The sequence below is a fragment of the Caloenas nicobarica genome, chromosome Z (assembly GCF_036013445.1).
Source record: "Caloenas nicobarica isolate bCalNic1 chromosome Z, bCalNic1.hap1, whole genome shotgun sequence".
NCBI classification, from domain to species: domain Eukaryota; kingdom Metazoa; phylum Chordata; class Aves; order Columbiformes; family Columbidae; genus Caloenas; species Caloenas nicobarica.
This window is the reverse complement of record NC_088284.1, coordinates 22,538,909-22,682,004: the sequence shown is the minus strand read 5'-3', so window position 1 is coordinate 22,682,004 and position 143,096 is coordinate 22,538,909. Positions and strand designations below refer to the sequence as shown.

At 43.3% G+C, this 143,096-nt stretch overlaps 4 protein-coding genes across 5 annotated transcripts; 3 read left to right on the top strand and 1 right to left on the bottom strand.

Moving 5' to 3' along the window:
- Positions 1-26,054: 26,054 nt before the first annotated feature.
- On the top strand, positions 26,055-51,744 carry PRKAA1 (protein kinase AMP-activated catalytic subunit alpha 1). Of its 2 annotated transcripts, XM_065656820.1 has the most exons (9): positions 26,055-26,205; positions 32,978-33,119; positions 36,087-36,180; positions 37,836-37,980; positions 39,815-39,902; positions 40,801-41,025; positions 45,280-45,766; positions 46,161-46,287; positions 48,585-51,744. In XM_065656820.1, the coding sequence occupies exons 1-9, from the start codon at positions 26,076-26,078 to the stop codon at positions 48,827-48,829; spliced, it is 1,683 nt and encodes a 560-aa protein (XP_065512892.1). In that variant the 5' UTR covers positions 26,055-26,075; the 3' UTR covers positions 48,830-51,744. The 2 variants fall into 2 exon arrangements, with proteins under 2 accessions (XP_065512892.1, XP_065512893.1); XM_065656821.1 differs by lacking the exons at positions 26,055-26,205; positions 32,978-33,119; positions 36,087-36,180; positions 37,836-37,980 and having other exon boundaries at positions 39,835-39,902; positions 40,943-41,025.
- Positions 51,745-53,465: 1,721 nt separating this feature from the next.
- TTC33 (tetratricopeptide repeat domain 33) lies at positions 53,466-90,899 on the top strand. Its single transcript, XM_065656853.1, has 5 exons — positions 53,466-53,532; positions 54,176-54,404; positions 74,527-74,608; positions 83,736-83,867; positions 90,045-90,899. Exons 2-5 carry the CDS (start codon positions 54,184-54,186, stop codon positions 90,393-90,395), a joined length of 786 nt encoding a protein of 261 aa, XP_065512925.1. The 5' UTR covers positions 53,466-53,532; positions 54,176-54,183; the 3' UTR covers positions 90,396-90,899.
- A 1,215-nt stretch (positions 90,900-92,114) lies between these two features.
- Positions 92,115-108,887, top strand: ADCY10 (adenylate cyclase 10). Its single transcript, XM_065656896.1, has 24 exons — positions 92,115-92,709; positions 94,130-94,327; positions 94,621-94,725; positions 95,977-96,015; positions 96,649-96,792; positions 97,465-97,674; positions 98,522-98,607; positions 99,177-99,368; positions 99,483-99,604; positions 100,387-100,463; positions 100,676-100,865; positions 101,755-101,807; positions 102,190-102,343; positions 103,064-103,256; positions 103,585-103,671; positions 104,109-104,389; positions 104,983-105,119; positions 105,836-105,961; positions 106,149-106,403; positions 106,669-107,017; positions 107,514-107,736; positions 108,118-108,222; positions 108,381-108,559; positions 108,713-108,887. Exons 1-24 carry the CDS (start codon positions 92,115-92,117, stop codon positions 108,885-108,887), a joined length of 4,275 nt encoding a protein of 1,424 aa, XP_065512968.1.
- Positions 108,888-111,589: 2,702 nt separating this feature from the next.
- Positions 111,590-122,614, bottom strand: PTGER4 (prostaglandin E receptor 4). Its single transcript, XM_065656673.1, has 2 exons — positions 121,385-122,614; positions 111,590-113,706 (listed from the first exon to the last, which is right to left on the bottom strand). Exons 1-2 carry the CDS (start codon positions 122,213-122,215, stop codon positions 113,113-113,115), a joined length of 1,425 nt encoding a protein of 474 aa, XP_065512745.1. The 5' UTR covers positions 122,216-122,614; the 3' UTR covers positions 111,590-113,112.
- Positions 122,615-143,096: the final 20,482 nt, after the last annotated feature.

The following is a 143,096-nucleotide window of genomic DNA, read 5'->3' as shown; positions in this document are numbered from 1 at the left end:
GATGAGCTGCTGGACAAAGCTCCTCGTGCGCCTGCCCAGGGAGGCCTGCAGCACCCGGACCAGAGAGTCTTGGATGAGGCCGAAGCGGCGCAGGCTGGACACGACGAGTCTCTGCGCCGCTGCTGCCTCCTGGGCATCTTCCAAGAGCTGCCCCAGCTCCTGGCGCAGCCAGGGCAGCAGGGGCTGGAGGACAGCGGGGTGGACACGGAAGATGGATGCCCAGGTGTAGGCATGGAAGCCGCCCACTGGAGCCCTGGGCAGCGGCCCCGCGGCCGGTGGCCGGGCCGCTGCAGGCTGATGGAGGCCGTGGGCGGCTGGGTGTCCGGGAGCCCCTGCTGTCAGGCGGACGACGGCCGATGGTACAGGTGATGGAATGACCCGCTCCTCGTAGTCGTCGTCCGCCCGCACCGAGTGCAAGATGGAGGTCACCCTCCTCTTGCAGAGGGGGCACTCGGGCTTGGTCCCAGTCCACCGCACGATGCACGGGTAGCAGAACCGGTGGAGGCATGGCAGGACATAGCTGGCCTCCTGCCAGCCGTCCAGGCAGATTGGACAGCGGGTGTCCAGCTCCGCGGCCATGCTCTCCAGGTGCGGCGCTGGGCTGTGGGGAGCTGGGGATGTCACGCTGCTCCCTCTCTCTGGCGCTGCAGCGGCGGGTGTCACACTAGAAAAGGACGAGAGGCCACAGTCCATGGCTGCTCCAGGCAGGGCTGGAAGCAACGCCCAGGCCCCTCAAGAAGGAGAACCTCGCAGCTCCCCAGGGTGAGGTTTCCCCTCTGGGCTCACCTCTGCTGCTGCGAGCGCTGTGCCTGGGTGTCCCGGCTGCCTGGACGAGTCAGGGCCGGGCAAAAACCTCCAATGGCTCTGGGGTCGCGCACTGAGAGTTGCACTGAAGAACTCCCGGAACACGGCCTCAGCACCAGGAACCGCCTCGCAGAACACTCCAACCTCGCGTCCTCGCTCAGCTGGCGTGCGGGCAAAAACCGACGGGGTCGGGCTCGGCGCCCGGATACAAGCAGCGAGGGATGCGTGGTCACAATCCCTCGCTGGGTGATGTCACCGTCCACCGCTCAGGGACATCACCGTTCTTCTCTTGGCGAAGTCACCACGGGCCATCCTCTCCGGCAGGGTCCAAACGCATATGTGGGGTCACTGCAATGCCACTGTCCACTCCATTCCCCATCTCTTGCCTTCAGCTCAGCATCCATGTTTCACTCCAGTCGCCAACCCCTCGACCATGTCTCCCCAGGGCCCCGTCCAGTCCCTGTGGCCTTGGCTGACGTCTCCAAGCACACGCGACAAGAGGGTTCACTCAATAACGCCTCCTGCCTCCCTGGGAGGCTGCAGCACAAAGTGCCACGGGCTCTCCCCACAGCCCAGCACTGCTGGCCATCCCTCTGGGCTCCCCTTCTTCCTCCCACACAGGGTCACAGGCAGCACCTGGCTGCCTCTCGGGGATCCTGTTCTACCCAGGCGGGATCAAAGCCCACGGCTGCCCCCAGCCCCGAGCCCTGGGTGGCCACTTGCCAAAGGTGGTTGCACAGCACACACCCTATGGAGACTTCACAGGACATGGGCCCTTCTTTAGAAGGGTCTTTGTGTTCAGTTCCCCATGCCCCTTGGGCCGGGCTGGGTCTGGAGTCTGCAGGGTGACAGGGGACACAGCACCAAACACCCCAGCGTCTCTGCCTTCCCTGAGCCATTGGAGCAGCTTTGCGAAGAAGTTGGAGCCTGTTCCAAGTTAAACCTTGGCTTGGTCTGGCGACTTATGGGTGGGAACTGCTGGCAGTGCAGTTCCGCGACAAGGAAGAAGATGGCCACATGCCGTGCCAGCAGCATCCTGCCTCCCCGTCCACGGCCACTGTGCTTGCGGGGCCTGGCCAGGCATTTCCCTGGGGCGGTCTCAGGACCGGCACAAGCCCCACGGCGTCTGCCGCCCAGCGGCACGGCTCTGTCGTCGTTTAAGCCAAGCTAGCAATACAACCGCGATAGCCCCTCACTTAGCCCGCCTCCTTCTCCCCCTCCTCCCCAATAGAGGAGAGAATCAAAAGGGAAGGGAGAAGCTTGGACTGAGATAAACACAGTTTAATAAAAGAACAAAATATTAATACACTACTAGTAAATTCCTATATAAAATAGAAATAAAAGATACTCAAGGCAAGTCCTCACAAACTGTCCACAACTGAGGAGCACCCCAGTCCCGAACAGCTGATCCCAGAGAGAGAAAAAAAGAGGAAGAAGCCAGAAAAGGCCAGAGGCCTCTGCAAAATGGCAAAAGGCTGAACTAAACGTCCCAAACTAAACGCCCGAGAGCGAGAGCAAGAGCGAGAAACGCCCAAGGGAGAGAGATCGGAAGGTCCCTACTCTCCTTAAATACAAAGCCTGGCGCTAATGGGATGGCATGCTCTTACTGATCAGTCTGGATGTCAGTCAAGCTCTGCCCCATCCACGGCCCCTTCCTCGATGCCTCACACCTGTGGGCAGAGCGCTCAGAATGTCCTTGGCACGCTTCCTTTGACCTTCCTTTTCTAGTTAACACACCTATAGAAGCCCTTCTTGTTGTTTTTTGCATCCCTTGCCAAGTTCTGCTCCAGCTGTGCCTTGGCCTTCCTGAGCCCGTCTCTGCAGCCCGACCAGGAGAGGTGCAATACTGGGCCTGATGGTCACCAACACAAGTGAGCTAATCGGTGACATCAAGATTGGAGGCAGCCAGGGCTGCAATGATCAGGCGCTTGTGGAGTTTGCAGTGTGAGGGGAGTGGGCCAGGAGAGGAGCAAAGTCAGGACTCTGAATTTCAGGAAAGCCAACTTCCAGCTGTTCAAGGAGTTAGTCAACAGGATCCCCTGGGAAAGTGCCCTCAGGGACAAGGGAGCACAATAGAGCTGGCAGATCTTTAAGGACGCTTTCCATCGAGCGCAAGAGCTTGTGATTCCCAGGTGTAAGAAACTGGGTAAGGGGGGCAAGAGGCCAGCACGGCTGAGTTGAGACTTGCTGGCCAAACTAAAGGGCCAGAAGGAAAGGCGCAGGCAGTGGAAGCAGGGACAGGTGTCTTGGGAAGAGTGCCGGGACACTGCCCAGCTGTGCAGAGGTGGGCTCAGGAAGGCCAAGGCACGGCTGGAGTGGAACTTGGCAAGGGATGCGAAAAACAACAAGGAGGGCTTCTATAGGTGTGTTAACTAGAAAAGGAAGGTCAAAGGAAGCGCGCGCCCCCAATGAGCAAGACTGGTAAACCGGTAACAAGGGACGAGGAGAAGGATGAGGTGCTCAACAGCTTCCTTGCCTCCGTCTTCACTGGCGAGCTCTCTTCTCGCACTTCTCGAGTGGAAAATGAACCGTGAGACAGGGACTGGGAGAGGAAAGTCCCTCCAAAGGTAAGTGAGGATCAGGTTCGTAATCACTTCAGGAACCAGACCAGGTCCATGGGACCTGATGAGACGCATCCCAGAGTCCTGAGGGCATTGTCAGATGCTTTTGGGGGGAGCAAAGGGAACGCGGACATAGGATCTGGCATCTGCAGAAGAACCATGCATCAGGAAGAGGGAGAGAAAGCAACAGGAGTGGGGACAGCAACAGCACCTGCATTATTAGTAATCCTGAGACCTTTTCTGTGGTTTTCATGCTATTGTTTTATTGTGTAAGAAGGAGATCCAGGGCTCTGGGGCCTCTTGGGGACCAGCCTGAAGACCCAGCTGCCAGCCCGGCCGTGGTTTGGCAGGCCCTGAGCCACCCCCGTAACGTCACTGGTGGTGGGGTGGCTTCTTGCGGGGCTGGGAGGGCTCCTCAGCGCAGCCGGCCCTCCTCTTCGGGGCTCGCCGGGGCCTCCCACGGGAGCGCTGGCTGCCCCGGCTGGAAGTGGAGGGCCCGGGCACAGCCTCCTCGTGGTCCTCGTGCAGCTCTTCTTGCTCCCCGTGGGTGGGATGGGGAGCGTTGTGGGGGCTGCTGGGACCCCCGCAAAGAGCTGGGCTGGGGGCAGGAGACTCCCCTTGGGAGGCAGCAGGGCGCGGAGCAGCATCAGGGCTGCCCTCCCGCTCCCCAGCAGCAGGGGGGTCCTCAAGGCCCATCTGGCGTCGGACCTCCCCGCTGCACAGGCGCACGATGCTGTCGATGAGCTGCTGGACAAAGCTCCTCGTGCGCCTGCCCAGGGAGGCCTGCAGCACCCGGACCAGAGAGTCTTGGATGAGGCCGAAGCGGCGCAGGCTGGACACGACGAGTCTCTGCGCCGCTGCTGCCTCCTGGGCATCTTCCAAGAGCTGCCCCAGCTCCTGGCGCAGCCAGGGCAGCAGGGGCTGGAGGACAGCGGGGTGGACACGGAAGATGGATGCCCAGGTGTAGGCATGGAAGCCGCCCACTGGAGCCCTGGGCAGCGGCCCCGCGGCCGGTGGCCGGGCCGCTGCAGGCTGATGGAGGCCGTGGGCGGCTGGGTGTCCGGGAGCCCCTGCTGTCAGGCGGACGACGGCCGATGGTACAGGTGATGGAATGACCCGCTCCTCGTAGTCGTCGTCCGCCCGCACCGAGTGCAAGATGGAGGTCACCCTCCTCTTGCAGAGGGGGCACTCGGGCTTGGTCCCAGTCCACCGCACGATGCACGGGTAGCAGAACCGGTGGAGGCATGGCAGGACATAGCTGGCCTCCTGCCAGCCGTCCAGGCAGATTGGACAGCGGGTGTCCAGCTCCGCGGCCATGCTCTCCAGGTGCGGCGCTGGGCTGTGGGGAGCTGGGGATGTCACGCTGCTCCCTCTCGCTGGCGCTGCAGCGGCGGGTGTCACGCTAGAAAAGGACGAGAGGCCACAGTCCATGGCTGCTCCAGGCAGGGCTGGAAGCAACGCCCAGGCCCCTCAAGAAGGAGGACCTCGCAGCTCCCCAGGGTGAGGTTTCCCCTCTGGGCTCACCTCTGCTGCTGCGAGCGCTGTGCCTGGGTGTCCCGGCTGCCTGGACGAGTCAGGGCCGGGCAAAAACCTCCAATGGCTCTGGGGTCGCGCACTGAGAGTTGCACTGAAGAACTCCCGGAACACGGCCTCAGCACCAGGAACCGCCTCGCAGAACACTCCAACCTCGCGTCCTCGCTCAGCTGGCGTGCGGGCAAAAACCGACGGGGTTGGGCTCGGCGCCCGGATACAAGCAGCGAGGGATGCGTGGTCACAATCCCTCGCTGGGTGATGTCACCGTCCACCGCTCAGGGACATCACCGTTCTTCTCTTGGCGAAGTCACCACGGGCCATCCTCTCCGGCAGGGTCCAAACGCATATGTGGGGTCACTGCAATGCCACTGTCCACTCCATTCCCCATCTCTTGCCTTCAGCTCAGCATCCATGTTTCACTCCAGTCGCCAACCCCTCGACCATGTCTCCCCAGGGCCCCGTCCAGTCCCTGTGGCCTTGGCTGACGTCTCCAAGCACACGCGACAAGAGGGTTCACTCAATAACGCCTCCTGCCTCCCTGGGAGGCTGCAGCACAAAGTGCCACGGGCTCTCCCCACAGCCCAGCACTGCTGGCCATCCCTCTGGGCTCCCCTTCTTCCTCCCACACAGGGTCACAGGCAGCACCTGGCTGCCTCTCGGGGATCCTGTTCTACCCAGGCGGGATCAAAGCCCACGGCTGCCCCCAGCCCCGAGCCCTGGGTGGCCACTTGCCAAAGGTGGTTGCACAGCACACACCCTATGGAGACTTCACAGGACATGGGCCCTTCTTTAGAAGGGTCTTTGTGTTCAGTTCCCCATGCCCCTTGGGCCGGGCTGGGTCTGGAGTCTGCAGGGTGACAGGGGACACAGCACCAAACACCCCAGCGTCTCTGCCTTCCCTGAGCCATTGGAGCAGCTTTGCGAAGAAGTTGGAGCCTGTTCCAAGTTAAACCTTGGCTTGGTCTGGCGACTTATGGGTGGGAACTGCTGGCAGTGCAGTTCCGCGACAAGGAAGAAGATGGCCACATGCCGTGCCAGCAGCATCCTGCCTCCCCGTCCACGGCCACTGTGCTTGCGGGGCCTGGCCAGGCATTTCCCTGGGGCGGTCTCAGGACCGGCACAAGCCCCACGGCGTCTGCCGCCCAGCGGCACGGCTCTGTCGTCGTTTAAGCCAAGCTAGCAATACAACCGCGATCGCCCCTCACTTAGCCCGCCTCCTTCTCCCCCTCCCCCCCAATAGAGGAGAGAATCAAAAGGGAAGGGAGAAGCTTGGACTGAGATAAACACAGTTTAATAAAAGAACAAAATATTAATACACTACTAGTAAATTCCTATATAAAATAGAAATAAAAGATACTCAAGGCAAGTCCTCACAAACTGTCCACAACTGAGGAGCACCCCAGTCCCGAACAGCTGATCCCAGAGAGAGAAAAAAAGAGGAAGAAGCCAGAAAAGGCCAGAGGCCTCTGCAAAATGGCAAAAGGCTGAACTAAACGTCCCAAACTAAACGCCCGAGAGCGAGAGCAAGAGCGAGAAACGCCCAAGGGAGAGAGATCGGAAGGTCCCTACTCTCCTTAAATACAAAGCCTGGCGCTAATGGGACGGCATGCTCTTACTGATCAGTCTGGATGTCAGTCAAGCTCTGCCCCATCCACGGCCCCTTCCTCGATGCCTCACACCTGTGGGCAGAGCGCTCAGAATGTCCTTGGCACGCTTCCTTTGACCTTCCTTTTCTAGTTAACACACCTATAGAAGCCCTTCTTGTTGTTTTTTGCATCCCTTGCCAAGTTCTGCTCCAGCTGTGCCTTGGCCTTCCTGAGCCCGTCTCTGCAGCCCGACCAGGAGAGGTGCAATACTGGGCCTGATGGTCACCAACACAAGTGAGCTAATCGGTGACATCAAGATTGGAGGCAGCCAGGGCTGCAATGATCAGGCGCTTGTGGAGTTTGCAGTGTGAGGGGAGTGGGCCAGGAGAGGAGCAAAGTCAGGACTCTGAATTTCAGGAAAGCCAATTTCCAGCTGTTCAAGGAGTTAGTCAACAGGATCCCCTGGGAAAGTGCCCTCAGGGACAAGGGAGCACAATAGAGCTGGCAGATCTTTAAGGGCGCTTTCCATCGAGCGCAAGAGCTTGTGATTCCCAGATGTAAGAAACTGGGTAAGGAGGGCAAGAGGCCAGCATGGCTGAGTTGAGACTTGCTGGCCAAACTAAAGGGCCAGAAGGAAAGGCGCAGGCAGTAGAAGCAGGGACAGGTGTCTTGGTCCTTTGTTCTGCTAAGGATGGGGAGTGCGCTTCAAGGCTTTCACAACTGTGAGTGTGATACCTCCTTTAACTGGAGTTAGAAGGCTTCATCAACAGTCTCCCGCTTCTTGGGCAGCCTGTAGTAGACACCAGCAGCAAGTTTTCTTTGTTGCCCTGGTCTCTGATTCTTATCCATAAGCTTTCAACCTACTCGTGACTAAACTTCAGAGACAGCTCTTCATACCCTATCCATCTCTTGATGTAAATGGCAACCCTTCCAGGCTTTCTTCCTTGTCTGTCCTGTCTGTAGCCATCCATCATTGCACTCCACTCGCAGGCTCTGTCCCATCAAGTTTCAGTAATGGTCACTAGGTTGTAGCCTTCTAGCAGCACAGCGGCTTCCAGCTCCTCCTGTTTGTTGCCCATGCTGCGAGCATGGTTGTAGAGGGCTGGGCTGTTGGCTGCATCACCTTCCTCTCTCTTGGACCTTCTCGCTCTTGCTCACTCTTGGGCATTTTTTTTTCCTCTCATGTGTTCTTTCTTGGTTGGTTTGTTTGTTTTGTGAGGTTTTTTTGTTTTGTTTGTTTCTTTGTTTTTAATCAGAGCCAGGGATGTTTGATTCGGGATGTTTAGTTCAGTCTTTCGCCATTTTGCAGAGGCCTCTGGGATTTTCTGCCTTTTTCTTTTTTTTTTTTCTTTCTCTCTTTGGGACTGGGGTGCTGCTTCCTGGGACTGTCTGCTTAGTGTGTATGGAGTTCATGAGGAATTGCCTGGAGTATCTTTTATTTCTATTTTTTATAAATATTCACTAGTAGTGTATCAGTATTTTGTTATTTTATTAAACTCTGTTTATCTCAATCCAAGTTTCTACCTTTCTTTTCAATTCTCTCCCCTATTGGGCGTGCAAGGGAGGGCAGGAGGAGGGCGTGAGTGAGCAGTTATTGTGGTTGTATTGCTAGCTTGGGTTAAACCACAACAGATGATTTTGCCAGTTTTTCACAGTTAGGCTCATTTCAGCCTCTACTACAGTCAGTTCCTGGGATCGCCCAGTCACTCCAGGAATACTGATGTATTGTATTGCTTTATAGTTTGAGGGGATTATCGTGCACTGACCACCAGTGTCTACCAAAGCTCTGTACTCATGGGTGTCTGTTGTACCAGGCCATGGTGTTTGCACAGTCCAGTAAACTCTGTTGTCCCTTTCCTCCACCTGGCTGGAGGCAGGGCACTTCTAATAGCTATTGATGAATGGATTTGTGTTTTGCACAATCTGTGGGTACAAATCAGAGGTTCCTTCAAGAGGATCAGAATCTTTTCTATGCCTTCTCATAACTGGAACAGCCATTTTCCTAGGATTTTTTCCTTTTAACTCACATACTCATTCCTGAAGTTCTGAGGTAGCTTTTCCATTCCATCTCCTCATGTCTTCTCTCTGGTCATGTAGACAAAAAGCAGTATGCCTCTCTTTGTGTACTTCTTCTGTCCTCTCTGTTGAGATTTGGAACACCTTCTCCTAATAGCTGAAACATAGGTTAGTATAGGTTGTGAATGGAACCTGTCTTCTCTGAGTGCTCTAAGTGTTGTAGTTCCAGATCATCAGCTCTTTTATTCCAGCATCAGAACAGCTAGGTTACAACATTCTCACCTTCACAACGACTGAAATCTTTTCGCTTATCTCTCAGCTCACCTGTAGAACAGGATTGCGTGGTTATCACTTCCTCTTCCGCTTGTGTTGATGATGCCCCTTGTGTTGATGATGCGCCTTGGCCATCATCTGCAGCACGAGTAGTCTTTCTTGTGACTCTCTTATGACCAGCAACTGATGCTGACATGGGCTCACTATCTCCTGATTTATTTCCAGAGTCTGTCTGGCATTGGCAGAGACTGTCACTGGCATTGGCATAATTACAGTGGCTGTTGTGGAGGTTGCAGCAGCAGCAGTGCCCAGTTTGGGGTGCAGTAGCTGCTTTGTCAGACTTTGAGGCTGGACAAGTGGCAGTGCCCGCAGTCAGGTGGTTAGCAGCCTTGCCTGCTTCACTCTGTGTAGGAGCTGGAGCTGCCTTGTCAGTTGCTGAAGCTGAAGAAGCGGCAGTGTCTGTGCTCGCCGGTGGGGTAGTGGCTATGAGTACTGTAACAGTAGCCTTGGCTGCCTTGCTCTGTGTAGCAGCTGGAGCTGCATTCACTGCCTTCCCTGGTTTGGGGCAGGCAGCAGCTGTAGCCGCCGTGCCTGTTGCTGAGGCTCGAGAAGATGCAACATAAGTCTCAGGAGTTAGAATAGATGCAATTCTCGTGTTTAACCTCATCTCTCTTATCACTAGCACGAACTGACACACATTCAGCAGACCTGACAATACTAGCAAAGTATGGTCAAAACTCCAAGGATATTCAAAACTCTCAAAAACATCTGTGATCTGTACTAATGTAAAAGGAAAGATATCGTTAGTTAGATTTTCTGTAGAGTAGCTTGTCCAATTGGAAAACATGTACGTGTATTTCTCTTTAATCTCTACTGGAAGTTTCTCTAGATACAACAGTAATGAATATAAATTCATTATCAGCTGGAGTATAATAAAATAAACCAGTGCCATACCACACAGTAAAATCATCACCATCATCCAGTTTCCAGATGTAACAGAATGCACAAACCTACTAGTGAAATATGCCCAGCACAAATAAGGTACTGCTGAACACACTGTAGAAAGTAACTGATACAACTTAGGCCACAGCATCTTTAAACTAATATAATTCAATCAGCTTTAATACTACTAGAGGACGTCCAAAACACACAGGCCTGTGAGTATCTCAACCCTATGAGTTGGCACCATACCTAGAAAATTGAATCTGCATCACAGCAGTAAGAATATCAAAATCTCAAAATGTTACCCCTTTTTAGTGCAAAATTTTAGCCTTTTTCGAGCCCCATGTTGGGCGCCACAAAAGCCTGTCATGGTTTAACCCAGGGTAGCAATACAACCATGGTAGCTGCTCGCTCGCCCTCTCCCCCGTCTCCCTCTCTGCAAAATGGCAAAAGGCTGAACTAAACGTCCTGAACTAAATGCCCGAGAGCAAGAGCAAGAAATGCCCGAGAGAGAGACTGGAAGATCCCGACTCTCCTTAAATATGATGCATGACGCTAATGGGATGAAATACTTTTACTCATCAGTCTGGATGTCAGTCAAGCTCTGCCCCATTCATGGTCCCCCTTCCTCAATGCCTCACACCTGTGGGCAGAGCGCTCAGAATGTCCTTGGCTTTCAGACCAGAGCAATTAAAAACATTAACTCTGTGCTGGGGTGTTATCTCTTTTTCTCAAATTAACTCCAAATAATGACTGTGCTACCTATGAAAAAGAAAGATTTCTAACTGCATGAAGAAAACTCACGCATTTTCAGTCAAACCAGCACAAGCTCCAAGGCTGTCTCCCTGCCCAGGACAATCAGTGACACCCAGAGATCTCATGTCTCTTGAGTCCCTGCCATGCCTGGCCAGGACCCAGCCGGCGCAGTGCCCTGAGAGGGACTTGCCTGTCCCCCACAGAGGCTGTGTCAGGTTTTCTCCTGGGCAGGACGTGGTGTGGGAAGCGGCCATGTCATCCTCTTGAATGCTTCTTTGGGACACTTTGGAAAGCGCTTGATCAAACGCAGGGACTTTGTGTCCCCACAGCCCCTGCCAGGTGCCACTCAAATTATGGGAGCCCATGGGCCTGCAATAACAGACGGCATCGTCAGGCCTTTGGCTCTCGTCTCTTTTTACTGCCAGCCCTTCTTCCTGCTCCCAGCTTCTCTGCCCACCGATGGAGATCTTTTCGTTCTGGGAGGGTGGGGGAAGGCAGACAGCCTTGGCAAACAGTGCTGCTTGCTCTTGGGAAAAAAAGGCAAAATATGAAATAAAAAAAACAGGGCCAAAGCCCTAAGCAAGGAGAATGTCAAATCACTGCAGGAACTTCTGGGCACGTGCAGCCTCCCCGCAGCCCGCTTTCACCTCCTCAAATGCGCGACCGGTGCTTTGCAGGCCCAGGAGGGGTTGACAGTCATCAGGCAGCACAGCACTGGGGCTCTTCCCTCCTGGAGCCGTGTGCGAGGGGGGCTGGAGAAGGGGATGCCCTGGTGCCTGGAGATGGTGCACTGCAAGCCCTGAGGAGCATCCGCCAAGGTGTTCTTGCAGGCAAGTGACGACAGAAGGCACCCTGGTAGCATCACTGTTTAAGCACTGCCCATACAGTCAGCCATCGACCACAGGCATAGCGTTAAGTCACAAATTCAAAGAGGATTGGGAGAAGTCAGGGAACTCTCTGGACCAATCTGGTGCTCTGAAGCGTCTCTAGTGGGTAACATGGGCACAGGCAAATGAGGAGCTTTGAAATTCAAAAGGGAATGTGTGGATTTGCATACTTCTGTGTAAGAAAGAAAATAGTTTTTTAAGGTTTTAAATTAAGCTTCTTACATAGCAACTCCAGAAAAAGATAGCTAAGAGCTGCTGGGTTTAGTGCCCCCAGGGAAAAATGTTATCACATTTCCCATGTTGCCATTAGTCTGCACGAGCTGCACCGTCCTCCCATTGCTTGACTAAACAAATGAACCCTGCACTTCAATGTCACTGAAGAGATATTTGCAGAATCCATTTAGGGCAGAATATAATACACTCTTTTAGTTGGAAGCGGCCTACAATGATCATTTAGTCCAACCGCCTGACCAATTCAGGGCTGACCAAAAGACAAAGCATGTTATTAAGGGCCTTGTCCAGATGCCTCTTAAACACTGACAGGCGCGGCTCATAGACCATTTCTTTGGGAAGCCTCTTCCAGTGTTGGACCACCCTCTTGGTAAAGAAAAGCTGCCTGACATCCAGTCTAAGCCTCCCCTAGTGCCGTTTCTAGCCATTTCCACGTGTCTTGTCACTGGATAGTGGGGGTAAGAGCTTGGTACCTCCTCTTCCACCTCCCCTCCTCAGGAAGCTGTAGAGAGCAAAGACGTCGCCCCTCAACCTCCTTTTCTCCAAACTAGACAAGCCCAAAGTCCTCAGCTGCTCCTCAGAAGACATTCCTTCAACATTTTCACCAGCTTTGTTGCCCTCCTCTGGACACATTCAAGGACTTCCACATCTGTCTTCAGCTGTGAAGCCAAGAGCTGCTCACGGTGAGGTGCTCAAGGTGAGGCTGCACCTACACTGAATCCAGTGGGACAATCTCGTCTTCTGACCGGCTGCTCATACCATATTTGATGCACCCCAGGATGCGGTTTGTCTTCTTGGCTGCCAGGGCACACGGTGCTGATCACATTGAGATGCTGTCGACCAGCATCCCCAGATCCCTTTCTACAGGGCTGCTCTCCAGCCGCTCCTCTCCCAGTCTATACTTGTGCTTGGCATTACTTTGTCCCAGGTGCAGAATCCAGCATTTGAACTTGTTAAATTTCATCCCATTAATGACTGCCCCGTGGTCAATTCTACCAAGACCCCCCTGCCAGGCCTCTTGTCCCTCAAGAGCGTCAACAGCACCTCCCACTCTGGGATCATCAGCAAACTTGCTAACGGTGCATTCAATTCCTCCATCCAGATAATTTCTAAAATGAACAGCACTTGCTCTAGAATTGAGCCCTGTGGAACACCTCTGATGACCAGTCACCAGCCAGATGTAGACCCATTCAACCCTTTGATCTCTGCCCTTCAGCCAGCTATTCACCAAGTGCACAGTGAAACCATGCATCCTCCAGCTGAATAACTTGCCCAGATGGATGCTGCGAGGGACAGTATCAAAAGCCGTACTAAAATCCAGAAAAACTTTATCTACCACCTTCCCTTAATCCAGTAGGCAGGTGGCCTTATCACAGTAGGATATCAGGTGAGTTATACAGGAATTTCCCTTTGTGAACTCTTGTTGACTGTGCCTGATGATTGCATTATTCTTTAAATGTCTTTTAACAGTATAACCTTCTCCACAATTTTTCCAGGAACTGAGGTTACGCTCACAGGTCTTTAACTTCCTGGGTCTTCTCTTAAGCCTGTTTTGTAGACTGGAATATGACTGGCTGGCATGCAGTCAGCAAGGGCCTCCTCAGACTCCCAAGACCTTTGGCAGATGATTTGAGAGATACTGCCATAACATCCTCTAGCTCCTTCAATGCTCTGGAATGAATCTTGTCAGGCCCCCTGGATTTCTGAACATTCAGCTGATAGACCTGGTCTCTTACAATTTTAGTGTCCACAAATGGGAAGTCACTGTTCTCACACTCATGGTTCTCCAAGGCCAAGACCTATCAGTATTATTAAAGACTAAGGAAAAAACACATTGAATGCCATCTTCAACCAGGGCTGGTCCAATATTTTCTTTATGCCTCCACTTGCTATTAATGTACTTACAGAAGCCCTTCTTGTCATGTGACACTACACTGGCTCAGTTTCAACTCTAACTGAGCTTTGGCCTTTCATGTCTTCTCCCTGCATATACAAACCACAGCTCTGTAATCTTCCTGTGAAGCCTGACCTTGCTTACAGAGATCATACAATTCCCTTTTCCTCTTGAGCTCTGTGACGATTTTCCTGTTCGGCCAAGCTGGTCTTCTGCCCCACTTGCAGCACAGTGGAATTGCCTTCTCCTGTGCTTCTAAAAGGTGGTTCTTAAAGACTGACCAGCACTCATGTGCTCTTAAGCCCTTAAAGGCAAATTCTCAAGGCACTCTGCTAAATAGCTCCCCAAACATCTTCAAGTTTGCTCTCCTGAAGTCCAGGATAGCAACTCTGCTGTCCTTTTTTCTCATTACACTGCAAATTTTAAACTCAACTATTTCATGATCACTGTGGCCAAGACAATCACTTACCATCACACCTTCATGAGTCCTTCTCTATTCACAAATAGGAAGTCTAGGAGGGCACCTTCCTAGCTGGCTCACTGAGTACCTCTGTGTCATGCTTTAACTTCAGCCAGCAACTAAGCACCACGCACCTGCTCACATGCCCCCTCTACCCCCTGCCTCCTCCCGCCGTGGAATGGGGAAGAATTGGAAGGGCAAAAGAGAAAATTGTGGGTTGAGATAAAGACAGTTTCATAGGTAAAGCAAAACCCATGCACACAAGCAAAGCAAAACCTGGAATTCATTCTCTACTTCCCATAGGCAGACAGGTGTTCAGCCATCTCCAGGAAAGCCAGGGTCCATCACATGTAATTGTTACTTGGAAACATAAATGCCACCACCCCAAACTCACCCTCCTTCTTTCTTCTCCAGCTTTATATACTGAGCATGATGCCACATAGTGTGGAATATCCCTTTGGTCAGTTGGGGTCAGCTGGCCTGGCTGTGTCCCCTCCCAACCTCTTGTGCACCTCAACCTGTTCACTGATGTGGCAGTGTGAAGACCAGAAAAGGCCTTGACTTTGTGTAAGTGCTTCTCAGCAGGAATCCGGGAAGACAAATGGGCTAAAAGTGTATATGGAAGACCTCAGAGATACAGGAGAATGAGCTTGGGGACACAGAATCACAGAATGTTAGAGACTGGAAGGGGCCTCGAAAGATTTTCTAGTCCAATCCCCCTGCCGGAGCAGGAACACCTGGATGAGGTTGCACAGGAATGTGTCCAGGCAGGTTTTGAATGTCTACAGAGAAGGAGACTCCACAACCTCTCTGGGCAGCCTGTTCCAGTGTTCTGTCACCCTCGCTGAGAAGAAATTTCTTCTCATATTTAATTGGAACCTCCTGTGTTTCAGCTTGTAGCCATTGCCCCTTGTCCTATCATTGGTTGTCACCAATAAGAGCCTGGCTCCATCCTCGTGACACTCACCCTTTACATATTTATAAACATTAATGAGGTCATCCCTCAGTCTCCTCCAAGCTAAAGAGACCCAGCTCCCTCAGCCTTTCCTCATAAGGGAGATGCTCCACTCCCTTAATCATCTTTGTGGCCCTGCGCTGGACTCTCTCCAGCAGTTCCCTGTCCTTCTTGAACTGAGGGGCCCGGAACTGGACACAATATTCCAGATGAGGTCTCACCAGGGTAGAGTAGAGGGGAAGGAGAACCTCTCTCGACTTACTAACCACCCGCTTTCTAATACACCCCAGGATGCCATTGGCCTTCCTGGCCACAAGGGCACAGTGCTGGCTCATGGTCATCCTGCTGTCCACCAGGACCCCCAGGTCCCTTTCCCCTACACTGCTCTCTAACAGGTCATTCCCCAACTTATACTGGAACCTGGGGTTGTTCTTGACAGATGCAAGACTCCGCACTTGCCCTTGTTATATTTCATTAATTTTTTCCCCACCCAATTCTCCAACCTGTCAAGGTCTTGCTGGATGGTGCTCATTTTCTTCTCACCAGCATATTGCATAGACTACCCTTAGTACACAGAAGACTTAAGTAGGTTCAAGGTTTATTATTCTTCCCAAATATAGGAATAAATTAATGAAAATAGATAGGTAATATATATTTAAAGAAAATGAATGGTACGAGGGGAACTTAACAGACATTTTCTGTCTCAAAACATGATTCCAGACACGAGTTACAAAAATCATTTAGTCAACTCTGAGTTTATTTCTTGTTTTTAAATTCTGTCTGTTAAAAATAGAGGCACATTCAGTGCAAATAAACAAGACAGAAAAAGTGGCTTTACTTTCTCTTCATACTGCAAAGAATGTTTCCAAAAGGCTAAAGTTATACTTTTTGTAACACAGAAGAGGCTTTGCTGATTTGTCTTATCCTGATGTTAGTTTACTATCCATTTCCACCCTGAAATTTGATGACCTTACAATAAATATTTTTTCCTCAAAATCTCAGATCATGAACTATACTAGTTTACATATTCTGATTTGTGTGTGTGTGTTTTCTACCCTTAAAGACTGTTTATGAATGAAAGTAAAAAATCCATTTCTACAGGCTTTATACACAAGGATCATTTTTTAAATTCTAGCTGTGACAATGCAAACAAATTATATTCAGATTCCAAGGAAAGAAATCAAGGATTTAACACTGTAGCAAAAGCATTGAAGCCATTACAAATGAATTTATCTGGAATGAATTCCTCTTTACTGATGTGCTAAGTGGAAGCATGTAGGACATTGAAAGGATATTGTACAAAACTTGATAGTGTTTGCCACTGTTTCTTAGAGAATGTGTCCATGTTCTGCTACTGATTTTTTTGCAGCCACATAGTTAAACTCTAAGATTCCTGGCTAGTAAGATCAAGGTATCAAGGAAGTGCTGTGCTTTGCTCCAGCTCCAGGAGAAAGGTGCCAGCTTTTGCCTTCATACTTCTGACACATTCCACAAAACATAATTTTGTCAGTGCCCAATTGCCAGAAAGTGTCAGCTCTGCTATTTAAAGCAGTTAGTAATTTTTCTCAATAAAATATGTATACATTCAGTATTTTTTTTAATATTAGTTCAGTGTGTCCTCTGTAGCTCATTCATTTTCCTTGGAAAACATTCTGGTTACAGATTGGCTTCTCTAAGATGTCACTCAAACTCAAGGAACGGCTTTATCTGCCATAGCATGGCAATGCTATGGCATTCATTGGGGCAGTCACAACAAGGGTGATGAAATCTGGGATTCAAATTTTCTCTTGGGGAGCTCTATACATTTTGTTTCAGACTAAAGACTCGAACCTTCACTTGTCGGCTTAGTATAAACACATAATTCCACAAAGCACTTCTATCTGCTAAAAATACCTCATTGAAGCAAACAAGAAAACACATCCTTTAGTGTGCAGTAAAGAGGAGGAGTGTCCCTTGGATATTTCCCCAACTATGTTTCCTTTTTTATTCTCAGTTGAAGGGTTAAATGTAGCAGAGAATTTTCTTTCATTCCTTCCCTACCAGCCGATGTGTCCATCCGAAATGACAAATGCTTTGTTAAAAGGACTGAATGTACAAGTCAGTATCTTCAGAGTATTGAAAATCTTCTTAACTGCCTTCATATATTGTGAAATATTGTTGGTTTTTGTTCAACTACCTGTCTTGAATGAAAGGAATTCCAACCCAAGGAAAAAAGACCTCACATCATTATTATTTTGTATTACAGCCATCATTCATCTTATGCAGGATGGAGCACATTTTTATGCATTATTACTACAGCCATACTCATTGCAGATAACAGAACAGTCACTAAGTGATTTAAAAAATATCTGGAGCCCAGAGTGGAGGAGCTTGACAGAAATATTTATGAACTCAGAAAAATGAAACACTAATATCAAGCATCTCAACAAAAGTGCCAGCTGTAAGAGCTCTAGAGAAGTCTAGAGCTTCCTGGTAGTATTTAGTCAGTGTCCGGTTCCAGGAAGCTGGAGATAGTCATGTTGGTCACTGGGTGAGATAAATCTCTCCACTCATTTCATGATCTGAAAGGAAAGACTTGATGTTAAGACTTTTGTAGTGTATATTAAAAGTAATGCGAAAGGAAAAAAAGATTATTTATGCCTTGATGTACGAGATTTTTATAGCCAAAGACTTAACATTAGGCTGAATAGTTTTTATCACTGGGCTTCAAAAATCTGTGTAATTTTACAGTTGTTAGCACCCACTAACATAAGTGTTGGGATTTGTCTTCTTTATCCAGAAGAGCCAATTAGGCAATAAAAACATGAATTGAGACATTTAATGAAAGCGCTTATTTAGGTATTCAAATAGGGAAACCACAGTCAAACATTTAAATGTTATTAAAGACAAATGGGCAAAATTATTTCTTGTGATTCTCTTGTACTTGGCGACAAATCTGGCCTCATTTGAGTCAAGAAGTACAACAGTGAACTACTCTGTACTTCTCAGGGGAATAGCTGTCAGATATTTAGCTACTTCTTAAAAGTACAAATTCCTTGTTAATAGCTATTTATTGGTTACCGTTACAAGTGAAACATTATTTGGGATTTCTGAAATAAGGGGAGTAATATATATTGTTCAGTTAAAGCAGTGGAAAAATGTAGTTTACATGTGTGTGCAAAAAATAGGAAAACAATTAGAAGTTCAATACAACTGATGAAAATTGAGCAAGGGAAAATTATTTGAAGTCATATTATCAGGTAAATTTAATGCATGGTATGCTTACTATAGCCATAGAAAAAAACATTCAAGCCTGGAAAAGCAAAAGGAAAGGACTTGATTGATCTTGTGATGGGAAACTGGATGCGTTTTCTCCAGTAAGTGAGCTGGGGCATGGACAATGGGTCCATTTAAGAAGGCTCATGGAAAGTAATAAGGGGGACACGTGGATTACTTTCCCCCATGGCCACTCTAAAACTGCAGTCAATTCAGTCAGACATTGGAAGCCATTGTACTGCCCAGGTGGTTCAAGACTGGGCCAAAAATGAAGGGATTCAATGGGTTTTCCACACTCCCCACTATCCCCAAGCTAACAGGATTGTAGAGTGAATAAATGGACTCCTGAAAAAAATGCCTAAACCTCATGAGCCTGGGTGGGCGTCATGTTTATGGGATGCAGTCGTCCATGTTAAGAGTTGATGGGGGGCTAACGGTTGTCCCCGGCTTACTGCTTGCTGTCTCCAAGCCCCTTCTATTCTCCCAGGAAGGAATGAGAATGAGGACCCTGTGGCCCCGCTCCACTATGCCAGACAACCTGTCCTTGTAGAACCACTCACCACTGGCACTGTACCCCTTGTTTTAAAGACACCAGTGAACATTTATGCATGGAAAGCTACTGACACTCACAGGAAAGAGCACCAGATCAGCACCCAGTGGATTGTCCCTTTGTTTAAAAGAAAAAAAATGGAAGTTTATATTGCCTTTTAGTAGAATTGTTATTTCAGTCTGTTTTTTGATTTTTTGTATATTAGCTCTCTTCTGTCTTACACGAGAATAATGGTGCGGGACAAATATATATTCATATGCTATATAGGACCAACACTTTTTGCCAGTGTGTAACCAGAAGTTATTGAACTTAACTTGGGAATTGATGTAAGGGTTCAAGCACATTTGGAACCATAAAGACCAGGGGATATGTGTTGCCCTCCCCAGCTCAGTGGCAGAAGGATTCTTCTTCTGGTCAGTACTGTGAACTTTCCCCTAGTTTGAAGACCCCAGACCCATTTCCAGAAGAGTCTTCCTAATTAGCATGAAGAGCAAACAGAGGGGAGAGAAAAACAGCCCTCTCCTATCTCACATGGAAATGAACTGGGTTACAAAACAACCTCACACGTGACATGAGGTGGTGGCATGTACCAGAATCTTCAATGCCTCCACCACCCTCCAAAGGACGTCGCAGGACCAGTCGACATGTGGAGCAGTGATATCTTTCTCTCTCTCTCTCTGATATCTTCGTTTTCCTTTTCTCTATCTTTTCCTTTTTCTTGAACATATAAAGGGAACATCATTGTAAGTTCTGCTGCTAAAGGCTTGTTAAGTTTTGCATTACAGTTACTAATGGTTGCCAATCCATCATTTTTAGAAGGGCTTTTGCTGTCAATATACTGATAAGTTTTGTGATATTATAACATACTTTTGCCAAGTCACTAATGGCTGTAATTTGTATTCCAGCAAGTGCTTTTACTAAATTCGTAATTGAATTTGACCTCTGGAGTGATTGCCTGTCATTCACTTCACATTACCGCGCAGAAATACCCAGAGTTAACTCACACCTTATCTCACCTGGTGAGACAGGGTGCGTGTCATGTGCAGAGTTAATTCATCTCTAATCCCACCTGGTGGGACAGGACAGTTGGCTCAAGCTGTGTGCCTTCCCAGGGGTCCCACCCAAGCATAGGAGGCCCTGGGTTTTTATACCATTACCCACCCGTCCCACCATGATTCAGTCCCGTCAGGCCTTCACTTGATTTCACTGCACACATTCTTATGTCTGTCGGTTCCTCCTGCTTCTTGCTTTGTGCTTACTGCAGCTGTGACAGCACTATTCTGTCTGAATAAAACCTGTTCTGCTCAGCGAAGTCCAAAACACGCCCTGTCTTGCAGGTGTACAGGATGGCCTGTAGCTACTTTGTTTTCGTTAAGTAGATACAAGTTTGGTGAATGTGAACAAACTTACAACATACGGTTTTAAGATTCGGCAAATTTAGCTACTAAGTGAAGCAGACAGTATATTAAAAATTATCTGACACATTCTAAGTGATTAATTCTATTTAAAATACATTTACTTAAGCTAAATCATAGCATAAAATCAAAGCACACCTCAAGTTGGAAGGGATCCATAAGGATCATTAAGTCTAACCCCCTGCTCCTCGCAGGTCTGTTCTAGGTACTTAAACCCTCAAAGTGTGTGAAAACCCTCAAAGTAAATGAAAAGACCATTTTTGCACATTATGTACAGAACAGAAGTCAGTAGAGCAGCTTCTCTTCTCATTGTTTTCCAGGGAAGAGAAGTGGGAGAGAGCAGCTAAAAGAAAGCAAGCAAGTGGCATGTTTCTGGTTCACCATCATCAAATAGGTATGCAGCAACAGGGACCAAATGAAGGAACTCATTGCCATGGTGATGATCACAGAATCATAGAGTCATTTTGGCTGGAAGAGACTCTCAAGATCATCAAGTTCAACCATTAGCCTAACACTCACTCATGTTATAACCCTGCCATGAAAGGCAATATAGTTCAAGAAGAACACAATGGTAATACACAAAAAAAGCCAAATCCATCTGTAAAATTCAGTATTTGCAGGCATCTATACTTAACTGTGCACTAGGCTGCCTTTTGACCCCCCGCTCCTCTGTGTAAAGGCACAAATAACCTGTTCTCTCTGTGGAGGTACATATGCAGCTCAAATTAATTTGGTGTTTCACAACAATAAATTGCACTTCAGGTGGAGATCTCAAAACACTGTATAAATGTAAAAATAACTTGTCCAAAATTTGCCAGTGAAAAGAATAGAGGCACAGCAAATTCGAATGACTTATCTATATTCACAGCAAAATACTCGAATGACTAATATAAAACTTAAATTGAGCTCATCCAGTGACCTATGAGTAGCAAGAGACTATTACCATACAGCCACCTTGTTTAGCAGAGGGAGCTCAATGTAGGCTCACCTAGGCATCGTATTTATGGAATAAAGTGTTTGATTCATTGTCAAATCACATGCAGTGGGCAAGGTCTGCACGAGACTCCCTGCACCCATAACTTATTGGTGTTCAGTGTGTTGTTCTGATTCCTTGTGGGTTTCCTAGAAGGAAAGGCTGCAGCTCGGGCCTTTAGCTCCTTTGGAGCCTGAACCAAACTGCTGCTGGTTTGGCTGGGGGGGTGGGCTCGAGTGCATCCATCACAGGGGCCCATCCTCAATTTTTCTTGCAAGAGCTGTTTAAGCATTCCTCCCCTTACACATCAGAAGTCTAGTCTGAAAAGCACCACTTTGCAAGGTCAGAGTATAAGGAATCTGGGTATGAATATCCTATATACCCAATAGCTCAACAAGCCAGTGAGAATCAAGATGATGTGACAGCACCTCAGATGAGCCACTCAGAATGAAGCACCAGCTGTTCCCATGCGGATGTCAGGTGCTTCAGTTTACAGAGTGCTGGGCAGAGAGAACTTAACCAGCATCTACTGCAGGTCACCGCAGAGTCAGTGCAGCACACAATCACACCTTGCGGGGTTGCTGCTGATGTATGTTTATTCCTTAGAGCAATTTAGACCACGTGTCATTTTGTTCTAGACTTGCTTCCAACCTTCTGCAGGTGTGAGATCTTTAAGACATGTCTATGCAAACCAGAAAGAGTCATTTTGGTATTCTTCTGGTTTTTAGGACTAGAAACTGTAAGGCTTCTATTCCTGACACAGCAACTTTCTGACAGTACAACAGATCTTACAAATGAAGTATTGAAGAGGGCTACCCTGTAACAAAGTATTAATAACACTTGTTTCATCAAGTGCATCCACTTTTGGATATAGTTGTAAAACATTCACTGTTAGTGGCTGTGTGTGAACTGGTTAGTTTGATAACCATATCTTCAAAATAGCCTCCTTGGACAACTGAGGGAAAAAGTAAAGAAAAATATTGCTGCCAAAAAACAAATACACAAAACTGTTCCTCAGGGTTCAATTCTGGGGTCAGTTCTGTCCAGTATATATATAAGTTATCTGGATGCAGGAGCGGACCATTAGCAAGTTTGCTGATGATCCCAAAGTGGGAGGTGCTGTTGACTCTCTTGAGGGACAAGAGGCCTGGCAGGGGGATCTCGGTAGAATCGACCACTGGGCAGTCATTAATGGGATGAAATTTAACAAATCCAAATGCTGGATTCTGCACCTTGGACGGAGTAATGCCAAGCACAAGTATAGACTGGGAGAGGAGCGGCTGGAGAGCAGCCCTGTAGAAAGGAATCTGGGGATGCTGGTCAACAGCATCTCAACGTGATCAGCACCGTGTGCCCTGGCAGCCAAGAGGACAAACCGCATCCTGGGGTGCATCAAACATGGTATGAGCAGCTGTTCAGAAGACGAGATTGTCTCACTGGATTCAGCATAGGTGCAGCCTCACCTTGAGCACTGTGAGCAGCCCTGGGGCCCACAACTGAAGACGGATGTGGAAGTCCTTGAATGTGTCCAGAGGAGGGCAACAAAGCTGGTGAAAATGTTGAAGGAATGTCCTCTGAGGAGCAGCTGAGGACTTTGGGCTTATCTAGTTTGGAGAAAAGGAGACTGAGGGGCGACCTCATTGCTCTCTACAGCTTCCTGAAGAGGGGAGGTAGACAAGGAGGTGCCGAGCTATCCAGTGACATGACATATTGGAATGGTTCAAAACTGCACCAGGGGAGGCTTAGACTGGATGTCAGACAACTTTTCTTTACCAAGAGGGTGGTCCAACACTGGAAGAGGCTTCCCAAAGATGTGATCGATGTGCCACGCCTGTCAGTGCTTAAGAGGCACTTGGACAAGGCCCTTAATAACTTGCTTTAACCTTTGATCAGCTCGGAATTAGTCAGGCGGTTGGACTAGATGATCGTTGTTGGTCCCTTAAAAGCAAAACAGTTCTGTTCTGTTCTGTTCTGTTCTATTCTATTCTATTCTAGCGATGCGATGCTATGCTATCTACGCTACGCTACGCTATGCTATTGTAGTCTTCTCACATCTAAACTACTTTGCTATTTTACTCCTAAGAATATGGAACTACAATACTTCACACCATTTTCCAGCAGTCATTACACTGGTTTTTATGACAAAGTTGTGCTGAAGACCTGTCCAGTTTTGTGAATTGGGAGTAATTCCATTGGAGCCAATGATTTTACCTTTGTTCATATAATTTCTAAAGAAGTAGATTAGTCTTAACTATTGACTAGAGAAGGCATTTTAACAAACATGTAAGACATTCTCACAAGCCCACCCGCACATTTGGAAAGACTCTCTGCAGATGAGATGACAAAGCAGCCAAATGGCATTGCCACTTGTGTGGGTTGACACAATTAGGAAACCCTTGCCATGTCCCTGCCCACAGTGCTCGCCTTCTGGGCACTGCAAAGGGCATCCACAGTGGGGCAACACACAGACCTCCCTGACACACCAGTAACAGCCCCGGATCACACCAGAGTGGGGATATTTCTAAAGAAACAAGAGCTCCACTTAATGCAGAGCACCCCTCAGGAAATGGCTGGTGCAAGGCATTGCCAACTTTGGCCAAGAGAACTGAAGCAGAGAGGCTTGTGCCTCTGCTCCTCCATGGACCTGAGCCTCGTCCCATCTCCTGCCCCCATTCCTCTGCACTTCACAGCTTGTGCAGCCCGTCCCTTGAGTCACATTGCCCAGGAACGTGGCACTGCTGTGGCACTACCAGCCTGAAGGCTCGGTACCCAGTTTCAAGGCTTCTGGGTGTTCAGTGTGCCGTTCTGCTTCCTTGCAGGTTTCCTAGAGGGAAAGGCTGCAGCTAGGGTCTTTAGCTCCTTTGCACCCTGAATCAAACTGCTGCTGGTTTGGCTGGGTGAGTGCCTCTTTCACATAGGTGCACTCTTAATATACATTCTCCACATACATTAGAAATACTGGTAGACTAGTTTGGGCTTTTTGCTGGCGCTGGCTCAAGTAGCTGCAGAAGGTCACAGCTTTCACTTTCTTCAGACACATCCTACTGAGCACTGTTAAACTCCTGGAACTGGACTTCTGGTTTTATTTACTTTTTAATTTCTGTGACTTCTGCCAACTGTTCTTGTTTCTCTCTGTTGTGTTTTCTTCTATGGCACCACTGAAGGTTTCTCAGATTTGAATCTACTAACAAACATTCTACAGAGAACATTTTCAATATAACAGTGTCTGGCCTTGATGCTGATTATTTTTGTGCTTCCTATGAAGCAGAGTGCTGGTGGATAAAAATGCTACAAAGTAAAAAGTTGATGAGTTGATATTAGTCAATGTCGAATACCCTTTAATATTAGCGTTTTTAAAGGTAAGGACTAATTTATATTATAACTGAAACAAGTAATTTAAAAGCCATGTTTATGGAAGCTAATAGCTCCGAACTTGTTCTGTTTTTCCTTAAAAACAGGGGATGCCATTTCAGTTTAGGCAGAACTGTAGGAGATCATGTACAGATGGGTACAAAGACTGATGCTTGCTCATCTCCCTTCCATGCTTCCTCTGTACATACACATGCTGTCACTTCTCCAGGTTCAGCTGTTTGTTTCCAGGCAGGGTTGGCAAGTGATTGAAGAATAATACAGTTGTAGTCAACAATAAAAGAATATGGTCTTTGGTACGTAGAAGATACACAATCCACGAATGGAAGGAAGTCTACTGGCCTAAATGCAATGTGGATGAATGAATTAGTTTGCCAGACAAACTGGAGGACAGGTTTTCTGGTGAAGGTAGGAATTAGAAAGGTCCTAGCTCTCTTCATGTACCCATAAGAGGGTCTGGATTTAATTACACACATTTGGGGCTGTGCTTACAGTAGGCAAGAAAAAGCACTTTAATTGATATCATTCAGCTGGTTCTGGGGAAAGGAGTTGGAGGGATGGGAGTTGTGCGGATTTGGACAAGAAGAAGTGAGAAGAGGGAGGAGAACTAACAGATTTAATTTGCGAGGTTGATTGGAAATAGAGAAACTTGAGAGGTCTATTTTTTTGAGTGAACATATTTTCTGTCTTTGGATCCCAGTACTCATTTTTTGTAAATCGATCTTCTGGCAGTTTGCCCTCCTGAAGTAACTGTAGCGCAGGACTAGAGGGCTGTTTGCCTGTGTCAGGGCCGGGCTGAGCAGCAGGAGCAAACACGACCACACCATCTTCCTTTATCTGGAACTGCCACAGACCTCTCTCCGCAGCTAAGCACGGGTGGCTTGGTAGCAAAGCCTGCTCGCTCTGGTCTGCTGGCCATCAGCCCTCGGCTGGCACAGCCGGCTGCCAGCGAACGGCGCCTGAAGCCGCGGCGCCCAGCGGGAGCAGCGCTGCAGCCCGCGGGGCTCCCCGCACGCCGCGGGGCACCGCGGGGCAATGCGGACAGCCGAGCCGCCTCCTTGCGAGAGCGAGATTTCGTAGTTACGTGTACGTTCCCCGCCTCTCCTCGGCTGGGCGCCGGGAGGGACAGCTGGCGCTGCGGGGGGCGCTCGGCCCCAGCTCCCCGGTGCCCGCGGGCACAGGCCCCGCGCCCGTGGCTCGGCTTCCGGGCGGCGACGCCTCCGGCACCGGCGCGCTCGCGCCAGCCCCCCGCACGCGCCGGTGCCGAGGGGAGCGGCCACGGCCGGGGGGGAGCGAGCCCCGCGCCCGCCTTCCCCTGGTCCCGAAACCCGCGTGAATCTCCTCCGCTCCTCGGTGTGTGTAAGAACGGGAACCCCTGCCGGCCGCTCACTCCGGTCTGTGGGCCTGCTTTTCTCAGCCCGCCAGCAGGAGCCGCAGCCCCCGCGGCGCCGCTGCGCAGACCCGGCCCCCTCCCCTGCACCGCAATGGTTTGTCCCCGGGGAGGGCGGGAAGGCGGCAAGCGCGGCGCCCGCTTCCCGCTTTCGGTGCGGGCGGGCGCTATGTGGTTGCTCCTCCCCCGCCGGCGCTCAGGCCCGGCTCGGCGCGGGCGGGCACAATGCGCAGACTCGGCTCTTGGCTCAAGATGGCGGCGGCGGATAAACAGAAGCACGAGCACGGGCGGGTGAAGATCGGGCATTACATTCTGGGCGACACGCTTGGCGTCGGCACCTTCGGCAAAGTCAAGGGTGAGCGGCGGGGAGCGGTGCCGCCGCCTGCCCCGCGGAGCCGTAGGGCCCCGCCGTGCTGCGGGGAGTGGGGACAGGCCGGCGGGCGGGCGTGTGGCGCTGAGCAGCGGGGTCTCTCCTGCCGCTGCCGTCACCTCACGGCGGCCGGTCCGGCGGGGCCTGGCCGAGGAGTGCGTGGAGGCCCAAGGGAGTGTGTGCGGGCCCGGGCCGCTGCCGCCTCAGCCCGGGCTCGGCCCAGTGCGCCTCCCGGCCTCAGCGCTGAGGCGGCCGGGGGAGACGCCGGGAAACCTGAGCTGCTGGGCGCTGCCCCGCCGTTCCCGCCGGGCCGGGTGAGTCACCGCGGCTGCGGCGGCGCTGGCAGCGCCGTCCGGCGGGCGCGGAGGGAGAGGGGCCGGCGGGAGACAGCGCCAGGAGGGCAGGTAGCGGGAGCCTCGGCCTCGGAGGCTGCGGGGTGCGGGCCGCCGGCCGAGCCCGGTGTTGCGGGAACAGCGCCCGGCGCGCCGGGGAAGCGGAGTGGTCTGTGCTGAGCGGCGGGGGTGGGAGTTTTGGTCCCGCAGCGGGAAGTAGTGGCTGGGACAGGAACAGCTTTCCGCTCTGTATTGACGGAAATAACTCCTGGAAGTTAATGATGCTGCATTTATTTCAAATAGCGCCGGCCGTGTAGTAAAAGTAGGCAGTCTTCTCGAGCTGTCTTTACACTGCATGTAGCTGCACAAATACTAACACTTGGTGTTCTTGTAAGGGAGGCAAGATTTCTCCCTCTGCAAAGGGAGTAATAAGCATAAAAAGATGAGTCTGGGATTATTGGATTAACTGGCATCACAGCTGACACAAGTGTGGAAAGACTTTATGCTAAATCTCGTTGACCAGTGGTTATCAAAGCTTTTTTTCAGCTCGAACTTTAAAAACTTTTCCCAGTAGAAGTGCAGATGCAATGCTACAGATTTGAAGCCAAGTGGAAATAAAACAGCTTAGACTGTTTCTGCTGTGTTATTTGTGAGAATGGCTCAAATATTGAGGTATGCAACTTGAAAACATCCTTTCACAGATGAGTTAGACTAGACTCAGGTTGTATTCTTAGTAATTTTTTTTTTATTATTAACCTCATGAATTGCTCATGATTACAAGCAGTAAAAAAACACAGCTTATCCTGTTGCATCTAATGTGCTAGCTGTATGTTATCCTTATACCTTTCTTCAGTGTAGATGTTCCTAACGTATGTTTTCTGCACAAGGTCTTTCAACTATTGGCATGTTCTGAAGAAATTACTAATGTATAGAAAACAGGAGTATATTTGTCCCTAGGAATATCTAGGAAAGCAGCAGAAAATATTTTGAGAGTAGAGCCCTTTGAGTCTCCTTTTTTCAGGGCAGGCTTATAAAGTGTCACTCCCAGCCACTGGGGAGCCTTGACCCCCAGCTGGCAGCTGGAGTACCATTCCTTTCCTTGGGAACCAAGCACCGCCTTAAAGAGAGAGGAAATGAGGTGAGGCAGAAAACAGACATCAAGTTCCCTTTCCTCTTGGAGGGACTACGTGGTTGAGGGGAGAAGAGGAATCTAAGATGTGGACTGCACAGAATTGAAGTTGGTATACCCATAAATGTTCTAATCTGATTTTAAATTTCAGAGAGTGCTGTTGCTCTACTGCTGCTGTTCTTACCCTTATTGGCAAAAATGCATCCTAAGTTGAAACCTTGAAAGATGCTCAGTTGTGGAGCTACTGTTATCTTTTTAATATATTATTGAACATCACTCCTATTAATATTTCATAAAATACAGTTAGCTTGAAACACTTAATTGAAAAAAAATAGAGTTGCCAGTTTTATTATTGCTCTATTTCCATTATACACCTCTGTCTGCATTATTGGATCGATGTTAGGTGTTCTTTTAGACTGCTTTGTAACTACTGATTGTGTGAAGAGCACACACATGCATGTATGAAAATATTTTTTGCTAAGGATGTAGGAGAAATCACCTTGTGGTGAAATGCAGCATAATTCTGTATACTGTATATCTTCTTTAAGCAGCCTTGGAATTTATTTAGGATCTGCAAGCAAGCGGTAGTCTTCATGGACTAACACTTCATTTTCATATACAAATTGTTATAAGTTTTTAGTTGTTGTTGTTGTCCCTAGATGATGTACTGTGTTAATTTTGTCTTGCTTTAGCTGTATTTAAGAAAGGACATATTTTATCAATGATGCACTGGTTTTCCTCCTGAGCACACATTTTCTTCATTTAATGCCAGATCTGTGATCATTTTCCTGTAATCATCATAATTTTCTTTGTCTGGTGAATCTGATATGGTTTTATCAGTTGACAATAAAGTGAAAAACTGTGGTGAATACGTTCATTTCTTTAAATTCCTTTAGGGTTTTCCTTGCGCTCATGTGATGTAGAATGTCAAGCATATGGCTTCTTGAAAGTGGGTCCTTAATTTTACAGTGGTGGCAGCCTGAGAAGATTGAACTGGAAAACCAGTGCTTTACTTGGTAATTATTAAAGGTCTCTTGCTGTCAAGGTAGCAGTCTGATTAGTTTCCCCCCGCTGCTTATCCTTTTACCCTCACAGAGAACTGTTACTAGTGTGATTTTTTTTTTTTTCAAATTTTTAAAAATTTTTTTATTATTCCAGTTTAACTGTTTGTTTGGCTCTACTAGGCTGAATTAACTACTGACTGACTTAGTGCACTTGGCCATGCCTCATATGGGCAGCTATGGAGGAGGCAGCTGTTTCTGGCCGATATCCAGGCAAAGCTAAAATGCCACAGAAGTGAAAAGCTGTGAGGTAAAAGAGAGTACTGAACCTAAATCAACTATGCGAGACACATTCTTAGTTATATTTCACCAGGCTTCAGTGTAAAACATCTATCCCTATTTTCGTCAATTTTATTGTTGTGGGTTTTTTTTAATAACCAAACCAACAAACAGCCACAGCCACCATCAACAACAAAAACAAACAACAAAAAAAGCCCTCAACATGCACACAAAAAACCCCAAACAGAACCCCAGAAAATACAGCTGATGTTTTCTGCTGACCAAATACAAACTTTTATTTTCAGATATTTTTGGAAATAAAATTAGCTTTCATAAAAGGAAGTAGTCAGGTTTCCAGTGATTTGGGCTAAGGAAATGAGGGATACTACTGAAGTTTGTAAATATGTGATATTTGTTCCAGTCTATAGAAGTAGGTTAAAAACCCTGGTCTGTATAGACTTCAAAACTGAAATAAATAGGTCTTCTTGGTCAAGGCAACGATAAGAGACCTGGAAATGGACAGTGATCATGAGTTTGCTCTTTAATGTTGTTATGCAGCAATATGCCTTTGCACAGCATTAACTCATGTATTTTGTTGTGTGAGTGAAGACATTTGTTTAGCTCATACTTTTAAAGACTACTTTCCTCTGACCATCAGGTTGGTTTTTTGGCCCATTGCAGAAATGTTTTATTAAATACAACACACTCTTTTTCAGTTTGTTTTTTTTTTTTACTACAAACTTCATGACTGGTACATGTATTACATAAGAATGTGGTATTTACTCTGGATGGCCTTGTAATCAGTTTTATTTTCCAATTGAAGGCCTCCTGAACTAAGTTTAGAGGCTGTTGCACCTTCACTTCAGCAGTTAAAAGAAGTCACTGCTGCTTTGAGACTACCACTGTCTTGGGAGTCTTGGTGCTGTGCGTAGCCATAGTGAAGCTTGAAGGCAATTAGTATTGAAATATAGGGAAATACTAGGTCTGTGAAGTGAAATTCTTGCAGTGATTCTTTCGAAGGACTGATAGCTGGTTGAGGATTAGTGTGAGTAACGTAAATATTTTGCTTACTTCTAATTTGTGATCCTTCCCTTTTATAGGTAAAACTCTTTCGTCAAGTGGTAATACAAGGTAGCTTTTGGAAAGATAATGCTGGCTTCTTACTTTTCTACATGATACTGTCATCTGAGGTCTTGCCTTCAGTTCTGTCCTTATACCAAATTCAAAAGTAGTCAGCAGTCTGTTACCAGTTAGTGTCTGCTGTTTCGCAGATAACAGATACCTTGAACCATATCCAAGAAAACTGTTTTGTTTCATGAAGTAGATGGTCATTGGAAAATTGTATCTGGAAAAACTAGATTTGTTATAGGCTTAAATGGAATTTTAAAAGGGAGGCAAAAATTACTGAAGAGCGATTCAATTTGGAATGTCTTAAGCAAGTGTACAGGCTCTTTGGGATCTTTTTGCACTGGCACAAAACTGCAGTATGTTTTTGTTACAGTAATTTATTTGAAGTTGGCAAGCAGAGTTGAAGAAGCGGAAAATCTTGTTATCTCCCAGTCAGTGAATAAAATCAAGGCACACAAGTTTTCAGGCTGCGACAACTAGAATTGGTTTCAGTCAACTGCAAGTGTTACTGTTAAATTACTTCTAAAGAAAAAATGTGTTTTAAAAAACTCTTCTATGTGCCTTGCGTATCAAACGTGGATTGCTGTAGCTAATAAATTACTTTCTAATGTTTTTCTGAGCTCTCATGAAATTCCAGTTTTTGTCTAAGTTAGACTGACAAATCAGAAATGAAACAAATTTGCTGATGAGAGACTTTGTAACACAATACATGTCAGAACTGAATATTTATATGCTAAGCTGTAGAACTACTCAATTGCTACTTACTAAATTAAACACTTCAAATATACTTTGTAAAGCAAAGGGATGTGCAAATTCATGTGTCTTAACTGATTTTTGGTTAGTTTCTAAGAAGCTGTTTTTTACTAACCAAAATTCATGTTAAATTTTAACTTGCTTATTAAGAATTTTTTTTTTCAAATACTTCTGAGTTGCTTCAGCTCACATTATTGATAGACGAAGACTTTGTAATTCAAATGGATTAGCTGCTTTTCTAATATTCAATGTTATTGATTCATTACTTCTTAGGGTTTGAACATATGTGATATAATTTGATGGGTTCCTTTAAAAGTTCAGTCATATTTGAGCTGAAGAAAAGAGAAGAGATGTGATTATTTTAATGTAGATCTGGTTGAAAGCAAATAATTCTCATAGGTGACATGATTCTACAGTTTTAGGCACTCACCTACCAGTGCTTTGCGGTCTGTCTAGAACTTGTGGTGGATATGGGCTTTGGCCTGCATTGCTCAGCAGTGCAAATGTGCCTGTACAGTATTTTGATTTTTGTCGCCATTTTTAGTTAATGACTCCTCAGCATGAGGGTCTGTGTTTTTTCACCTCGCAATTGGAGCTTTTCTGTATTCTTGGGTACTAAAGGCATCTCACCACTGCATTGTCGATGGTCCAGGGTCTGGGTAATCTACTACTTAGTTACTTCCCTACAGGAATTTAGACATACTGCTTTCTTTTGCACAGTGACTGTTTTGTTGTAAGAATTACACTCATGTTTATGTTACCTCTGTGTCTCTGCTAAGAATTGCTTCTCCCCTTGCATTGGTTTTTAGATCAAAATGGAGGCAGAAGGCAGCAGGAAGGTCTTGTGCTGGGAGTGAGGTTTACAGATAAATAAGTGTTCACTAATTCTATCCAAATTACCTGTTGAATGCAGAAGGATTTTCTTGTAGCTCACTTGTGTTTATCACAGCTTCACATGGATGTATTTGAATAAAGCTTGAAGGTTGAGACTTGGAACTATGTTCTCAAGTGAGGAGAGGCACCCAGGTGAGTGAGTAATGTGTTCAGTACAGGTCTGTTAGCAGTGTCTACTCAAGTGGACAAGTCTGAACCATGTAGGTGTTGCTGGAATCTGGCTTATCTTCAACAGGTAGGAATCAGGGTGGTGAATGAAAGTGATGTAGTTGCGATATTAGCAGTGTTAAATCACTGTATGCAGAAACCTCTGCAGATAGCATCTCTAGTGGTAAAGATATTTATCTTTTGTAGTTTATCTGTGATCCAGTGTTGGGTTTAAGAAGATATTCCTAGCAACTTTGTTGTGGCTACTTCCAACAGCATCTGCAAAATTGAGGACTTTAAGAGGGATAATTGTCTAGGAAATATTTTATACTTTTGAGTTCCTCTGTTGAAAAAAAAAAAAAAAAAGAAACTCCTAGAAGTAGGAAAGAAGCAGAGGGATGTATGAAGTTGCATGTTTGCACTGCTTCTCATAGTTACTATTGGATTTAATTTTGTGCATTTATTGTAGCTTTTGCCATTTATTTTATATAATAAAGCTCTGGCGTTTACTGCAGAGAATGTGAAGTTTTATAGGATCAGACTGCATCAAGGACAGATAAATATTTTTCAAGTAAACTGATCAGATACTCATAGTGGTAATTCAGACTAATTGCTGGAACAGGCTTCTTGGGGGAAGGACAGTCTTGATTTCTTTAGTAGAAGTGATCTTTGCAGATCAAGTAGAAGAGCTATAGAACATGTCTGAGTGGGTTACCAAGTAATCCAACAGCTTGGAGTGACTTACATGGGGAGAGAAAATGGTCTCCTTAATTAGCAAGGATGGCAGTGTTTTGGGATATGCTTTGTTTGCAATAGTGCAAAAATGTAGTCATGCTGCAAGACTTCGAGGCTTAGGTTTACATTTTTTTTCCTTACATTTTCCATTCATCTTCTAATGATAGAATTGTGGGAGAAATTGGAGTAGGGCAGAAGAAATAATGTGCCATCTGGTTTTCAACATCCCCAAATATGATGGGGAGATGTGGAATCCTAATATCTTAACTTGTATTTCTTGGCTACAGCTGAAATGGGCAAACTGATGTCTTTATGGAGCAATTGAAAACCCTGACTAAATACTTCCTTGTTCCTTGCAGTTGGCAAACATGAGTTAACTGGGCATAAAGTTGCAGTGAAGATCCTGAATCGACAGAAGATTCGCAGCCTCGATGTTGTAGGAAAAATCCGCAGGGAGATTCAGAACCTCAAACTCTTCAGGCATCCTCATATAATTAAGCTGTAAGTTTTGCTTTCTGTAATCAAACGTATTTGATCACTAATCTCTTTTTGCTCTCACTGATCTGAAATTTTTAAAGGGCAATACTACTAGCCGTATCTTGTCAGGAAAGTAACCAGTTTTCAAGTATGCAACCGTTTTCAGTGGCCTCTATAATGTGTTTTCACAAAATTGATCTCTTCAGGCCAGAGAGCTTCCATTAGATCTTTGTTTACAAATTCTTTGGACAGGCATAGAGAAAGTAATGGCATGATAGCTGCTTCTACTAGCATCCATCTCTGTTTTTAGCTGCTACTTCAGTTTTCTTTGTCTTGTGATATTTGATCTTTTTTCTGCTTTGAAAATGAGTTATTAAAAACAATATTGTAAAGGGCATTTCTCTACTAAGCTTACTGTGTTTTCTTACTCGAAATATGTTTTTAATGATCTGCTGGTCAGTCATCTATGGCTTTCCAATGTAGATGGTGCTCTGTGAGATTTTTATGAATTAAGGATGTGTAGGTGTTAAATGTGACTGATATTTCAGAATTCTTCAGTATGGCTGCTACCACTTGTCCAAATGTGGTATTTAGAGTATGCCTTTTTACATCTGTTTGGTGATCAATAGTTCATCAGTGGAGTTCAGAGTACAATATGTCCCAGAGTAGACCCCTTATGCCTGGTATGAGGAAATAAATTATAAATGCCATTGATTTTTGCTTTCATTTCCTGTAAAGTTAGCCTGCACCTCTAGAGTGTGGGTGACTTTCACTGTCTTAGTCATGGTATTGTTGTTAGGGATTTTTTATTGGCAGTTTTAAGACCCTGCTGCCACTGACAGCTGCCATCTCAGTATACTCCCTTCAATTTGGCAACAGCTCTTACACTGGAGCTAAATTGGATTCCATAAAATCGAGTCACTAACTTCTTTAGTGTGTTAGTTTTCGGAAGACTGTTGAGCTGATTTGGCTACAAAGTTGCTAGTGCTGCCAGTCAGAGTTCACTAATGAGTCCAAGAGACATAGGTGTAGCCAAAACAAAATAGGAAGTGTCAGTGTACCAGCTGAGATAAGGAGGTGGAACAGGAATGTGTACTTCTGGTGTTGCTAAACTGTTAAGTCAGTTTAACAGGTTTCAGATGGCAGTTTCTTTCTCACGGAATTAGTGAGGACAATTTTTTTCTCCTGTATGTGGAGAGACAGGGCGAGATGTAGGAGGCGATGGAAAAATTGGTGAACCCCAACTTTTCAGTTAGTCATCCTGCATTTCTAAAGCAGAAGTATTACTAGCCTCTGTGTAAATAGCATTTGAGATATAATTGATACCGTTGTGCAGGTAGACTTGCTGGTAACTTAGGATCATGATGCTTGTGCTATTAGGAACTGGATTAGGGAACTGATAGATAGCAGCTCAAGATAGGTAGGATAAAGGTAAACTGATCTCTTCAGTTTAATGTTACAAATTAGACAGTTTCTAATTTGGAACACTGCTGTGCTTTATAAAGGACTTTATACATGACATTAACAATATATACACTGCAAGCCTGTGGCAATAAGATTTTCTTTCTATACTGTGCTTTAAGTAAGAAACTTTGTAGCATCTTCTCCTCTGATTTTCGACCTCTAGCAATAGAATGCATCTTGTTTTCCTACATAAAGTGGCCTCTTTTTGCATTCTGGTCATCTGTGCCATGTGGCTTGATAACCTGATTTATATTATAGGTGTGTTACTATTCCACAACCTCCTTTTTCATAACCAGAAAAAGGAACTGACTACAGAGAAGCACTCCTGTAACTTTTGGATTGAAAGGGTTAAAATACTATTTCTGTAGCAGTATGTTAGCCATGGCTTCAGAATGTTGTTCATGTTTAAGTACATGAGATATTTTCAACCAAGGTATTAGAAAATTAGAAAAGGTAAAGTACCTTGGACTGTAAGATTTTATGTAGAACTGACTTCGAAGATCTCATGTTGATAACTGCCTCAGAAGAGCACTGAGGTTATTGAAATGTTATACTATAATACTAAGCTGTTAAAATAGATACACACATATATGTGCACATACACATTCACCTAGATAGTCTGAACTCATTGCTGTTTGTGTATTTCAAGAATAATTTGCCTCAGTAAACTGAAGCACATCTGTTTTCCCCTTTGTCATGGAATTGGCATTTTGAAGAATGTTGCAGTTCTGTATGTGTATGTGTGAATTCAGTTATTTATTACAATTGGAATGTTTGAATGCTTAGGTGTGGTACCTTGAAACATTCATTTTCATCCAGTTGCTTCCTCCCGTCTTCTCAATATAATATGCTGTAAGGGGAAGAAATTAAACAACTTTTAGGTAAGGATATGTAGAACAAAATCAAAATTTCTTAAATGTGGAATTGGCCATAAACTAGTTATTTTAAAACTGTAGATGTTTGGAGGTTTTTTTAAACTTAATTGATACAGAATGATAAAAATATAATAACCAGAGTGTTGATACTCTTAATCACAAATGACACATTTGAGTCTCTTTGTAAAAGATGATACTAATGGTTATTAAGAGGATTCTTTTTCTAGTCTTGAAGTACACTTTTCATTTATAACAAGTCAGGTTTTTTGCATGTTAAGGTTGAAAAGTGTATATTTTTGAGACACTAGCAAAGATGTTTTGAATTCCTCCCTGCAACAAGCTGTCTACAGGTCAGCATGTAAATAGTTTTGTAGAAATCATTTGGACTAAGTGTGGTTCTCTTAAAAGTGCAAAGACTGGTATTCCTGGTGGGGAATACAAATTTCTTGCTAGTCTTGGCAATGGTGGCATCACATAGTGGAAGGAGAGGAAATAGCTTCTGAAAAATATTGTCATTCCAGTAGTTGTAAATGGTCTGATAAATATTTTAAAGTATACTTTTATCTGACTCTTTGCACAGCTTTGGTTTTAACTAAATGTAACTAGCGTCTTTTACTGAGTGCACATACTAACAGATACCTTGTCTTATCAGGTACCAGGTCATCAGTACACCCACTGACATTTTCATGGTGATGGAATATGTTTCAGGAGGAGAACTGTTTGATTATATCTGTAAAAATGGAAGGGTAAGAAGTGGTCCAACTCTAAAAACCAATTACTTGCATTGTGTTACTGCTTTTGCAACATTCCTGTGTCACCTGACACTGAGGGTCAGACAGGTTCTTTTTGGAGATCCTTGGCAGAATGATATAGTTAAAGCTTTATTTTCTTAGCAGAATATTATGATTAGTGTAGCAGATAATTTATTAGTGGCAGGGATTTCTGCAAGCAGAATCAAATTAGTACAATTTATAATACAACTAAACTTTTGATTTATAATCACCTGGACTCTCTGTAGATCGGGTCAAGTCTTAATACCTGGTTTGCTGTATCAATAGAACAAACACAGTCCAGAGTCAAAAATCATATCAAAGACGACAAATCATTTGGTCCTTGGAGGATGCAGATGGCTGTGGAGGCACCCCTGGCTACAGGGGTTCGCTGTCCAGCAGCAGTTCTGGTGCAGGTTCCCCACTTAGGACTTGTAATTGATTTTACGGTCAGTGCTCTTGAGTGCTGTTATGCTTCCTTGTTTGGTGCCAGGGACCTTCAAGGCTGGTAGGGAAGACAGTGACCTGCCTGGTGCCCAGGAACCTTGAGGCCAGTAGAGAGGGGAAGAAGAAACCTGTTTGGTTTGTCTGCTTGGTTCACAAGACCTTCACAGCTTGATAATGAGGGAAAGGGCACGAATACATGACTTGCTCAGTCACAAAATGGCTGCTTTCCTCACAAATTGGTGTTATTTATGCTAACCACATTACCAGGGACTGGGAGCAGGGGTACCAGTCACATCAGCTAAGATTTGGTTTTATGTATTCAGCATTAATTTTGCTGTTAGCACTTAAAATGTACTTTATGACTACATCTTGTTCTGAAAGTAAAAATGGTTATAGGTGGTTAACATGTTTCAGATCATTATGTATGACTTTGTCATAGTATTTTTCCTCTCTACTGATATTGATATGTTAATTTACAATTACTACATACAAACTGGATGGATATGTATCCAGCTGGTGTAGCTGAAAACTATTTCTTCAGTATAACCTATTATTAAAAAGCTACCATTGTGCCCTTGTTACCCTCTTCTATTAGTAGAAGTATTTCTGTGAAGTTCTGAAATCTGTTTTGACGAACCATCTAGATAGCTGGGATACTTTTAGTTAGTAGTTAGAAAAAGCTTTGACATGGATTAAGGCATGTTTGTAGGAAATGCCCAGCTAGGCCTGCTGTTTAAGGCCAGCTGCTAATATCATAAATAGCATCTAAAGTATATCACTTTTTTGCTGTATGTCAGCAGCTTTTGTCAACTTAAATCTTATGCTGTGCTTAAATGTCAAAGTTTATTGATATTCCAGTTAGACAGAGTTAATGTTTGGGTGCTAATGTTTCTAGTTACTGAGTATGTAACATCTGCCTAACAAATTTCAAAAGTGTGATTGAGAAATTTCAGTGACTTTCTGGGTCAGTGGGTATGTTTTGTTTTAGTCACTTTAGAGCTGTGGTACAAACAAAATGGTGTAGAGTATGAAGCTTTCTGCTGCAGGTTCTGATAATCTGCTGTATAAAATGTAAAAGCTGCAAATTATAACTTTAGTTTATGGGAAATTATTTAATTCATATAAATGAAAAACAAGTTATCTTCCACTGTCTCATAGTTGTTTAAAACCTTTGTCTGTCTTAGCTTGATGAGAAGGAAAGTAGACGTCTGTTTCAGCAAATCCTTTCTGGCGTGGATTACTGTCACAGGCATATGGTAGTACATAGAGATCTGAAGCCTGAAAATGTGCTGCTTGATGCACACATGAATGCCAAGATAGCTGACTTTGGTAAGCATTGCTATTTTATATCTGATTGCATTTCTGGTGCTATTTAGACCCTGTTAATTACTAAGGGAAACATTTAATAAAATGTGTATACCTAAATATCCTGGTGGTGGGACACAATGCAAGAACCTGAAGAGCATGAGTGTAACGCAAAACTATATTCTTGCACATGTGTAGAACTCTTTTTCCTCTCAGGTTTTCTTTTCAGGTATTTTCTGCGATGGGCTGAAATTGTGGAATGACTTGTTTGGTTTTGCTTAACAGCATTTTCTCTGAAGTGCTAAACAGACTTGGTTCCTGACCTTTCCATTTCAAAATTCACTCCTGTTGCCTATTTTACTATCTGTAAAATGTAGATGCTTAGCTCTCCTGGAAATGAAGTGCAAGGGTAGTTCGTGTTTAAGAACCACATTGCTATAGTAAAATACACTAATCCTCCTATTAAACAACTCTAACTTTAGAAACTCTAAAGATGTGATTGAAAAAATTGAATTAAAGCATAAAAACTAAAATAAGAACAGTTAATCTTGCAAACTCTTATGCTTTTTTCTGTATACCTGTCTAATTAATCAGAAAGCTTAATTGTTTATACTAGCTGTTTGTGACACAGCTGCTGAGAAGACTGGCAGCTAGTTCTTGGAATTATCTGAATCAGGAAACCTCACCATATAAGCACAGTAAAGTATCCATACTGCTATATCATCATGATATATCTCTTGTAGACATAGTGGATAATACCTGCCCTTGTAAAGCACTTGAGGTTTCTGATGAAATGTGCTAGGTAATACTGAGTATTCTGAGTATATTTTAAAAGTATGGTGTTCAAGTGTGTGGGCACTGGGAATCATATTGATTTCTTGTGTGCAGAAAATGCCTTGGGTGAAATGGCTTAAGTGGTCAAGAAATGCAGTGCAGTAACTTATAAAAATATCTTCCTGTAACTGAAGTATCAGCAAAACTTAGCACTCAGTTAATTGTGACTAGCGTATTAAACAAGAGCTTGATAAAAGCTTTTGTGTATTAGAATATGAAAACTAGCCAAGTGGTACGCTTTTATCTTCCCCCCCTCCCTGCCACACACACCGTAAAAAGGCATAACTCCTTCTTGGAGACTGGGTTATCTGGCTTATGCTGGTCTTGATGATCCAGCCTTCACTGAGGAAACTAGATTATATTTTCCACAGATGTTCTAGAAGTGGTAGTTCTTTACTGATATCAGACTATACTGAGGGGTGGTGAGTGACGATGGCCTAGTTCTAAAGTACGCTTCAATTACTAACAGAATATCTAAAATCAAACTACTGAACTGCAGTGATTCAGGAACCAGCTGAGCAGTGTAGATGTCTAAATTGTGGAGAAGTCATGTGTACTCCTCAGTTCCCTTATTCTGTATAACCTCTTACAGAATTTTTGGCAATTCTGTGGTAGCATCTTCCACTTGAGCATTTAGGAGCAAATGTGGTTTTTAAGACCTTATTGTTAATGACCAAAACTCTCCCTTGCTATGCTGCTCTGTCTCCCTTAGAGCAACTTTGTTCTGTCATGCTTGTGTCATCCAAATTGGACTGTTTTTTGGACTCTCGGAATGAGTATGTTCTCAAACAGTTCTAGGTTGTGCAATGAAAGATTGATGTTACTCAAATTTCTGGTAAACCTAATGGAAGATTATGTGGTATGCTCATGTAAAAATGTCAGTAATTCCGAACAACGTTACTACTTTGAGATAAATTGGGTAATTTTCTAATTTGAGTTACTGGTGATTTGTTCTAGGTGGCATATGCAGTGTGAAATCATTTTGCTCTCTGAATTTTTAGTAGTTACTCTTATACACTTTCAGGTCTATCAAATATGATGTCAGATGGAGAATTTTTAAGAACAAGCTGTGGTTCCCCTAACTATGCTGCACCAGAAGTAATTTCAGGAAGGTAGTTTCTTTTATATTGGATACATGTGTGCATGTACTTCAGTCATTTTGCTGCTTGATTCTGAAGGCTACAGAACCAGAGCAATTAAGAAGCTTGATGTTGAGAAACTGGGGGCTGAACTTTTAATTGTTGCGATAATTTTTCTTGAGTATTTAATGTTTCTCTGAACAAGCTTTGCATAGCTCCTGTGTGGTGGATGTGATGTCTAATTCCCCAAATCCATTGTGTATAGCGTGCCTGAATTGGTTTGCAAACGTCACTTACAGCTCAATTCATGTAAGCAGAGGTACGGATAGAATTACAGGCAAAGTCTGCTGTGAAGTTGATAGTATGTGCTGCAGAGTAGATACTTGTCCGAAGGTAACTTCTCCTTTTTTGGACTTCATGACTGTCAAATCTGTGGCTTTCAGCTACCCATCCTAATATTGCCTCTTGCTGATTGGAGGCCAAATGGCTGTTTTATTCAGGCAGCAGCACAGAATACATGACAACTTCTGCTATGTGGACTTGTCTTAAACTTTCAGCCTCTCAGATTTGGGGGATAGATGCCTCTTCACAGATTCTGCTAAAACAGCAATAACAATGTATAACATGGGTTTCTTAGTAGTAGTAGGTGCAAGTTTCAGTTTGCCATTGTCTTTAATAGCATTTGTAGATTATTGTTATGCAATAGAGAAGAAAACTATGAACTCATGCCCTGTTATATATTTGAATGGGAAGGACGCTAAGGTTCAAGGGAGGCATGGCATAGAGCTAGAAAGTTAATAGTACTTGTGGATTAGTTGTCCCAAGTTCATACACTTTTAATTACTGTGATGTGATATGACATATAAGAAAGTAGAGGGGAAAAAAAATAAATGTATTAAACACAAATCACTAATAGTTAACTTTTTCCCAGATTATATGCAGGTCCAGAAGTAGACATTTGGAGCAGTGGGGTTATTCTCTATGCTTTGTTATGTGGAACGCTTCCATTTGATGATGATCATGTGCCAACCCTTTTTAAGAAGATATGTGATGGTATCTTTTATACCCCTCAGTACCTGAATCCATCTGTAATTAGTCTTTTGAAGCACATGCTGCAAGTGGATCCAATGAAGAGAGCAACAATCAGAGACATTAGGTAAGACACTAACTGGTGTCTAATCACAGGATGCTGGAATGATAATCTCAGTGCAAATAGAATGATAATCTCAGTGTGAATATGCCAAACAAAGGAAACATTCTTAGAACTTGTCTGTGTTTTATAGACCGAGATGGAATATTCTGCTTCTGCTGGTTTGGTTCTGCTGTGGTTCTGATCTTCACTGGCCAATGAAGTATCTATTGGAGGTCGCAGTAAAACAAATTATATACATTACATATACAAATTGTGAGAAACTCTAGGTTTAAGAATGCTGTAGCAAAGTTATTTACCTGCAGAACGGTTTGCAAGAACTACACTCTATTGACTTCTCTGGGGAGAAAAAAAAAAGTCTTTACTGTTAAGAACCACTATTCTGTACTATAAATGTCTGAGAGGAAGTTACAGCTCTTTAATCTGATAACTACTGGTGTTATCGATACTTCTGCCGACTCTGAAAAATCATCTGTTAAGACTGTTAATATTCTACGTGCAAGGTAACGTTTCCTAGCTTTAAAACCCTGGCATGAATTTGTGTATGAGTGATAAGTTAAAGTTTGTAGGTACAAATAGCCATCATGGGCTCCAGATTCCAAGAGGAGATTCTGGAGAAGGTGACTGCTTTGACAAGTGTACAGTGTGTTGAAGAAGAAGAAGAAAAAAAAGGTAACTGGTAGAGCTGTACTTTGCAGCAGCTTAATTAGGTTTTCCTGTTTTCATATGTAAGCAGCTCTAAGGAGAGAGCTCTGATAGACTAGTGAAAATGCTGCTTCTTGTAGTGCTGAAAGTTAGGAAGTTGACGGTGTTCGTGTTCTTTCAGTAAATTTGGTGCACTTACCACTTGCTACTTTATTACAATGGAAAGTACTTTTTGCAGAAGTCAAAGCACTGTGAGAACTAAGCATTGTAAAACTTGGGACAATAAGAATTTAGCTTATGTCAGTCACGTTGAGTAAGTGCAGAAGAGAAGTGGTGTGAAAAACATGTTGATAAATGTTGGTTACAGAGCATGGATGGTTTTTTAATCCTGAACAGTTCTGTCCTATTAGTCATAAGACATGCCATCTCACAGTTCAAAAGACAAACTGAGTTTAATTAGATACTTTAATTCTCCTAGTGGTGTGTGTCCTTTCAAAGGGAAAGGCCCAGTGGGTTCAGTCATCCAGCTAGGGCTGTGCTTTTTAGTGGTATAGGAAAATCTTTTTCTGTTTCCAAATTAAATAGTTGCTTCTGAGGAAAGTGTATTTTGCTCAACACATTTGTGCTGAGGTATGTTCTGAGGATCACACTGACTGGAGCTTGGTCCACTGTACTAGTTTTGGCTGGGATAGAGTTAAATTTCTTCATAGGATTAGGTTGGTGCAAAAGGAATTGCGTTTTTTGCATTGAAATTTGCTCTTTGATATTGGAATACATTCTTAAATGTTGTTTGGTTGTACATCATTTTAATGCACTTTTCTCACTCTGTTTTTTTGCTACTGACTTACCGCTTGGTGTTTATTTTATATTTATTTTAGACTATGGAAATAATGTTAGACAAAAGGCAAATTTGAGTGATTTTTCTTATTCGAGTTCAGAATGGGTCGTAAAGCAGTGGAGACACTCGCAACATCAACAAGACATTTGGCCCAGGAACTGCTAATGAACATACAATGCAGTGGTGGTTCAAAAACTTTCACAAAGGGGACGAGAACCTTATGAGGAGCGTAGTGGTCAGCCATTGGAAGTTGACAATGACCAATTGAGGGCAATCATTGAAGCTGATCCTCTTACAACTACACGAGAAGTTGCTGAAGAACTCAACGTGGACCATTCTATGGTCATTTGGCACTTGAAGCAAATTGGAAAGGTGAAAAAGCTCAAAGTGGGTGCCTCAAGAGCTGACTGAAAAAAAAAACCAACACCAAACAAAACATTGTTTCAAAGTGTCGTCTTCTCTTATTGTACGCAACAACAATGAACAATTTCTTGATCAAATTGTGACATGTGATGAAAAGCGGATTTTATACCACAACCGGTGATGACCAGCTCAGTGGTTGGACTGAGAACAACCTCCAAAGCACTTCCCAAAGCCAAACTTGCACCAAAAAAAGGTCATGGTCACTGTTTGGTGGTCTGCTGCCAGTCTGATGCACTACAGCTTTCTGAATCCTGGTAAAACCATTACACTGAGAAGGATGCTCAGCAAATCCATGGGATGCACCGGAAAGTGCAACATGTGCAGCCAGCATTGGTCACCAGAAAGGGCCCAATTCTTTTCCATGACAATGCCTGACCACATGTCATACAACCAACGGTTCAAAATTTGAATGAGTTGGGCTACGAAGTTTTGCCTCATCCACCATATTCACCTGACTTCTCACCAACCAATTACCACTTCTTCAAGCATCTCGGTCACTTTTTGCAGGCAAAATGCTTCCAGAACCAGCAGGGTGCAGAAAATGCTTTCCAAGAGTTTGTTGATCCTGAAGCATGGATTTTTACACTACAGGAATAACCAGGCTTATTTCTCATTGGCAAAATGTGTTGATTGTAATGGTTCCTGTTTTGATTAATAAAGATGTGTTTGAGCCTAGTTATGATTATTTAAAATTTACAGTCCAAAACTACAATTACTTTTGCACCAACTTAATAAAAAGAAACAATCGAAGTGGAAGTCAGCTTGTTTTGTAAGGGATGAAGAAGCTTCTCCTAAGAGGGAGCAGGAGAGAATTGGAAGAGGCAGCCTTTTCTGCAGCAGAGCAGTCACAGGAACAGGAGGAGTAAGAGACTGGAATCATAGAGATAGGCAGTGGGTAGTTTCTGCCTCATTTAAGTAAGCTGTGAGGTATGCAAAAAGGTTTCAACTAGTGCTGGGATATTGGGGCACATAGCCAGGAATTAAAGGATTGAGGCCTGGCATCTGGGATCCCTTGTTAGGGATAAGGCCATTGACAAAAGGATTGTAAAAGGGGACAGGAATCTTCAGTCTTTGGAGATGAGTTCTGTCAAATGTGAAGGACAGGTATCTCTCCAAGGAAGATCTTTAAAATTGCCTAAGCAAATAGACCACCACTGAGGGAGGTATGTGGTATCTTAGGGAATGAGCTGTGGCAGAGGTGATCTGTAGCAACCTGGATGACAACCAGGTATCCAAAGACATGGATGAAATCTAGTGCACACAGTCCATGTTGCAAAAGTTCCTATGAAGTCCACTGACATCATACACCAACACTGTGGCAGTAATGAGCTGGACAGACATGGAGGCAACAATGATGGGTGGACTGCGCGGTCAACTATGAGAATTCGAGTTGAATTTCACTTCTTCCGTATGGGCCTGCACCTCAGCTGTCGAGAAACTCAGACGTTTCTTTCTGTCTCTTTTCTGTCTGATTCTCCACCCCCATCCTAATGGGGGAAAATGAGCAAATAGCTGTGTGGTGCTTAGTGGCCAAACAGGGTTAAACCGCAACATCCATATAACTGCTCTTAAACTTGTAGCAAGTCTTTATTCTAGAATAGGCTAGAATAATTTAAAAAATAATGTCGTGCCATACCCTTTGGCTAGTGAAACAGCTTATTCTAGGCACACAAGACAATCTTATTTTTTCTATAGGATTTGGCAATGTAAATATTTGGTTCCTTCTGTATGTTTCCTTTTCCCTCTTTTGAATACCATCTCATGGATATAGTAGTAAAGAGGTACAGACTGACACTTCCATACTTTCCCTCAACTCTTCAAATCTTGAAGAGACAGCTGAGGATGTTCTGAATGAAAAAACGATAGGCAGCTTTTTTGGGATGGACAGCATGTGACTTTAATGTTCAAAAATCCATGTCAAAACATCTGCCAAAAATTGATTCAGCATCAACATTTCTTAGTTTTGTTACGCATTTTTATCCGTGTACTTGGGGAGGGACAACTCAAGTGGGACGTATAAGAATTTTAGTTGAAAATGTCTCAAAACTAACATAGTGGCAGTAAAAAACCCACCAATTTTATAAAAAGCTGTTTGAATTATACAAAGATGTTTTTAGAGCTCAAGTAGTTGAAACACTTACAGGAAATAGGATTTTTTCCCGTCTCTTGTAAAATGTCTAGCTAAATCTTGTGAAGGAGGGGATTACTTTCCATTAGGTACTGGTCATTGTCTGGGCTGCACAGAAGGGAACTTGGACTGGCAACTGTTATTCTCTTCGTACAGACTAAAAATAATTTTATTTTTTAAATAATTTAGTATTAAAAACGTTTGCTTTGTTTATTTTTAAATCTAGGGAACATGAATGGTTTAAGCAGGACCTTCCCAAATACTTGTTTCCTGAAGACCCATCATATAGCTCTACCATGATTGATGATGAAGCCTTAAAAGAAGTGTGTGAGAAGTTTGAATGCACTGAAGAAGAAGTGCTAAGTTGTCTATACAGCCGAAATCATCAGGACCCTTTAGCGGTTGCTTATCACCTCATTATAGATAATAGAAGAATAATGAATGAGGCCAAAGACTTCTACTTGGCTACAAGCCCACCGGATTCTTTTCTTGATGATCACCATCTGTCTCGCCCTCATCCAGAAAGAGTGCCATTTCTAGTAGCTGAAGCACCACGTCCTCGCCATACTCTTGATGAGCTGAATCCACAGAAGTCAAAACACCAAGGTGTAAGAAGAGCTAAGTGGCACTTGGGAATACGGAGTCAGAGTCGACCAAATGATATCATGGCTGAAGTTTGTAGAGCAATTAAACAGCTGGATTATGAATGGAAGGTAAAAGAATAAAGAATCTTTACAGCAGATAACAGTAAATATTTGTTTGAGCTGTGTAGTTACATAGCCTATAAGTCTGAAACTTACATTCTCCTGTGCTGGAAAATAGTCTCATGTGCCTGTGCCGACTACTTATGCTTGCTGTGCAGGAAGGGTTTTGAGGGAGGCTATTCATGCTGACAGGAAAAGAAAGTCTTGCAAACGTGTAACTTTACTGTTGGAGCTCTCTGAATGTTTTTCTGTTGGCTAAGCTGAAAAATGAAACAAACAAAAACCACAAAATCCCATCGGGTAAGCCTGATATCGTGTAATACCAGTGAGTTGAAATGACAAAAGTGATATGCAGTGCTTCTCAAGCAGTTCTGGTAACTAATTCAGATGTTTTTTGTACTAGGTTGTAAATCCATACTATCTGCGTGTTCGAAGGAAGAATCCAGTAACAAGTGCATATTCCAAAATGAGCCTACAGTTGTATCAGGTGGACAGCAGGACATACCTACTGGACTTCCGTAGCATTGATGGTATGTGAAGACTTACTTAAGTTAATGGAGTGGTATGGGAAATAATTCTAAGTGCAAACATGTCTTAATTAACTTGTTTAGAAGTGACATAAGTGTTGCCATTTATTAGTTTCAGCCAATCTAGATCTGTATTAGTGTTTCTTTATTCCTTCCTGGTCTAGTGTTCATTTGATCAGATGGTGTGCTGTTTCATCCCCTAAGTAATAGCTATTTAGCAGTCCTGAACTGCTCCATTTTGTCTCCACCAGCACTACTACCACTACTGCAAAAGGGGACAGAGCTGTGAGTGAGATTTGGATCAACCTGAACTGCCTTTGGAGCCTCACCCCCAAATTTAAACAATAATTTAAATCTGAATTAAGTATGTGAATAACATTTCCTAGTGAAGATAAAGCTTAGTATCTGGGCATTTAAATTTGATTTGGACCATATGTTGCTGTACTTGGTCTGGCTGAAATGGAGTTCATTTTATTCACAGCAGCCTATATGGTGCTGCGGTTTTGATCTGTGACTAAAACATTGTTGACGACACACCAGTGTCCTGGTTGTTGCTGAGCAGTACTTGCACAGTATTGACTGGCGGGGAAGCAAGAAGTTGGGAGGGGATGCAGTCTGGAGAGCTGAGCGAGTTTGACCAAAGGGATATTCCATGCTATAAAATGTTATGCTTAGCAAAGAAACTGAGGGGGTGGGGTCTTGGTGAAGGTTGCTTTGAGACTGGTTGGGCATCAGTCTTCTTTAAAGAGGTGGTGTTTGCATCACTTTTTTTTTTGTTAATCCTTTTAGTAAACTATGTTTATTTCTACCCATGAATTTTCTCACTTTTGCCCTTCCAATTCTCATCCCCGTTGTGCTGAGGTATTAGGTGCCACGCAGAGTCAACCTACGAGTGACAGTAGCAGACAAAATTTGAGATAGGAATTGTATGCTTGCAGTAAATGAACTCTTGAAAGCAGTTGGTCTAACCTGTGGAAAGATCTCTTCTGCAGAGTAATAGTAACACGGCATACAAATCCTGGTTGGATACCTTTCAGAAAACCAATGGAGGAGCCAATAGAGACTAGCCATAATGCTTATTTATGGCATAGTAGGCTAAAGCAAATTACCTACAGCCAATGGTATAGATGACATGCCTAGGGTAAAACATGTGGCATGGAAAAAGGGTTTACGGGAGTGTGGCTGGATTGCAGTACAGGGTGGCTGTGTCGCATGACAGTTTAATCTGATCTGACTTGGCAGTGCAGTTCTTACCTCATTCCTTCCAACAATACAGGTGCTTGCTTAGATCCAGCCGTACTTGATACGGGCTACTAACCACTCTCCTGTACTGACCTGCAGCAGTGTAGGAGAAATGACCTACAAATGCCCCTCCCTGTTGGAGGGGAGATGCCTGCTTAGAGCTGTGCAGCTGGGGGTGGGCAGCCTGCTGCAGTCCTGGCTTCAGCACTTGAGGAAACACAACCTCAGGGCATGGATTTGCCATCTCTTCCAATAGTGAAGCTGATTTGACTTTCCTTTCTCTCCACCTCAGTTAACTGTTCTGTGTTCCTCTTAACAAACTGTAGTTTAACTTAGGTTTTATGTGAAAAGGCAGTCTCTCCTGTGTTCACTGATTTCTTCTGGAAATAACTTGTCTGGTGCCAGGTGAGAGTCAAACTAATGTTCAGTATTTAAAGTAAGAATAGAGGTACTTCAGTAGAACATTACTTAAAAGATGAAAATATTTCATTCTCATACTGAAGGTAAACTTAAGCTGCTGCGGCCCAAATATTCAGTATCAATTACTTAAAATAAAAATACAAATAATGACAAAGTGTAAATAACCAAATAGAAAGCAAAATAGAATAAAAATAAGTAGGTGCCAGTAAAAAGCACCTACAAAATGTTTGAACTGTTATTTGACTTCATCTCATGATCCTATCCTGTTTTTGTTTTAAGGAATCTAAATTGAACTATTAGCTGCAGAAATTAGTTCATGAAAAAAATGGTGTATGCTGGCCTAAATGAGATGTAAATGGTTCTGGAGCACAGTTCAGAGTACAGGAGTAATTTGCATAAGGACACTTTCTCCTGTGTTGCTATATGTATGAGCTTTGATTTTGTATCAAATATATACAGTTTGCAAAAGCTGTTTATGTATTAATCAAGATTGAAAACCAAACAAAACAAAAACAACAACAAAAAAACCCCAACCAAAACACAACCAGATTTCGAAGTAAGAGAAGAAGACGTTTGCTGTTCCTATAACTGATTTGATACTGATAACTAATTTTCTTCCTCTCTCCCCTCCCCCCCAGATGAAATTACTGAAGCAAAGTCTGGGACTGCAACTCCACAGAGGTCAGGCTCTGTGAGCAACTACAGATCCTGTCAAAAAGATTCAGATGCTGATGTGCAAGGAAAATCTGCAGATACATCCCTTACCTCATCAGTGAGCTCTTTGCTTGAGTCTTCTACAGCTGACTTAACTCCAAGGCCAGGAAGTCATACAATAGAATTTTTTGAGATGTGTGCAAATCTTATTAAAATACTTGCACAATAATTTTGAAGAAGGGCTTATTTCTTTTACAGCAATAAGCATGCCTAAAGCATAGTATCAGATGCTTCCGATTATAGTCAAATTAACTAAGGCGCTGAAAAAGCTAGCCACAGAATGCAATTTGCACAGGGATTGTAATGGTTATGGGCAGTTACATATATTATTTTGAAGCCGGAGTGAATTCTGATTTTCTGTTGTCTGATAGTGTAATACAGGTACAGGAAATCACATGCCCTCAGGGCAGTGTCTGTAACATTTTTCATTGAATGCACATCAGACTGTATATAACATCTAAGTTAGACCGACTTTCTTGGCTTTTTTTCTTTTCACTGGTAATACATAGATCTGATGTACTGTAAGTAAATACACACTTACTAGTTCAGTGACCTAAGCATGACTTGTTGGTCACCTTCTACAATTGTGCCTCATTGGGTCAGAACTATCAACATCTTCTAACAGTAATGTGTTAAAACTGCTGTGTTTCTTCCCCCTTATTTGATAGTAAATGATAAAGAATAGTTTAATGTGTTATAATGTACTACTAACAACTGATAAATTTGATTAAATGCATGCAAATCCAAGCAGTTGGAAGTGCATGTAGGTGGTCTGCAGTGCACTAAGGGTGAAATTCTGTGGGCTGTGAGTAGAATAATTGAGTCTACAATGAGGGCAAGAGGCTTAATGCTGAGAAGACTTGGCATCCCATGGGCTAAACCAAAATGTTGCCCTGTGAAGGAGAAATGACAGCAAGCTCCTGATCCGTGCATACACCTTGGTGTTGTAGCAGCACAGCAGCTCCCCGCTGCTACTGCAGGCTGAGAATCCTTTTCCTTAGAAACGTGCTTGTAGTTAATGGCACAGCCCAGGGGCTGTTGCATGCTATTCCAGAATCTGATGTGGACAGTTTTTAAAAATTTATGTTAATACTTTGATACAGCTGTTTATCACAAGTTAACTTAGCAGATACTATATAGAATTCACTTTGCAGTTGAAACTCCATATATAGCTTACGTTTTCCCAGGCCACGTTTATAGCTTTGCCATTAAAATTAATTGTGAAATTAAATAGTCCAGCTTTTCAGTTGAACATTGAAAACTGATAATGACAACTTAGTGCTAATATTCAAGTTTTCAACAGTATATTGCAATTACCAGTAAAAAATTCTTTTGCATTTATGGTTTTTGCAGTGTTTGAGGAAGAAAATTGAACCTTATATGTTAAAATCGCAACCAGTACTTGCACAAAAACATTTAGTCTCTTGTAAATTGGATATAATTAGCCACAGTTCCATTTTAATCTAGCACTAATAGACATAAACAGTAAACTGTATGTCATAAAATGTTTAGTTTTGCATTCAAGAATTAATGTTCTCTTCAGAATAAACTTCATGACCTACTCAGTTTCAAGGGCTGCTCTCCCAGGGCCAGACTGGAAATCGAGGCATTACTATGCACAGTGAAACCTGGACTCTTAAAACAGATGGGAATTCTTGCCAATCACCAGTGAGTCTGAGACTGTGCACAGAAGACCGCTAGCTACAGATAGAACAGTTTCATTCAGGCCAACTGGCTTCAGTCCATAAATTTGTCTGTTATGAACATGCACAGAATTTGAAGAAACAAAGCTGCTTTAAGCCCTGGAACTAATGTAACTGTGTTCTGAACTGGGCAATGGTGTGGTCTGCTGAGTGTGTGGGTACAAGTTACAACTTCAGTTGTTTACCCTCAAGTGTCACATATGGTCCCTGTAATGCAAGGTTGTATTGCTGTATCCCAGAGTAGATTTCCCTTAGATAAAGCTTTGGGCTTAAACTCCTGAGATTGCGATGTCAACACGAGGGACCAGCTGCAAAACCTACTTTTACATCCTGTTTTTAGTCTTGTAAAAATTGGTTTTGATGTATTGAATAAATCTGTGTTCACTTTTGCTACCCTTTCATTTTGAAATTGTTAAGCATTGCACTTGTACAAATACAACAAACGCACAGGGGTTTTTTTTATTGTAGTAATTCCTCATCTGGAATTGGTTTGGGATCACTCTTGCATATGTTAAACTAAATATTTACAAATGGTATCTGCTTTTGTTTTGCAAACTTGTAATGCTGACCACAAATGCAAGGTGTCAAGGTGTGAATAGCGCTTAATTTTTATACACTTTTTTGGCCCTCTTGTGCATTAAGACAAACATGGTTTTTACTTTGTCTTGGTATCTGGAGGTTAAATTAGGTTTCTGGCAGAAGTGTACTTTATGTGTAGTTTTCAATAAAGTAAAATATACTGGTGTGATAAATCAGTTTTGATGGCCAAAAGTTTTCTGATTGAACTGAGATTTTTATATGGGGCAGGGGAGGGCAAAAGGGGGACTGTGACAGCCTAGCTGGACCCCGAGCAGTTGTCTTTTGTGTGACTTTCTGATGCTTTGTAGTTCTTGCTGTTGAAACTGCTTTCTTCACATGTTCCTACTGATCTTGCGGACCCTTTTTTAGCATCGCACTAGTATCTGCCAATAGGCTGTGAGACACAACTTCACTAAGAAAGCTGCCAGGGTTGTAAGGAGGCAGCTTATGCAAATATACAGATTGGTCAAGTATGTTACTCTGTATTCACAAGCTTACTCCAGTTGGAGTACATTGAATTATTTTGCCTTTGTATTGTAATTTTTTCAAAACCATGGATGAATCTGATTGTCCATGTGCAATATAACTCACTAGGTAATGGATAAAAATTAATTTTGGTGGTGCAATATTAAAAAAAAATCTGTCATGTTTGTCTTAAGTGTTTATTACAAACTTGGAAATAAATTTTATTTTACCAGTTGATTACCATTGTAAAATATGAAGTCCTGTTCTTTAACAAAGATGTGCCTACTTCCTATGTTAATTTCTTTAGTAAAAGCTGAATGGCAAAAATGCTTGTTTATAACTGTATAACTTTTTAAACTTTCAAAACTTTCAGTAAACATGAAATACTGAATCATCTTGTCTGCAACTGTGTGCATGCTGTCTTCTAGAGTTATATGTGTTATAAATTAACAGATAAGGACTGTTACACTTATTTTAAAAACAATAGCAGTTACGATTTTTAGAATAAGCAGCAATATGAGCACTGAACAAATTACTGCAGAATTCTCAACAAGGCAGTGTTGTGGTTTAACCTGGCAGACAGCTAAACACCACACACAGCTGTTTGCTCACAAACTCCTGCCAGTGGGATGGGGGAGGATTAGGGGGGGAGGGGGGGGGAAAGGTAAACCTTGTAGGTTAAGATAAAGACAGTTTAATAGGACAGAAAGGGAAATAACAACAAAAATGAAAGTACTAATAGAAGAATATATAAAATGAGTGATGCCCAATGATGCAATTTCTCAACACCTCGTGGCTGATGCTCAGTCTGTCCCCGAGCAGCAGTTCTCCTGGCCAGCTTCCCCCAAAATATATACTGGCCATGATGTGGTATGTGATATCCCTTGGGTCAGCTGTCCTGGCTACACCCCTCCCAATGTCTTGTGCACCTGATGGGGCGGGGGGAAAGCTGAAAAGTCCTTGATTACTTAGCAACAACGGAAACATCAGTGTGTTACCACACTGTTGTAACCCCAAAACACAGCACTATACCCACTACGAGGAAGAAAATAACCCAGGACAGCAGGCTGGGCCACCAACTGCAGCAGCCTGGCCCCTGCCTGACCCTTTTCCCACAGATCCTGTAAACAGTTTCACTGCAGAATGGAGCTGCAGATGGAAGGAGCAGTGAATACTCGGTGCGGACGCCCCCTTCTCCCTGCCCTGCGGTGACTGGTGCCACCTGGCATCTTCCAGTCTGCTCCTTCTGTGCACTGTGGGTGGCTCTTTTGTCTTGGTGTTTGCTCCTGTAACCAGGGAGCGATTTTAAACCCTGTAGTCTGTCTTGTATTTTTCTTCCCTTGAGGAAAATCCCCTCATTTTCAGTTTTGGTTGGTTTTCCCTGTAGTTTTCCTGCTTGGAGCTGCGTCCCCTGTGGGGAGGGGGTGGCTGTCACACGGAGCAGTCAGTGCTGTGGGGCGACACACTGGTGGTATTGCCGCGTCCTTCACCCGTCCCTCTGAGCATCACTGGCAGGTGGTGGCTGCAGAGCTGCTCACACCAGGGGTACTTCTGTACTTAATTGCATCATGTGCCCATGGCAGAGGTTACTGAAACCCCCAGAGCCACATCGCAGAATCCCAGAACGGTTGGGGTTGGAAGGGACCTCTGGAGATCATCTGGTCCAACCCACCCGCTAAAGCAGGTTCACCAGAGCAGATGGCACAGGAATGTCTCCAGAGAAGGAGACTCCACATCCACAGCCTCTCTGGGCAGCCTGCTCCAGGGCTCTGGCACCCTCAGAGTAAAGAAGTTTTTCCTCATGTTTAGATGGAACCTCCTGCGCTTCACCCGTCCCGCACCTCCCGCCGTGCAGCGGGCCCCGCTCTCGCCCCCGGAGCCGCTGCTCCTGTGCGGTGCCCGGACGCCTCCCGAAAGCCGCGCCCCGCCGGCGCCCGCACACCCCCCGCGGCCCGCCGGGCCGGGGCCCGCTCCCGCGAACTACAGCTCCCGGCATGGCCCGCGGCGCCGGCGGGGCGGGGCGGCGGCCGTGCTCCCCCGCTGCTGCCGCCCCGCCTTTCCCTTTCCTGCCGGCGGGGGGTCAAGGGTCGCGCGGGGCCTCCAGCCGGAGCGGGAGCGCGGGCAGGCAGGTGGCGGGCTCCCAACCGCGGGGCGATGCGGGGCGGGGCGGGGCGGTGCCGCGGCCTCCTCCGCGGGGAGGTTGGGGCGGGGCGGGCGCGGCGCAGGACGCGGCCCTTCCTCAGCCGTCCCGGCTGTTCGTTTCCCGCCGCCTCGCCGTGGGTTCCGCCGGGCCGTGCTCCGCCGGAGGGGCCCGTGCCGGGGCTGCCGCGCTGGCTGAGGAGCGGCCGGGCCGAAGGCCGCTCGGGCGGCGCCGAGCAGCGCTGCGCGGCTCGTAGCGGCGAGCGGCCGAGCTGGGGTGTCGCTCACCTGGACCCAGCCCTTTCCGCCGCGTTCGGCTGGTTTCTGGTGTGTTGGCTTCAGCTTTGTGAGGCCTTCTGGTGTATCAGAGCTCTGGCTTTTCCTACTCTTTTTTTTTTTTTTTTTTTTTTTTCCCCCCCTCTCTCCTTACTAGAGAATTTCTGCCAGCTGGGCTCAAAACTATAGTTGCCTGACTAACATCTCTGTGGAGCTGACAGGCAGAATTTGTGTGGAGGAGCGGCAGCCTGTTACATGTTGTTGTTTTAGACCTGGGAGGAGCGAGGTGTATTATTTCTTACATGTGCTTAAAAACTGAATTACCTAACTGCTGAAAATGTGCTTTTCTGTAGTCCTCCAAATGGCTTCTTTTGGGTGGAAGAGAAAGATTGGTGAGAAAGTGTCAAAAGCTACTTCCCAACAATTTGAAGCGGAAGCTGCGGATGACAAGGATGTGGCTGATGACGATGATGGTAACTGGGTGCATGCAACTAAAAGAAGAAAGGAAGCTCTTTTGGAAGACTGTGTAACGAAAAGTAAGCAGCTGAAGGATGAAGGTGCAAGTTTGGCCGAAAATAGGAGGTACTAATGTTATCTTACTCATCTTCATTGACCGGTTAAGTGCTGAATGGTATCTTAATCCCATCTCTATAAACACTAGGTAGTTTGCTAGCAGCTACATTCACGTTTTTCGGGTTTGGAAAAATGATAATTCCTTTCATTCTGTCTTTGCTGTCTGGTGCTAAATAAATTGTTTCCATTTGAGGTGTTGACAGCTGTGAAATGAAGTCTGTGTTCTGTATTTTTGTGTGTTCACATTAACAAAAAATGATGGAGGGAGATGAGAAACTGATGAGTTGTGCAAGTTGAAAGGCTAATTAAGATATAGTGAGATAAACCACACTTTAAGTGATGCTTTAGCTACTCTGGTAGCTGTCTCCTCTCTTGTAAATGTGTCTTTTCTCTTTTTAAAAGTAAGCTTATTTGCATGTGTACAGTGCCGAGGCAAATACTGCAGAGCAGCTAATGCACTCTTAATCTGTCTAGTGCTTTTGGAAAGTCAGGTTCAGATAGCTGCTATGAAGATCTTCTGACAGCAGTATTGAGCCTGGCTTGAGACTTCAGCAATTTTGGAAGAATATTGCAAAGATGGTTCCATTGTCTTGTGATGTTTCAAGCCGAAAGTACCTTTGGAGTCGGGGAAGGTTAGAAGAGGGAAAGAGAGGCTGTGAACTACATATTAAGTACATAATTGGTTAGATCTCCTCTGAAAGGGGCAAAAACAGTTTCAAGAATAGCCCCCTTAAAATCTTCAGAATGCTTTACATCTAAATCTATATCCTTACCTTACTTACATGAACATCTTCGCTTATTCATTGTCTCAGACCAAATATAACGTTATTTTCCTGGTACAAACAATTCCATAGTGAGTCAATATGTGCTCCTGTGCTGTTAGAGTTTCTGTTATGAGATTTCATCCTAAGAAAGGGTTCCCTGAGCAATACGGAGGAGAGAATAACTTAGAAGTCTAAAGGAGGCAAGTTTATATATGGTAATAAACACACAGTGTGTGTGGTCTGGTCTAATTTAGAAAATAATACATTAAAAATGTCTTTGAGAAAAGGCTGCTGTTCAAATATTTAAATACAGTTTCAGCTTTCTACAGTTCACTCAAAGGGTGATGCTGTTCAGGGGACAGTGATTCACTTCAGTATGTCCTTTTGTGTTCCTGAGTTCTGTAACTCCTGAACAAAATTTTGAAGCCTTTTAAAAGTGACTTTAAATTTAAATCAAATTAAGCTGAATCAATTTTAAGCATGCTGCCATTGTATCAATAACCTTTAATACAAAAGCTGCATAAGTTGGTTACGTTGATATTGCTAGCTGATAACCTAGAATACACAAATTAGGAATCTATCCTTGTTTTTAACACTGGGAATAAATCATACTGCGGTCTACAGAAAGGTCTATTCTGTCCTTTTCAGGATATAGAGACTGTGTTTTTAAGCTTGAGAAAACAAGTATTTCTAAGTGTTTTCATTCTACATCTGCTAATCACTAACATTTACTGTAGTTACATACATTAAACAGATGGATTTTTATTTCTGTCTTTAATTCTACCTCTGTCTTCCTTGCATTTTGCTTTGGATGTTGTATATCTTTTCTCTGTGGATTCTGGTGTGTGTGGGTTTTTTGTGTGTGTGTTTTTTGTTTTGTTTTTATGTATTATGTAAAGTGCAATAAATCTCTTGAACAGCAGCAAATAATCTGTATACGTTGTTTAATACAGGGAGATGCAGACTGTTGCATATTTATTTATTTTTGGTGCTTTTAATATCTGAAGTTGGTTTTAGAGACTGAGTTTTCCTTTATCTGTCAGCTAGAAAATGATATAAAAGCTTAATGCATCCAGAAGCAGCAGCAGAAGGGATTTTTTGTGAATTTAGTGAGAACTGTATTTCATCAGAAGTGCTTATGAGAGCTACTGAGGAACACTGAGTGGCTTTTAACAAGTATGAGAAACAAGTAACAACATATTATAATAAAATGCAGGTTTTGGGAGGCTTATCACACTCTTTTGTGTTAATGCTCTTGTATCTGAGGCTTAACAGAAGTTCTAACTTGAAATTGTACCTTCCATCAATTACTCTAGCACACTCTGTACAGTTTGGGCATTTATGGTAGTATGGTGGTGTCTGGGCACATAACTTTCATATAGATCTTTCTCTTGAGAAAAGATTTTGCATACATTAGAGGGTAAACTCACAGTGGAAGGATTTTATTACTTAAGCAGGTGGATAGTTGATGTGCCATTACAGGGAACTCGAGGAAGCAGACTGAAAGGAATGTTTATTCTCTCTGGTGGAAAGTGGTTGCTCTAAGTGTGTTTCAGACATATGTGATCTATTTTTTGAATATGCATTTGTACAATATAAGCAGACTCATGTAAATAATTAAATACTTAGATTGTTTCCTGAAATATCAAAGTATAATAACAGTTAAAGAAAGATCCAGGTTGGATTGTGTAGCATTTAGGTAAAAAGATGGTATCTTTTCCATTGAATAAACTCAGAAGAAAAAGCAAAGACTGAGCACTAGAGGGTAACTAAGGTGGTACCTTAGCTGATGTTACTTGTGAAGTGGAGAAAAGAGGATCCTGAAAAAAAAAAACCAAACAAAACCAAAAAACAGACTTGGGAAGAAGCAATAGTCTAAATAAAGGAAAGGATGGAAAGTAATAAATTCAACTACACTTCTTATGGAAAGGAGACTCTGAGGTAATGTGCATACTAAAATTAATATGATGAAAGGTGAATTTTGGAAGCGGATTCACTATTACTTAGCTAGAATAGTGATTACCACCTTTGTGCTTGGTTAGTCTATTAGCTTATTTTTCTGGTAAGGGCAGGCAGTGATGGAGTTACACCCCTACCATGGTTTCGTCTCTGTGTATGCAGTAAGTCTGCGAGTGAGTGAAGTCTGTTTGACTTGTGTTTGTAAAGTGAGTCTTAGTGCTTCTCAGGGGGAAGGAATAATGGTGTTCTTGGGGGTCAGAATTTGTACAGCCTGCTTTCTTTGCTCAGTGGCACGCGAGTGGCATGAGTGAATTGTTTTGGAGGTGGCAGCCCTCTGTGGGTTTTCAGCTTTTGTGGGAGCTGCTTGAGGAGTGTTTGTACCTGCTGTAGTGCATGTGCATTAACCTGTTAAGCTGAGGCTAAGACACACACACAGAAGAAAAACAGTGCTGAAGGGAAGTTTCTGGTCCATGTTGTAGTCTTTTGTCAGATGGGAAGAAAGATGGTGAGACTACCAGAAACAGGTGTTGAATATCCAAGTGGGTCTGTTATCGTGGAAGATGTGGCTTAGGAAATTCTAACCTAGAAACTTGATCGTTAGGCAGTTATGAAGATGACTTGTGAATGAGTGATCTCACTGTCAGAACAGAAAGAAAAGGCAGCTATGTGAGAGAAGTGTCACATTTGTGTGCTCTTTCAATGTATGGGAAGGAGCAATTAAACATGTACAAATATCCACACAGTGTTTCGGGTATCAGAATATTGTCTGTTGGTGGAAAGAATGGAGAATATTCCAGAGGATAAATTGGTTTTGCTTATATGAAATTTATAATGCTGTCCGATTATCCAACTTGAGAGACCAGTATGGATGTGCCCATATACACTGGAATTAAAAAGGAAACAAAACCAACAATCATAATCCAGGTTAGGGTTGGATTTTTTTCTGTTGATGGTCCTACACTGTTTTAAATCCAGCACAGTCCAAAAGGATAAAAGCTCATGCGCTCAACCTCAGTATCTTGAACACAGTGGTTTGTAGTTACAGTGTATTTTGCATGGTAGGTAGGTAGTCTTTGGCCGTGGGCACAAGCTTAAGAACGGGTTTAGGCAAGATACTACAGCGAAGTGTAATGTCCTCAAACATATGGCATGTAGAGAGATAACAGCAGGGAGAAGAAAAACTTCTGTCAGACTAGTATCTTCAGTATAATTGAGTTGCAATCCTGTTTTCAGACTACGATCATTTTTGTAGCTGGTCCAGTAGGTGGAGATAGAGCTCTTTGCAATGTACCCTGAAGAGTGCAAAAACTGTTCATCTAAATACTTCATTTTGTGAATAGATACTATTGGTTTTAAATTCTTATTGATTTGCATTTAATTTTTCAATTTTGCTAAATAGAGCTTAATACTGCTTCTCGCGTCTGGTGATATTCATTTATGATTCCATGGTTACACTAAAAAAAATCTTCATCTCTAAAGCTGGTACAGGTCTGGGAAGATGATGTTTTCGGCTGGAACATGCATGTTTTGTCTGAGCTTGTAGAGATTAAGCTATGTTAAAATAAATGGTTGCATCACTCGATATCACTTGATGTGGCAGATGCCCCATCCCTGGAAACATTTCAGGCCAGGCTGGATGGGGCTCTGAGCAACCTGATCTAGTTGAAAATGTCCCTGCTCGTTGCAGGGGTTGGATGAGGTGACCTTTGAAGGTCCATTCCAACCCAAATGATTCTACGATTTCTGTGATTCTACGATTTCTGTGATTCTACGATTCTGTGAGTAAATTAGACGGATTAATAATGTTTTGCCCCATAGCTTTTCCAGTAGAAAATTTAAAAAAAGACATCTCAAAGTGCTATGAGACCAGATAATAGGTCAATTTCATGAATCTGTCTAGTTTTCTAAAGGAATTAATCTTTGAGAATTAATTTAATTTTCTAACACGTTTTTAAAGAATGGGCTTCTGTTAAGTGCTACTTATTTGACATTTTAGCAGTTGAGACTTTTTTCCCCTGATGCTAATATGCCAACATCACTTCAACATGTGTCACTTGTGGTTCCTGAGCTATATAAGCTGTCATTGAGTTGTGTTTTTGACTAGACATTGTAAGGTGTTAGTGTCAGATGATGAGGCACACTTTTTTAAAATGTGTGTTAAGTGTAGTAATAAGTTAAGCGTTATCGGGGGGTGAAAAAAAAAACAGATTCAGCAGGTAGAGCAGAAGAGTAATACCAACTTCATTTAAGTTGGAAAACCTTTCTGTGATGTTCTTATAATGTTTGTATTTGTTCAGTTTACCTGTGTCTTTCAGGGCTAGGTTATGATAAACTTTTGATTACTAATGAATTATGAAAGTGCTAGAGTAATAAAATTGCTAACAGGGCAAAGATAATTGTGTTGAAATTGCCTTTTGATTTTCAGTCAATATAACTGATATTACTTACATAATATAGTGTTAATAAAGAGGCTTCCCAGAAGATGCAACAGCTATCTTTGACACAAACATTTAAGCAGTTTAATAGGTTGAGTTACATTATGGAGAAGTGGTGCATGTTAGAGAGAAGAAAGGTTCAGGAGAGCTGGTTGCATTTTTTTCAAGTTGTCTCCTGGAAGCTTGAGAATGGTTCATCCTGTAGAGGAGGAAATCAAGAAGAGGTGATAGGAGCCCTGCATGGGTGTACAGGGAGCTCCTGACAAAATCCAAACATAAAAGGGAAATGTACAAGAGATGGGAGCAGAGTCTTGTGACGCAGGAAGACCAGAGAAACCCTGTCTGAATATTCAGGGATGGGATCTGGAAAGCCAAAGCCCACCTGGAGTTGAATCTGGTGAGGGATGTGAAGGGCAACAAGAAGAGCTTCTGCAGCTGCATTGGCAGCAAAATAAAGACTGGGAAAAATGTGGGTCCTCTGCTGTATGGGGTAGAGAATCGAGTGACAAAGGATTCAGAACAGGCCAAGGTACTAAATGTTGTTTTGCTGATAAGACTCGTCTTCAGGAACTCCAGGCCCGTGATACCAGAGGGAAGGTCTAGAGCAAGGAAAACTTAGTGTTCCAACCCTCTCTGATCATCTTGGTGGCACTCCTCCGGACCCTCTCCAACAGGTCCATGTCTTTCCTGTATTGAGGACCCCAGAGCTGGATGCAGTGCTGCAGGATTATTTAATGATATAGAGTACGTTACTGGAATTGAAGAAGCATGAGAAAACATTCGTTCTTAAGTTTCATCAACATCTGTTAATTTTTATGTGTATATTAATATCTCTATATAGGGGAATGATGTCTGACAATTACTTTCTTCTGTCCTGATGCATGTGAAGTTACTGGAAAGTAATGAATACTTACTTTTACATGTTATTAAAAAAAATTGAGTTTTATTCTTAGTAATCAGTAGGGCAGGAATGGATAGTTTCTGAATTTTTACATTGCTATCTGCTTCTCTTGCTTATGTTTAATTCCTAAGACTTTTTCCAGATGGATTTTGTTTATGACCAAGTAGAATATTTGCATCTAATCCCAGAATAACTCTTTAGTACTACTTAAGGATGCATAAAGAACTACATAACAGAATGGACTGTAAATAATATATAAATATTGTTCTTTTATTATTTTTATTTCTGTTACTTATTGTGACAATATTATACATCTAATTTTTATCACTTGTAGCTGTGCTTTAAAAATTAATTCAAAAAACATTTGAAAGCACTTGTGCTGGCATATTTCTAGCCTTGTAAATGAAAAATGAATAGAGTTAATTACTCTTTTTACCTTTTTTTGCTTTATTCTTTTGACAGTCTGTGATTTTCTTTGATGCATGTATGTCATGCAGACTTTGAGGTATTCTTCCTAAGCAATACTTGCAACCTTTTGCTGCATATGAGGGATAATAAGTGCATACAGCAGAGTGCACCTGGTGTTTTTTCATTTCTTCTTAAGTGCTGAGTTGAGATGAAATGCTTCACTGTGAGTTTCTCACAGTTGGCTTGTTTGTTTTCAGAGTTGATCTCTGAAACTGTCTTAGTTCCTTTTCTCTTGCTGCATGTTACTGTTATAAACTGTCTGGAACAGGGACCATCTTTTAAAACAGTAGACATGGTGGCAGCAAAACCAGCACTATCACCATCCTGCAGAAACCAGTTTCTGTGAGCAGGTCTCAACTGGCGGATTGTGGCTAGAGGTCCATCTAAACACTTTAACCTGCTAGATAGACTTTTGCATCAAAGAAGATGTTTGACTTGAGCTAAGAGATTTTGCCCCTAACTTCAGTTAGACATTTTAATAATGCAGCTTTTAAATGTAGAGAATGATATAGTTTGTACGCATAGTATAATACTACTTAGCAGAATCTAGTTTAGATTAATAATCTGATCAGTTTTCACAGAGAAATACAACCTGGGGCTTTGTCTACATCCTTTGCTTGAGAGACACTGGCAAGAGTTGCTCCGTAGTCCTGCTGTCACAGTGTCCAGGACTCCCTGTATTAATGACATTGTATATTGCAACTTGGATACTGCAAAATGTGATGGTATTTATTTTTTTAAAGTTACAATTTTGTGGTTTTGTTTATTGTCCAGATCTACTGTTAAATACACCTAGTTGGTTTTACTTGAACAAGAAACCTTTGTATTTCGAAATGAATTTTTTCATAATATTATTCTCTTCATAGGAGAAGCTACAGGGAAAAAATGAAGTGGTTTCCTAATTTAGTGCCTTGTCCAGTTGCTCTTAAAACCTAGTTACTGTTGCTGACAATGATAATATTCCCCACCCTCCCCCTTTGCTTTAACTGTTGTTATGGTTCATGGTATTTAATTTTGAAACAGAAATTCGGTATCACCTGCGTGATCCTCATAGAACATGGTGTGTACCTGTTGTCCATATCTTCTAAAATAAAAATGTATTGAATTTAAGAGGTCATAATTGCCCATCAACTTTTGTTTCAGGAGTTTTCTAAAGGAGTAGGGTATGACAATGCGTTTTGTTACAAAGATCTTAGTTTCTTTACCATGTCAACTTATTTTCTAGTTCCCTAAATTGTTTCCTCCACATCTTATGGCATATCATGAAAGTATCATTAAACTGGAAAGGATGTTTGGCAGTAAAGGCTCGGAATAAAAACTGTTTAGGAGCAATGTCTTGTTCAGTCAGGTCTTTTGAAGGGTTAGTTCAAATAGCAGGGAAGGAAAATCAAGAGTAGTACATTCTCTTTTTTCTTTGTGGAAATATTTTATATTATAGGACTGCTAACTGTTTTAGAGTTGACTTCACAACACAATGTACTATAACAAAAATAACTAGTAAGGGTCTTGTACACTAACACGTGGTAATCAAATTAATAAATTATTTGATTGTGGGGCGTGACTTTATTGCTTTTTGTCCTGTTCACTTATTTACATGGGCATTAACTATTTAATAATTTTTGTAGACAATTGTTAAATTAAATCAGGGCTGAGTTAATTGAAAGCAAGGCCTGGTATACATGCTACCTGGATTTAGTTGTTCACAAGTCAAGCATCCAGTCAAAGGTTGCAGGTCCATCGCTGGTTAAGCTGATTTCAGTTAGGGCCAATGTGACCTAACTCTCCTGCTCTATCATTTTGATCCCTTTGCAATGGTCCCTGTGTTTTGTTTTACCCTGGGAGGGAGCCACCTCGGTGTATCAGGTTGTGACTGCACTGGAGAAGAAGCCTAGCTGGAAGATAACTTCATTCTGGTTGCTGGTTCTGATCTGATTCACAAGAGCTTTTGCCAAAATAGGCAGGAAAACAGGTATTAGAGTAAGTGGCCAAACAGAATGAGTCTAGTTCTCTTGCCTTGTCACTGGACACAAAAAAATTACTCTTAGTTCATAAGGAACTGTGCTAATGTGTTATATGTGGAGCAGTTATTTTCCATAATTTTAGCAGTACGTGGCAGGTAGGTGCAGAGAGGGTCATAAAGCAACAAAGTAGTTAACATATTGCCCAGTACTTTTGGTAAACCTTGTGACATATATGGAATAGAGGATAGGCATTGTACATTTTTCTTACTAACGTCATTCGGGTGACTGGTGCATCCATCCCAATCCAAGAGAATAATCACAGTGTTGATATCATGCTCAATTTTCTAATACCATAGATACCGTAAGTCAAAAGTTTTAGGCAAAGAACTATACCTTTCTACCTCTGGATGGTGCCTGATACACTAACACCATATGACAGACATAATGCATCCCTCCCCTCTTTCTTACTTTCTGAAAAACAGTCATAGAAATTTTGTTTTCTTGAAGAACTGAAGTTTGCTGTTTTGAAACTGGTTCAAACTGATTATTTTTACAGGCTGCTATTCTTAGTGTGTATTGGACATGTTTTCACACCAGTCTGTGGAGTTTTACTGACTCTAGCAGCTAAGTGGCAAATCTTAAGAAACATTGTTTTGTCTTTGATCTGTCGACTCGTAATAAAAATCTAATGTAGACTGTGACTTATAAGCTTTTTGTCTTCTGTGAAAATTAAGAAGTGACAGTTCAGACAAAATGCAGTTCATAACTGTAGATGATTTTTTTTTAAACAAGGTTCTTTGGGTAAGAGATGTTGGCAATGAATGATGGCTTGTATTCAGCTGGCTCCACAAACCTATTTTACTGTTAAAAATGGAAGACACCTGTTAAATATGTTAAATTGCATAAACTTATTAAAAGGAGTTCTGCAGCCTGGGCTTCTCTGTAGGAAGTTGTGTTTGTCTGGAAGCTTTAATACAAGCTTTCCTTTTCCTGACAATTGGCTCTTTGATAATAAATTCACCCTCAGTGGATTTGGATGTTGACCTAAATGTTTTTAATTGTCTTTAGTCTGTCAGTGAAACTCTTCTGTTTGTCAGAAGGTTAACTTTCCTTGGTATTGCTCACACATAGCTGAATTTCCTAGAGCCCTCAGCACAGGAAAGACATGGACCTATTGGAGAGGAGCCAGAGGAGGCCACAAAAATGATCAGGGGGCTGGAACAGCTCTGCTGTGAGGACAGGCTGAGAGAGTTGGGGTTGTTCAGCCTGGAGAAGAGAGGGCTCCAGGGTGACCTTTCGGTACTTAGAAGGGGCCTCTAAGAAAGATGGGGACAGACTTTTTAGCAGGGCCTGTTACAATAGGACAAGTGGTAATGGTTTTAAACTAAAGGAGAGAGATTCAGGGTAGACATGAGGAATAAATTTCTTACAATGACAGTGGTGAAACACAGGCCCAGGATGCCCAGAGAGGTGGTAGATGCCCCATCCCTGGAGACATTCAAGGCCAGGCTGGATGGGGCTCTGAGCAACCTGATCTAGTTGAAGATGTCCCTGCTCATTGCAGGGGGTTGGAATACATGACCTTTGAAGGTCCCTTCCAACCCAAACTGTTCTATAAGTATGAGTTTTAAAACCGAATTGTAGTTCAGTGAAGTATTGCAGTGTTCATTCAAAGAGCATTTCTGATCTGAATTTGATTAGTATTTATTGAGACATCAAAAAGAACTTAAATGGGGGCTTAATAAAGAGAAGGATTGTATAAAGCATTGTGAGGGATAGGATCACATTTTGAGATTGAAATAAGTTTCCCAGTATAGAAAACAGATTTTGTTTTAGTCAGCCCTTGCTAGACCATCTTTCTCTCCCTGGCATATTAAAAAGTCCTTTTGTAGAGCTCTCAGTATGAAGGTGGTAGGAAGCTATTTGCTGAAGACACCTTTTTATAAAAAATGCTTTCAGTTTCACGACTGTCACAACATTTTCTTCAAAGTCCAAACATATACTTAAGATGTTAAAGTTTAGCTGTCATGTGAAACCATTTACAGTATAGTGGTGTCATTGCAGCCTAAACAAAGCTCTTTTCTTTGTGTTTGAAGCCAAATGGAGAATTACACTGGGGAACTGCTTGGTGTTTTAAAACAAGCTAATGCTTGGACAGGTCATAACCTCGATTAGATTTAAGAAGCAAAAGCTTTTATACTAGTGCAAAGCAGGGGCAAGATTAGACTAAGGTAAGGAGAGTGCACATTGACTGTTGAGAACTTGCTTAGAATGACTCTACAACTTCGTTAAGACATTTGTATTTGCCTTTCAAAAATGTGGCAGAATTCCAGTACTTCTGTGTTGTGGGTGGAATTGAATGAATGAGGTTTCAGAAATTATTTATTTTAGTAGCTGATTTATTTTGTGGGATTCAAAGTGAGAAAGGAATTCCAAGCAATACTGGAAAAAAATTTAGAAATGGTGACATAGAGATAGACAGTAATATTAAAATTAGGATAATAAATATTAAAATATCCTAATTAATTTACAGAATAAATTGCTCTCATAAAACCAAAGGAAATTTTATGTAAATTGTTAGTGTAAACAACTGTTACCTGAAACATTGTGTAAGTATGGGAGAAATCTTTGTGGCTTTTTTTCTTTGTAATTTGTAGTTTTTTAAATGTATTTCAACTGATTGTGAAGGTGTGCAAGTTAGTTAGTTTTGTTCATCATATTCTGATAATAAATTGAGATTGAGAACTTTTAAATACTGAGTAAAGCTGGAAAAAAAAAACCCACCAAGATGAGTAAATTTCTATCTAAAGATAGATGCTCTTAGAGTTTCTGAAGGATAACTTTTATTAAATCCAGGAAGAGGATTTGTAGAGAGATAAGGCTTTTGCAAGCCAGACTTAAATATGTTTATCTAATCAGTGGGATCAACCTAGTGTTTACAGAGAGAAGGTATTACAGTAAATTATATACGTTAAAGGGCGCATTTTTATAATTAATTGAGTCCTGAACCCTTTTTCCAGATGCAACACTGAAGCTATCAACTTTGATTGCTTCCTTTTTTTTCCTTCAGAAGGGATCTTCCACTTCACAGAGGCATTACAGCTGTGTGCATTATTGCAACAAACGAGCGTCTGTTGTCCTGTTTACTTTTGTCAAAGTGTGGTGTAAATCTATGAGTAGTTTAATGGAAAGAGAGTCCTTCCAGAACTCAAAAGATTCTTTCTAGATGTGCCCTGCTGCGTGGAGTACAGGATTTGTGTTATAAAATAAGAGGAAGAATTAACTTTAGCAGTTAGAATTCAGAAGCATAGGATATTGTGGACTAAATGGCTTAAATATTGCTATCCAGTAATTAACATAGATAAAAACGTCTGAAATATCAATCTTCTGTTGAATCTTTAATGTTTTATTTTGCATCTGATACTGTGCTATGGGAAAAATTAAAGGAGATGGTTGAAACAGTTCTTGCGGTTACTTTCTTTAGACAGGCACTATTATGTGTATGCAAAGTCATAATGCCAACAAAAATCATCAGTCTGAATCTATTGGTTATTGTAAGGTCGCTTATCAGTAGAAACATGAGAGCATTGTGACTAACTAGCTCTGTCATGGAAACTGGAGCACAAACTTGCCTCATCTGTCCCTTTACAGAACATTTTTGCATAGTGATGCGGAGGCTCACCATGCCGTCTCTGCAGGGCTAGTAGTGAGAGTTGCCACTCGTCTTGCCGCTTTTATGTGTGTGATTTGCGTGGTAAGTCGTCTTGGGATTTAGAAGTGTCTGATACATTCCTTCAGTTCTGCATGGTGACATCCAGTCTTTATACAATCTGTGTATGATTATATTATGTCCTTGTAGGCAGATTGTACTGTTCGTTACACATCTATATTTCACTTATTTCAGGAGACTTTGTTTTTGCTGACTAGTATTTGCATTGGTACTTCATCGTCGTTTTACATGAATACCCTGTAATTGTTTCAGCTGTGTGGGAAGGTTTATTGGGTACCTGCCTACTTAACTTGTTGGTACTTTAATGAAAAATAAAATTGCACTTTAAGGCTCAAAATGCCATAGAGAATTACATATATCTTCTGTATTTTTCTCTTTCTCTCTGTTTTTGTGTAACTTCGTCCTTATTACTGTGATGTCGACATCAGCAAAGATTGTAAAGAGGCCAGAAGCAATAAAGAAAATGAAGGGGAATTACATTGTTTAGTACAGATAACAAGAGCATGTCAACTAAATGAAATGGAACTGCTCAGAATAGAATGTGAACAGAATATTGCTTTTTATGTATCATCTTTTTCCAAAATGTTTTGCCCTGTTAATACCCTACCCTTAAGTATATTTTGGCAATAAGTCATTTTGAGAAAGATAAATACTGGCAGCCAAATTACAGAAACTTTTTTGATGCCGTTGGTGGCTTTTGACTTCTTGGCCTAGTTTCCATGACTGATTTCTGAGAACCAGTAGGATCGTACCATGAGGTAGGAGAGACAGAGCTGTCAGCCATCTGTGGACGAATAATTAAAAGGTTGGGGTTAAATGCCTACTCAACTAAGAAGAAAACAGATGGTAACCATGTTCTAACTTTAGTACTATGTTTCTGAAGGCTGTCTGAACAAAGAATTTTCAAGAGAAGAATATGACCTCAGAAGTGCTTCAAATGCAGCGTAACAGTTTTTCTTCTATATTTTTGTTCCTGCTGCTTTCAGAGGAACTACTGTTGAAATTATTTTGAGGAACTAAAGCTTTGTATTTAAAACATGGTTTCAGCAATAAAAATACATTGATTCTCTGTGGATACTTAAAATATTATAACTATTGCAATATCTGATACTTGATTTATATTAATTTGCAGGTTTTGTTTAGGATACTAGAACAGTGAATTGATTTTACTGAAAATATACAATTATGTCTCTTTTGAAGCTTGGAAGGTTATGATGCTCTGTTCTTATTGCTTAAAGAATGAAATGGCAGGTTCAGGAGTAATAAAACTTGCATTCCTGCTCTTGATTTGAATTTCTGTGTGTAAACCTCAGTTCTAGCCGTGTATGTCACTGTTTATTTTGGCTTCTTACAGAACTCTCTCCCATAAAATGACAGTCAATAACCACTTAATTGAAGAAAGCATGATAAATTCTTCCAGTTCTGGGCCTCCACTCTATATAATATCCTGATGTCTTAAGTTAACAGCTTGTAGAGAGAAATTCTGCTGTTAACCATTCTGACTTAAGAATTACACTACAAAGTTCTCAATACTACCACAAATGATTAAAATTAGCATGGTCTTGTAAAATAAAATTACAGTTATTTTGACTCTTGAGTGTTTTTGTAGGATCATTTGCAAAGATAAGGAGGTCCTTGTAATTAGTAATGTATTTGTGTGAGCTTGTGACAGTGTTCATGATGTAATCTTATTGCAGCTAAGTAAATTCCTCTGTGTTATATGAATTTTATATCACATGTGTATTTTCAGGGAAAACACAAAGTAGCAGTGCCAGGTCTAGGGAGATTCTGTTGAAAGGCCAGAAACAAAACTGTAGAACACCCAGTCTCTAGAATCTTGCATGCAATTGGCATGTTTAACTAAGGTTTTGTTTGGTAATATGCAACTTGTTTGGGTTTTTCATGAATATGAAGATTTTTTTAAAAAAAGAAAAGGTGCTTTGGTCTAGCTTCAACCAGTGCTTGTCAATCAAATGTAGAAGTCTCTATTAGTGAGAGCTGAAGTAATTATTTCGTGTTTGAAGAATGAAGACAAGCATATGCTCATACACACCTGCCAAAGACCTCCGTGAGGACAAAGGCCTGAAATCACGCAGACTGATGGTGCGGCTGCACAAGGCACAGGAAGGAAAGTGGCCATTAGTTAGCAGCAAGAGAATTGATTGATCAGCAGCCAGTGGTGTTGTATTTGTATTGCTAATTTTCCTGTCTCCTTACAGATAAGTGCAGTATCTGAATAGGGTAGACTGCGAAGAGGAGTATAAAATAAAGGCAGCAGAGCCTTCAGCTCACCATTCAAGATAAAATGTGTTTGTGAAAGACACTTAGGGCACAGTGTCAAGTGTAGGCGCTGTTCATTCTCAATCATTACCTAGTACTCTGTGGCATCTACTCCTCTGCTGTTTGTCGTTAAAATTATTTACTGTGGTACATACCAATCCTGGATCTCAATAAAATAACTGTGAAGTAGTAGTGAGTGATTTTTAAATGAGATTACTTTTTCATGCTGTATGTGAGGAGATTAAATGTTATTCCCATGTGAGACAGGATGTCACTGTTTGAGACAGTACTAGCATCCTGATTTTCTGGCTTTTGCGTATTATTTACAAGATCGTCTTTCTCCAGTGTTGGATTTCATACCTTGACTTTGAAAGGGTAGTTTCAAAAATGTATATGCCTAATAAATGCAGTGATAAAAAGTGTCCATGTTTACATGTGTGGCTGAAATAAAATTTGGGAAAATGGCAACTGGAACTTATGTCAAAAACTTGATTTTATAGTGTAGCATGTAGGTATTTGCTTTAGGTGTGTGATGAAGTGATATTTCCAATCTGTTCCTCTGTGGAAGCTCCTAAGTGAAATAAGTCTCTTGGAAATATTTGTGTAGCTGTTTAATTTTGTGGTATATCCAACTGATTATTTGTAACAGAACTTTGTATTTGCTGTGTAGGAAAAGATTCTGCTGTATAAATCCAACTTATTTTCACTATATGCACTACTAGTGTCCAGGTGTCAACGACCTGATATAGAGGAGTCCGATATGTGCAAGAATAGTAACTGATGAATAGTTAAGCTTTGAAATTATGTGCATTAGCTATGTGCATACTGTTTTACCCCATAGTAAATTCAGTATAATTTACCTACTTAGAGGGCAGTTACAGCAAGTTTGTGTTTATCTCTCCATTACTCTGGGGCAAGAGCATGTGTACAGTCATGTGCCACTGAAGAACTATCAGGCATCTCTTTACCTATGGTACTTAGTGTAGCCATGCCTAAATCAGCCTGTTAGATTAAAATGTTTTATTCGAAGTATTAGTAGATAGTAAAGGTTTTAACTTACTCCTTCCATAATCAGAAGTAACATGTGACACTTTATTTACCATAAAATAGCTATGCTTTTGAACTTCAGTAATGATTCATCAATAGTTTTAGAATTGTGTGCAGTTAAAAAAAAAAAAAGTGAAGTTGCTAAGACTTCAAAAGAACATTTACTATTGTACTTCATGTGTTTAAAGACCTACTGATCTTGTGGAGGTTACCAGTGAGGTTACATGTGTTACATGATTCTATAATATGTGCTGTATGGCACTAGCTAGGGACAAGGATTTTCTCTGCGCACTTAAGCGAACAATTTCTTTCCGCCTGTTCCTGCCCACTCTTCTTCTCTAGGTGCTTCTATGAAGTGCCATACGTGTCCCTCTCCAGCCGCAGCAGACAAAGTATTTTACTGTAAAAATGTAGCTAGACTGCAAGACTCTGAAGTAGTTAAAGTCAAAAAAGGCATGTTAGATTCATTCTCCTTTATTCTTTTTAGTTTCCTCTTTTACCTGTTCTTTGAATCTTTTTTTCCCCACAGTCCAGTCTTGCATCATCTCCCAGCTTAAAAAGAGAAGTCTATTACTGTAATCAACTTATGCTTTGCTTTTCATTTCTCTTTACTTTTTATGTGCACTCTGTATAATTACTGATTAGGGTTCTTTTTCTCTAGTATCCACCAAGGTCTGAATTTGGCCCTGCACTAGATTAAAATTGTTCTAGCTAGCATTCCTAGGGGCCACAGGTCATTCACGTTCATTTTCTATGATACAAGTATTTGACAATTAGCCATATTATTTTTGAAATGTTGTTTTCCTCTTCCCTAGCTCATGTTTTTCCTCGTTCTCCTGTAACATCTGATCATAGGAGTGTCCCTCCAAGTGTCTAAGAATTCCCAGGAGTTATGTTGCCTCATCCCTTCTCCTGACACTGTCCTGTGATCTGCTTCTCTCCTGCGGGCTGGTCTCATTTTGTCTGAGGATGATACCATCTCCTCTTCAGTGTATCTTCAGATATTTTCAGGGTCACTCTGGACGTGCCTTGTCTCAGTCTGTTCCTGAAGCATCAACTCTGGCAAGGAAAGCTACAGGACTATAGGTCCTGTGTCATCCGTAGTGATGATTTTTAGTGTTATATATACATGTATGATTCAAAAACTGATCTCTGTGTAACTTGACCAGGGTTTGGTATTTATTCTTACCCAGAAGTCTCTCATTAAATACTTTCATGGAAATATGAATTTAAGGATTTTATTTAAGAGTTCAAGAGATCCTGTTTTCCCAGAAGTGGTGTTGAAAAAGTGAAGTGTAAGCATGAGATGTTTGTTTCAAAAGTTTAACAAGCTGTACTAAAACGTGCCAAGTGTGTATAACTCCCAGATAGTCAGTAACACATCTGAACAGAACAGTTTTAGTGCTTCAGGAGCTATGGGATTTCATATGCTGTGAAATAAAAATTGGCAAGATTCATAAAATCTTCTACATTGAAGCCATCCAGATGTATCCAGTTCTGAATAATTTATTTATTTTTATGTCATTGCAACAGAGAAGAGAAAATAATTAAGTTCTGGTTATAATCGTGTAAGTGAGGTATAGTATTTCATTGAAATTACTGTGGGTAAAGTATACTGTATCTCTATATTCACATAAATAATAGTTCAGTACTTCAAAATTTGATAGTTTTAAAAATGCTTTATATTACTGGAGTTTAGACCCTTAGTTACAATGTATATATAGGTTAGGGTTTTACTTTTGCTGGAAATATTAACTTGATAATCTATAAAATCAATATATGCCCATTATTAATATTCTGTGACTTCTTTACTGCTGTATTAGACAAGTTTTTATAGTAAACCCAGACATCTAAAAATTAATCGATCAATGGATTATATTGTGCTTAAACTTTGTTTTCATTTAACCAAGAGATAATCATATTTCATCTTTAATCATGTATCACTGAGGTTGCTGATGTCTTAGTCCTAGGTAATTTTCTATTCCAACTCCTCAAAGCAAGGTCGACTTGCTTGGGATTAATCTCTACTTTGATATATATCAGAGGTTTCTGAAGAAGGTTTATAGCATTACCAGTGGATAGAGCTGCGATTCTTGAGGTTTTTTTCTTGTTTCTGAGATATTATTTTTGATAGAAGTTATTTCAATTTTTGAAATGCTAGGTTTCATATCCCTTTTTCTGAAAGGACATGAGATTCAAATGGATGTTACTGTGCATCAACTGTACCATAGCGTGTGTTCTGAACATATGTATTTGCTTTCCATATCAAGCCTATGGGAATAAGTTCAGGACCTCAGGGGAGCAAGCATAAAGTTAAAATTTGTTACTTAATTTTTGCCAGCCATGACATGGCATTTTTTGCAGCTCAGCTGATGCAGACAAGCTCATTACCTGCTAGTCATTCAACTGTATGTGAGCTTATTTATTTGCTAAGAAATGGGAATAGCAAATGGAATGTTCATTGAGTTTGTGTTAAACTCAAAGCAGATGTCATATTTATGTTCAAGATTTCATTTTCAAGACTAGTTCTCCGTCCTTATAATGGTAAAGGTCCTGTACAGTTCAGCTCAAAAATATACTGAGAGATAGTAAAAGTATCTATTTTAAAATTATTTATTTTATGACACTACCCCTGTGTTGGGTCACTACTTATTTTAGCCAAGGTTTATAGTTTTCATAAAACATTTACTGGAAGATAGGCTTTATAACTGTATCTTAAATCCCCAGGAAACTTTTTCAGTAAGGTGTTTGATATTTAATACAGTATATAATCTTTTCATTCAAAGGAATGGGATAAAAATTGTTTGATTAATGGACCATCTTTATATAAAGGATTTTTTTCTTAAATTTGCATTACTAGAACAAGATCAGTTTCTCTAAATAACAACAGTGTCCTTAGTTTTTCCTGGAACAACAATGGAAACATCTGTTTTCTTCAGTATTTAAAATAATAGAACACTCATGTTTTATCAGACTTTCTTCTTGAGGAAATACATGCACTGAAAAGATCAGTATTTCACAGCTGTGTGGATATCTCCACAGTGTAATCTGGTAGCCAGCAGTCAGTCTCTTTGAGCAGGTGGTTCAGCATGTACCTGGAGATAAATCTTCCTTCTCCAGCCCTCTTCTGTTGTGTTCTCAGTCCTGGGAAGTGATTTTGACATTCTGTCGTCACTTCTCTTGGATTGTGCTTTCTCAGGCTCACGGGCAGAGTTGAGTAACTTACTCTTCGTATATGGAACACATGTGGCACAGCACTTCTGTGGATGGACAACCTCTTTTTCCCTTGCCCCACTTGATTCTGTTGGCAGACTGTTGACACATTGTCACCAAAACCAACAGGATTTAGGGGAATGTTTGCTTAGTTTTTACTTTCCCTTCAGAGGTAGCATGTTCTTGCTATGAATTTTTATCCTGTTCAGATTGACACTTCGAGCAACGATGTACCCTCCATGGAAGTAAAAATGAAGATTCCTGAAATGCAGCTGTTATTTTATATCTTTCTATTTGCAGAATGCCAGTGATGTTCCTTCCTTTCTGGTTACTGATGTCATTACTGTATGTGCTCTGTTTTCCAAAATTTTCTTTTTCTGAACTTTTTTTGCTACACTCATAATATTTCACCTTGCTGCATGGGCAGGACACCACTTAACTGAGCCGAGGACTATCCTTACTCGTGTAGGTTTTATTGTGCGATGTCTATGCTAGGTCTTGAACAAAAGTATGATCTACTCAAAAAGTAGTTATTGCTGACTAAATGGCATCTTAAGGCTTCTACTGACATACGTAGAAGATGTGATGTTTCCTTTAGTGTGAACACGTGCCTGTGAGGCATGAACTGAAATGACAAATGCACAGCTGGTGCCTAAATTTTTGAGGAAATGTGAAAATCTGTTGAAACATCCTGTGATGTTTGAGTGTAGCATACCTATCAGTGTCATTTACAAACCAGTAGTACCTGAATCATGAGAGTTTGATTTCAGTTGCATTGCTTTTCCAAGCTATCTTCTATTCCCAATCGATTCACAACTTCCCGAATTCTTCATGTGACTGCTCTGGATAACCTGGAGGTGTAATATAAGCCTGAGGACTTTCAACTTCTGACTTATATTTACATACTAAAGTTACTCATATGTCTTTATCTTACAGTACAGAAGTGCAGGAGGGCAACTCGTATGTTTCGGCCTTTTGAGGCTGAAAAGGAATTTTAAATGATGAAGGCAGCAAAGTGTGGTGGATTCAGATTATATTTCTTTATGCCTGACTAAGGATGATTTTGACAATGAGGGGAAATGGATTCAGCTCAAGATGTGTAGTTTTAAGTCACTGCTTTGCCACAGGCTTCCTATGTTAACTTGTAAATCCACATGAGGCCAGGTGTACAGTACTGCTCAGCACCCATTTGGTCAGAAGAACAAATTGATAGTTCCTGAAAGCAGTTCAGTGTGCCTTATAGGGAAGTGATTAGAAAAATCATTAATACTAATGAGAAGCCATGGCATTTTATTTAGAACAATGTCAGGATGTAAATAGAAATATCCAATATCTTTAAATATAGTGAGACTGTAATATTGTTTTAACTACAGGTACCGAGAGGCTATTCACAAGTGGGACAAAGCACTTCAATTAACTCCTGAGGATGCTACGCTTTATGAGATGAAATCACAGGTAAAGCATGACAATTCTGTATCAGTTTAGAAAATGAAAAAGAAAACATTATGCTCGTGAACATATACTGTGCAACACTGTGTAGTTGTGTGCATAAACTACAGCACAATTTAAGTTTTTCATTTTTCCCAACACAACAGAGTATCTTTTAACAGGAATTAAAATAATGATGTTTTTCCAGGCAATCACAATTAAAAACACCTTTGGGACATGAATTAGGATGTTACAATGTGGAAAAAGCAAAAGAAATATTTAAAAATTGTATTCAGAGGAGCAAGGAGATCCTTACTGTGATTAGCAAATTTGACCATTAAAAATATGCCTGCTCTTTCTAAAGAGTTTCCTTCATACTGTCAGCATTAAACAGGGGTGCTGTATGCAGAAGATACACTCCAGTCTGTTTTCATATTAAATAGATAAATTAATCTTGGAAAAGAGCATTAAATAGAGTATACTTCTTATGTCAGTTCATCTGGGCCTGTGTTTTAAAGCTGTTTTGAGGAAAAGTCTTGCAGCCATCAATACCTCCCTAAAGTTATGAGATCAGCTGGTAATTTCAGTATGTCTTTGCATAGCTTAGATGGCAAAAGTTGCAGAATCCATTATTTTGTTTGGATTGGAAAGCTTTTGTCTCCATCTATGTGCAAAGGTACAAATATACTTCAAATATACTTTTTTTCCTGTATTTAATGAAAATATTCTTCTGCAAAAATTATTTTAATTTGGATTGAGGATGACAACAAGAAATGTATGGCTTTTTTCAACCAGCTGGACAAATTAGAATAGAAAAAAATATTTTTAGGAAGGTAGCTATTCAAAATATGACAGAAAAATACATTGTTTAAAGTTACGAGAAAGGAAAAGAGAGAGTAAAATCATGGTACTTCATTGAGTGTGTAATGTAGGGAGTTTGCTATGTTGTTTAGTTTTAAAATCTTTGTTGCTACTGAATTCTTGTATAAAAAAACCAAAACACCCCGATGCCCCCTAAAAAATGAAAACACAAAACCAACCAAACAATAACTCCTCCCCACAAAAAACCCCCAAACACAAAAGCCAAGCAAGCAACCAACCTACAAAACAAAAACAAACAAAAAAACCCCCCACAAACAAGCAAAACCCTCCCCCAACAACCAAAAAACCCCCCACAATTAAAAAAAATCCTATAAAACCTGAGAAGCAAATCTGGCTGTCTTTAAAGGTGTGGTGACTGTTCTTTTTTTTCCGTGGATGCTATCACATCTTCTCCTCACAGTCATGTTTTCTGTGAAGTGAAGAACGTTTGATTCTGCAAAATAATTAATTGAATAATCATAAGCTTATTACAATACAGTGATGCTGAAGGAGGCTTTAATTTTATATAGCTGCAGAATGTTTCGATCTTACTTTGCTTTGCATTTGGTTTGAGAAATATTTTATGGCTTTAAAGATTTGTTCTTCCTGAGTTATTTTGACAGACTTGGTTTGCTTTTTCAACATATCATATGTATAGAAGGGACCCCCCTAGACCATGTGAGGAAAAATTCAAGGAGGGTTGTGTATGAAGGGTTGATTTCTGACTTGGTTCAATAATTTGAATGGGGTTGGTAGTAAGAGGCAGTAATTGGTTTTAGTTTATATCACTGATTTTTTTTCTAGTGCAATTCCTTCATTCTGTGTATTTTACATGATGCTGAAAAGTGGGCATTTTTTTCTCCCCACTTTCTTACTAGGCCAGATTTATAGTAAATTATTTTTTCCTAACTTCTAAAACAGGAGGCATATATCTTTTTAGAAAAAAAATAAAATCTTCATGCATGTTGCTCAAACCCTGTGGAAATTCTGCAGTGGCACTTTCTCTTAACTTGGGCACACTTATGATCAGTCTGTATGTTATTTGGATAGCACATTAGCATTCACAGGTCTCCTTATATGATTTAGGTGCTTGAGTCCTACGTACTTCTAAGTTCTATGGTAACAAAACACTTTAAACATGTAAACCACCACTAAATATTTACTTGCATTTGGATGCCTTTACATCAGTGCTGGCTTAAATTAAAGATCTGTCTAACTTAGTATCCTGACAGCATCCAACCATGGGTGGCTGGGAAAGAGTCATAGCAGCGGTGCAAGCGTGGAGCAGTTCCTCCCCCACGGCGCTTTTCCCAGCCTCCAGCAAGCTTTGGCCCTGGGACTTCTCTGTCCTTAGAAGTGCTTGAAAGAGTTTTCTTCAACAATTTGTCTCATTGCTTTCTGTTCTCCTGTAAACTTTTATCGTCTGCAGAGCTATGTGCCAAAGAGTTCCAAATCTTAATTATGCACTATTGGAAAAGACAGAATAATATAATTTTGCTTTAATTAGCAGCTTTCAACATTGCTGTAAAGGTTGTTACCTTATGTAGCTGTTCATTTGTACATTTAATTTTTAACTCCACTAGTATAGAATTCTGTTAAGATGCGAAACTGGTATCGGTCCAATAATTTTTTTTTTGCTACAGTTTAAAGATTTAACTCTGTATTGAATATAATACCACCTAGTAGGATTTCTTCTAGGTTGGAAAGAAATGGTTCCTGGGCTCTGATGCTGGCTCCTGAACACAGGGTGTTTTTGAAGTAGCCTTTATTTTTCAATTAGAATTTCATTGGCTTAAAGTCAAGAGAAAGCTGTTGAAAAGGGCAGTTCTGCTCAGTGGAACAAATTAGTGAATAGCTCTCTTTTAACAGTTCTTTGTTATGGTCTTATGTGAATGCAGGAATTAAACTAGCTCTCCAAAAATATTCCATTTAATTGAAATCATATTAGAACTAAATATTTTCACAGTGGAAATAACAGGAGAAGAGAGAATTACATTAGCTTACCAGGATCTGAACTATGATGCAGTGACTTATGCAAACGGATGCTTACTACAGAATCCTTCCATCAGCACTCCAGTTGCAGTACCTAATACTGAGGGGTGTTACTTGGCACCCTAGTCCCTGCATTTCAGCCAAATGGCGAAGTTGCGTTGGAGGAATAAGGCACACAGCTTTCCTGCTGACTGGAAGGAGCTGAGAAACCAGCTATGTGGCTCTGATTCACCTTGTAAAGTTTCTTTGCTTGTGTAATTAAACCATTGTACAGTAGTGAGAGCTGAAAGAATAAAGGAAGCCCAGCCTCTGTGTCCACCATGTGCCTTTGCTACCTTTGCTGGAGAGGAGAGCACTGCTGGGCAGCTGCACTGAGCTCCTGTTACGCTGTGAATGAGAGCACAAGAAAAGTGTATGTACAAAATATTACGCATTTCTAAAATTACTTCTTGAATCTTTTTAACAAAACCTCTAACCTTTAAATAGGTAGCATCCCTTTAGTACACACACACAATTATTACAGATTATTTTTGCAGTATGACTTATGCTTACTAGAAGCTGATTAGTATAACGCATAATTTGATACCTTTCTACTTTTAAAGGCCATAGTGTGAGCTGTAAAAATCGATTTTTACCAAAATAAAAATACGTAATTCATTCCAAAAATATTGTGGTTAATATTTAAATGATACTGTTTTAGAAGTGAGTATGTTATTCCAATCCAACACACCAGCACAAATAGTGCAGCTATTGTTGTATAGCTAAAGGAGAAAGTTTTGGTAGCTCCAGATTTGGAAGAACTATACACCAGTTTCAGCAAGGGCTTGACCAGGTGTGGGCCTATGGAAATCTGCCTGTCTTGGTACCTGTGTCACATACTAGAGGAGATGATTCATGTTAAGAATGACTTTGTGCGATTAGCTGAGATTCTTTATGGTCTATATTAATTTTCTTTCATTGAGGAAAAGTCTCCTCATGAAGTAGTTCCTTTTGAGATTTAACACTGGATGCAGTGTTTTTGCATAGGCTTGAATATCTGTGTATCTGTTACATTAATTATGATAATCTTATGTTGTGTTATATAGCAGCTTCTTCCTTAGTGAGTTTTTACTTAGCAGCGAACTTAACATTTTAAATACCCTGTTGTTTAGTATGCAGCTCAGATAAATTTGCTGGTGACACAGTAGCAATATGTAAATATTTATGTTAAGTTCTTGAAGATCTGTGTTTAAACAGATGTAGGACAAATGTCTTTTAGTATTTCCAAAGAGCGGAAATAGTATTTAAAGTTCTCAGTTGTCAACGGCACTTGCAGTGAGCGTGTTTCCAGGAAAACTTATGGGAATTGTGGAATTGCTCAACGATGTCGCGCTTCAAAGACCCATAAAAGTTGATGAGACTTTTTTTTTTTCCATTACTCTCGGCTACTCTTTGATCCATTTAAAAACAGATTATTATGGTATATGGAGAGGTTAGGGGTGCACTTAAACTATTCTTCGCATGCGAGATCTTTCACTGTATAAACTTGATATTCCATGACATGACTAAACTGCTCCCCTGTTGCAAGAGCAGTTAGTGGCAAGTAAACGTTTATGCAAGCAGTTCGTTTCTATACTTCTGTTTAAAGAAAAAAAATATTGAAACCCTGAAAACAGCCTAATGTTGGATTGTAGTGTTAGATAAGTAGTATCATAAGTATATTCAAAGGAGACTACCTATATTAATGGAGTTGCTAAGACTGAGTGAAATTCATTGTGGGCTAAGTTTCTTAAACATTGACTGGATTATTTTATAGCTGCCTTGAATTACAAAGATGGACGAACATGATTTGAGAAACTCTTTGAATTTGAATCTGAACGTTTGTATACTGGACCACTTGGGACTCTTACCTGGGTGAAGAGAGATCTCAAATGACTTATTACAGTATGACACAGATAACAAACTGTCTTGGGAATCAGGCAATCTGCTATTCTACACCTCTCCTGAGAATTTACCTGGTTCATATTGCTCATCCGGTGGTATTTCTTCCTCAGATTTCAGATAAAATTGTCCAACATACTGTGCAACTATGACAGGATTCCTAAAATATACGATACGGTTGTTACTATATATTTATAGAAACAAGTGAATACAAATGTAAATGAACAGGTTTATCTCCATTGAATACAATTTTGGATGTTCGTGACCAGCTGTTTGAGGATCTAGTTTCCGCATAACCCTATCCGCTCTATTTGCATGCATTGAACAGGATTGGGATTTTGGGTGTGTATCTCTGTTTTTTAATAGGCAAAACCCATCATACTCACATTCAAGTCATTCAATTTCTCCTCTTCTAAAGGTTTTCTTAATCTTTAACTCCATGAAGAAATAACACCAACTTCCACCCATCCCTCTTCCTGCTTAAGAAATTCTTAGGTTCCGAAGACATGACCAGACTCGCAATCCCAAGTTTAGGTTATAACAAATCAGCTAGTCGTTGCTTATTATTTTTAAATGTAGTGAGAAGAATTTACCATCAAAACGTTGATGTAAACTGCAGAAAGCTACCTAGCAAGGTATTGCCGTGTAGTGCGATGGTAATTGCTTTACAGCATGGATAAATGTAAACTGCTTATGGGTAGGAAGAATTTTATTCATCAGTGTTTTGAAATGGTTTTCTGCATGGAAGAAGGAATTGGGTCAGTTTCACTGGACTTGGAATGTGTCTATATATAATGATTCAACTTCAAGGCAGTGAGCTCATCTAACACCAGGACTTACTCAGATTCATAACACTTCCAAAATACTGTGGGTAGGACAGGATGGGTCATTCTGCTGTCTGGATTTTTCATACTTGGTCAGTCTCCTGATGACAGTTGCTGTGTTTAGCTGTTTTTATGCCACCGGATTCTTCTAATCTGTTCTCACTTTTAAAGCTAGATTTATTAAACTAAGTCATTGTAGTGACACGGATGTTCTTTTTTTACTGCATGTGATAATGGTAAGTCTGTGTTGGAATAAAGTAAGTTCTGAATATCCGTCTACTGAACGTCTTTATAAGACATTTCCCTCTAGTGATTTTTAATACATATGTGCATGAGAGTCATGGGATTTTTTTTTCTACTTTGTAAGACTCTTTTTTTTCTAATTGTTTGATTAGTTTTAAAAATGTTTTCTAACGAAGTGTTATCACTATAACTGGAAAATAAATCAAATATGCCAAGAGATTACTTAACTGTGAAACTTGAGTGCTATCCTGCTAATGAAGTTTACGGAAGAAAATTCATCTAAGAAATTAATTTGAAAGCAACAGAAAAGGGATAAAATCTTAGTGTGTCAGCTCTTAAAAGGATGTTCTTAAGAAAACACACACATCCTCATCTTTATCTTAGGTGACTGGCAAAATACCCCTTTTCTATCATAGCTTGCTTCAAAATTTGATTAAAGACTATTTTTCTGGTAGGATTGTCTCCTTATGAAGGGTTTTCCCCAGCATAATTATGATAAATGAAAGCTTAATATCTTCATATTCTCCAATGACAAGCTTATATTTGTGCCTTTTTCTGAATGCGTGGCCATCTAAAGACCCTAAGTTGATGCTAAAACATTGAGGAAGAGGGTTTTAAATGAAATCTTCAGTGACACATAGTTCCCCTGTGAAGCATTTGGACATTGGTTGTTGAAAAATAACCTAATGTAACTGAATTAGTTTCTCTAAAAAGTCAAAATCTGTTTAAAAAGCAAATGTTGCATCTAAGTACCCTATTACAATAGTTTCTGACCTTTTTAGATTAATACTTTCTTATTCCTGTTTTTACTAGTAATATGAATGTTTTGCAGGAAGTATCTAGCGAAGGGTGACTATCTCTCTGTCAAAAAAACCCCACCAAAAACACATGGAAATTGATGTGAATGTAACTTCAATAAAACAAGATTGCACAAAGTTACTGCTAAAGTAACATAATTGTGTAGATTGATTGGATAATGGTCTGGATTGATGCTGACGATGGTTTGCAGTTCAGAATCAGTTGTACTGAAGTTAAATGTCTGAGTGAACTGACATAAAAACAGTGATTGACAATTAGAGAAAATTGAGCAAAGGCAAGAGTAGCAGTAAGCATTCTGCTCAAATAGGTTGTAGAGGCTGCTGCTGGTTTTTGGATTTATGTTTTTCACATATCCGAACACAACTATAATAGTTTTCTGATTAGCTCAAGAATTTCAAGCATGTGGGCTGAAATGAAAGAGCATCTGAGGCGCCTTTGTAAGAAGCAGAAAACCAGACCATTATGCTGATGCCACATTGAAGCAAATAAAATAACTATTCAAAAAGAGGTAAATATAACCAAACAAATAATATAGATTCTTAAAACAAGAGAAGAAAATGAGGTTGTATACAGTGAAAAGTGGGAATAAGACCTTGAACAAGGCATTCATTGAGTGCCTAGTTTTTTAAGTCAAATGGACTTTAGTCTGTTATGGTGTGATATGTAGGGATCAAGGAAATGAACAATAAAGACAACATAACCAAGACAATGAAAATTTATGCACATGGTCTGCAATTTAGAGAGAATTTATGTAGATATTTTGGAATTGTCTTGCAGTAGAAAGTACTAGTAGGAAATACTGAATACTCAGGATGCATAAAAATGTTCAGATGAGTTTGTGGCTTTGTTTTCTATTATGAGAACAAACACATTAAGAAATTAATGTAAAAACAAGCCGATAGATGCAGAATCACTTAATCTTGACAGGATGTACATCTATCCACTAGTAACAGTTTGATTTGATTCATTTCACAGATCTGCTGCAGATAAGAGAAATTTCACACAAAACTGCAGTTGAACTGAAAGTTTTGGAAAAATACGTAGTATTCATTTACAAATTTTGCTTACAAAGGACAGTCATTGAGAATTGTTGAGGAAAAAAGGGAAAATGACATGACATGCAGCTGTGGGTTGTTTTTTTGGTTTTAGTTACTTCAAAATTCCAGTGTACAGCCTATTAAATTGAGTTAAAGAGAAGCCATAGGAGTAGTATTTAGACCTATTAAAACAGCAGGAATATGGATCCAAAGGGTTTATTGGAAGATATGCTTCCTGTGTTTCTTGGATACAGGATTACTTTCTGCAGTAAAGCTAGTTCTTATTTCTTTTTTTTTTTTTTTTTTTTTACTGTACTCACCTCAATGCTGTGCAAGTGCTTTATGTTAATTAAAGTAAATACTCAGAAATTATTGCATTTGAATCCTTCTCTGCTCCACACTCCTATTCATCTGTTTAATATGTCACAGAACAATAAGGTTAAATAAATGCTTTTTGCACTTCAGCAGTAGTCCTAATACTATATATTCTAATATTATTCATCATGCTTGCGGGTCAGTTGGGATGAAAGTGGTTGCCCACATATGAGTCTTATTCTTGTGGTTGACGTTCTCATCATCCTATAGGAATGCCGTTGTAATTTGTTTCTTACGCTGGTATCTATGACCATTGCACTTGGGTGTCTGAAGTCATGATCTCAGAGTGATGTAGGTCTTCAGGTAATGTGCCAATCTCATGGTGGTCTTGGAAAAATAAGGCAAGGTTTGAGCCATGTTACGTATCGTTAACTATGATTTATAGGCTTAGTTATGGAGATACAATGTGAGGAGTAGAATACTATGGTAACAGGCAGACACTAACCCGTACTGCTGAGTAAAGAGATTTCCACATTCGGAAACCACTTTTGTGTGTCTGTGTGTGTGTAAGTGACTTCATGTCTAAGTTAGGCTTTGTTATTGCAGAATGCGTACTCTCCGAGCACAACAGTCATTGTTAAGGGCTGTTTCCATGTGGAATTACAGGGATTGTTTCTGTAATTATGTCATGTGCACTGCAACTGTATTTGGTAGATTCCAGTCTTATTAAAAATAAGAAGTGCAACCCAGGAGTTTTTTTAACAATACTTGCTTATTTATTGTGTTTAATTCTCAATGTGTTTGTCCTTCAGTGTATTCCCTTATGTTTTTACAGAGTATGGGGTTTACAGGGAGGAAGGGAGAGGGGGATACACCTTCAAAAGAAATTAATCGACTTCTAATAGACTTGCTTAAATAGTTCAGATGAATCATCCTCTAGCATGTCTATTTCTCTCCATGAGCTATGGAATGAGCCTGGGTGACTATCTGAGATTAGACAAGTAACTTTTAAACTAGAAAAAGCTAGGTGAGATGAACCTGCCCCTAGTTATTGAGACAATGGTGGTTGTCTGGGTAATCTCAGAAAACTTAAATTTGTTATCTGTTTTCCTTATTCTTATTCCTCTTATTTTTCTGTCATAGGTCCTGATGTCTTTACATGAAATGTTCCCAGCAGTGCACGCAGCAGAAATGGCTGTCCAGCGAAACCCGCGTTCCTGGGATGCCTGGCAGACTTTGGGACGTGCCCAGCTTGGATTAGGAGAGATAGCACTGGTACGAAAACTGACAACATTAATAGTCTAAACTTGTGAGCCACATCCTCTGAATTCTGTGTGAGAGCATGAAAGTACAGAAATACAAAGGTAGCTGAATATCCGTATGTAACCTGAAAGTAGGCAAGGAAAAGGTGGTTCTTATTTATCTCCAGTATTTCATCCACTTTGGTTTTCACAAAAGCTTTGTCTGTGATTTTTTTTTTGCTGGACTTGTGGAAGCCTTTTATGTCATATGCCATATTTACATGGTGACTTTATGCAGCAGAATGATTAAGTTGACATAACTGCACATATTACATTCTGGGTCCTGTACTACTGCAGCGCAGCTCACCATAGTTTAAAGATTAAGGTACTGTGAAGTCGCACTTGATATTCAGGCTCGGTTTTATACATGGCTGCTAATAAAACTGTAGTATCCTGATTCCCCTGTCTCCTCCTCTCCTGCTTCAGGTGCAGTGAATCACGAGTGCTCATTCATGCTTTCCTCTGGCTCCCTGATCCCATGTGGTGGTTGAATTTTCTTTTCTTAGTAAGACAGCAAAAAGGCTGAAATGCTTTGCAGAAGCTGGAATGCACCTTTTCCCCAGCCACTGCTGTGTGCCATGGTGCTGTCATGGCTACACAACGTGATGCAAAGCGAGACTCTTCCCCTGTGTCTGATCACCCTCTGCCTGTAGGCCGTGCACCTCTGAATAATTTAACATATATAGTGTAATAGTCTTCTGCTAGTTAGTATGGAAACATAGTGAGTGAACTTTTTAATTCAGACACATTCACAGAAGTACATTAGACAAATGATTCATCAGGAGCTTTCAGATAAAAAATAGATACTGGTTTTATTTTTAATAGAAGTAGCTGTGTGCTGATTTGATACAAATAACTTTACTGTTAGTTACTTACTAATGTTTTTGCAATGTTACAATGTTTGGACTGAAAATTTTCAAAAATAAAAAAAATAATTAGAATTTTTTTGAGAGAGGCTAACAGATCATGCAAAACCAGTTTCTACTTAAAATGTAAGGTGCGATATTAAAACCACAAAACCAGATTATGATAATAACATGAGACAAAAGCTGTGTGTTGCAGATGTGTAGTGTGCTACCTTATGTTGTTGCAGTATCGTAATATGAAATACTTAATGTAAATCCATGCATATCTGCATCACATAACTGGTCACATTTCATGGCTTTTGTGGAGTAGAAGGTAAGATTAGATGGTCTGTCCTGTCAGGATCTACAATCTGTAAATCTACAATCCACTTCACAACAATAGGAGTGGATATCTTGCGAGGCTAGTGCTGTGGACACAGCATTCACATTATATTAATTTTCTTTTACTTCAGAATTGTTGAGGCTAATCAGAAAGGAATGTAGTCTGAGATTGTTCTGTGATGCAAACCAAAGCATTTTAAGTGGGAACAATCAGAGATTTGCATCAAAGCACATTATTCATCTGAAACTTCTGAATTTGTCTAAAGCCTTTGACACGGTCCCCCACAACATCCTTCTCTGTAAATTGGAGAGTTATGGATTTGATGGAGGGACTGTTCAGTGGAAGAGGAACTGTCTGGATGGTCACACCCAGAGAGTAGTGGTCAATGGCTCAATGTTTGGATGGACAGTGGTGACAAGTGGTGTCCCTCAGGGATCCGTACTGGGACCAGTACTGTTTATTATCTTTATCAATGACATAGACATTGGGATTGAGTGCGCCCTCAGCAAGTTTACAGATGACACCAAGCTGGGTGGTGCAGTTGACACACCTGAGGGATGGGATGCCATCCAGAGGGACCTGGACAAGCTCAAGAAGTGGGCTAATGCAAAACTCATGAGGTTCAAGACGGCCAAGTACAAGGTTCTGCACCTGGGTCGGCGCAACCCCTCATATCAGTACAGGCTGGGGGATGAAGGGATTGAGAGCAGCCCTAAGGAGAAGGACTTGAGGGTTCTGGTGACTGAAAGACTGGACGTGAGCCAACAGCGTGCGTTTGCAGCCCAGAAACTGTGTCCTGGGCTGCATCAAAAGCAGTGTGGCCAGCAGGTTGAGGGAGATGATTCTGCCCCTCTGCTCTGATAAGACCCCACCTGGAGTCCTGTGTCCAGCTCTGGAGTCCTCAGTACAGGACAGACATTGACCTGTTGGAAAGGGGCCAGAGGAGGCCACCAAGATGATCAGAGGGCTGGAACAGCTCTGCTGTGTGGACAGGCTGAGAGAGCTGGTGTTGTTCAGCCTGGAGAAGGCTCCAGGGAGACCTTATTGTGGCCTTTCAGTACTTAGAAGGGGTCTATAAAATAGATGGGGACAGACTTTTTAGACAGGCCTGTTATGATAGGACAAGGGGTAATGGTTTTAAAATAGGGGAGGATAGATTCAGGCTAGATATAAGGGAGAAATTTTTTACAATGACAGTAGTGGAACACGGGCCCAAGTTGCCCAGAGAGGTGGTAGATGCCCCGTCCCTGGAGACATTCAAGGCCAGGCTGGACGGGGCTCTGAGCAACCTCATCTAGTTGAAGATGTCCCTGCTCATTGCAGGGGAGTTGGACTAGATGAGCTTTGATGGTCCCTTCCAACCCAAACCATTCTATGATTTTATGAAACAAAACACTAATCTAGGTGCTCCTGTAATTGTTTTATTGAGCTTACTATCTGTGAAGAGAGAGGGAGGAGGAGTTATCACCAAGTAGTTTGCCCTCTGAATGTTTTTGTATGTCTGAGTGAGGGAGCCCAGGGGTGCCTTGGTGTGTCCTCTTGGTGTCTCTGCTACTTAAGTACTGCATGTTTCTACTTTTTTTGCTTTTCTGTATTTAAGCCATATTGAACTGTCTTCAGATGAATATGTTTTCACATACAAAGAAGAACTTGAAGAGGGATTCTAAAATGCAGATAATGCTCACTATTTATTTTTGAACAAGCGATTTTTAAAGTTAAAACTTGAGAAATCTTAAAACATTAAATGATTTCATAATCATTGAGCACGTGGAGGCTTCTTGACCAGGTGATAGAAGTCATAATTATCCTTTTCCCATTAAGCTTCCATTACCATGATTTCCTAATATTTCACTGCATTATATTTTTTACAAAGAAAAGTTAATAAGCATAAATGTCAGGGCTTTTTAATAATGTTTGAGTTTGGGGAATTACTACCCTTCTCAAGAGCAGCTTCTTCTGTTTCTTTGTTTCATTTCTCCACCACCACTGTCTGTCTTCACTACGCATATCCTGCCAAATGGTCTCTTGTAAATATTTTTATTACTCCACAATGAATGATGCACTTTTTTCTCAGGAAAAAAAACATTTTACTGTATTTTAATTTCAAGATTCCCAGGTCTAAAATACAGCTTTCAAACAAATACAATTTTTATTATGAGCTGCATAGTATATTCATTTCTGGCAAACAAAGAAAGATTTGGTTTGGTTTTGTCAAACTTGTGACAGAAGGAGGGAGGTAAATTAGTCCCTTTTTTATTTAGCTTTTACAAAAGCTGTTTGCTCTTTTTTTCTGAATTCACTAAATAGGGTAATTCAACAGTAATACTTAAATGTGAGCAGGCAGATTATTCCTTAAGTTCTAGAGATCATTTTGCAAGAGCACACCCGAGTAAACTTTGCAACATGAATGTAGAAACTGTACAAAGGTAGCCAGGCTTGTGATATTTCCCTTATCTCATTTGAAATGTTTGTTTTTTACAAATAGTGTTTACTGTATTGGTGGTGACAACTTATGCAGTAACAATTTCACACGGTATTTCATTAGTACTCTTCTTCCCATGAGTGACAAATGGCGTTCCTGTGGGGTTGGTATTGGGACCAGCACTGTTTAACATCTTTGTCGGCAACATGGACAGTGGGAGAGAGCGCATCCTCAGCGAGTTTGCCAATGACATCAAGCTGTGTGCTGTGGTTGACAAGCTGGAGGGAACAGATGCCATCCAGAGCGACCTTGAGTGGCTTGAGAAGTGGGCCTGTGTGAACTCCCTAAGATTCAACAGGGCCAATTGCAAGGTCCTGCACATGGGTCAGGGCAATCCCAAGCACAAATACAGGCTGGGTGGAGAATGGATTGAGAGCAGCCTTGAGGAAAACAACTTTGGGGGCGTTGGTTGAGAAGCTCAACATGACCCAGCAATGTGCGGTTGTAGCCCAGAAAGCCAGCCATATCCCGTCATGTGTAGCTTAGAGCTCTCTCAATGACATCCACTATCTCATGAGCAAAGACAATCTTCTGTCTTTCAGAAAGGTGAAACCCATCAGGTGTCAGCAAACCTGGTGCCATCTAGGCCATCCCATTATCCAAAATGCAAAGTTCTGGTGGTGGCCCCAGCCACAGAGCCATGTATTAATAGAGCGTGTCCATCTGTTTCTCCTAATGTCACTGCCTGCAACTGGAAGGAGAGATGGGAAAATGACCTGTGTTTGTGATTCCCTTACCAACTGTCCCAAGGCTCTGAAGTCCCTTTTGATGGCACTTGGACTACGGGTTGCAGTGTTGTCGCCAGCCATGTGAAGGACCAGTAGCAGGTAGTAGTCTGAGGACCGTACCAGGCTAGGAAGTTTTCTGGTGATGTCCTTAACACGGGCTCCTGCAGGGTGGCAGAATTCCCTAGGAGGAGGGTCCATCCTTCATGTTGGACCCTCCGTTCCCCTCGGAAGGGAGTCCCGTACATCTATAACCATTTTTTTCTTCCTCTTGGAGGTGGTCCTAATGTGGGGGGTAGGCCTTTCTGATGCTTTCAACTCCTCTGTTGTAGATGAACGTTCATCCTCCTCATATACTGACTGGCCTTGCACATCCAGAGCCTCATACCTGTTGTACAGAGGCACCTGGGAGGGTGAGGTGGGCAAGGGGACCTGAGGGAATGTCAGGAAGATGTGCCAGGGGAGGTTTAGGTTGGACATAAGGAAAAGGTTCTTCCCCCACAGGGTGGTGGACACTGGAACAGGCTCCCCAGGGAGGTGTCCTGGCCCCAAGCCTGACAGTGTTCAAGAAGAGACTGGACAACACCCTCAGACGTATGGTGTGAACTGTGGGGTTGTCATGTACAGAGACAGGAGTTAGTCTCAATAATCCTTCCAACTCAGGACATTCTGTGATTCTAAGGAGTTTCACCTGCCACCCTGAATGTGGACTTGCCTCCATTCACTCCTTTCCCTTGAGCTACTGCCATCATCCTGGCAGGGAAAGCATCGTGACTCGCTTGATCTTGGTGTTTTTCTGGTTCCTGTCTCAGGGAGGCCAGAGGTCTCACTGGTCCCACCAGCCTGTCTCCTTCTCAGAGTCCCTGATACTTCATAATGTTTCTGCTTCCTCTCTTAGCTCTGCCACCAGGCTGAACATATTGTCCACCTGGTCACATCTCACACAGCTGTTGTCTCACTGATATGGATTTGTAATTCAAATCCATATCATCACTGTTTTCCTACCTGTCACAAAGGCTTCTGTACATAGTCACATGAGTTTGGCCACTCAGGTGGCCATTTCCATAACTGACCATACAGTCATAGATATGAAATACACGTGTGCCTGTGTGTACATACATGGAAGCTGAGTATGTAATGTCAGTCTTGACCTTTTCACTGTTGATAGAACTATAAATGCAAAGCAATTGTAATTCTTGGTCTAGCATTTTTCCAGTATTGTAGCAATCTCTTCTTATTGCTGGATATCACATCTACAGGGTTAGATGGTCACATTATTTTATATTTAACAACTTCTGGGTTTGAGTATTTGTATCTGTGGGACTTTCCCAATTGAGCTGAAAGACAGGACAAGCAGTATCAACTATACTTACTTGTATTAATATTACATGATTTGTAAGACTATAGAATTTCTTTCTTAGAGCAACTCTCCAAGTTGGGAGTTTGTCTGCCTTTGCCTATATAAATAAGTGTGTTTGCAACTACAAACCTCTTAGAGAAACTGCTTATCACAGGGCCAGGATTACTTGTAGCATTAGGGTTGTGTGTGAAATGACTGCATGCAAATTTAAAAGCAGAAATATTAGTGATACTTCAAATCCCAGTCATCCCTCTTCGTATTTCTTCAAACCATGTTTGTCTGCTTTTGTCTTCTCGTACATTGATGATATGAGAAAAGTGGGATACAGAATTTCTGTGATGAAATATGTAGGCTTTAAAGTGTTCAATCCTTGTTTCTTCCCTATTCTGTTTATAGGCAATCCGAAGTTTCCAGGTATCCTTACACATCTTTCCGATGAACCCTGAAGTATGGAAAGAGGACCTTTCCTGGGCGAGAAAACTGCATGAACAGCAGAAGGCAACAAAGACTGAGGCAGTACAAGCACTGGCGAAGGGAAAAGCACTTGCACAAGAATCAGTCCCAGACTATGACTTTGAAAGTGATGAAATTGTGGCAGTCTGTGCTGCCATTGCAGAGAAGGAGAAAGCTCTTTCAGCAGCTAAAACAGTGGTGATTGTGTCTGCTTCAGGTGCAGTAGAGACTGTTACTGAGAAGGAGAATTGTCCCACAACTCCTGATGAAACGCTTTTCATCAGAGCCCGATAGGGCAGCCTTATGGGTTGCCATACTGCTGTAAGGACTAGTGTTATTTATTCTACTGGGCTTGCTTTGGTCTTGTTTTTTTAAGCAGTGGGAGAGCCTATACGTATTAAAGAATTGAAGTTATTTTTCTTTTGAAAATGGGAAAAGCAATGAACTGGGTTGTTGATACATGCATATTTCTGGAGAAGAAAGCCAAGAGTTGATTCTAAAAATCTTATGAAGAAGTATAATGTCAAAATGCTTAACTACATTCTAACATCTGCTTTTCTCTTTATGTATTTCATAATTTCACATGGTAATATCTACATTTTACCAGTAATCAATAAGATTTTATTTAAACCTGAAAAGAAAAAGGGAGTTCTTAAAAATCTATCTCAATCATTATTCATTAACATTATGTTTCTTCCAGTTGAAGTGTCAGCTGTTCTCTGTTATCAGAAGTCTTTGTTTTGCATGTATGGGATTTTTTGATCTGGTTGAATAAAATCCTGACTTCTCTGCTGCTTAGTTATGCCTGTTTGTTCTTTTGGTTTTAAGAAGAAAAAGGGTTTCCATTAACCACTTCAGAATGATACTGGTTTAATCAGTTGGCTGCTTCTTTCTCTGCTGAATGTGTCAGTGTGTTGTAGTAAAAAAAAAAAAAAGACATCTCAGGAAAAATCCAAATAAGAGAGACCCAAAGGAGAAGACCTTTATTATTAAAAACAGGTTATAGTTTTTATTTCTTATACCGGTTTTATCGGTTTTATCATTGCAATCAGGAATTTATTCTTATTGTTTTTCATAATCACTAGTGGCAGTTGCCATGTGTTTGCTTTCTATATGAATCATATATTAAAATGCTGAAGTGTTGGAACGTCGTTAAAGAGGAAATCTCAGCAACAACAGTAGGCTAGGTGGATTAATTTTGCTTAATTTAAAATCTACAATTAAACATTTAAATATAGTTTTTCCCTTTGAATCCTTTTATATCCAGGGGAAAGAAATACCCAGCCTCAGAGGGCTGTTCATATGCCTTGCAATAGATAACTATCTTAAAATGAGTTGAATCAGCCTCCCAATGGTGCCTAATTATTTCCATTGACTACAAAGGAAGCTGAAGGTGACTGGCTGGCAGTGAACTTCAAATACTGAAACAGGGCAGATGCATTCCACTCTTCTAGATGGAGATAAGTATCTCTAAAATCTTGAACATAGATTATACTGATAATAAATCCTTTCTCACAATACTAGACACTAAAAAAGTATGGATCATACTGGTTTACTCTTGTTCCTGGAAGCTGAATATCTGTTGGTACTGGGGATCACAATTATAGAGGTGCCACTGGAAACTTACTTGGCCATACAAGGTAAGTGCTCCCGAGATCCTAAAATCAAAGAGAAGGAGGTAAAAACTAGTGTTGAGGGCAAGTGCTTGCTTAATTGGTTTTGAGGTCATATAATAGCTATAAAACTATAATAAACATAGATGGGACTGGGGCACAGGAAAACAGAAGCATGTGGCCTTGGGTGATTGGCAGGTTACAGACACCATGTGTTTACTGTAGGCCGTTATCATGTTAGCATCATGTTCTCACATGGATTTGAGTCTGTGGCCTGTGGTATCTCCAGAGAGGGCTACTTCAGAAGCAGGAGGAGCTTCTAAGGCTGGTTCCTGCCAGATGTGCAGCCCAGGCCCTTTGCCTTGCAGGCGTGCATAGTTCCTCTGCGAGCATCAAGATCATGGCGCCGCAGCCTGGCGTCCTGGCCTTCTGTGATGCGCTGCAGCGGGAGGTTGCCTACGGGCTGTGGCCTGAGAGACAGCGGGTCGCCTTGCACCGCAAGTGTGCCGCCTTCCTGGAGTGGTACGCACACCAGTGCAAGAGCTGCAGCCAGGAGGACTTTGTGCCCTTGCACCGCTTTGGCGTCACCAGCACGCAGGATGGAGAGAGCTGTCAGGGCCCTACTGACCTGGAGGACTCAGGCACCTGGGAGGCCTTGGTGCTGGCAGGAGAACAGCTGCACAGGAACAGGACCCACATCACCGAGGGTGTGCTGTGCACCATGCTCTGCAGCCCGGGCCCTCCAGGAGGCTGGGGGTGTGTGCTGGAGATCGGTGGCAGTAGATCTGCTAGCGATGACCCCGAAAGGGGAGGACAACCACAGCAGCCTGTCCTTGGTGTGCTGGGACCTTTGCAAGGATCCTTGCAAGCCCCCTGGGAATGGGAGCGCAACACTTACCCCGGGGTACGCAAGGAGGTGTCTAACACCCTGTTTTCTTTTGAGACACTGCAGATGCTGTGCAGCAGCATCAAACCTCCATGGAGGATGATTCTGGGTGAGCAGATGAGGTTTTGATTCTTTTGGAAGCCAGTGAGCTCAGGGTGTCCTGAGGGGGACAAAGGAAGTGCTGGCATTTGGCAGCCGGTTGTGACTCCAGCTTCAGGAAGAGGCTCATATTTTTCAGTCAGAAGTTGCTATTGAGGCTCACATGCAGTTTGAAAGATTACCAAACTTCAAAATCTTCCCGGTGAGACTTTTTGGAATTGTTAGAGTCTGTATGTGACTTCAAGAAGAGCTTCTTAACCGGACTATAACTTAAAACTAAAATGGTAGTCACTACGTAAAGCAACAAGGGTTTTAACAATGCAAAACAAGGCAAGAGACATAACAAGAGAAAGATTCTACACAAAATTTCAGGAGAGTCAGGAGCCAATAGCTCTCGCTCCTGGTGAGCACTGGATGAGCATGAGGATGGTGAGTCAACCACTTTCCTGGGCAGCCCGGTCCAACGCCTGACAACCCTTGCCATGAAGAAATTTTTCCTAGTATCCAATCTAAACCTTCACTGGGACAACCTGTTGTCCAATCGCTCATTTTCTGGGAGAAGAGACCAACACCCTCCACGCTACAACCTCCTTTCAGGTAGTTGTAGACAGCAATAAGATCTCCCCTCAGCCTGCTTTTCTCCAGGCTGAACAGCCCCAGTTCTCTCAGCCGCTCCTCATCAGACTTGTGCTCCAGACCCTCACCAGCTTCATTGCCCTTCTCTGAAGTCTCTCCAGCACCTCAATGTCTTTCTTGTAGGGAGGGGCCCAAAACTGAATTCAGTGTTCGAGGTACGGCCTCAGCACTGCAGAGTACAGGAGGACGATCACTGCCCTAGTCCTGCTGGCCACACTATTTGTGATACAAGCAAGGATGCCGTTGGCCTTCTTGGTTACTTGGGCACACTGCCAGCTCATATTCAGTACTCCCAGGTTCTTTTCCTCCAGGCAGCTTTCCAGCCACACTTCCCCAAGCCTGAAGCGCTGCATGGGGTTGTTGGGAACCCAGCCCTTGGCCTTCTTGAACCTCATACACTTGGCCCAAGCCCATCGAGCCAGCCTGTCCAAATCTTGGGGAAAGGGGGAAGCAGCTGCCAATTCAGCAGCAGTCGCTGCACGAGCCTCCCTTCAGCACTGTCCTCAAAGAAGTGGGGTGGCACTGGCCGCCCCTGACTCAAAGGCTTAGTGTCAAAGAGGGAGCCTGGGTCACAACGGCAGCTGCTCAGCAGGCGATGACATAGGGAAGATGTCACTGTGAGCTGATTGCATTGCATGAGGAGAGCCAACGGGTAAGCGATGACCTAGAGGGGACGTCACAGCCAGGTGATCCTCACAACCTCCGTGAGTGCAGAGTGTCTGTCGCCCTGCACAGAGGTTCTGGTCTCAGCGTGCAACTCGCACTGCGCAGTGAGCTTCTCGTTCTCCTCCCAGTTGTCTGTCTTCACCTGAGGTACCCCGTGTGCCACAGGGCGTTGACAATGGCTTCTCTCTGGGAGAGGGAATATCTTCACTCAAACCTGAAGAACATGGCAGCTTTCCTTCCTGGTCAGCAAAAAGCCAAGTATTTCTTCAGGCGTAATCTTGACATTCAGTCTGTCTTTGGAGTGCTGCTCGTCGTGGATATTTCAGGTGGCGTGAGCAGGGAGGAGCAAACACACACAAGAGGCATTTTGGGATGCACCAGGCCCTTTGGAGCCTGCCCATCGGGCAGAGTGTCTTGTCACTGCTGAGGTCTCCTCCTGGGATGCCCAAAGAGAGCGGGATGGGTGATGTTGGGCGGTCAGCCCCTGCTCCTGCCAGCACTGAGGCGGGGGCACGCGAAGCTGTGACCTACGGGCTCTGGGGCCGGGCAGCGTGGAACTGGCTGCCAGGTCCTCCAGCCCACGTGGGCATTTCCTGATTTCTGGGTGTCCCTCTTACAGGTTTCACTGCTTTGGCAGAGAAACTCGTCCACAGGAGCGGCACCGACAGAGGCACCGCTGAGCTGGTAGAAACGCTCAATAACTACCTCGCTGACATTACGGACGGTAAGAGCCACGCTGCAGGACTGTCTGGCCTCAGGCTGTGAGGCTGCGAGGCTGCTCATGGAGGGTGCGGGGCAGGCATGCTGGGCAGCCTGGTCCCGCCTCCTTGTAAGGGCTGGGGCTTTTTGTGGCCTGGAGGAACAGCGAGAGCAGACAGGCGAGTTCTAGAATCACAGAATCATAGAATCATTTTGGTTGCAAGAGACCGTTAAGATCATCGAGTCCAACCGTTAAAACTGGCACGAAAACTTGTCCCTGAGAACCTCTTCTACATGACTTTCTGACACCTCCAGGGCTGCTGACCCAATCGTTTCCCTGGGCAGCCTGCTCCAATGCCTGACAACCTTTTCTGTGAAGAAATTTTTCCTAATATCCAATCTGAACCTCCCCTGCTGCAACTTGAGGCCATTTCCATTCATCCTTCTACTTGGGAGAAGAGACCAACACCCTCCAAACTACAACCTCCTTTCAGGTAGCTGTAAAGAGCCAGAAGGTCTCCCCTCAGCCTCCTTTTCTCCAGGCTGAACAACCCCTGTTCCCTCAGCCGCTCCTCAGCAGACTTGTGCTCCAGACCCCTTCATTGCCCTTCTCTGAACTCGCTCCAGCAGCTCAGTGTGTTTCTTGTAGGGAGGGGCCCAAAACTGAACACACTATTGGAGGTGCAGCCTCACCAGCACCGAGTACAGGGGAACATCTTGACCCTTCCAAACAGTCCACGAGGCAGCACATTGTGGCCACTCCTTTGGCAGCACTTGCAGAGCAAAGCAAGAGAGTCCTCAAAGATGAGGAAGGGACCGGAGCATCCCTCCTATGAGGAAAGGCAGAGAGAGCTGGGACTCTTTAGCCTAGAGAAGGCTCAGGGGGCATGTTAGTAATGTGTCTAAAACCTGATGGGAGGCTGCGAAGAGGACAGAGCCAGGCTCCTTCCAGTGTGCCGCGCCACGAGCACGCACTGAAGCGCAGGAGGTTCCCTCAGTACATCAGGCAAGACTTTTTGACTGTAGAGGGGGACAGAGCACTGGCAGAGGTTGCCCAGAGAGGTTGTGGAGTCTCCCTCCTCAGAGTTACTCAGAAGCCCTCCAGCCACCGTCCTGGCCGCTGGCTCTGTGCAGCCAGGGAGACAGGCTGGAGCGGTGCTTTCCTGAGCTGTGGTGCACCCTCGCCCAGGGGCTGCTCCCCAGGCAGAGGGCTTGCCCTGTGTCTTCTGGAAGAAGGTGTCCACATGACTGTTCTTTTTCTTCTCTCTATGCGCAGAGATGCTGGTTTTCGGTGGAGACGTCTTGAAGTTTGCCGGTATGGACTTCAGACCCCAATGCCCGTGTGTACTGCTGTGCAGCATTTAACTGTTGTGGCGGCCATTTGCTCTGCTCTCATCTCAAGAGGCTCTTTGTGGCACCTGGAGCTAGCATTCTGACCATTGACAAACCCCCCATGCAGTGCCCTTTCTCCAGGCTTCTCTTTCCCCCGAGCAGTTTGCCTTTGGCAAGGGCTGTGCCTCCCCTCCCTCTGCCCCCACTTGTAGGGCCCTGGGCTGGGGGTGGGGGCAAGGAAGCCCTGAGAGGAGGAGACCCCCCCTAGAAAGTGCAGCCAAAGGGCTGTGTCAGGGTGGTGCTGAGGGGTAGGGGGGCCCTGGGGAGGGCAGAGCTTGGCTGCCAGGCTGCGAGGGGAGGAGGAGGTCCTGGTGTGCTGCAGCTGCAGAGGAGCGCTTGGGGCAGGGGGTGCCACCGCTACTGGCTGGCTGCTGCTGTGGCTGCATCGGGAGAGGGGAGGTGTCCCGGTGCCCAGGATGTGCTCCTCCAGGATGATGCTCTCCACAAGCCCATCATCCTCAGCATGTCAGCTGATTTCTGCTGTCCCTGCCACTGAGCCTAGGTTGGGGAGAGTCACGTCTCAGCAGAGCCTTGACCTTCCCCTCCTTTTCCACAGGGGATGCTGTGCTGGTGCTGTGGAGCACAACAGCCGAGCAGGTGTCGAAGACCCTCAGCCTGGTGCTGCAATGCAGCCAGCAGATCCGGAAGAAGTATGAGAGTCGTGACACCAACGTGGGTCAGAAGCTCGGCCTGAAGATAGGTACGGGCGCTGAGTCAGGCACAGATTCGTGGCACTTTCCCCTGCCACCGGCTGCTTCTCAGCGACAGGGGACGCAGGGATCCCCACCGGGGCTAGTGCCAAAGGAAAGCATCTCCTGCAAGCATCCGAGGGGCCAGCCGCAGTCAGAGTGGGAATGGGACACCATGGCTGCTGGCTTTGCGTGCGTTTGCAGATGCAGAGGAAGCTTAAAGACAAAGTGGTGTCAGATCAAATATTAGGGCCTTTCAATGTGTGCAGGAGGTAGCAATCCTTTCATTTTTTCAGGTGGGAGCAGCTTGGTCTCCTTTCCCCTTCTGCATTCTCTCCTGCCTTTGGCAAAGGAGAACTGCTTTGCTGAGGGTTGTGCGAAGGGCTTTTGCAGGCTGTCGTGTCTTTGCAAGCAGACAGCTACAGCCTGCCTGCATGTCAGCGGAGCAGGCACTGATCAAGCCCCTTGCCTTGCTGGGCTTCTGGGGCAGGCAGCTGGGTCAGATGCCCGGCACTCTCATCGCACTGTGAATGTCGACTTCATCTGCCTATTTCTAGATGCCCGTTTCAGGGCCCGTCTGCCCCCTGGGCTTCCGATTAGGTTCTGAACAGCTGAGATGCTGGGGGCCATAAAGCAAAAAATGTTCCAGTGTCAATTCTGCTTCTCTCTCCCTCTCTCACCAGTGGTCACAGCCGGGCCCATGAGCCTCCTGAGTGTTGGAGACGGCTCGCGGCATTACCTGTGTGTCTGCGGCCAAGCCGTGCATGACATTCACGAGGCCTGTGAGCTTGTGAAGGAAGGCGAAGTGATCCTGTCGGCCACCTCCTGGGAGCTCTGCGAGCAGCACCGGTTTACGACCGAGCATCTTGCAAACAACCGATTTGTGAAGGCAGGTGGATGGGATGGCCTCTAGAGCCATTCAGAGGAGCCAGACCTGGCCACCAAGGAGGGAGATGTCGGAAGACTGAGGAGCTGAATGTGGGGACACTTGTAGCTCTGGAAGATGACAGGCAGCAGAAGCTCTTGTCCTTCCATCTCAGGGGTAACTGTGAGCTGGGCTTGCTCGGTTTGAGGGGTCAGGAGGCACTAGAAGGCTTTTGGCTCCGCCAGCAATGCCCTCTGTGGGTCATGGAGCTGTTGTTGACAGCTGGGGGATGCTTGGCTGGTGCCTGCCCAGCTCTGTTGCTTGTGAGGAAGAACTTCTGTCCCATCCAGCCAGGCAGGCTTGTTCTCCCCTTTTCTGGGCAGTGACGGTGGAGGGCAGGATCTGTCCCCTGGGACACCTGGCAACGCCAGTGTCAGTGCTTTCGTTCTGTGTGTCTTCAGGTTACAGGCATGGAGCAGATGTTTTGGTCTGAATGCCAAGACACTTTCCACAAGTTGACAAGAAGGCCAACAAACCACCGTTTGGAAGGGCAAGGTGAGTGCCAGCTTCACCTTGTTCTGCGATTGTCCCGAAACACGGGCCTTGGCTGCTTTAGAGGCCAGAGAAGAACCACCTCCACCTTCTTTTGCCTTTCAGGTAGCACTCATGCTTTTAGCCTTCCTGAGCATCAGCTGGGGGAGCTGCTGCTGCCGCTGTCTCCTCCTTCCAGCAGACAGCTCTGCCCTGAGCACCTGGAGGTGGAAGCAGGAGTAACCAGAGAAGCCTCTTGGTCCTCTCTTTCTAGTACCAGCCCCTGCTTTCTAACACCTCGTAGTCCCATTCTCCCAGTGACCACCCGCATTTTCTCTCCCCAGGTGCCATGAGTCCTGTTCTCTTCTTGCCAAATTTTTCTGATGTGGAGATGCTTAGGACGTACATACCAGCACCTGCTCTCAGGATGGTACGGCCAGGTCTCCACTGCTAGGGGCCGCATTTTTGGAGGACACAAGAAGCAGCGCATTGCAGACATTGAGTTCTCACGAGAACAGACAACCAAAAGAAAATGCACACTGAGAAGACAATGAGGGGAACCTTGAGCCAAGGGGCACCAGTGCTGCACTGTTGTGTGCCTTGTCCTCAGAGAGACACGGGCAGTGGGAGGCGGACTTCTGTGTCCCTGTCTTACCGTGGGTGTGGGTCTGGATGTGCTGCGCACATGACAGTGGCATAGAAGGGAGATCCCACTGAAGTCACTAGAGCCTCCCTAAGGGTCTGCCCTCACATCCATACCCGTCCCAAGATGGGATGTTACTGGAGCACCTTTCTCTCCTTGTTGATTTGAGTTATGGTTGGGTGTCTGCCTGTCACAGGCTGGGTAGCCTGCCCGACATTTGCATGGAGAGGAGGTTTTTGTCCCTTCTGCGGTAGTACCCGCCACTGCCAGTGCACTTGCTCTCCCTCGGTATCTGATGTGGGCAGTAAACCTCCAGGAGAGCAGGCTGGTGAAGCCGTCGTGCTCTTGTCTTCCAGCTTGAAGACAGAGTGCCGCTGGCCCTCTTCTCCGAGCTGCGGCCAGTCAGCTGCCTCTTCATCCACCTGAAGTATGCTGGACATTTCACATCAGTGCATTTCCAAGAGATGCTCCACACCGCCACCAGGATAATACTCGAAGTCCTGCATCCTCACAAGGGTGAACTCAACAAACTGGTCCTGTTTGATAAAGTGAGCGCAGGGGAGCAATCACCTCCCCCGAGCCTGAGAGGGTGGGCAGTGAGCAAGAGGGAGAGACTACGTCCTAGGCATTGTAGCAAGATGTGCTGCATCTGTCCTTGGCAGGGCTGCACATTCCTCTGCGTGTTTGGGCTCACCGGAGAAAAGCTGCCTCATGAGAGCATTCATGCCTTGCAGAGTGCTATTCAGATCTTCCAGTCGTGCTCCACCATGCTCGAGGATGTACAGTGAGTGTGTGACAGGGGCGGGGGGCGCTTGCTGCCTGGGACGGCACAAGGGGGCTTACCAGAAAGAGATGTGCCTTCTAGCTTGCTGTCCACTGTCCCTGGCAGGTGCCCTGAGAGGTGGTGGCATGTGGCCCTGGGCTTAGCCCACGGCAGTTACGCAGAGTCCCTCCAAGCACACCCTGCCAGCCATCGCGCTGGCACCGGCGGCTGAGGGAACCGGGGCTGTTTAACCTGGAGGAAAGGAGGCAGAGACCTTCCTGTTCTCTACAGCAACCTGAAAGGGGGTTGTAGCATGGAGGACATGGCTTAGGGGTGCATTTGGCAGTGTTGGGTTAGTGGTTTGACTCGATGATGTTAAAGGTCTTTTCCAACCGCAATGGTTCTGTGATTCTAAGGGCAAGAGGCTCTTGGTGCCAGAGGCAGGCCCTTCTGGGCAGCTGGCCCATGAACGGGGATGGAGCCCAGCCACCTGAAGTCAAGTTGATGTCATCACAGGTGGTGACATCGTGGATACTTTCTTCTCTCCCTCTTTGCTCACCAGAAGGCTGTGGCCCTCTGCAGGTGACAGCTCGGGGAATGTGGCCTCAGAGGAAGTTTCCAAAACTTCTTGCATGTGCTCTACCCCTGTCCCTTGCACCCCTGAGCTCTCCACGTCCCCGTGACCCGTGCTGGCAGGGCAGGATGGCAGGTGGCCCAGGCTGGCGCCGAGGGGAGGTGCAGGAAGGGACGAAGCCGGGCAGGCAGGACAGCTGCTGAAGCCACACTCGTTGCATGTGTTCCAGGGAAGTGTCTGTTGCGGTTACCAGTGGGACAACATTCTGCGGAGTCACGGGCCACCCAGAGAGGCATGAATACACAGGTAGAAGGCGCGTGTCAGAGGCGCGGGAGGCTGGCGTGGGAGAGGGCCTGCCCAGCAGCCGGTCAGGAATGGCCCAGGGGTGGGAGAATGGGCTCTGTGGCCAGTTGTTGCCCTGGGTTTTGCTGGCCCCGCTGTACGGGTGATCTAGAAAATGTCCTGTGGGGCTGGTGGCACAGCTACATCAATGCCTGTGCTCTCTCTATCTCTGGCAGTCCTTGGCCAGACGGTGAATCTGGCAGCCCGGATGATGGTGAACTACCCTGGCCTGGTGAGCTGTGATGCAGCTACCTATGCCGCCTCTCGGCTGCCCGCTTACTGCTTCAAGGAGCTGCCGGAGAAAAAGTTGAAAGGCTTCAGCCAAACTTGCACTGTCTATGAATACGTGGGAATCACCAACAAGTGGTGAGTGTCCTCTGAGAGAACTGGATGAGGAAGACAGTGGCACCAAGGGCACAGCCTTGACCAGCAAAGAGGAGTTCTGCAGAGAAAGGCCAAGCTGGTCTCCCTTTCCTGTGGACGAGGCAGTTGGAAAACCTGGTATGAGAGGCTTTTTGCCTCTCTACCCTGCTGCCTTCTGCTGCTGAGAGAGCAGGAATGAAGCCACAGGGACAGGGAAGGTTTGTCTGTCTTGCTAGACACAACCAGGCCTTGCAGGCTCTGTCCAAACGCCCTTTGTGCTTTCCATGCTCTACTTGCTCCACCACACGGCCTGGCAATGCTGACCCAAGGAGGTTTTGTCCCAGCTGCTTCTGAGCAGGAAGCTTTGTGCCAGTCTGGCTCCCAGGAGGAAGCGGGGTCCACTGGGACACTCTTCCTCATGTTCTCCTGCTGAAATCTCTGCTCTGCCGCTGGGCCAGGATTTGACCTTCTCTTCGGATGACGGTTTGAATGTTAACATTGCCGTCTCTTCGAAACTACAGGAGGACTTGAAACATTATGGTGCCCGGTGCTTGGCATCCCAGCCCTTTCAGTGACACACGTCCTCCTTTCCAAGACACTTCTCTTTCTTGGCCAACGTGGTAGAGCTGTTTGCTATCCAGCAGCACACACGGCCTTCTTTCACCTGTCCCCGACTTCTCCGGGTTTGGCCTCCTGTCTTTCCAAGGCCAATGGGCTTCTTTATGCTTGAAGCTGTCCTATCGTGTCAGCTTGAATTTGGTCTGGAGGAACGTGCAGGGCAACAGGAGTTATGCGAGGAGCACACCCTGCCCCTCCGTGCCAGGCTGCTTCTCTACGTCTCGTGTCTTGTCAGCAACTAATGGGCTTGGGTTTTCTTTTCCCCTTCTTCTAGCATATTTGGCATGGGTCTTACGAAGAAGAGGTCAGAGTACGGCCCCTTGCTGGGTAGGTGGAGAACATCTCGCTCTTCTCAAGCCTGGTTTCTTCTCCCTGCCTGCAGCGACTCAAGTAATCCCTTCCAGTCATGCGCTGGATGACTGCGGGGAATTTTGTGGGGCCGGCTGAACCTCTGTGCCTGGGGAAGGGGAGGGGGGCAGGACAAGGAAGTGGGCATGGGAGCTGTGCTGTGGGGCAGGCAGGTCCCTGCCATCCTGAGGAAGGCAGAGGTGCAAGAGCTGGCATGAGTGGGTGGAAAGGAGGCCTGGGTGTAGGCAGCTGGGGGATGTGGTGGCAGGGTGGGAAGCAGCCGTGGAGGCTGCCAGCAAAAGGGACAGCTCTTTGCTTTTGAGCTCGCCCCAGCAGCTCATTTTCTTGTTTGCTTTCACAGGTCGGGAAAAGGAGATAGAGGTCTTTCAGAGCTGCTTGAAAGCCTACCAGGATTTTCGAGAAAGGCACGTCCTGGTATTTGAGGGCTCGACAGGCTCTGGAAAGAGCCACTTACTTACTGAACTGGCCTACATAGCCCAGGATGCTGGCCAAAGGTACAGATTTTTGACCTTTAGCTTTGGGACACTGCCCCGGCCCATCCCCTGACAGCCATGGAACACTCCACCCCTCTGCCAGTGCGTCTGGCTCTGGGACTGCAGCCTCCGGGACTGCAGCCTCCCCAAAAAGCCTCCTGGATACACTCCCTAGGAGCTCCTGTGTGCCCTGCTCCCGCCTCTGTCTCTGGGGATTTGGAGGTGTCTTCTTGAGCCATGGCCTTTCCTCCTTCACCCTCGAGTGTGGCACAGATAGAAGGGAAGAGCCCACGCTCAGTACTTTTCATCTGACTCCGGACCCCACAGAGAGCAGGATGGCCTGTCGCAGAAGCCTTGTTTGCCCTCTGCCTGGTTCCCAGAAGGAGCACTGGGGCAGAAAAACCTTCCTGTGCTGTGGGAGGCAGACTGCTACAGTCTGGAGCCCAAAGGCAAACTCGCCACTTGCTCCATCCTTGCCTCTTAGCCCTGTGCGCCCTTGTGCGGGGGAACATAGAGAGATCTGGGCCAGCACCGCGGAGACACAAGCCCCAGACATGACTCTCCCTGTGGCCTGGCAACCACTGCCCCTCTGTGGGCTTTCTCATAGTGGAAAGCTTGACCTTCTCTGGGAAACACCTGGAGATGGGTCCTGAAGAGTTTTGCCCAAGGGCATCTCCACCCCTTTAGTCTTCAAAGGCTTGGGCTGTTGGGGATCTCAGTGCCTTTTGTTTTGTGTGGCAGGGTAGTTGCAGTGGAACTGCTGGAGATCAACGTGAGGCAGCACTACGCTGCCCTCCGTACGCTAATGGCCAGGGCCCTGGGCCTCCAGGACTGTGAACAGTGCAGTGACATGGAGCAACGGCTGGAGACAGAGCTGCAAGGGACAATCGAAAAGAGCAGATATTGCCTCCTCAATGACCTTCTCACTGTCCAGGTGAGAGCAAGAGGCCTGTCTGGCTCTGGAGAAGGCCTTCTGCTGAGCTTTTCTGGGTCCGATATGGGGTAGGCGTGCTGCTGGGAGTGCCTTAGCTCAGGGGTGCAAATCGCAGGGGTCATAGCAGAAGATCGCCCGTTTCTGGGCCTGGGATCTCCCTGTCTGTGGTACGTTCATGTCCCACGCCACCTCCAGCAGTGCCCGGTGCCTCATTCAGCACCCTGGAAGTGGCGTTGGAGAGAGGTGGTTGGCACTGCGGTCTTGCTTGGTGGGTAGGTGCGCCTAGCCCTGGAGCCATGTTTCTCCCTGACTCTGCTTTTCTGGCCAGTTTCCCATCTCGAACGAGATTGGCAAGATGAATGAAAATGAAAGAATAGAAGAACAGTTTGCGACTTGGGAGAAAGTGCTAGAGAAGGTGAGCATTTCTCCTTCCTTCCTCCTGGGTCAGAGAAGGAAGAGAACGCTGCCAGCTGCGGGCTCTGCACCGCAGCAGTGTGAGCGGGCGGGAGGACCACGGGCCCCGGTCATGGCCGGTCAGGGCCTGAGAAACCCCCACCTCCTCCACACAGCCCCACAAACAGCCCTGATAACTCTCCTCCCGTAAAGTGTGCCGTGAAGGAGCAACAAGGTCTTCTGCCTTCCCTTGCCCAAGCTCCATCCTTCTGCAGGGCAAGTGATATGAAGTGTGAGCTTAAAGTCTCAAAGAAGCTAAGAGTCAGTGAGCTTCTGAACGGGGAAGTGGCCGGGGAGACACTTCAGAGCATCCTCTCAAGAGACAGAGGCTAAATCTCCTTCCTCGGAAGACACTTGAGAACCCACCTCATTCACCTCAGAACAACCTGCTTTTTTCAGATCCTTGGAGGAGAATTTAGAATATTTCTCATCGACAATGCCCATTTCCTCGACCCTGCCTCCTGGATTCTCATGTCAAGAGTGCTCCAGAACATCCCTGTCTTCATGGTCATGAGCTTAGCTCCGGACTACGTTGGGACAGAGAAACTTTACAAACTCGCAGCAAACACCAGGCTCCAGACATTCACCCTTCTTCACCTGGGCGAGCTGAAACTTCCAGCTGTGGTGCAGAAAGTCTGCCAGGCCCTTGGAGTAGTCGGCATCTCCAGGGATCTAGCAACGTAAGTTCAGGGCAGGGCAGCTCCTCCTGAGGGCCTGAACCCACGCAAACTGTGGAAGGGAATCGACCCCCCGGGAAAGGGAGCGCAGGGCTGCTGGAAGCATCACTGACTCCAGCGAGTACTGGATGTGGGTTGCTTGTTATGCCTCGTCCTTGCAGCTGTGAGCTGAGAGTGGGCAACTGCTGAGACATGGAGCGTGGGAGGTGTCAGCCCTTCCCTGTCACACAGGGAGGAAGAATGCGGAGCCCAAGCGTGGCTGGGGTGTGAGCGGGCCTTGGTCTAGGTGGCCAGGCTGTGGGGGAATTCCCTGGGGCAGAGGTCCACCCCTCTGCCAGAGGATCCGGGCTCCTGAGGAGAGGCAGGGCTCGCTGCTTTGGGCATTGTCCACAGTTCTTTTGCCGTGGACTTCAGCGAAAGCTGGAGGTGCAAGCGGGCCCAAAAGCCCAAGCCAGCGGGAGGACCGTCCCTATCAAAAGCGAGGTGTAGCTGTGACAAGGATGCCAGCTACCCCATTATGCGCAAATGACTCGTTGCCCACCTGAACTGTGTTTCACCTTTCTTTGCTGCTTGCCAACGGGTCTGCTCCTCTCCAGGTTCCTGATGCAGAGAAGCTTGGGGAACCCATACTACTGCGAGGAGCTGCTGCGCTACCTTTGTTGCAACGACTTGCTCTTGTTCCGGACCCAGAGGCAGGGTGAAACAGCAAAGGAGAAGTGGGAGAGCCTGATCAGTAAGTGCTTTTGCTGCTGACTTGCAAGTTGCTGTGGTGCATTTTCCACAGCACAGTCTCGGCTCGTTGTTGCCCCATGGATCTGGGCAGAGTCAGATCTTGCAGCAGCACAGAACTTGCTCTGGTGGAGATGTGGGCTCCTGTGTGCCTTGCTCTTGGGACAGCCAGAGCAGCGGCAAGTGAGTTGCGGTGGCTTGGAGGGCCCTAAATTCTTGGGGCAGTGGTTGGGCATCTAAAACACAGGGGTAACGGTTCCACAGCACGGGTGTTTCTAGTATTCCTTAGGGATTCGAATGGGCACATAATTTACCTGGCAAAATGGCCTCGGGAACAGCCAGGACTGACAGACATTACATTTTGCATTATCGCTGGCAATTTCCCAGGCTGTGGAGGTAGTACTGTTGAAGGCAGCAATGCTGCTGCTTTCGGTGCTGGGGTGTTCAGTTGCCCCTGGGACATCTGGAAGCTTTGACTGAGGGACTGTTTGGGAAAGCTGGTCTGAAGGTGGAACAATTTTGGGAGGGTCATGCAAAGAAACGCTTGCAGTAGAAGCTGTTTTGCTCTGCTTAACGACCGTGTTCAGCACAGGCAGGTCAGTGTGCCCACACTGGACCATGTGAGGTGGGACTTGTTCCACCTCAGGTGAATTCTGAAACCTTTGCAACCTACAAGTCACTTTGCAAATTGCCTTATTCATGCTCCCTTGCTCCATCCAGCTTCTGCAGTCGAGGCTTCGCTTCTCATGTCAACCTCAGGCTCCACAGCAGAGAAAGACGGCAAGGTCTGCATCATCAGACCAGACATCAGCCTGGACACCACGGTGCTGCCCACTACCCTGAAAGGTGAGGGGCCAAGCCATTCTGAAGACAACCAACATCGGTTGTGATTGCCCAGTGGGTGCAAGGAGGGGATCCCAAGGAGAAGAGGCCAAAGTCTACTCCATTTCATGTTTTGAAACTTTCCAGCCACTCTGGCCGGAAACACTCATGGTGAACAGGCAAGACAGAGGCACATTGCTTCTTTTGACAGAGATTGTGCTGGCTCAGCTGGACCAATTAAGACCAGAAGAGCAGATGATTTTGAAGTTTGCAGCTGTCATCGGCCCTGTGTTTACCACCCAGCTGCTGTCACACATCGTTCCTGCTGCCGACAGGCACAAGGTGAATTGCCTGTTGGACACGCTGGTGAGCAAAAACATCCTGAAGTGGCTGAAAATGACAGAGGTGCCAGAAGACGCCCAAGATCATACCGAGGGGCCAGCCACCTCTGTGCAGGCAGAGGCCAGTAAGTGGTAGCAGTAACGCGGACAAGGGAGCTCCCAGCTGTGTCCCAGTGGGGCTCCCACGGGCACGGAAGGCTGCCCAGGGCTTGTTTTGGCTGGCAGCAACATCCCCAGCTCCTGCCTGGAGCACAGCTGAGCACTGTGTCCCCAGGGCTGTGCTCGCGTCAGCAAGGCAAGCCGGGCCCTTTCACCTCGTGCGGAGTGCAGTAGCGCCAGTTCGCTGCCACGATGCAGCTCGGGCTGATGCAAAGGCCCTTTGCCTTGCAGGCGTGCATAGTTCCTCTGCGAGCATCAAGATCATGGCGCCGCAGCCTGGCGTCCTGGCCTTCTGTGATGCGCTGCAGCGGGAGGTTGCCTACGGGCTGTGGCCTGAGAGACAGCGGGTTGCTTTGCACCGCAAGTGTGCCGCCTTCCTGGAGTGGTACGCACACCAGTGCAAGAGCTGCAGCCAGGAGGACTTTGTGCCCTTGCACCGCTTTGGCGTCACCAGCACGCAGGATGGAGAGAGCTGTCAGGGCCCTACTGACCTGGAGGACTCAGGCACCTGGGAGGCCTTGGTGCTGGCAGGAGAACAGCTGCACAGGAACAGGACCCACATCACTGAGGATGATTCTGGGTAAGCAGACAAAGTTTTGATTCTTTTGGAAGCCAGTGAGCTCAGAGTGCCCTGAGGTGACAAAGGAAGCGCTGGCATTGGGCAAGTGGTCATGACTTCAGCTTAGGGAAGAGGCTTTCTGTGGGGTGGGAGCTGGGAGGAGATGGCCGTGGAGATGCGAGAGAGCTTGAGGAAGCCTGTGGGCTCAGGGTGGTTGTCCCACTCCACTGGAGCAGCTCTTGCTTTCCAGTTCCTACAGAGTAGCTCTGCAAAACCTGCACAGGAAAACCCACCACAGAGACTTGGGTGGTTTGCCTGTGGCAGGTGACAGAAAGCCCAGCTTGCCGTTTTTCTTCCAACCTGCAAAGCACTTGTATGAGTCACGCCTGCCTGTGACCTGGTGCTCTGTGTTGAAGAAAGAGCTTTTGATGCCAGCTCTGTGGGTAGAAAGACCAGCATAGCTGATGCCTGTGTATTCTTTGCTCTCCTCTTCCCCTGGGAATGCTCCTCTGACTAGTGCGGCAGGGCGGTTTCTGGCAAAGAGTGATCAGACAACTGGGCTGCCCAGCAAGACCGACGGGAAGCACGACGGCATATGCTCATGTGAATGCGAAGCCATCGTGGAGTCGGTGCTTGTTCCTTTGCCTCACCACTACCTGGCAATGGGCGATGCCTCCAGAGCCTTCTACTACCTTCTGGAGTGTGCAGCTGCCTACCTGCATGTCTCCAACAACTACATGGTGAGTTGTCCTGCTTACCAGCACCTGCCGTGCACGGAGGCCTCTCAGTCGCCTGGCTCTGGGCAGGACAACTTGGCTGTTGCAAGAGGGCATGCCTTCATGGGGCCTTGGAAGGGAAATGCTGGGGTCAGACCATGACTCGTTCCTCCGGTTTCCCTCTTCTGCCGCAAGAGACAGAAGGCACTGTGCCCTTAGCACGAGGGGCATTAGCAGGGAGGTGGTGTGAAGGGTCAGTGCTGCCTGTGCTCTGAGCCAGTGGGACTGTGTTTGAGCGGGCATCACCAAGGGTTGAGAGGTGTCAGAAGCAATGCAAGAGGGAGGACAAGGCTGGCCGTGGGCTCCGCACCCGCGCTCACCTGCTGCCTGTGTTCTTGCACAAAGGCCCTCATGAAGCTGAACGAAGCGGAGGTCCTGAGGAAGTCATTAAAGGACCCAAAAGTGATAGACCGCTTTGATGAAGCCACCTTCTTCAGCCTCGAAGGGGAGGTAAAGAGACGGGGAGGAGTGGAGCGATGTCCTGGGGAATGGAGCTGGATGTGTTCCCCAGTTGCCGGGCATATCCTGGGCATCTTCAGCCACTGGCAGATTCCCGCAGTCTCGTGGGCAACTAGTCCACCTCAGGATGTTTCCCTTTTCCTGTGCAGGTCTGCTGTCGTATGGGACACGTCAAGCTGGCAAAGAAAACCATCAGGAAGGCTTTGAGCCTGCTCAAAAGGCAGTTCCCCCGGACCTCCATTGGAGCCTTTGTCACATCTCAGAAGGAGAAATTGCAGTGGCCCGCTTATGCTGCCAGGAGAGTGTCCTTGCTTCCGCAGAAGGCCCGGTAAGAAGCAGAACTGAGAATCCCGGGGAGGAAAAGCCATTTCCTACCTGGTCCCAGGCATCCAGGCCCAGACCTGCCCAGACTGGAGGCCTTGTTGGATTTAGCGCTGTAGAGCTGGAGCCTCTGGGCCCAGCAGTTTCTCTTGTGTTGCAGGAGGAAGAAACTAGCCTGGCTGCTGCAGCAGAGCTGCTGCCTTTCCTTACTGGACCACCTCTTCAGCCTGGAGGACACTTCCAGCGGGCGGACGTTCTCCCACCTGGCAGCACGCATGAAGGCCAACACGCAGAGCACAGCAGTCTTGTATCGGGCAGAAGACTCCCACGACTGATAGACCTAGACCCGAAGGCTGTAAACAAAGTGCTCTCTCTTCCAACATCTCTTTTATGATGAACTTTGTTGTCAGGCCTTTCTTCCTGAGGCACAGAAAAAGGTGGCAGTTTGCTGACATCGGGCCTGTGAGAAACTACAAGAGTCGACAGCGTGAGAACAAGCGTTGGTGGAAAAATACAAGAAGCAAGGACTGTATGCTACATGATACATCAAGAACAGAGGGACTGATACATCAAGGACAGAGGAATAGCTTGTGATAGACAAAAAAATGCGTTTATGGCAGTAACTTTGATGTTAACACAAAATACATTGCTTAAGTAATGACTAACTTAGCAGATCAGCAAATGCTTGAGCAAGCATAAATGCAAGCCTGAGTTCGTAATAAATGTCTCTCTTCACACCTTAAAGAGACTCCATTCCTCTTTTGCTACAAATGGCACCCGAACAGGGACTTTCAATCTGGCTGTGAAGGAAGCAGTCATTCCAGTAGCAAACCCAATCGAATCAGGAGCGGGAAACAGAGTTTGGAAAAAGAACCAGGAAACTGAAATCGCAGCGTGCGCGCCCATCACCGAGAAAAGGTGAGTGATTGGGAACCATGGGAGGGAAGTTATGCCTTGAAAAAAGACAAAGCCTAGATGTCCTTCAATGTTTGTTACAAAGGCAAAATAAGGACGCATTAGGAGTCCAACTAGTGACTTTATTAGAATGGATTGCTAATCATGTGCCGGACTTTTCTACAACTGGTACATTTCAGTGGGAAGCATGGCACAAAGTTGGACGAGAAGTATATGAACACGCAGTGACTGAAGATAATGCTGCTTGCGAACATTTATCTACTTGGGGGAAAATTATGACTACTTTAAAAGCTGCTCAGAAGGAAGTAGTTGTGCAGGTAGCAACTAACTGTGAACTTTCTGCTACTCCCTTGCTAGTGAAGGAGGGATCCTGTAGCTATATCGGGCAAAAATGCACTAACCATGGATGCAGTAGCAGAGAAAGGGCTGGCTGATAAAGAAGCCTCCGCATGAAACACTACAGCAAATGCTTTTGACAAAAGATGGTTTGTGGGAATTGCCTGACAATGCCCTTGATCCTGGCCCAACGGACATGAAGTGAGAGCCTGATTTATTCCTCCACAATGTTACTTTGCAATCGAAAGTGCACACTAATTTAACCATGTGGGATAAATGCAGAGGCTTTGAAAGCAGGTGACTGGAAAGCGTTTACGGCATGCCCTGTCATCTTTCATGAACGGCAGACTCCAGGCTTTCAACAGCTACTTTATGATGTTGTAAAGGAATTACAGACATCAGCTAAAGAAAATGGAGTTACTTCATCATTTGTTATAAATTTTTTAGAAGCATTAAGCTCCTCCTACCTACTTACTCTGCATGACTGGCGTTCTTTGTTGAAAATTACCTTAACCTCTACTCAATATACTGTATGGCTATCTGATTTTCGGGGGGACTGTGCTATAGAGGCTATTGACAATGCATATCGTCAAAGGGGGATTGATTGCAGTCATTTAGCTGAGGAAGGTGCCCATACTTTGCCAGAGAATCAAAGAGCCTGGTACATCCCAAAATGGCTCTTGTGTGTGTTTGCTCCTCCCTGCTCATCCCACCTGAAATATCAATGACGAGCAGCACTCCAAAGACAGACTGAACATCAAGATTACGCCTGAAGAAATACTTGGCTTTTTGCTGACCAGGAAGGAAAGCTGCCATGTTCTTCAGGTTTGAGTGAAGATATTCCCTCTCCCAGAGAGAAGCCATTGTCAACGCCCTGTGGCACACGGGGTACCTCAGGTGAAGACAGACAACTGGGAGGAGAACGAGAAGCTCACTGCGCAGTGCGAGTTGCACGCTGAGACCAGAACCTCTGTGCAGGGCGACAGACACTCTGCACTCACAGAGGTTGTGAGGATCACCTGGCTGTGACGTCCCCTCTAGGTCATCGCTTACCCGTTGGCTCTCCTCATGCAATGCAATCAGCTCACAGTGACATCTTCCCTATGTCATCACCTGCTGAGCAGCTGCCATTGTGACCCAGGCTCCCTCCTTGACACTAAGCCTTTGAGTCAGGGGCGGCCAGTACCACCCCACTTCTTTGAGGACAGTGCTGAAGGGAGGCTCGTGCAGCGACTGCTGCTGAATTGGCAGCTGCTTTCCCCTTTCCCAAAGATCTGGACAGGCTGGCTTGATGGGCCGAGGCCAGCATATCTGGTTTAATTGCAAACAATTCAGCCAGATCTTTATCTGTAGCTGCAGTAGGAAATCGTGTAATACTGTTCTCCACCTTAACTAGTGGAAAAGTGACAAATACTTGTGTAGAGACTTAACTTCACTTTCTATATGTTTCAAGGCAAATAAGCTCAACTGCTCCCCTGTTAAAGGAAAATAATGGGGCGAGCTTGAGGTTTAATTGAGTGTAGTTTTTGATTTTTGTTTGTTTGCTTGAAGAATTTCCATGGCTCTGTGTTGGTGCTCTTGGGGACATTTCTGAAGACGGCTGCCTCTTGTTGATGGTTATCATGCTGAGATGTTTCAGAAACTTACAGAACAAAATATGTTTTGACAGCAGCTGAGCACAAAGCCTTCCAAGATGGGAGACTTGTTAAAGTAAGGAGTTGGCACTGAATGACAGACTCATATAAACTGCTGAGATCAAGCAGAACATTTCCATTTAATTGTGATCTCCAAAATTACTTTGGTCAGTACAACTGCTTAAACATATCAACATAAGGCTCAAAATTACAATGAAGCATTTCACATGAAAACACTTTAAGCAGCATAACATGCTTAGTATTTGACAAAACATCCTCCAAATATCTGTACAGAATTATTTTGATAAACGGTGCTTCTGCAACAAGATCTAACCCTTACAACATAAAACACAAAACTCCTTTTTGTCAGTGGTTAACAGCTGTTTTTGGTGATGTGTTTGCCATTAAAACTCTAGGAACAAATGATTTTCTAGGGGTGCAAGACCAGGATATGTTTCTATACAACCTATATTTTTAAATGAAGATTCTGCCTCCATGGCTTTGTACATTTATTTGATGGAGTATCAGATTATACAGTCATAAAGTTCTATTTACTAGTTAAAGTAAAATGATAAATGTCATGAAAAAATACCTTTATTACATCAGTGATGCTTTAACTAAAGTGAATATTAAGACTATTAACCAAGGGTTGAAAGTTTTAGGCCCTGATACTGAAAGCACTTCTATATGTCCTTAACTTTACAAGTCAGGAGTCTCCCTGGCAGCAGAGGGAGTACCCTGATGGGCAATGTTATGTGTGTGCCTAAGTGTGTGCAGAATATGGGCCCAAGTACTCACAGAGGCGCGGACGTGTTATACAGAGAAACACTCTCAGCACATAAATAAAATCTGGCTTTCTAGTATGTACGTATACAGAAAAGGAATATTCTTAACTGAAACGATGTGTTTTCTTTTTCTCTCTAAATAGCGCGCATATACCCATTTCACTCAGAAAGTGCTTATGTATTCTCAGCTAGATAATCACATCAGCTGTGAATCTAGCCTGGACAACAAATCTAAACCAAGAATGTCCTATCAGCAGGAAATATTGGGGGAAGAGAAGGCTGGCAATTGTTTCTATATACCTTGTATTAATAGAAAACCTTCTCATAGAGAAGAATAGACTTTTAAATATTTTCAATCCTTATATATGTACAACAGTAAAAATTCACATTTTCATGCTTTAGTGAGACACTTTAAAATCCATCCCCAGGCAGCTGTCAGAGTAACTGTGTCCAGTTCCTAGCAGCTGCCTCACATTCAGCTCTAGTACCAGAAGCTTAAACTCTTGATAGCTGAGCAACCATGGGGAGAGAAAACACAGTTCTACCAGATTTGGAAAGGAAAAGAAAGAAAAAAGAAAGTGATGGGTCTTTCAATTTCAGGAGGCTCAGTAGCTCTCCTGTGTCCCCAAACAAGACAAGGCAGTTCATGTTTCCAGTCTCTTTAGACCTGCCTTGTACCTTTTCTCATGGCAGGGCCCAAGTGCAGTGTCTGTTCCACACAGTCCTCAGTAGTCTAAAAGAAATGTACCCATCACACAGCAAGAGAAAAATAGCCCTTTGGAGCACAGCTGAACCCTTTTCCCCTCGAATAGGCAGAACACCTATCTATTGCACCAGTTTTTCCAATGCACTGGTAAGTATCCCCAGGGTTGATGCCTTTCACGGCTATCTTATATACACTTTTCTGATAAATTCAGTGTCTCTGTGGGAAAGGTGACCTGCAGAGGGCTGCCTTTGGCTGTAGAGCTGGCCCCGCCACCAGACCTGATTTCATTCACCAGGAAGACGCTCTCAGACTCTTGTCCCTGTGAAGAGTCTGAGGTCTCCGAGCTACGGAGAGTCCTCACGGATGTGGTGTCAGACTGAGCCAAGCTGGCACTGGGGCCTGGAAGCAGAACACGGCCCCCAGCGCTGCTTTCGCTCAGCTCTGGAGGGTATAGCAGCGTTTGTGAGGTGCTGCTGATCTCCCTCAGCTCACGGGAGATGAAGGAGGGTGACTGACTCGACATGGCAGAGGATGTCCTGCGGCCATCCACGCAGTTGAAATTGCCCCCCGAGTGCTGTCTCCGAGCTCCTCCGATGCGGCAGAAGAGGCATTTGATCTTCTCAATGGCTTTGCTGAGCACAGTCTTGCGGAGGAGGATGTAGACCCACGGGTCCAAAATAGGGTTCACCGAGGCAATGCGGATGGCTTGCAGGTCAGGGTTTTGCCTCACATCTCTCACTGGTTCTGGCTGGTACAGCTGGTTCACAAAAACACGGACCTACCCAAGGAGACAAAGGGAAGAGAAAGACACAATTATACAATTACGTTGGGAAATGAAAGTTTACATTTCAAAGCAGAGATCTAGATTGGCAACTGCAAGCTATGACAAGAGAAGAGTCTGGCAAAGCCAGGCATCTCAGATTGGCAGCCATGAGTTTATTTTTGGAAATGCCAAAAAAATCAGAGAGATGCACTGCTGTGGCCTCCTTTGACAAAGGGAGGAAAGGAATGTCTCTTTCTCTCTCCGTCCCCTTGTAATTAATCCTTGAACTTCCAATTTCTGGCTGCTGTTTTTTAAAATTCCTTATTAATGGATAGAACCCAGGAGCACAGATGTATCCTGTATCCTGCTTCCTTGGTATACCTTGAGCCTCACACTACTTGTAAAGAGGTACCTGAATGAGGAGACCTGGACAATCGGTTCCTCTAGCAAAGGTCTAATAATTGTTAGTTTAGAAACAAATTGAAACATAGATTATAATCCAAGTACACTAGATTCTGGAAAAAAAGTCCAGAGATGCTGATTCCCAGGTTTAGAAAAGCATTTTTCTGGCACCTCTCTCCTTACTGGAATTGTTTGTATACCCTCAGGTGTTTGCTTGTTGCAGCATGCTTTGGAAAAAAAAGAAATTGATAAAAAAAAAGGAAAGGTCCCCAAGCTAGGAGACTTTTAATAGGTCAAGATGATAAGGTGATTGCAGCACTAGACCGGAGTGCTCTGCTCTCCTACATAAGCCAGCATTTTGGTTCTACTTACAAAAGCATAAAAATACTGATGAAGTGGTCAAGAACCTAAAATGTTGAAGCTGCTGCATTAAGTGACTATTTAAGTAGCAATTTTAGTTTATCATGCACAAAATTTAAGACTAATTAGGCTCCGGTCTTCTACAAAGAAATGTCTCCTTCATTTTCTTCCTTTGAATCCGTAATCCAGTCTCTATCTTAGTTTATGAGCTACTTTTGTAAATGCTACTGTGAGAAAGGCACAGTCCAGTTCTCTGATATCAATTATTTTCTTTCCAGTGTCACTAAAGAGGAAGACGACATATCAGTTTGTTATGTTGACCAGTCTCAAGTAGCTGTCCTTCATTTTAGCAAGATCTATACAGCGTCCAATGGTAAGAAGGCCCAGGAAAGCCACTGAAAAGAATTGCTAATGGAAGATGCTATTTTCTTCAGATTCATTAAGGTAAGTCAAAATAAATCCCTTCATTATATTCTTCATCTCATACAATAAAAATCTAGTAGTTTGGGTTTTTTTGTTTGGTTGGTTTTTGGTTTTTCGTTTTTTTAAATCTTGGCCTTTTATTCCTGAAATGGATCAAATCTTGCCTGGTTGGGAGAAAGTTAGAGATGAGGAGGCAGACAAGCATTTGAATAAACCAGAGCCAAACTAGAATAGTCCTGTTAAGTAATTTTTATTACAAGTTCTGCATGTGAAGTTGTCCAGGTGTGGTGAAGTTTTCACAATTCTCTTTTGAGAAATTTTCCTGCAGCAGGGCAATGTGGTGGCATTCAGCTTGTCAGAATTCAGAGATTCTGTGTGCTCCCAAGCTATGGGTGGAGTATGTTCAAAATAACGCAGAGCCTCCCTTTGTAAGTCCTGTACATGTAGTCTCTCTCAAAGCAACTGTCAAAGCGATAATTGTTTGTATTTTGTTTCTCAGTACTTTTCTCTAGTTTATGGCTAACAAAACCTGCCCATGTAATTCAAAATATGAGAAAATCTTGAATTTATGGAGCAATATGATGATCTGAGTTTTATTCTTACTTACTTTCCTAATGATTTCTAATACTGCAGGTATCTTTCTGACAACTAATTTATAAACCTTATCTTTTTGTTAAACCAAACATTCAATTTAAGTAGTTCAAGGAGTATTCCTGCACATGTTGAACTTATTTGTATGTGTTCTCCTTTCATTAAGCTATACTCGCTTTAATTTTTTTCATGATTTATTTTAGATTAGCCTCCTACCCGATACCCCTCTCTACGTGACTCCACTGAGGCTGAGAGGAGACCAGGCCAGAATTTTTAAACACAGACAGTAGGGCTGGTGTTAATTGCCGATTCCTTAAAGATGCCCTTAATTAAGGCCCCTCTCCGCCTGCAGGCGGGGGGGTGGGGGGGGGGCGTAGTGTTCCGCGCCCGCCGCTAGGTGGCAGGAGCGCCCCGCCGGCAGCTCCGGGAACGGGCAGCACGAACGGGCGGCACGAAGGGGCAGAACGGGCAGCCAGGGGTTAACCGGGCAGGTGGGGAGAGGTTCCATCACTCGGTTTGTCCCGTCGTGCAAGTCGAGCGGCTGTTGGCGACAGCGGCGCGGGGCCTGACACGCAGCAGTGGGGATTCTCCAGCCTGGAAGGTGGAGGAACCAGCGGACACGGCGTTGCTGGCCACCGGCTAAAACCTGGTTTTGAAATACCTACTTGGCCATTTGTGTGAGACCTTTTTTTCCCCCTACAAAATCATACGAGGCCAAATGTATACATACAGACACACGCAAAGGCCAAATTTCCCCGGGGGATTCAACTGGTGCCACTTCCAGATGCTCCTTTTCTTTTTCTGTACTGAAATTTCCTTTTACAGGGTAATACACCCTGAGAATGTGTAAACGCTGGTCGATTTACTTGACCATTTGATCATAGGACAGGTACGTGCCCTGAGAGACCGAGTTCAAAGGACAGCGCTGAGGGAGTGGGGCCCTTCTAAGAGCTCGTACAACCAAAGGCAGTCATTGCCGGGAAGATCAGAGGTGTGACAGGGAGGGGCATTTCCTGATAAATTCATCCAGATCACAGAACCAGAAGGCACACTTGGAAGGTAGCTGAAGAAGTACACAGTCCAACTTTGGAGACCTAACTTTTTTTTTTTTTTTTTTTTTAACTGGAGCTATAGTTACACATCAGTAATTTAATAGTGGTATTGTTCTTTTGATAAGCAGCGTATGAGATTGAGGTACCTACTTCACCTTTCTCTGTCTACCTGGCAGACTTTACGGAAAGACAAAAATGTCTTTAACTGCTGGCTCTGTGGCTGAAAAAGACAATCACTAATTGCACAGCACAGCTTGATTTATGTTATCTCTGTATGCTTTATTTCCTTTTGACAGATATGCGGCATATGTAGGTTAAAGATTCATAAAATGCACCTTTTTATTGAAAACTTTAGACTGTACAAAACTTTTTCTACTTCCCAGAAATGTTCCATGTCTCTTATTAGAAGCCTCCCTGAATGTCAAAGGCATTTATCAATTCAGACCTATTGCTGAGATTACATCTTAATCACAATAAGGTAAAAATCAATCTGTGTTGGAATGTCAGTTTTATAATTTCTTTACCTATTGGTGAAAAAGCGTTTACGTATCATCTACAAGAATAGCAAGAGATGTGTGCTGTTTTGGCTACAAGTCTTCTGCTGCAGGAGGTAGCATGATAAAGGATATTGCCTTGCACATTCTAAGTAAATGCCGAGTAACTGGAATCTAGTATTAAATTAGCTAATCTGATGCTTGAATTTGTGCAATTTGAAATCCTAATTAAAGAAGCAAACTAGAGCAATTATAATCTCAAAAGAGATTTTGTATGTTTGTTTTGTAGCTGTAGAATTCAGGCAATCTATCTTAAAAGTACTGGCAATTTGTTTGCCCTTGTGTTAAGAAGCGCATAGCTCCAAGGTATGTTGAGTTTATGCTCAAGTGATAGCTAACTGTAGGATCAGTCTTGTGTGCTGTTTGCTGCGCTTCCTTTTCACTAACTACAGATGCAAATAATGATTTCTAATCCTATGAAATACTATAAAGTGACTTGCATACTTACAGTCACCATGGTAATTGTCTTCATAGCTTCTACCTGCCCTCAAAATCTCCCCACATACTGATAGGATAAATTTAAAAACTGGACAGTAGTAAGCAGGAACAACTTTTACAGCTCGACGAGCCAATACCTTTGCCTCTCAAAGGCTTGGTGTCCACTCCATTGCTCAAAAATCATGTCTGCCACCTTGCTGTTGCCTGCGGACAGTCGCTGATATTTAAAAAGTTGAAACGGACCAAGCCAAAAGAAAATCTGAACTTTTAGATTATTAAATGTTAAGTTAGAAACTCCTGATTATTTCATGCAATCAACCAGATACACATACTGAAACGCTTTATTTTCCACTTCACCATAATTTAACGACTATGTTCAGTGGTCAGGATCAGACAAAGATCACGCACTTAAAAATCTTAGCATTATCTGACAGACTGCTGGAAAAGAATTACAGACTTTGAGTAGTGTATGCCTGTTTGCTCTTGAAAGAGTTGGGGTTTGTTTTGTTTTGTTAGAGGCTGGATAATAATTTCTACTCTACTCTTGAAAAAATCCCTCCTAATACAACTTATTCTCTAGTTTTAATTCTGTCCAATACTATTTTCTAAAAACTCAAAACATTTTAAAAGATGAGATAAGCAGTGCAGAGTGCAGACAAGAGTCAACACACAATGTATTTCCTTATTTCATTTTTAAACTATTGTCAGATTCTCCTTCATATCTTTCACATCTCTTTCCGCACATTGAGAACCCATCAGGTTATATAAAAACTTTCCTCCCAGTAATGTTTTTTGTTCAACTTTTCGTTCATTCAGTCTTTTGCACAATCCTCCGTAACTTTGTTATAATACTTGTTGTCACTGTAAATTTTTGCTGATTTTATGAATAAATCATTAAGACACTAAACAACCCTACTTGTAAACTGAGTGCTGGAGCATCTCATTATTAAAAACTGCTGTTCTGCATGACTCAGCTTGCTGTTCTTTAACCACTTTTTAAATCAAGACAAGCCTTTGCTTATTATTTCAGTGCTATTTAATATTTTAAGACTTGAAATTTTTTTGTCGAACCCTAATAAATGTAGCCTCCTGGACTGCCTCTGCCTGTGATTTTATTATGTTGTGAAAGTGTTCATTCTAAAATGTTAGAAGTTTATGTCTCTCTTTCAGGAGTTGCTTTGCTTTGACTTAAGTGATGGTTTATTCAGCTGAAATCATCAGTGGGAAGTCAGCTCATCAGAAAACTTCAGTCACAAAGCACTCTCTGAGCTTGCTTTGTGTATCTGAATCATGCTGCCACCACGACCTTACCACTCACACCTTCTTGATGACTGCCAGGCTGCCCAGTTATAGATGAGCCTCCCTAAAACTCCTCTGAGTCATGAAAATGTATGTCTATATTAGCGACTTACCCATCTCTGCTAGTGTCTCTTTCTAGGGATTTATAGCATAAAAGTGTCACTTCTCTGAGCTTTTATCTGAATCCTTAACCTCAGTCTATACACAACCAGTGGGCTTAATACAGCAGCATACACTGCAGTACGCCATGGCAGAGAGAAGCATATATGACTACAGCTTATTCCCACAGGGGGAGGCAAATGACTTATAGAAGCCACTTAACAAGGAAGAACTTTAACCACACTTGGACACTGTGATGATCTGTATATATGTGGTTGTTGTTTTTTTTTTTTTAGAAGAAAGCTTCCTTTTTTTCTTAGTCACCCATCTAAGTGAAATGACAGTTTCTTGCATCATATTAGATACAGAAAAGATGTGCTGCTTTAGCAGGGAAAAACTAACTGTTGTGAACACTCCAAAGGTAACACATCTTTGTATTTGTAAGTAGTGAAATCAAGATGTGAGAGAGCTACACAACTTCATCACTTGCACCTTGATGTACCTTCTGCTATATACAAGTTTTTCACTAGCTATCGTTTAAATAATAAACCTTTTGCCTCATGCAGGTTCATTAACTGTCAACAGTCCAGTTCCATTTTTGGTAACCCCTCCCTCTTGATTCTTTCCCTTTTTTTGTGTATGTTTTAATATTCTAGCTCCAAATAGATACGAACAATTTCATTTTGCATTTTATGTTCAGACTTCTCAGCCTTCCTCTATCTGCTCCTCCACAGGGTAAGGTTTGGCTTTTTTCTGAAACTGCTGAAGTCTATCAGCTATACCCTGTATCATATTACAACACTGTATGTAATCCCCAGAACTCATTCTCTGCATTAACAGTATGTCTTTTGAAAACACAACATTGTTCCTTTGTGAAGTAGCTGTTCTAACACTAGATTAATCAAATTCGGGACTGTCAGCCCATGGTACTGTCAGGGTTCTGGCCACTCCACAAACTGGTGCCTCCCGCTCAGCAAATTGTCTTAGTCCTGCAGGTCCTGGAGCTGGGCTGCAGGCAGGTTGCACGTGGTTCCCCACCTAACACACGTGCACCTCCCGGAGACACCCCACGACAGCCCCTCTCGACTTCCTTGAGATGTCCAGCAACGAACGCAGGGCACCGCACTCAGTCATGCCACGGTGCAATGCAAAGTGACATCGCGAAGAGCCTGAGACAGCCTTGAGTGACAGCTGGATCGCTGGTGCTGCAGCACAGCCACACTTCACTGGCTCCTATTCATGTCAGTAATGTGGCAAAACTGGCCCGACCCCTGTGATTACAGCTCCTCCAAAGCGGGGGGATGGACTCGCTGACCTCTCAAGTCGTGTTCACATGTACTTCTCTAAACTTCCTTACCATGGTCTACACTACTTGTTTCATGTCCCCAGCTGGCCAGCTGTATTTCACATACATTGTAGCACCTTTAAGGCAGAGGGATCACCCTACCGACAATAACACCCCTGAAAACAATCCCCCTAAAAACACTTTCTGTATGACAGCCACTGCTTGGCTCTCTACACTGTGTTTTGGAAGGTGGCGAATAAGGCAAGCCAGCTATTTGTTTAATGTCTCCAAGCCAGAGGAGGAGAGAGGTTTGCCAAGCTTTATTATGGTGGGTGGCAAGCAAGAACTGAGCCTCCAGCTGGTATTGTACTTTTTGCCTTCCTTGGAGATAAGGTGGAGGAATAGAAATAACTGGATCCCGCATGTTCAATTTAATGACACTAATTGTATCAGCCGTTTCAGAAAATTAGCAAATGGTTAGTGGTAATGTTGTCTGACATTTCAGTATGATCTCCAGGTTTATGTGGGCCAGATTCCTCCAACTCTCATTTAACTGAGCATTACACAGACAGGTGGTTCCACAGAGTTTACTCCTCCCACAGCAGGGAGCTGCTGGAGGGATGTCTGTGTGGGATCCACTCCAGAGGTGGTGGGTGCATCCCTCGGGAGGGGAAGCTCAGCTCAGGTTTTGGGCATGGAGCACTCTGCATATTACTGGTGCCAAGTGAACAGAGCTCTCTCCTGCTTCCGCACATGAAGGACTGCTGTGCCCTTCAGCAACAGCGTGCACATTTTTTAAACACAATAAACATCCAGAAATGCAGGCCAGACCCAAACCTCACTCATCACAAATTAATTTTGGAAGTGAACTTTAAAGTGCCTTTAGCTCTCAGTAAGATTTTTGCTGTGTGGATTCCAATTGAACAGTGGAAAAATAATTGAGAATTTTTGGCGCTGTATTGTAACAAATCAAAGGAGCCCAGGACTTGGGATAAGCGTGTTTCTTTGCTTGTAAATATAAATCAACGCAACTTTCTCTCCCCATGCATGTATGCTAACAGCATTTAAGTTATTATAACCGTTTGCAGCACCAGATAAACAGGAGTCTGTCCTACAGGCACAGTCTAGGAGGAGAAAAGACCAACGGTGCGGGTGATGGAAAAGAAGAAGGGTAGCACAAATTTACTCACCACCAGGGGAATGGAGCAGATGACCACCACCAGGGAAGTGGCAATGAGCAGAATAACCATCTGGATCTCTGCTCCAGCCATCCGTCGGAAGCTCCGGCGTCTGCGAAAGTCAGATAAACGGCTGGAGGTGGTGTCTGTCCCCAAGGATGTGCGTCGCATGAACTGGCGGTGCATGCGAATGAGGGCCACACACACCAGGATGTTGCAGATGACAGTGACCATGATTAGGAAGGAGCTGAAGCCGGCGTACATGTAGGAATATGCCGCGTGGGTGGCCTTCTTTGTTCGCCAGTCTATGAAACACCAAGTGTAAGGGTACTGCAAGGTAGATTTGCCGAGCCCCATGCTGGGGAGGGCACAGAAGAGGACGTTAGAAGCATAGATGGCAAAGAGCGTGAGCCCTGCCAGCTTCTTGTCTACGTAATGATTGTAGAAATAGGCATGGTTGATGGCCAGGTACCTTTCTATAGACATGGCACAGATAATGCTGAGGCCAGAGAGTCCAAAGAAGAGGAGGATGAAGGAGCTGTACTCACACAGTGCAGCTCCTCCTGGCCAGCGGTTCTGCAGATAAGTGGCAATAGTGACTGGACTCACCAGGCAGGTCCCTAAGAGATCAGTTACCGCCAGCCCGCAGACCAGCGTGTAGAAAGTGGTCTCCTTCTGCTCCTTCCTGGACTTGCAGAGCACCACGATGGCTATGAGGTTGCCCACGACGCCGAAGATGAACATGACGGTGGGGATGGTGGGGGGCTTCCCGCCCTCCGCCCCGCTGGCAGTCCCGTTGGCGGAGCTGTTCGCAGGTGGCATGATGGTGGGGTTGAAGGACATGATGCCCACGCTGCTGCTGGTGAGTTGAGCACAAGTAAGAGTGGGTCCGAAAACGAAAGGCAGAGCAGAGGAGGGGAGGGGACAGTTTAGCGTGAAAATAAAAATTAAAATGAGAGAGAAAAAAGAACAGTGCTGTTTAGTTGAAAAAAGGAAAAAAAAAACCTTCTAAAAAGGAGGTGAAGCGGCGTGCCCTCCGGCAGCGACCGCCTGCAGCCGGGGCAGCCGAGGCCGCCTCTTCCTGCCGCTGCTCTCCCCGCGCAGACCGCAGCGCTCCGCCGCCCAGCCCGGAGGGGGATCGGGGCGGCCCGAGCGCGGAGCCGAGCGGAGCCGCCTTCACCGCCTCTCGCCCCGACGGCCGGGAGAGCTCAGCACGGCGCCGGGGCGGCCCTGGGCGGGCAGGCGGCGGCACCAGGTGTCCCCGGGATCGGCGCGGGAAGGTGCCGAGCGCGGCGGCCGTCGCTCATCGCCTCCCGCCGGCCGGCGCGGCGGTGCGGTGCGGGTCGCGGGGCCGTCTAACTCCCCGCGGCGCTCCCGCCGAGTTTCGTCGCAGAGGGCGGAGGCGGCCGGGGCAGCTCCCGCCGCTGCTCCCCGCCCTCTCGCCCCATTGGCCGCGGCGCGGAGGGCAGGTTGCGCGGGGCCGGGCGCGGGCACCCCCGCCCGGGGCCGCCCGAGGGGCGAGGCGGGGCGGCGGCAGCGGGAGGCGGGCGGCCCTTGGCGGCGGGAGGGGGTGAGGGGACGGCGAGCGCCTCCTGTGCAGCGGGCACCTGCTCGGCCGTCTCCTGCTCCGCCGCCCGGAGGCACCGTGTGCCCCACGCGGCCCGTCCCTGCGCTGTAGTGGGAGGGAGCGGGGGGCTCCTCGCTCCTTCCCCGGACGGGCGTTGTGGGGGAGCCGTGTTCACCGAGGCGCCGGCCTGGCGCAGGTCCCGGGCCTGGGGGGCGTCCCGGGCCCCGCCGGCCGCGGGCAGGGGCTGAGCTGCTGCCCCCGCGGCGCCCCGGGGAGAGAGGGAGCCGGTGCCCCGGAGCCTTCCGCCGGCTGCCGAGTGACCCGCGGCAGCGCCCGTGTGTCGCAGACATACGCGGAGTCGCAGCGAGGTGACAGCGCGCAGCACGACGGCTGCGGCGGCCGCTCTCGCCTCAGGCGAGCAGGCCCGGCGGCTGGCGCTGCCGGGGAGCGCATCTGGTGCGCTGCCTGTATCTGGCCTCTTGTCAGTGAGGTTACTGAACACAGGAAGGGTGTGTGTACCTTCGAGGGATGTGTTTGTTTCAATAACTTGTTTTGTCTTGACCGTGAAGCTGCCACGTATGAGTTGGAAATAGGGTTACACTTGCTGGCAAAGCCTCGAGATAAGTTCAGTGTTCAGCCAGGCTGATGAAGGGACAGCAGCTGCTTTTATGCGATGCCCGCGTGGCAGCTTGCACCCAGGCAGGGGTGGTGGTGGAGTCTCTAGTCCAGGTATATCCACAAAAACCTACCACCGCAACAGGTACATACGTGGGTGTTTCTGCGGGAGGGGAAAGTGCTAGTGATCTATGCTAACACTTGGTCAGCAGTGAATCTTCGTACTGGATCTGACACCCAGGTCTAGCTGGTTTAACGCCCTTTGTCATACAGTAGGTGACATCGGTTGCTATGAGGGACACAAAACCTGTGCCCCAAGGATGACATTTATATCCTTTCAAGAATCTCTTCTCTGACATTAAAGCAAAATATATTACAAAAGTCTGATCTTTTTTCCGGTCTTACTGTCCTCCACCCTCTCCTTTTTTAAGGCTGTGAAAGTGATGTCTGTGGATTTACGTGCATTCAGTGAAGTCATGATAATATGACGTACTGACAGCAAAAGTACTGACAGAACAACATACACGAGAAAGAACAAATGTGCACTGTGGGAAATGGTTTCAATTTTCAATGCTGTATGAACGGACATGAAAAAGCAATTTTTTATTTGATCAGCTTTTTAGTGTTGTTGTCTAATTGCTTTGAAAACTAAAATTCAGTTTTAGAAAAAATTGTTGGTTTTGAAATAATGCATACATAAATGATAGTAGTTGTGGCAGTCCGGTCTGCTCAGAGAAAATAGACCTTTTAAAATGTTTTGCTAGTTTTAACAGTTCTCTATCTTTTACAAAATTTGAGAATAATTCTGTCACAAGCACAGAGCTACATCTGGGAGTAGAGGTTGCTTAGTTAGGTTTGCCTAATTGTCAGAAGCAAATTATAAGCACTTCAAATACTTTGAAAAGAAAGCACAGCACAAAGGTGTTTTTTTCTTATCTTCTAACAGCTTATCTTCTAAACAGCTTTCTGTTCCAGGAAAGCTGACCCAGGTGGAGAGCAAGCTCTGGATTCAGGTGGTGTAATTGCACAAGATTTCTCAACAGTCCTTTCCTACACTGAGACTTTGGTGCTCTGACATTAGAGGCCATAATATGGGATTAAGTTAACACAGGTGCAGCAGTCATTGCTAGTATAAGAAAATAATTACCTTGCTTCCCTGAAGTGGCGCAAAATTTCTTAATGACTAAGGGCAGAGGAAATTATTTATGTTTCTGTGTTTCTGTGTGATTTTTTTTGTCTTATTTTCTTACCCACAGATCCAGTCTTGGGAGCTCTTTTGACCATCTCATAACAGACTGCATGTCCTCAGAAGCCTCAGTGTATAGTAGAGGTTGCTCAGGTCCTTCTGTGGGTACGTATACATGTGTGTGTGCATGAAGGACTGAACAGTATTTTTCATTCTATGAGGTCTGTGTTATAATGGATACATCTAAGGAAACAATTAAAAACACAGGGAAGCCAGGAAAATCAGTGAAAAAACAACAGAAGTATAGTTTTGAGTGCAAGGACATTAAGATCAGTTTTATGAAATAGTTCTTTAACTAGAGAATATGATAGAAATCAGTCACAGACTTAGAAAAAAATCAGTAACTTTTAGGAGTTTCCCTTTGAACTGATGGTTTCGATAACTAGGACTCCTTGTCAAGATAAAAAGTATAATCACACAAAAGCCTTCGTCTTCAGAGCAAAGACGACACTTAAAGTGGAACTGAAAACTGAAGAAATTCCACTTGCAACATGAGCAGTCATGCTGTCATAGCAGCAATGTCACACGTTGTAGCATTGAGTAACCAGCAGAGAACTTCTGTTTGTGTGAAAACCACTTAGGTCATAAGTCAAAAATATAATGTAGAAAAATAGAAATCTTTGGAGTTATAATCATCCATGGAAAAAAAACTAATTCATTTGAAAAATACTAGATAAGAAAACATGGACACTGAAAGTTATTAGGATGAACTTTTACTTGCCTCAGAGTAAACTTTTTCTGATTTTAATGTAGTCACAATTTCTAAAACACTAATACTGAAATACATGAGTCAGCTACTATAACTTTATTAAATGAGCTGTATAACCAATCGTGGTCATATTTCTAGCTTGGTGAAAGATTTAAATAACAATACTCGATGTTGTTTTTTCTTCTTCCAAGACTCATATTTATTTAGTGTGTCTCAGCTGCGACGTGATACTGCTTATAAAGCTCCTTTAGCCAGCTGATGTGTCCAAAACCTTACCTGTGTTGCTCAGAGACAGCTGGAATATAGACAAATGAACTACACAAAGCTCTCTAGACTATATGTAACTGTGATTTTAGCACCCAAATGCCCATGTAGGCATGTGAATTGGTGGGTATTTTCTGGAGGTGCTTCACTGGCCTCCACTTGTAAAGGAGCAATGTGTTCAGCTGGCAGTAAAAGCGACTATACAGCCAATTTCGTAAACTTTGAACTGAGCTCTTAACGTGCTGCAGGTCTGAAAAACATCTTGCATGATGAAGTCCGATTAAATATCTGAAATTCAGTAACATTCTTGACTTGCTTGACATTGGTCAACCTTTCTCTGGTGGGAAATTTAGCTGTGGGAAAACTTTCTCGTTGCCTTTTTGCTTAATTTTTGTTTAGCTGTCATGCTTTTGACAAATAAAGTTTTTCAGGAAAACAAACAAACAAACATTAGACTGAACTGTCTGTATGCCAAAATAAAATCATTATTAATAGACAATGGAAATAGACTGAATCAAATGTTACATAATAATCTTTAATTAATCAGTAGAAGAGCAAAAATATGCCAGGAGTAAGTTGAAAAAATGTGTGAAAAGAAGTGGGCAATTCTGTAATATAATTTGGATAGAAGTAACATTGTAAGTAGATAAGGAAATTGATATTTTTAAGCCTATCATATTTTCCTGCCCACATATTTTCATATAAAATCATCACAGACAGTAAGAGCATTAAATTTATTTTGAGAGTTCTGGTTATTACTAGTATGACTAGCAATATTACTAGCACTTCTGGCACATTTCCGTTGTACCTGATAAGACATCTTGATGAACAGGGGATTTTGCTGGGCGGGGGAATTCTCTGGGGAGTGAGAGCAGCCCTGTCCCGTCGTGTCCCTGTGCTTCTCACTGTGTGACTGTCTGGGACAGAGCTGCAAATGCCCCTGCCAGGGGACCTGACGCTGTGCTGGCGTGCAAGGCACCCCTGCTCCCCCGTAGGACACTGTCGTGCCAAGAAACACAGCTCTGTAATTCACTCCACAGTCATGTGTTCCATGTTAGTCAATCATGCTACTGAAGTTTGAGGTTTTTTTCCTGTTTAAACGATGGCGTTAATCTTTATTGTACATTAACTTTTTCCTCTCTGGTACCATTTGTCACTGCAGCAGTAGGTAGTTTTATTTTAGCAGTTATGAAGCCTGCATTAATGGTTAAAATGCTTTTAAGTTTGTTTGTTTGTTTTTTCCAGCCCATTTCTTTGGAGCACTATAGATTAAGTTAATTTCTTCCTCAACTGTTGCTTATATTGTTCTTTCAGTTTTGTGGGTTGTTGTTGTTTTTTTTTTCAGTTTGGCTGTTCTTTCTTGCCTTTCAGAGGCCAACAGCATAAAAGGGAAGTTCATAGAAGAGCACTAAGAATTATCTGTCAACATATTTTCTTATTTTGGAGTGCTTAAAATAATTTTGGCTATTTCAGGTCTTACCTGATGAGTTTCAAGTAAGAAGTTGCAGTAGCTGAGTCAGACCTTATGCAGAAAAAAAAAAAAGTTATTAATTAAATTCGTCTTGGGTACAAACTGTGGCACCTTCACTTACGTAAACTAATATCTTTTTAAAACACTTGCTATATTGGTTTTACAGGGAGCTTTAGAATAAACTTTGTAAATATTAGGAAATGTTTGCATTGTTTTGGCTTTCTGCAGTTGGCTGCGTGTGGTGGTTCATTTTGTTGTGACAAGGTGCTGTACCGACAGCTGTGGTGGAAGCTGAAACACCCCAGCACTGCACAGGAAATCGTCCTCTGGCAGGTCCTATTCGACCTGAAATGTTCTGCAGGTTTTCTGTGAGAGATCTGAAGACTGAACACTCTGTCCAAGGATCCTGGCTGTAACTCTGTGATGGTATCAGTGTGCTAGAAATTTCAACCAAGTGGCAAGCTTCCTTCTGTTGTTTTTTTGTTTCTTTTTTCTTGAGGTGTGATAACGGGACTGGGGAGTGCGTTCAACAGCCATATTCTTTAGCTTTGAAGAAAGAATTGAAGCTGAGCATTTCTGTTTGAAAGCTGAAACTTTTATCAAGTGTACTTTTATCAGGCTGTGTACCAAAGACACCTGTGATGAAGTCAGTGGACCTGTGATTTTTGCAGCCAGATTAACAGCCATGGAAGTGGTTTAACCCATGATATGGTTTTGTAGCATTCCTTTCTTTGTTGTCATACTTGGCTTTGGTTTTTTTTCAACACCTCCTTGTAAAATAAACTGAAGTTTCTCTGGAAAATGGACTACCTCTGTACAAATTGTGTTCTCCATTTCTATCCTGGTGAAGCACTCCTAGAAGACTGTCAGTAATTTTGAGGTGAAATTTGATTTATTTTGTGAAGATACCTAGAACACCTTTGGAAAGCGGGCAGAATATAGCACACGCTGAGGCTGTATGCTACCTTTGTAGCATGAAGGCTGGCTTGGGCATGTGATTTGAGGCTAGGTGTGAATTACGATCAGCTGAAGGTTTAATAGAACTTTCTTCTTGTACTATCCTGCCCATGTGGAGCTGTGTTTGAAAGTGCTTCCAGCTGTCAGAATGGATTAGCAATTAGTAGTGCAATGCAACAGCTCTTTCACTGCCTGGTGGAAGAATTCTAATAAATGCTGGGACTGAGCAATTTGGGAAAGATTTTTCCTTTTTATAAATGCTTGCCATTGCAATTATTTGGAAAGTTCTTGTATGCTATGCAACTACTGTATGGAATCAAATCTTGCATGGAGTGAATTAGATCACATTAAGCTTTGAATTCTGAAAGATCCAGGACCAAGAAAAATAATACACACCAACAAGTGACTGGATATGATCTGTAAATCAGAAACTTGGTTCTTAGAAAAAGCTACTTATGCTCATTGGAAAAAGGCTAATTTTGTGGGAATGATTCATGTAGTAGGTCAGTTATCTTTGAGAGGACACTGGCTGCAAAATCGTTTGAATAAACGTGGCTTTAGTAAGCCTGCAGCAAACAAGAAGATAAATTTGCAGCTGAGTGCTTTTAAAAAGGTTTGCAAGAAGTTTTTAAGGAAATATTTTCTTTTCTGTAAATTCTCTGTTATTCCAGCAGAGGGTAGTTTATCCTCTAGGAAGCTAGGTGTGTTGAAGACATGATCAGGAAAGGTAACATAATGATTCCCATTTTGTTTTATTTGAGATAGGGCAATAAAAATTAACTTCAACAGACTGACCTCATCAGATTAGCAAATGCTGAAAAACATACTGTTAGGCTACAATATGTTCTTAGGCTGGAACTGGAAAAGACAGCCAAATTCAACAGTAGTCCTGCTACCAAGTGCCTCGTTTGTCCTCTAAGAATTACTGCAGTTTGTTTATGCTGGGAACAGTTGCATTATCAGCCTGATGCTTAAGAGCTACTTAACTTCCATTTGTTACCTAGTAAAGCAGGTACAACATGAAACATTTTTTATGCCACATGCATAGAATTGCTGTATCTGGAGAGTATCCAGCTTGTTTATAGTAGCTTAAAAACTCGTTTGAGATCTGGACTGATGCAATTGTGCCTGATTTTTGCTCTTTAGGGCATGGGCATCTTAGCTGTGGTAGTGAGACACCCACCACTTAAAGCCTGGTACAAAGTTGAGAGTGGTTCTGCTGGGTATGGCATCTATCACCCTTATTTCTTCCACTGTACACACTGCTACAGCAGCTTATGTTAAGGAGAACGTATGTTTGTGGATTGTTGTGGTAGTACTCGCCTGCATCTGCTCCCTGCTACACTGATAGTACGTGCTGACTAGGAGGATACTCTTTGCGAGTTCTCCTCTAATAATTTATTTTAAATCGGTTGTCAGGAAGCAGTCCTGCCGGTGAGCTTCTGTGGCTCGTCAGTCCTGAAGTGCAGCAGAAGCTCTTCTGATGTGAGAGCATGAGGGAGCATGATCCACTGGCTCCTGGAAAGGACAACAGAAGAGATTTGCAGATCTGCAGCCATTCTGATGCCACAGTTCCATGAAGTCCTCAGAATTTGTTTCCATTCAAAGCAACATTTCAGCTCCTCATGGATATTAGCCCTTTTACCTGATTTCTGGAATGATCATGGAAAGGAAAGGCAGGGTGTGGTCTGAGAGCACCATGAGGAAAACTGAGCGTGGGTCTGTACTTCAGGCTGCTTTGAGCCTCTGCAGATCTTGCAGCTGGCACGTGAAACTTTGGACACAGCTCTTAATAAACCACCTAACTGAATAGCAAATAACACAAAAGCAACTAATATTTATCATTTTTTTCGTCTTAATCAGAAGCCTAATGTGATCAGTACTATGCTGCATATTTTAATTTTGAACACCTATATCATTTGCTCTGAAGAAAAAAAAAAAGCAGTACTCCATTAAGAAATCTGTGAATATGATTACTGTCAATTATGTCCACAGAAATGCTTCCATGGCTAGTTTTATCTTGGCATTACTGTCACTCAGAGTTTTCCCTGTGGTATATGTGACTTTTTTTTCCAATATTTTTTTTCAATATGTGTCTGAGTCAGATAGGCCTGTAAGTCAAATCTAGCCTTATCCCTCTGTGTTACAGGCTTTCCCCCGCTCTCCTGGTTTTGAATTTGCTTTCAGAAATGACACATTGTTGTTTTCTATTTATTGGAAAAAAACCTGGACTATGTCAAGGATGAAAACGTATCTAAATTCTTTATTTTGAAGCAACACAGGTATAATCAATTACCTTGATTCCATTTTTAAACACATATTCTACATGATCAAAGGAATACAGAAAAGCTTTTATATGGATCAGTAGAAGATTTATGTCATGGTCTTCACCGATTAGACAAGAAGCCTAGGCAATTAATCTCTTAGGGCAGGCACTTTGGGTAGGTATCTTACTAACGTGGGATGGTTCCAGGCCTGAGTACCTATCCAAGATCACTGTTGTCTAAACACCAGAGAGGCAGGAGAAGACGTAGGAACCCGGGACAGTTTTTCCAGAGTCACACAGAGTTGGTGCCAGAATGGTTTCTTGCCCATCCCTTGCATTTTTGGTTGACTCTGTTGCCTTCCAAAGTGGAAATAGCTTTGTGTGGAGGAGACAGACCCCTTTATAGTTGATCTAGTGTATTTAGTTTGAACTTTATACTGTTTCACTGGTAAGCAGTTTTCAAAGGGCTAATGTCTGGTTAATTGAGACTGTAAGCTTGTCACAGATGGAGAATGTATGTGCTAACAATTAGTATACTTTAAATAGGCATAAATAAACGTTGAACCCCTGCATTCTGTAATGAACGGTTCACCATTTATTAAAGGTATGCATTAGCTTCACAATATTTTTGAGCAGTTTTAAAGTGAATCTTCATAAGTATGTCTGATATTTATATATCCTATCCATTATTATAGCATCTGACTGCATTAGAGTAGCAGACTGGAACAAAAATGAGCTCCATTCTCTTTGGAAATGTAGATAGATAACAGTTTTAAATAATATACAAATTGAATTCCTGGTGCTGTTTTCTTCACCAGCTGGAAAGCCTCTCACTGTCAGAAAGGCATTCCGTGTGTTTGACATTAAGGGTGGGGGAATGTTTGTGTAATTATAAATGTTAGACTTGCAAACACGCCTTTTGATTGCAACAGCCTGAACTTCTACATGTCAACAGGAATCGTAACTTTTCACAAGATAAACCTTGGTTTATGTACCTTGGCATTGTCGCTGCTCATTTCTATAGCATTTCAGTATGTATATTGGTAAAATGTAGCTGAATTTTACATGCATGCACATTTTAGATGAGACATTTAGATAATGTAAATATTCTTGACTAAACATTCAGTTGCTACAGCTACTGTATGCAGCTGTAACAGTTTTGGTATTGTGATGAAAGCTCAGATCGCACAGAGTATGAGTAATTACCTGGGATCATACAGGCTTGTGATATCTTGTGCAGTGCTGCTGAGCCTAGTATTAATTTTAGAAAGGTTGTTGGTTGCTGAGGTCTGAACATTTACAAGGAACTCTACATGATTCTTTCCTAGTTGTATAGCATGAAAAAACTTAAGTGCTCTGCAGCGTCTCTGCAGTGCTTCAAATGTGGTTGTGTTGTTGTTGTTGTTGTTTTAATTTGGTTTCAGTTGGAAGAATTGTTTAAGAACTTGAGGATGGATTTAGGAAGTGGAGTGACTGTAGTCCTTATCTAATCTGAGAAGGAAGAAATAGAGAAGATTGAAGCTGCCACCATGTCATGTGAAAGGTTGCACTTTATGATTGTTTGTTTTAGTAGGGTAAATGAAGTATCTGTGTGCCTCCCACCCTTGCCTAGAGAAAATGACTTTCACATGTGTGACACGTGTTGTCTAATCCTGGAAATGAGTGAGCAGTTGTCAGAAAAATGATAGCTTAGGATGTATTAAGTTTTGTACCAAGTATTTCTGTGCTATGGGACATCTGACAAGAAAGAAGAAGGAAAACAATGCCAAGGAGAGGTGTTTCTTGTTGAATAATAATGGCCTATGGAAATCTCAAAGTTATTATGCCATCTCATTTGTACTTTATTCCTGCATGTGTATCTAATATGCTCATTGATGTAATGCTTCAACCGCACCTACCTGAACAGGTGCAAGTGTAGCAGTGTTGTGGGACACCTTCTCTGGCATCTTGGGCCTGGAAGGAATGTGTGTGATGTATCACTCAATTCATGGACATGCATGCCATGTGGAAAGCATTCCTGCATAATATCCTGATGCATATTAATTAGACAAGTGAGATACTCATGTGAGGTAAATCAGATAGTTTCTTGGAAATACACTGATTCATTTCACAACTGAGAATCTAACCCAGTATCTCTAATTAGGGGAAATTACAATCTATGTTACAAATAATCTAAAATAATTTTATGTATGTTCAGGGAGAGAGATACACATAGAATGTTTTATTTTAATGATTAAGGGTTAATCTTGTTAATTTTATTAGTGTGATGAGAGAAGTGATATTATCTATAATGCTGTGGAAAGATGGTAGCTTTCAAGAAGACAGCTGGTGTGGCGTACAAATCATGGGAGGTTTGGTGATAAGACTGGAAATAATGGAAGAGAGGAACACAACGGGAGCATGTGGAGAAGTGGAGTTGGAGAAGACTTGTTTTGTAGGCTCACTTTTCTTCCGAATGTCACGGTGTATCCAAAAGGTTTTCTTCATTTCCTCATGACCTTCCACTGAGTTACAGTAAGTGCTCTGAGTCCAGGCTGCTACCTTTTAAACTGTATTGCCCTGTGTCCACCCAGAATGGTGCTGCTGCCTGAGTGATCCATGTTATTTCGCTGCTCTGGCAGTGACACCTTGCTTCTTGACCTCTCCTATAACTTGCTGGACGCCACACTCACAAATAAAAGCACAAGTTGCTGCACCTTTGAGCTTTGCAGTGCCTTGGTGCTCAGTGTTGGTGAATTAGCATCATTAAGGTTAGCTGCTTCTGCAGCCCCTCTGAAAAAGAGGGTTATATGGCAAATCCCAGCAAGCTGAATGGAGAGCCACATGGGAGAGATCTTGAAAAGAACTTCAGATAGGGGAGTGCCTTAAGCAGTGTCATTGTCTGGGATTTGGATACCGTGGTCTCCTCCAGCTCAGGGTCCCTTTCCTGAAATTAGCCATATTGCCTTTTTTGTTCAAAAACTCTGACTGTTCTGTTCCTTGCCTGCCACTCCCAACGCATGCTATGCGCTAGCTCAGCAGTTAAAAGGCAGCAGGCTTGCGTTTTGTTCCTTCCTCTGCCGGAGGGAGCTCTAATCAGCGTCTCCTATCTTCCAGGAAAGCATCCTGGCTATAAAATACTCAGAGGTGGGATGGTTGCAGTGTCTCCTTTTGAAGGTGTTTTGCTTTGTGTGGAATAATTAAATATTAATTGGGAGTGCAAAAGAAGATCAGTTTACGGATTAGCTCACGCGTCTGGGAGCACAGAGATGTGGGTTTTAAGCCCTAGCTTCAGGGAATGCTTGTCATGAGTCTTGCTGTCTGTCTTCAGCCTGGTTTTGTGAGGATGTCCTTGATTAGGGTGTCAGAGCTGAGGGAAGCAGAGGAATGTGTAACTATCCACAGATATGAACAGAAATGAAACTGATTAAAATTAAGATGGTACTAGAGATGTCAGCTATCTTGAGCAATAGCAACTGAATGTGCTGATATTCAGGGTCAAGTAGCAGTCATGATGCTGAGTATCTGATTTTGGATCTTAAGAACCAAATCAAATGTCTAAATCCTACCTGTAGTATACTTTTACAGATCTAACCATGCGTATCAATGCTGAAAATGTAAGGTATTGTTAAAGTCCCATGTAATCTCTTGAACCGCTATTACTACTTTGATTGTTTTTGTGTTGTATGTGTCTCTCAAACCTCCTCTTTGAGTTTCTTATTTTCATGGCTTCCCACTTCCATATCTGTTGCTACTTATTCTTGCAAGAACATCTCATTTCCTTTTTGCTAGATTCCATGTCTAAAATTGCTCCTTCAAATACGCTACATCATGTATCTGTTCAAAGCTGATTATCTTACCAATAGTTTCTATAGGTTGTTTTTAGCTTTCATCACTTCCTTATTGGAGTCCTTTCTGATACCATATTAACCAACTTGGCTAATACATGACAATGATGGTATCAATGTTCTTTCTGCTCACTTGTTTCTTACAGGAACTAATCAATCTATTTTCTCTGAATTATTATCCTAGTTTTTGTTGATTATTTTACTGGATAGTCATCAGTAGTCATCTTTTGAGAGATTAATGGATCATCCAGTATCTTATACAAATGTACAAAGGTTTAAATAGTAGAAATGGTCTATACCAATCATGTTTCTATTAGTGAGCTGAACTTTTCTGGCTTTTGGGAATGATGCAGATTATGGATCTTCGTTCTGTTTCTTTAATAATAGTTATACCATCAAGAAAATATTTTTTTTCTTTCCAGAAGGAAATGTAATAACTGAATTGTATTTTCAAGCTGTAACCTGATATGATCTGACTTGTCATGTACTAAGCACATAGTAGTGACTTCAATCTTAAAAACTGTGGTAGGTGTTAAAGTTAGCACTTTACTGCAAACCACATTTTTTAGCAAAATTCAGAAATAGTCAAGAAGGCTAAACTGGTTATGGTGGTTTGCTTTCAATGTCATAAGGCTTTGCTAATAAATAGTGTGCTTGGTAAGACACTCCCAGTAGCTAAGAAAACCCACAATAAACCCAGAAATTTCTGTAATAAAATAAGTGATTTCTGTAAATGTCTAGTATCTAGTTATTGTTAATACAAAAGCTGATGTCATAGACATTAATTTTTGGAGGAGTTCCTATTCAGGAAACTGAAATGCCAGAGGCATCTGTAGTGAACAGTATTTTGAAAAAGTGTGTCTGTTATTGTAGGACCTTACTGGCAGTTCTGAGCATTGTGTTTTGTCTGGGAATAAAAAGAGAATGTGTTAGAGCAAAACCTAATCATTTCTAAACTACAAAACCTCGTTTAAAGGCTATTATAATAGTACCCTAGATGTCAGAAATATCACAGCATGGCAGATTAATGGGTATTTTAGTGACATGAAGAACTGCAGTATCTGTTCTAGCAGACCAGGATGAACTTTTCAAAATACTAGTTGTTTTACCTGAAGTACACACAGATATTAATATCAGTACATTTTAAAGAGAATGGATAATCATGACATTTCAAGACCACCAGCAGAGCTAGTTTTGACTATGCTTTCCCACTGATTTGAGAGTGTAATGCATTTTCTTTCACTCTCAACATACATTATCTAGCCCTTTGATCTGTGCAGAGTAAGATGCACTAATTTTTTAATACTTTTGTTAAATGTTTGCAGTGTTATTTAATTTTTTCTCTGTGCTGCATTAAGCCAACAATAATAAATATAATGTATGGTTTTCACTCAGACTGTTGTACTCAGTTACTGTACTCAAGGTGTTTAGCATTGCAATGATTTCTGATAACATAATTCAAAACTGAATTAACTGCTTCTACACTTTTTTACTCTCCAGCTGCCAGATTATTTGGTATTAATGAGAAAATCTTATTCCTTTTGTGAACTTACCAATAAAACCTAAAGTAGTTGTGATGCTGTTTTTAGGGGAAAAAGTATGCAGATATACTTGGAATTGCCCAGCTACTAACTTCTCTCAATTTTTTCCTTAATGGGGAAGAGGTCAGAGAGTTTTTGATAGCCAGCCAAGAAAGTTGCATCATAAATGTTTTAAAATTACAAATAAAATCCCATTAATTGCAACCTGTTTCTATGAAATGGTAGTGATGCACCTAAGTCAAATTAGATTTAAATCATGCTGTGTTGTTCCTGGCTGGTGTTTTCAGGATATTTATGTTAGCAGGATAATTGCTACCTGTGACTGAATTGAAGGTACACTGAAAATGTCATTAGCCATTGTCATGATGAGATGTGTAGATGGGCTAAAAGTTCCATTATTTCTTTGTCAGTTATTTTCTTCATCAGTTATTCATTCACTGACAAGCTGTATATTAGGAATTTGTGGTGGCAGTGGGTTTGTTTGTTTGGCTGTTTGTTTGTTTTGGGGTTGGTTTCATTTGTTTGTTTTTGGCTTTTTTTTGGGGGGTGAGGAGGGGTTCTCTTTGAATCTTAGAGCTTTTTACATATTCTTCATTTCATTCTTCCCTTCTCTTTTTTTTTCAAGCAGCCTCAAATTCAATTTGAACTGTCCAATTCATTCAGTTGTGTGAAAGACATGAACAGTGAGTAAAGTTGATGTAATTTTGGATAACAGCTAGTATAAAGTATTATAATATTGGATAACAACTACAAGTTCTGACTCAGAGTTTCTTGTTTCATTTTAAGGACTGACTTTTTTCCCTCCCTTTTTCTTAGGTTGCGTGTGTGTTTATTACCCCCAAAGCTGCCACTTTGGCTTATTCCTGGAAATAATGTTGATGCAATTGTATAGGGAACAGAGAAGTTAAAACCAATCCGGATCATCTCTCCTGTTTTCAGATCACCAGCCTTAATGCCATTTCTGGACTCCAGTAGGGCATGTGGTTTTGATGAAGATTGCAGAGGGACATAAAAGAAGAACTGCATACTAAATTTATGCTTCATTCCCTCCATGAGCTTGAATTCAGCCTCCAGAAGTTTGTTTAGCAGAATGCTTAGTAGAGGCAACAGAACTCTTGAGCACTAATGAGGTACAGAAAGATAAATACACTTCATAATAAATTCATGTTACTATCCACTTAGAACAAATGTTAAGGAGGCATATGAAAATTAAATATTTATAAATAAAATGAACAGAATTGCAAAACAAATTTCAGTCTTTAAGAGGAAGGAGAAGCCTTCTGAAAGCTAAAATTGCTGTTACAGTAACTGGAAGGCTCAAATATTGCACAAGAGATTTAAACTGACAGCAGATGAACAGTTTAGGGAAATGAACAACTGAACAGCTCTGTTTCCAGTAGGCATAATAGACTGAGCAGATTACTTGTGGAGATTATATCCTCAGGATTGAAGGGCTAATAAGGTGTGTAATTTTTTTCCCAGTATTAAGCATTAATAAACTGCATTTAAAAAGCACACTGAGAGATGACACTGCTAGTTTTCAAGAAGGGAGCTCAGACCTTAGTGGAATTTATTTTTTCAGTAGGACTACCCTTTACCCTTTGCTTTTCAACTTACTTTTGCTGTTTGATTTTCAACTTGTTCCTGAGCCTTTACCATGATGGCTGGATGGTTTCTTTTTGCTAAAGATAGCTTGCAGTTTGAGAAAAGTTTAACAAAGGATTTACTTGTTGTCCTGTTGAAATCTACATTTCAGAAACTTTTGTCTAGTTATTTACATCAATAACTTGAGGTTTTCAATTTTAGATTTTTGAAAGGCAGACCTTTGTCTTCATAGAGATTAGATTGCAAAAAAATGACCAACATGGAGATTTTCACCCAAATAATGACTCTATGCAGATCTTTACAGATCTATACTTGCTGATCTGTAGGGATTGACAGCAACGACAGTGTACTTTACATAATATTTAGTTCAGGATGACAGATTGAAAAAATATTTAGAGGAAATTCATTGCTTCTTTTCAGTATGGCATTTCAGTGATGCAATGAAAGATAAACAGTTTGAAATATCTCCCCTCGTAGGCAGCCTCAATTTTGCTTTCCAAGAATGTTTCCCTGGTAAGTCCAGCATTTCCCTCTTTCTTGAGTCAGAGTACTACCCATGTCAGTACTTCCCTGGTAATTATAAAGTTGTCCCACATGTTTCTCTATACTTTTGCTTCTGAGTAATGCCTTCTGTCATGCTCTTTGCGTGTGTATGTGTGAACACATCTTTATTTGTCAGAGACTCCAGTGAACACTGACTCCTATTGGGTTTGCCTCGTGTCTGTGGTATCTCTGATGGTCTGGATCTCCATTCTGCTGAACACAGTAAATCAGGAAATATACTTAGTGCTTTTTGTTTGTTTTTCCATTTCCAGGTTTGCAAATACAGATCTGCTCCTATTGCCGCACTACTTGGTAATGTAAGCATTTTCTATGTATATGTTGCTTATAGCAGCTTTTGTTTGAAAAACAGTACTGCTGTGGGTTTTTTTTTTACAAAGTTAAACCTTCCTGAATGAGACCTGGACAGGTGAAAAAGATGGATTGTTAATATTTTTCTATGCCATGTGTTCATTTCTGTCATTAAAATGATGAGGCAGGTACTCTTCCAAGAGAATTGGAGAACACACAGTCCTGAACCATCAGTAATCGCATTTCCTGGATAAAGTATTCATTTTAACATCCATTATATTTAGCAGATTAAGTATGCTACTCGTCTGTAATCAGGGCAACGGACAACATCCTGGGACAGAAGTGAAAGTAAACATTGACTAAGATGGGATTGTAATTTTAATTACCTAATATTGAATGTTTGTCAGCAGGAGAGATAAAAAGAAGAGGGACAGCAGAGGCTCATGAATGGGTGTTACAATGTAGGCCTGACAGCTATTTACAGGGACTGTATTGTTTTGAGCATGTGATTTGGGACTAGTTCAACTGACAAAAAGCACAGCTATCTAAGACAGCAATACCAAGAGCCAGGAATACATATAGGTTTCAGGTATATGTTTTTAACAGATAACACCAATACCTTATGTGTTTGCTGAGAGCTAGAGACTTCTTGGGCTGGAGAATGGACAGTGAGGGTAGAGGGCAGGGGCTGATGTCTGCCTACAAAGTGTTTCAAGAACCTTGTGCCAACGTCAGACTTGATGCACTGTGGTCTCATGGTCATCTAGTATGCTTGAAGGCCTACATTTTGTACTTTGTCCTCTGGCAAAGCTGCCTGTATGTTCCTGGTATTAACAAGGCCTTATGTATTATCTTTTATGTATATTCTCAGCCATGATATTGATTTACTCAAATAGACTGTGGTTTTATGGTTCTTGTGGATTTCTTGATCTTTGGCTCTTTTCAAAGAGTGAGGAGACCAGGGAGCCTTTTGTGAGTCTGTTTGGTAGCTCCAGGAACTAGCCCAGGAAGATGCGGTCGGTGAGCTCTAGGATACAAAAGTAATTTGGTCTTTGTATAACTAGACTGACTTGTGGGAATAGGATTCAAAATGTGAGGTGCATGTTGGAGAGGCATGAAAATAGCTTAGGGAAATGAACAACTGAACAGCTCTATTTCAAGTAGGCATAATAGACTGAGCAGATTATTTGTGGAGATTATATCCTCAGGATTGAAGGGCTAATAAGGTGTGTAATTTTTTTCCCAGTATTAAGCATTAATAAACTGCATTTAAAAAGCACACTGAGAGATGACACTGCTAGTTTTCAAGAAGGGAGCTCAGACCTTAGTGGAATTTATTTTTTCAGTAGGACTACCCTTTACCCTTTGCTTTTCAACTTACTTTTGCTGTTTGATTTTCAACTTGTTCCTGAGCCTTTACCATGATGGCTGGATGGTTTCTTTTTGCTAAAGATAGCTTGCAGTTTGAGAAAAGTTTAACAAAGGATTTACTTGTTGTCCTGTTGAAATCTACATTTCAGAACTTTTGTTCAGAAACTTTGCTGTAACCACATGAACAATGGGTCTTGCAGCAGTGAGCCACATACCAGTTTAACACATACCTTCTTGTAACAAACTGTGTCCTATGTATAACTTGCTTTGCACCAGGGCACACTGACCGTTTATAGGAAATCTGGAAGGTCAGGTGCTGTCTTCTCAAGCTTTATAAACAGCCTGAGTAAGTGATACCAAAATTGAATATTTGAAAATAATATTTTTTCTATGTATATTTAGGTATCCTCAGTCTTAAAAAAGCAAAGTCTACTCTTTCACCAGAAATACGACAAACTTAGTCTTTTTAGAAAGAAGATTTTTTTTTTCCTTGGGGAAACTGTGTTATTAGGTTATATTAAGACGAAGAATAAAAAGAAGCCATGCTGCTTTTTTTTTTTTTTCCCCAATGTATGTACCAGATTATTTTCAGTACTTTCTGATGTAGAATATTTTCGGTTGTTCCAAAGCTATAGAGTTATTTGCTAAAAATAATCCATGGAGATTGTCTCATCATGCTTAGAAACCCTGCAGGATCAGCTTTCAGGGTTTTCAAATTTATGAACCAATAATAATCCAAATAAATAAAGTCCTAACAACAAAAAAAAATCATGGAAGCACTCAACAGGGATTTAGAAATTGTATATAGTAGTCATTAAAGGCTTTTTTTCTGCAGCTCTCAGGTTTCATGACTATCAATTCTACAGAAGCAACCCAAAGGCACATGAAGAAGTTTATGATTTTATTTTCTGAAACTTTAAAGTCTGTCTAGCTGACTGCAATGGTGCAATAAAGGTAAGGACAAAACCATCTTATGTTTGGAGGACTGGTTTGTTGTTTGCATCTTCACTGGAAAGAAGTTTCACACAAACAGTTGAAGAGCATATAAGAAAAAAGCTTGCTCCAAAAGCACCACAGGAGAAATCTCATAACCATGCTCTGTAGTCTATAGGGAAATTAGAGACATAAACGTGGGTTTGATATTATTTCACTAGTCTTAATGTTGTCTCAGTTTCTTCTGTGAAGCAGGGGCAGTCTGGAACTGCCTCCTATTTTAGGCCACAGTTTTATCACTATTTGAAATGAAACTGGGTGCAGGCTGCTTTTCTCTACATAGCGTTTTTTTGTTGTTGTTGTGTTTTGTTTTGTTTTGTTTTTTCTGTAGGTGTTTGTTGACTCATATTGGGTTTTATGTTCCTGAAAGGCTGATGCCTGGAGTGTTTTCACCTGAATATGAAGGTTAATTTACACCTGTATCTGTTCCCTCATCTCATTGAATGTGAACATGCAAAGGCCCGTAGGAATGTGCAGCTGAGGGAGTATGGGGTTCAGCAGCTGCCTGGGTTTAAGGGCATTTCAGGTGCCATCACGACCTCCCCTGAGAGCATGTAGGATTGTCCTCTGAGACTGCTTGTCTGTCTCCTCTGAACACAGAGGGCATCTTGATAACTTACTGACACAAAATACTGTATTCCTTAAGTGGTAAAATCAAGTGTGATCAATCCTGCTCCAAAGTTCTGTGTTTTGGTGCATGGAATTACGTAAAAGACGACTTGTGGCAGGATACAGGCAGATACCTGTAAGAAAATAACATTAATTTAAAAATCAATTTCTATGACATCTTGCTGTTGTTACAAGCATAAGATGTTAAAAAAAACAACCAAACAAAAAACCCAAACAAACAAATCCAAACAAACAAACAGAAACCAAAACCACACCAAAGTGTCTGGGGAAAATATTTTTATCTGTTTGGTTTGGGTTTTTTTTCTTTCTTTATATTTAGAGTACTTTGTGAAGGATCAGTTGCAATGTTTCTGTTTTATAGTCAGTTATATAGTAATTCTACTGGTCTCTCTTGGTTGAAAAATACTGTTCACTATACAAAGCAGTCATAACAAATATAGCTGGACTTGAGTGAAATAAGAATCTGCTTTTACTGTCCCATCCACTGATGAGTATCACTTGTCGCTTACAAGTGTATTCTATAAACTAACCCTATTGATTTCACTTAGTTGTAACAATGAACTCAACTGTATCAACAGAAAGCACTACATTTATGGAAATCTGTTTAATTAGTTTCATTGTTTATCTTATGTAATTTATTTTTTTAAAATTATGTACAAACAAAATTATGATTTTATTGCAATTTAAGTTTCCTTCCAGTGAAATTGTGGAGAATGGGTTTGATTCTGCAAACTGCTACCCATATGAATAACACTGTGGCATGAACAGCTAGAAAATTGGTGTCAGACTTCATAGTGAGCCCATAGTCTATGATTCTATGACAGTGTGTGTCTTCAAAGTCCTGGCATTGAATCCAGTGCCTTCAGTATTATTGTCTTCGGGTTTAATGGGGAAAACACTGCAGGAAGTTAGTTCAGGTATCTGTAGCTCCTGGTTTTCCTTTAGTCTCTGTGCTTCTTGTAGTTGTTCTCCTGCTAAATTTAGTTTGATTTCCCAGCTGGGTATTTTTTCTTTTAATTTTTCCCTAGCAGCTTTCAGAAATCTGCAAGACATGTGAAGAAAATAGAAGGAAATATCGTGGGTTTGTTTTCTGCAATGTGTTTTTCCAATAAGAGTTTGCAAACGTTTATCTTTTTTTCGATGGAAAAAATACTGTCTTGATCATTGTACGAAGATGACAGTGCCTCAGTTAGTGTGAATAAAACAGCATTATACGTTATTATTTTACAGGAAAACCCAGCTTTTTTATTCTATGGGTGCTGTAAAGATACTACTCGTTAATCAGTGACTGTGACTGAGTTTCAGCTTAAGCTTGCAAGCCCGTTCCAAAGAACAGAAAGGGAATAGACTGAGGATCTTTCCATATGGACATGTCTTCTGGCCTGATGTTTTTTTGCCATGGAGGTAAACTCTCTGTGTGTGATTTGGCTCTTGTTTTCAACTGCTGGTTCTGGAGAAACAAAATAAAGTAAAAAAGAGACTTAAAGAAGCATGCTTTTGACCTGAAGAGAGCTACTATAGAGCTTCCAATTTTCACTGTGCTAAAGAACAAAGAGACTTCATTGAAGAACTGGGTCATAAAATGAAATAATGGAAAATGAGTCTGTGAAGTTAAAATAATTGTAGTGATACAATACCGTGAGGACTATGCCAAGGCACAAAGGGACGATTTGTTCTTAGTTTTTATTTCCAGTGTCCTCTGTTATTAAACACATCTCACCAAAACATTACCTCAATATCAAAAAACAGTTTTCTTAATGTCTGTCCTGCATGTGGTAATGCTGATTCAAATCTCTCTTGTCCAAACTCT

Excerpts from the sequence above, each read along its gene's own strand:
- PRKAA1 (XM_065656820.1), top strand. The coding sequence starts at position 26,076 with ATGCGCAGACTCGGCTCTTGGCTCAAGATGGCGGCGGCGGATAAACAG. Across the intron at positions 39,903-40,800 it reads CCAGAAGTAATTTCAGGAAG|ATTATATGCAGGTCCAGAAG; the intron begins GTAGTTTCTTTT and ends ACTTTTTCCCAG. Across the intron at positions 45,767-46,160 it reads AGCTGGATTATGAATGGAAG|GTTGTAAATCCATACTATCT; the intron begins GTAAAAGAATAA and ends TTTTTGTACTAG.
- ADCY10 (XM_065656896.1), top strand. The coding sequence starts at position 92,115 with ATGGCGCCGCAGCCTGGCGTCCTGGCCTTCTGTGATGCGCTGCAGCGG. Across the intron at positions 96,793-97,464 it reads GAAGCTCGGCCTGAAGATAG|TGGTCACAGCCGGGCCCATG; the intron begins GTACGGGCGCTG and ends CTCTCTCACCAG. Across the intron at positions 106,404-106,668 it reads CTCTGTGCAGGCAGAGGCCA|GCGTGCATAGTTCCTCTGCG; the intron begins GTAAGTGGTAGC and ends TTTGCCTTGCAG.
- PTGER4 (XM_065656673.1), bottom strand. The coding sequence starts at position 122,215 with ATGTCCTTCAACCCCACCATCATGCCACCTGCGAACAGCTCCGCCAAC. Across the intron at positions 113,707-121,384 it reads TCTGCTCCATTCCCCTGGTG|GTCCGTGTTTTTGTGAACCA; the intron begins GTGAGTAAATTT and ends CTCCTTGGGTAG.
- TTC33 (XM_065656853.1), top strand. The coding sequence starts at position 54,184 with ATGGCTTCTTTTGGGTGGAAGAGAAAGATTGGTGAGAAAGTGTCAAAA. Across the intron at positions 54,405-74,526 it reads AGTTTGGCCGAAAATAGGAG|GTACCGAGAGGCTATTCACA; the intron begins GTACTAATGTTA and ends TTTTAACTACAG. Across the intron at positions 83,868-90,044 it reads GATTAGGAGAGATAGCACTG|GCAATCCGAAGTTTCCAGGT; the intron begins GTACGAAAACTG and ends TTCTGTTTATAG.